General features: G+C 46.1%; 2 protein-coding genes across 3 annotated transcripts; one reads left to right on the plus strand and one right to left on the minus strand.

Annotated features, from left to right (window-relative positions):
• Positions 1 to 1,867: 1,867 nt before the first annotated feature.
• Positions 1,868 to 64,832, plus strand: GASK1A (golgi associated kinase 1A). The gene is made up of 5 exons (XM_072651076.1): positions 1,868 to 3,087; positions 45,895 to 47,190; positions 58,761 to 58,883; positions 60,097 to 60,200; positions 64,256 to 64,832. Exons 1-5 carry the CDS (start codon positions 3,085 to 3,087, stop codon positions 64,488 to 64,490), a joined length of 1,761 nt encoding a protein of 586 aa, XP_072507177.1. The 5' UTR covers positions 1,868 to 3,084; the 3' UTR covers positions 64,491 to 64,832.
• Positions 64,833 to 96,211: 31,379 nt separating this feature from the next.
• Positions 96,212 to 131,111, minus strand: POMGNT2 (protein O-linked mannose N-acetylglucosaminyltransferase 2 (beta 1,4-)). 2 transcript variants are annotated; one of them, XM_072651077.1, is made up of 2 exons: positions 130,671 to 131,111; positions 96,212 to 98,538 (listed from the first exon to the last, which is right to left on the minus strand). In XM_072651077.1, exon 2 carries the CDS (start codon positions 98,429 to 98,431, stop codon positions 96,686 to 96,688), a length of 1,746 nt encoding a protein of 581 aa, XP_072507178.1. In that variant the 5' UTR covers positions 98,432 to 98,538; positions 130,671 to 131,111; the 3' UTR covers positions 96,212 to 96,685. The 2 variants fall into 2 exon arrangements, with proteins under 2 accessions (XP_072507178.1, XP_072507179.1); XM_072651078.1 differs by lacking the exon at positions 130,671 to 131,111 and adding an exon at positions 121,355 to 121,371.
• Between the last annotated feature and the right edge of the window lie 13,068 nt (positions 131,112 to 144,179).

Consider the following 144,179-nt stretch of genomic DNA (forward strand, 5'->3'; position numbering starts at 1 on the left):
TGTGCTACTATATTAGAAACTTTGCATGCCTTGGTTTCCCCATCTGCAGAATTCTAAAAGGCAAGTTGAAATACTGAAATGTGCTTCGCAGTCCTGGCTGGAGGTGGCTTGGTGGATAGAGCACCAGGCCTGGAGTCAGGAAGACCTGAATTCAAATCCAGCCTTAGACATTAGCAGTGTGACCCTGGTCAAGTCACTTAACCCTGTTTACCTCAGTTTCCTCATTTATAAAATATAGCTGGAGAAGGAAATGGCCAACCACTCCAGTATCTTTGCCAAGAAAACCCCAAATGAGGGTATGTGAATAATCAGATAGGACTGAAAATGACTGAACAACGAAGTCCCTTCCACTTTCTCAGCCTTAGTCCTCATCTATATAATGGGGGTAATGGCGCTTATCCTACCTACCTCACAGGACTGCTGCAAAGAAAGTGTTAGAACTCTATGGATGTGAGCCATGACTATGGGCCAGTCCCTCGGGGGCCTAGGCCCAGACCAGTGAGCTAATGTCTGTGAAGGACAGTGATGCTTCTGAAGAGTGACCAGGGGTGACATTTTCTAATTCAGTTAACACCAGAAAAGGAAAATTCCCAGTCACCACCTTGGATTATTTTAAAAGAGAAACATGACCCATCATTAATGGGCTCCATCGCCTGAAACAGTCGGAGAGCTCAAGGCTTGCTGCCCTTCGCTCCCTTCCTTCACTCGATGGTCCAGCCACACAACCTTCTTTGGACCACAGATTTAGAACTGGAAAGGACATCCCTCAGAGGTCCTCTAGCCCAACTCCCTTGTTTTACAGATGAGGAAATTGAGGCCCAGAACAACTAAGTGACTTTTCTAAGGTGACGGGTAGGAAAGGAGCAGGAAAAAGATTTGAACTCAGGTCCTCTGACTCCAAATCCAGAGCTCTTTCTCATACTTGGCATTCTATCTTACTTATCTAGCTGTGTGACCTTGGGAAAGTCACACAACTTCCTCATAAAATAACGGAATAGGGCTTGGAGGTTCCTTCTAACTCTATACCTATAACCCTGTCTTCTGGAATCATTCCATCCCTGTCATTTACTGGACAAGTCACTCCCCCTCTATAGGACTCAGTTTCCTTATCTGTAAAGTAGAGAGGTTGACCTTTAAAGTCTCTTTCACATTAAATCTATGAAGACACCTAAGGTAACACCACTAGTTACTGTCAAATGCAGGATTCGAACCCAGCTTCCTTTACTGAAAGCTTGTCACTCTCCCCCTTCTATCCTGTTGCATGGAAAACACATCTGCTAATGCTACAAAAATTCTACCTTTCCTCTTGATACTTCCCAGGACTTCCTCCCATGCTTCCCAGTTTCATGGATGGGGAAGCAGTGCAATGGAGTCAATCCGACGGGAGCTTAGTCTGGCCTCAGATACTTCCGATCTGTGCAGTCCTGGTCCATTCACTGAACCCGCCTGCCTCAGTTTTCTCAACTGTAAAATGGGTGGAACACCAGCACCCACCTTCCGGAGTCTTTTTGAAGATCAAGCTAGACATCTGTGAAGTGTTCAGTGCCCTGCCGGGCACATAGTAGGTGATTTATACAAGCTATCGGGTGAACTCCCTCCTCATTTTACAGATGAGGAAACTGAGGCACAGAGAAGGAAAGGGACATGACTTCAGAACCAGTGGGGGGTGGGTAGAGGGGTGCTGGCACGGGCTTCTCGTCTCCTTTTTGTTGAGACTGGGGTCAGCCTTCCGGCTCTTACCTGGACTGGAGACTCTTGGGGTCTGGTAGGACCGCAAGGCTTTTATTGTGAAAGGCAGTCAATGGCAGGGGCCGCTCCTCCCCGCCCTGCCCCCCTTCCCCTGGTCCCCTCCCTCCCCTCCGCCGCCAAGTGTGGGGCTGCGTCGGCTCTTTTAGGATTTTGAAAACCAGTCTGCGCAGCTGGAAACTCCTCGGCTGCTCCCCCAGCTCCAGCTGCTCTGCCCAGTCCAGAGCTACCCAGTCTTGAAGTGTCCTGCTCAGCGTTGCCCAGCCCAGCCCAATCCAGCGCTGCCCAGTCTAGAACTGCCCAGACCAGCACAGACCAGCTCAGCCCAGCGTTGCCCAGCTCTGCCCACTCCAGCCCAGCCCAGAGCTGCCCAGCGCTGCCCAGTCCGGAGCTACCCAGCCTTGAAGTGTCCTGCTCAGCGTTGCCCAGCCCAGCCCAATCCAGCGCTGCCCAGTCTAGAACTGCCCAGACCAGCACAGACCAGCTCAGCCCAGCGTTGCCCAGCTCTGCCCACTCCAGCCCAGCCCAGAGCTTCCCAGCACCGCCCAGTCCAGAGCTACCCAGCCTTGAACTGTCCTGCCCAGCCCGGACCTGCCTAACACTGCCCAGCTCACTGCAGCCCAGCCTGCATCGGACAGACCAAGCGACAGCCCCGTGATGCTCATTCTCCAAGCACGGTGGGGGTAGGGGCACATCTGGGCACCCTCTGACTCCACTCTGAATGCACACGCATCTTTAGATACACTCACAGCCGGTCAGGTGCGCACTCCCATGCACACATGCTGAGCACATGTATTAAGGTGTTCACACTTACTCCCAGGTGCACTTAGAATTTGTTGCACAAACATTCAGGCACACACCAAAGTGTGCGCACTCAGGCACTCTCAGACTCCTCGCACACACTCAGAACACACGCAGTCAGACACTCAGAAGCACACACTTTTACACACTCACAAACGCTCGCTCAGGCGCACAGTTCGGACCTGAAGCAGACGCCCTGGGGAGCCAGCTGGCTGCGGAGCGCGCTGGGAGGACTTGCAGGCACCTCGGGACCATCTGGGAGAACGAGCAGGATGCGCACTGCGTGGTAGCCCAGGCTCCAGGCTGCCACAGACAGGTCCCTGGGGCTCAATAGGCAGGAAGAGATTTCTTACTTAAAAAGCAAACTTCGTGAAAAGGCATGTTCAGGGGCCGTCCTGACAGACTGAAGCCGCCCCTCAGGGTGGGGGCTGGCCTCTCTGCCTCCTAGGGCCCCTTAAGCCCATCCTGCCTTCTGGAGATGAGCCTGAGCAGCTGCGGAGAGAGGAGTCGCTGGCCCAGCAGCCGCTCTGCTGAAGCATGGTATGATTTAAGGGTCTCATTCTTCAAGTTTAGGGAAAGGGGGTGTTGCTGGGGGGCCTGGGGGGCCTGGGGGACCGTCCGACAGACCATCATGCATAGAGCCCTGAATGGAGGCTCATAAGTCCTGCTCTTCAAAACCAGTAACTGGAAACACTAACAAAAGGAATTTTAACTCACGCTGTAACTGTAGGCAAGTCACTCACTTCTTGGGACCTTAGGTCTGTAAAATCAGCCCAGAGGGTGCTAAAACCAGGCAGCCTGGCCCTAGGTGCAAGACCCTGAGCAGAGCCAAGACAAAGGCAGACTAAGCATACATGTTCCTGAGGGGCGTCACATAATGTGCAGGAGATTCTGGCCTGAGATGTAGGTTTCTTCTGATTCTAAATCCAGTAGGATCCCATAGAGGCAGGTGGGAATGCTATGGTCTGTTACAATGAGAGTGATGCCCTGCTTAGGACAGTTGGAGCAGCACGCCTCCAGTTGCTAAGTATGAAGCCCCAGATCAATCAGGCATGAGTTGAATGATTAGCATTTTGTTTAGCTAGGTGTCATAGTGGATAAACTTGGGACCAAGAATTCTGGAGTTCAAATTCTGATCCTGGGTAAGTCACTTAAGTTCTCTATTTCAGTTTCCTCATCTGTAAAATGAGGTTAGACTCAGTGGCTTGCTTCTGAGGTTTCTTCTAGCTCTAATGCAATGATCCTATGCAAATGCAAAGATTTGGGGTTCTTAATGGACCACAAGACAGTATGATGAAGCAGTCAAAAATGGAGAATTAGAGCATCTTGAGCCTAGCTTCAGGAGCCTTCCTGTACTCCTCATCTGAGTTCATGTGGAGCACAATGTTTGGTTTGGGGGGCCATCTTTTAGGAAGGATGCTGATAAGCTGAAGACTGTCCAGATAAGATAGTGATCAGGGGTGGGAAGCACCTTGAGTCCATGACATGAACTGTGAAGATCAGTTGAAGAATCTGGGGAGACCTAGCCTGGAGAAGCGAGGGATGACTTGGGGGGCCATGCCTCAGCCATGGCACGCATCAGAAGCCTGGTAGGCCCCTCTTTTTCTCTCACCCCACAGAAGCTCAGACTCCTCTCCAGAAGACAAGGTTTTGAAGGGCTGTCTGATGGAAGAAAGGCCAGAGTGGTTCTTTGTGGCTCCCAAGAGGAGCCCTAAGGATAATGGGGGAAATTACAGGGTCAGAGGCAGGCTTGAGTAAACACTTTTTGAGCACCTATGATGTACCTTCCTAACAAATAGAGTTTTCTAAAATTCGAATGAGAAGCAGCTTTGCGCAATGGATAGAGCCCGTCTACAGGTTGGGATGCGGTGGGTTCAAGCCCTGCTTATGACACCTCCTGGCTGTGTGACCCGGGACTTGTCCCTCTCTGTGCTTCAGCAAATCTTTAGGATTGAAAGTTGCATAGTAGGTGCTAACCTGCATTGGTAGTAGGATTTTCTATGCCAGTGAAATTCCCTCTTCAAATGTGGGTCTACAGTTATTGTACAATTTATAGTTCTGTGCAAAAGAAAAAAAATGGTCCTAATTTTTCACTCCAGTGCTATTGGGTAAGTCTTCCCTTTTCCCGTTCAGAACTATGTGCAAGGTGCCTCGTCCAGAGGGACTCAGTCTTGTCCTGGGAGAAGCAAGGGCCCAAACCCCCTTCCCCCACAAGGCCAATGGACTGTTTCCCTGACTCATGTGTGTGCTAAGGGCTGGCTCAGGGGCTTGGGGGGCCTGCCTCCCTGGGTTGTCTACTTTTGTTATCTGAATCTCCACCTTTGGGCTGGCTTTCCAAGAGCTGATGTTGTCCTTACTGCCTGGAATGGTGCATGTGGCACATCAAGATGAATCTGCTGGTCCAGGTGGACCAGGGCATATACCAGGGGTAGGATAAGTTTACCAGAAGCTTGGGGAGTGTGCACAGTATGGGAGAAATTACTGAAAAGCCTTCTTGAGGCCTTCTCTCCACCCCCACCCCCACCCCTACCTGGGTCTGCTTTATCTTCTATTAGTGCCGCTAAGAAGTGGGAGAGAGGAGCGGAGGGGCACAGACAGGAGGGAGGCCAACCCACTTTTACTGCCTGTTTCTTACTGTAGAAGCCTGAGAGGCAGCCAAGAAAAAGCTGGTGCAGGGCCAGCGAGCCCAGGCACGATCGCTTTTGAGGTATGACCTTAAAGATTCAGGGCCCCTTTCCCAAGAAGTTCTGTTTGGCCTGGGCAGGATTTCTGGAGCCTCCTGAAGGAGCAGCAGCTGCTTGTAGGTGTGAGGATGGAGTCTCCATCCGGCTCCAAGGGCCCCAGACCCATAAGCGGGACGGCCAAAGAAAGCACCGTATTCTCAGCAGCCAAGCCCTGAAACTCAAGGGCTCCCAGGTTTCACCAAGGGGGAGGGGAGGGAGGTGCTTCTTTGACTAGGTGGGGCCTGGCTTTCCAGGGAGAATGGTGTTGTTGGCTGACATTGACTCAGGGGCTTGCTAAGGAATGGCCCTTGTGAATCTGAGTGTCCTGTCTCTGCCTCATTCCTGGGATGCTCACAAGTTAAGGAGCCAGAAAAAGTACTGGGGGGTGGGGCGGGTAGGCTAAGTGAAAAGATCAGAGACATGGGGGATTCAAGGACACAGATTCTAGGTCCAGCTGTGCCAAAAGTTAACTACGTGACCACAGGCAAGTCACTGTCTAAGCCTCAGTCCCTATAGCCATAAAGTCAGGAGGTAGTCTAGAATTCAGGGAATCTTAACCTGGGATCACTAGACTATGGACTGATTTCAAGGGAACTGGAATGGGAAACTGGATGGGAAGCGACTGTATCTTTATTTCAACCTAACAGGTTTCCTAGTAATGTTATGCGTTTTATTTTATGCATTCCAAAACATTATCCTGAGAAAGGGACCCATAGACTTCACCATAGCTGGTGGTGAAGTGAACAGAACTCTGGATCTGGTGTCAGGAGGACCTGAGCTTAAACACAGCCTCAGATATGTGCTAGCTGGGTGACCCTGGGTTAGTCACTTGACTTTTAGTTGCCTCAGTTTCTTCCTCTGTAAAATGGAGATAATATTAGCACCTACCTCCTAGGGTTGTTGTAAAGATAATCAATCAATAAACCTTTATTAAATGCCAGGCTGAGTTCTAGGCACTGGGGATACAGAAAGAAGCAAAGATAATGCCTGCTTAGAATCTAATGACAAAGTGAGATGTTTGTAAAAGCCTTTGCACACCTAAAGGGCTGAGAATGCCAGCTCTTCTCCTTCTCTTCCTTCTTTTTCCTACTCCTCCTGCCTGATATTTCAACAAAGATTAAGACGTGTTTCCTTCAAAATGAGACATTTCCAGCTATTCTGAATTCGGTTTGTGCTCCTGTAACCACTCCTAAAATACTGATAATAATGCAAGCCGTAATTATAACTATTATTATAATATATTTGTGTAATCAAAATATAATACAATATATTTTTAATAATACCAGTTCTGATTATTCACATTTTGAGAGTGTTCATAGGGTGTAACATGCTTTCTCCTGCCACTGAGTTGATTTGCACATTCTAAAAGCCTGACACACTCCTTTCCTTGGAAGAGGCAGGGTGGGAGGCTTGATGTCTCCAGACTTCTGAGTTCCCTGAATGGCGGGTACTAACAGGATTAGCCCCTGGTAACATGGGTCCTTAAGATCCTCTGATAATCAAAATAACTCACAATGGTAAATTGTTGCCATCTCATTTTCCTTCTATAACAATTTTTTTAGCCTAATGTCTGACTTGAGGTAGGTTTAGCCCCCTAGCTGTTTCAATTCTAATGAGCAGTGAAACAGCTAAACGAAAAAACCTAGGAAAATTCACAAACTAGACAAAATAATATAAAATACTGATATATTTTTATAGATGAGGAAACTGAAACCCAGAGATTTTGAGGGACTTGCCCAGTATCACACAGCTGAAACCAACACTTCTGGTTGAGTAATCTTTCCATGATCAAACCTGGCAGAACTCTTAATTGGATTTGTAGAAAGAGAGGCTTGTTCCTCATGTTAAGGATGTGCATCTGTAGCTGACTAGGTGGTACATTAAATTAGCCCCTGTATATGTGACAGCTAGCAGCCACATGGACAGAGCTCAGAACTTGGAGTCAGGAGGACTTGAGTTCAAATCCAGCCTCAGACACTAGACACATCACTTAACCTCTGTTTGCCTTAGTTTCCTCATCTATAAAGTGGAGAAAACAGGGTTCTTGGGAGGATCTGAGGACAACCTCCAGCCAGGGTAATTTTAGACGTCAATGCCTTTCTCGATTTGTTATCCATAAATGTATAAAAACACCTTATACAATCTACAACATCCCGTTTCATTCCAGTTCCTCTTCCACGGTGGATTACCTGGTTTATGCCTTGTTTTTGTTTTCCTGTTTGGCAGTTTTTACTCATTACAGTCTCTTCCAGTCAGGGAAGAGAAAGGAAAGAAAACTCAATGCAGATGGCTGTGAGCTGAGCTCAGATTTGATTAGGAGGAAGGGAGCTGGCGGGATTGCACTTGGGAAATTACACAGTGTGTGCAATGGTCACGAGCTGTTGTGCCAGAGCCCTTCCTTCCTTCCTTCCTTCCTTCCTTCCTTCCTTCCTTCCTTCCTTCCTTCCTTCCTTCCTTTCTCTTTCTTTCTTTCTCTCTTTCTTTCTCTGTCTTTCTTCCTTTCTTTCCCATTCTCCCAGTTATATGACAATGAGTCATGGATGCCATGGTACTGGCAGAATCAACATTACAGATGACCTTCCAGTGTCGGAGGGTGGACAGATGGGGAGAGGGATGAGGATAAGCAGTCTGCAACATGTCACCAATGATGACTAGTATTTATTAAGTACCTATTTTGTGTTAGACACTAGCCAGGGAGGAGGGAAATAAGCTTTTATTAAGTGCCAAGTCCTGTGCTTGGCACTTTACAAATAATGTCTCCTGGAAGTGGATCCTATTGCTATCCTCATTTTACATTTGAGGAAACTGAGGCAGCAGAGATTTAGTGATTTGCCCAGCATCGCCCAACTGGGCCAGATTTGAACTGAGGTCCTCGACTCCAGACCCAGGGTTCTACCCACTGCACCATCTGGCCACCTCTGATATATATATAATAAGACAATCTCTCTTTTCAAAGATCTTTCTTTGGAGGAGAAAACAAAGGTTTTTTGTGTGTGTGTGTGTGTGTGTGTGTGTGTGTGTGTACATACACATATATACAAATGGATACAGCATAAAGGTAAAGTGCAGCAATATTAATAAAGGCTAAGTAGTTGGAGAGTTGGTAGCAGGCAGCATTGGGCTTCCAAGGAGAAGATGGTGCCGGAACCACATCTTCAGTGATGAGAGGGACACCCTGAGGTGGAGGTGAAGAGGGAGAGAACCCCAGACCCAGAGGATGTCCAGGACAAAGGTCCCAGGATTGGAGATAGAGGGTCATGTGTGAGGAACAGAGAGAAGGGCAGTCTGGCTGCCTGGATGAATGTAGAAGGGGAGAGAACTGGAGAGAATCTCCTTGGGACCAGGTTAGATAGGGTTTTAAAAGCTAAACAGGAATTTATGTTTTATTCTGTGGGCTACCGTTGATTGAGTAGGAGAATGATATGGTCAGACCTGCCCTTTGGCAGCAATGTGGAAGATGGATTGGGGTGGTGAGAGTCTTGAAGCAATGAGACCAAGTAGGAAGCTGTTGTAATATTCTAGGAGAGGGAAAATAAGGGTCCAAACTAGGGTGGTTGCCTTGTGAATTGAGATAAGGCATTGAATACGAGAGATGCTGTGGAGATGGAAATAGCAACTGATTGAATATGTGGAGTGAGATACATGGGAGAGAGATTCAGATAATGCTAAGATTACAAACCTAACGCACTGATGAAAGAATGGTGGTGTCTTCGATAGAAATGGGGAAATTTAGAAGAGGGGAGGGTTATGGGAGAGTGATGAGTTTTGTATTGCAAATGCTGACTTTGAGTTGTCTCTGAGACTTACAGTTTGAAATGTCCAAGGGGCAATTGGTTATGTGGGGCTGGAATTTAGGGGAAACACTGGGATTATGAGTATTATGTATGTAAGTAATTGCCAAAGGATGGTTTTGACCAGATCATTCCTTACTCAATCAACTCTAACCTGAAAAATAAAATATAAATTCCTATTTAGCTTTTAGAGCCTTATACAATCTGACTCAAGGTGTGCAGGTATGTATGTATGTCAACTGTATAAGATGATAAAACTAATGAGGAGAGAGAGAGACAGAGAGAGAAAGAGAGAGAGAGAGAGAGAGAGAGAGAGAGAGAGAGAGAGAGAGAGAGAGAGAGAGAGAGAGAGAGAGGAGGGAGGGAGAAGAGAGGAGGGCACTAAGGACAGAATTAGGGAGAATTATATAGATGATAATGTACTGAGGGAAACTGAGACAGGACAACCAGACAGGTAGGAGAATGCCACCTGTGCCTTGGGTGAATCCTCTCAAGAAGATTCATAGAAAGATATGAATGATAACTCAATAGGATGAGAAGGGATGAACTGAGTATGTTCTACCCTGTGGAGTGGGTACCCAGGTGGATAAAATCAAGAGCATACTGAAGTATTGAGATAAGGAAGATGCATAAAAGTAGTTTCTCTTTTTTGTCAGGAATTTTGTCAGGAATAAAGGAGCCTAACTGTATAATGGGAACTGAATTTGAAGTTCTAGGATTCTGATTCTGTCACTTACTGGTTGTTTGACTTCGGGCAAGTTATTTCACTCATCTGAGCTTGTAAAATAAAGGCATTGGACGAAATGACCTTTGAGGTACTTTCCAGAGCTAATCTGCGTTCCTTCTATGTTCTTATGATCCTAAAGTCATTTAACTTTTCTGAACCCCAGTTTTCTCACGTGTAATGAAATGTTGGAAGTAGAAGGCTTCTGACCCCTTCCAGCTTTTGTATCTCTGCTTCCATGACACCGACAGCCAGATATCACTTCTTTCTATACTTGGTACATGCATTTCTTAGGCTTCTTTCTTAATGCGCATGAAGTTGAATAAATGTAAATGCAGGCTCTGTCTTCAAAACAGATCCCTCTTAGCTCCTTTCAGCCTCATTTTTCTGGTCAGGAAAAAAAAAATCCCAACCACATCTTTTAGCAAAAGGTTATATTAAAGTATGCTCAGAGAGTTTACCATCTTCTGCATCTGGGGCTTCATTATGGAGTACTGGCCTGGAAAGCAGCCCCCGACCTGCTGACCAGTGGTGAATGATTGCCTGGGAGGGACTCCAGGGATTTCTGAAGAAATCCCAGGTTCCTGAAAATGCAGCCAGGAAACAAATTTATAAAGAAAGAAAATCCAGGCAGAGGACCAGGGACTGATTTGGGAGGTCAGGATGCCTCTGGGTAGGTCAGCTCAGGTGATGTCTCCTACTGTTGGAAGGGTCCCATACACAGCCTGAGATCCTTCTGTCAGACATTCTCTCAATGCCTCTTCTCAATCCTTAAGGAGTCATTTGTGAATCAGAGCCAAGAAAGGTGAATGCCGTAAGCTTCAGGAGCCTAACTGGGAATGATCGCGTCCCTCCCCACGAATTTAAGAGGGGTGCACACTTCTACCCATTCCTTCATCTCCCTTCCCCTTTTCTGCCCTATCTGCTTGATTTCACAAATGTACCCGTTCGCCAGGTAGACTGCTTAATAAATAGGCTCGGAAAACCAGGTGAGATCTTTAGCTCTGTGTTTGCGGTGCCAAGGGAGAGAGATAAGATGTCAGAGAATTTTGAGTATGTGTCAGCTATGGCTCCTAATCATGATTATGCTCACAATAAAAATGGAACCTGGGACATCTAGGTGGAAGGCAGGGTGTGGCCCACCCTGTGTACCCCAAAGTCAGTACAGGGGCTCCAGGTGACTCTAAGCCTGAAGGCTTGGAAACATTGTTTCTCATGGTAGATTTTTTGATTGCGTCTTTATGGTGTTCCTGACTAAGTGGGTTCGGAGTCAGATACTCAAATGGGTGAGAAATGGGTATGAGACCAGAGAATCTGAAGGCAGAATGCCTTCTAGAGACTAGCAGTGAATGGGATATAAACCATGCTGACCGCCTCATGGGGAGAAGGACTTACAGCTAACTGACATTTCTCCAACTTCTCCAAAGGGGCAGTGAGAAACAGCCTCGAATTACTGGAAATTCTGCTATTTTCCTGCCATCTCAAGCTGTGTGTAGCTTATAGGGTGGAGGAGGGTTGTTTCTCTGGGAAGGGAGGACTGAGTGGTTTAGGGCAGAAGTGGAGAGCCTCTGGTGCATGAGTCATTGCTGGCATTCAATTTCATTTCATTTGGCCTGTAGTACTTGAGGAGGTGCCTAATGATGCAAAAACACAACTTGGTTTTAGAACTAAGGCATATCCCCAAAGTCCATGATATGGAAATTCTGGTCTCTCTCTCTCTCTCTCTCTCTCTCTCTCTCTCTCTCTCTCTCTCCTTCTCTGTCTCTCCTTCTCTCTCTGTCTCTCTCCTTCTCTTTCTCTCTGTCTCCACGTCTTTATGTCTATAGTTATCATCTTTATTTTCATCTTTCTCCCTTTCTTTTGACTTATTCTGATAACTAATCATAGCACAGAACTAAAAAACCAGCAGTATGCTGGTAAATGTTTAACAACTAGCTCTCTTGGGGGGAGATATGTACACATAATGCACTTTAGCTATGTTTTATTAACATTTTCTCCATCCCTTTCTTAAATCTAGATGACAATGATAATTATAACTAATATTTAAATAGCAGTTACTACGTGTCAGGCAAGACAACGAACAAAATCATGTCAAACCCTGATGTATAAAATTTGTCCATTTCTAAGGTATAAATAAACACACGCCATACATTTAACAGCCCGCTCTTGGGAGCTGGTTCAAGCTGGTTCCAGCATACCTTTGATTGAAATACTTAGAAATTATTGTATTTCTTCACTAATATATTCTTAATTTTAAAAAGCAGAGGAATAGGATATTTCATATTATTGAAATTCTAAAAAAGAATCACAATCTGAATTAAATTTATTTTTTAATTGATCTGGCCCTGAGTTGGGGTGTGTGTGTGTGTATGTGTGTGTGTGTGTGTGTGTGTGTGTGTATGTGTGTGTGTGTGTATGTGTGTGTGTGTATGTGTGTGTGTATGTGTGTATGTGTGTGTGTGTATGTGTGTGTGTGTATGTGTGTGTGTGTATGTGTGTGTGTATGTGTGTGTGTGTATGTGTGTGTGTGTGTATGTGTGTGTGTATGTGTGTGTGTGTGTGTGTGTGTATGTGTGTGTGTGTGTAGACTTCCCACAGGAGCTAGTATCTCCACTGCCACTGTAGATATTATTTGGAGGTATTAGGAAGGATCCTGAGCCAGTGCTGAGAACTGCCAGCTTTACTGGAGGTAAATACCTAGCAGAAAGGAAAAGAGAGCATTGGAGTGGGAATGGGGGCCTTCTCTTCTGTCTCTTGTGGCTGTCTGGCCAAGGGAGGGGCAACAGAGAATAGCCCCTTCTCCCAACCCAGCAGACCCTGTCAACACTTGCTTTCTCTGGTGAAGCTGCTAGGGTAGCCAGAGCTGAGAAGAGAGGGAGACAGTGCCCCTTCACCCAGGCCATGGGAAGCCGCCTGGATTCTGTGCTGGCCTCACAGGTTGGGGGAGATGCAGGCTCTCAAGGCTTCTGTACACACAGGCTTGGAATGGCCCTTTGTGACTTTCTCAGCGTTTGGCATGGCTACACACACACACACACACACACGTATATATACTATATATGTAGTGTGTATACATATGTGGTTTTGTGTATCTGTGTATGTATACTTTTTAAACCTCCAAAATATTACATGTGTAATATATATATCTACAAACAATGTATATATATACGTACAGCTATACACAATATATAGATCTAGGTACATTTACGTAGAATATATGTACAACCGTATATCTATACAGAATATATTTTTAGAGTTTAAAAAAAGATATTACTGATATCTCTGGTTTTCTATAGCCAAGTCATTTTTCACTATTTTATTACCCACCTCCCATAACAAGGTGTGATCCAGACTTTGCTCTCCCTCTGCCAAACCCCTCTGGCACGGGTTGGGTGGGTCCCCAGAGGGCAGCTGGCTACTTCTCTCCTCAAAGTTCAAGGGACAACCCTGAAATTTCCAAGTCCTCAGGGGTATGGTCTGCCATGAATTATTAGTTGGCATCAAATTGCCAGGCATGCTTAGTTAACTTTTAGAAATGGCTATTTACTAAGGTGGTATAATAAGAATAGATGCTATGAAATGTCCCCCCAGACTTGAACACAATCTCCCACAAATGCAACCAGAATCCAGGGGAAAGTGGGTTCAAGGTTAGAGCACATGTGGCTGAGGAGGTCACAGTTTCTAGACATCTTTTTTCTCCTCTCTCCTTGACATTCACCATAGGGATGATGTATCTTTCTTTTGAACACCTTGTAAAATCCTAAAACTGCCTTTTCTCTGTGTGTCTGAGTTTATTCTGGTCTCCTGATACACATGCTACTGTTGGCTTTTCCCAGGACACTGCTAGGACACCCATGATCACTTCAAAATCTTCTGACCCTCCAAAGTCCCCACAATTGTCCTCTAGTCAAGGGGAAGGAGGAGACAATGGTTCTCTCCTCCATCCCAGTGATTCTTTTCGGGGGATGGCTGGGAGACTCTCTCCTCTCTAGGCTATCTGACACTGGAGTCCTGGAATCTGAGCTGCTTGCCATTTTCCTTATGTCTCACAGGGCATGGCTGGGTTTCCTCAACCAATTTCAAATCACTTCTGGTGTAGAATCATTTAATTCCATTCAATGGTTCAAAGTACTCTGAACCTACCCAATGCATTTAACTAGCTTCTTCGAATTTAGTTTGATGTTTGTTTGATTGATTGATAGAAATGTTCTCCCCTGATAGGTATCAAAATCAAGAATGACTGGACCAATTCACAGCTCCACCAACAATGTATTAGTATTTTTGTTTTCCATTCCCCCTTCCCCGAACACTATTTTTTTTTATTATCTTTGACAATTGATCTTTTAGTCCAACAAGTTCAATCCAACAAGCATTTCCTATTTTCAGAGGATAGTGTTAAGTCTCTTTACTGACCCTATACCTCCCTGTTCATCTTGTCTGTCACTGACTCCTTTTCTTCCTTCTGTAGCAGATCTGCTTCTATGTGCCCGTCTGTTTCTGTCCATCTGCCTTAGTTTCTCTCTCTTCTTTCCATTTCCTTTCAGTTTGTTTTGTTTCAGAAGTCTCACCCAGACTTGGTTGCTAAAAGTGCAGCTACAAGTCAGTTGCCCAGGTTGGAGCTGAAGGTGGGAATATTCTTTGGTTTATTTATTTATTTTTGTGTGCGTGTGGTCCTGAAAAAGACATGTTTGCTCATCGTAAGCAATCTGCCTCAGAAGGAAAAAAGAAACAACCCACAAGCAAACAACATCTGCTTTAGGACCTTTCCTCCTCCACTTAGGAGAAACCAAGGTCCCCACAGTGCCCACAGAATGCTGGCAGAGTGCCCAGTACTCTGAAGCTCAGACAGATGAAGCCACTTGCCCACAGTCACACAGTGAGTGACAACTGTAGATTGAACTTGAACTCAGGGCTTCTGTCCACTGCTCTTCCTTTTTTCTTTTTTAAAGTTTAATCAGTGATTTCTTGTATTCTGACATCACAAAGGTGTCCTGAATGACATTCTCTGAACAATTGCTGCCTTTGTTTCCACCCTCAAACTTTAAAAGCAGACAAATAGATCCAACTGATACAGCCGCCGTGTTTGTTCCCACTTGGCACGTTCGGCAACTGCAGTCCCCACTGTGAACTCTGTCGAGAAGAAGGGACATATTCCATCATCATGACACCACACCATGCCTCATGCTCAGTGTCCACAGGGAACAGAACTCAGAATCAGAGAGTTGCAGCGTTGCAGGGGACCACGGAAACCAAGAAGTCCAACGGGAACCAGGAAAGAGCTCCCACTCTTCTCTCTAAGACACATGACAGAGAAGGGCTCATCCAGCCTTCACTTAAGAACCTAGTTTTAACACTTGAGGACTAGGGGCCCATTCCATTGGGGGACAATTCTTGTTCTTTGATGTTGAGCCAAAATTGGCTTCTTTGCTACTTGTCTCTCTTAGGGGCAGAAAAAGCCCAATGTTTCTTCCGTGTAATATTCTTTCAAATTCTTGAAGACGACCACTATGTTGCCTGTGCGTCTTGCTCTCTCGGCTAAAGGTCTCTGGTTTCTTCAGCTGGTGTGACATGAACTGGAGGCCTTTCACCATCTGGTGTCATTGAGTTTTAAAATAATTTCAGGTTTCTATGCCTAGTATCTCAGAGTATCCTATCGGTATCTGCAGGAAATTAATCATCAGATCTGGCCCAAGTTCAAATAAAACCCAACTTACTAGCCTGTGATCCTGGTCAAGTCACTTAACTTGGGTTTGCCTCAGTTTCTCCATCTGTAAAATAGGAATAAGAAAAATTCCTACCTCCCAGGGTTATTGTGTAGATCAAAGAGGTAATAATTGTAAAGTACTTAGCACAGTGCTAGCACACAGTAGGTGCTTAATAAAAATTTATTATTTTGTCTTTTCACTTTCTCTCTTTGTCTTTATCACGTTCCATCCTGTTGGGTTTTTTTATTCTCCTCTTTTCCCTGTGTAACTTGTCCCACAAAAAATCTACCTCACTTTGTGTTTTCTTTAGCTTTCCTTGCCAACCTCCAGTCATATTGACTTGCTCTGACCATGTCACAACCTTATATTTGCCTTCTGTTAACTGTCCTTGCTTCCATTTACTGGACATTCATATCTTTTGATATGTGAGTTTGCTCTTTATCCACATATATCTCTTTAGGGAACTTTCCCCATTCCTACTCATCAGAATTATTTCTCTTTGCGTTTTCAGAATTTCATTTCTAAGAGATTACTATTCCTTCTTAGAAGGAATTTGCTTACAGAATTTTAGTCCATGGAAGCTTCTCTATCCTTCCTTTGAACCTTTTCAAATCTACTCTTCCAAAATGTAGAATAACTTATGCCTGGTTTTCCTTTCCCTCTATTCCAAAATCTTAGATGGAATGACAGCTTTTCCCCAGGGTTCCCATGATTTCACCCAGCTAACAACTCTTTTGATGGTGAGAATCAGATCTGGAATAACACTTCCCTTCACAGGTTCCCCCATGTTTTGAAGAATGAAGATATATTAAGGCAAGCCAAGGGATTTTTAGCTGCTTTGCTCTTGACAGAAAGTGAGCTCTAGCAGATTTTCTGCTAATTGAGGTCCCTTCTCTATATCCTGTGACAAGCATGTGATCTGTTTCCTGAACTCAAAGTATTTATTTTCTCTCTCTGGCCAAGTGGTCTGATGTTGACCTTCACTCAAATGTTTTCCACTATGCTTCCTCACCTATGATTCCCAGATTCTCTCAAATGAGTGTACCTTCCTTGATATGGACTGTTGTGACATAGTTAATGCTGGGTTGAAGAAACCTCTCAAATATAGGCTATATATGTATGTACATATATACACACACACATATACACACACATATATACATATATATGCACACACACATGCATATGATGTGGATATATTGAGACACGAATTCATTATTTGTGGAATTGTGAACTGATCCAGCGAGAGCAATCTGGAATTATGTCCAAAGACATATTAAACTACCTATACCCTTTGGCCCAGCAATAAATACCACTAGTGGATCTATTTCCAAAAAAGGTTAGGGAAAAAGGAAAAGAACATATATATTCTCAAATGTTTATAGCAATTTTCTTTGAGGTGGCAACAAACTGGAAATTGTAGGGATGCCCATCCATTGGGGGATGGTCAAACAAGTTGTGGTATATGAATGTAATGGAATATTATTGTGCTATAAGAAATGAGCTCAACGACCTTAGAACAACATGGAAAGGCTTGCAGGAAATAACAGAGAAATGAGCATAAACGGGAGAACATTGTATACAGCAATAGCTATGTTGTTTTAAGGATGGCTTTAAGTGAAAAAGTCATTTTGACTATTGTAAATACCCAAATTAACTGCAAAAAGACATAAAAAGAAACATACTATTTGCATCTGGAGAAAGAACTGATAAATAGAAGTATATATAGAATAATTCTATATGAATTATAGACACACACACACACACACACACACACACATATATATATAAGTATATACACACACATACGTATTTGCGCCTGTGGTAGACATCTCTAGGGCAAGAAAAGTGGGAGAGGGAAGAAAAAAGGGAAAAGAAAAAAGAAAGAAATTTACATGATAACCTTACTATATATTTAAAAGGAATAGCAAGTTGTACTTCATAGATTTGCAGTTTCATGTGCAGACATCTTATTACTATACTATGTTATGGAATTGCGTGCTTTATTCCATAAATTAAAAATAAAATAATAATTTTTCAATGTAAAAATATAGCTTTTCTCCTCAAGTTCCTGAGTATTAGGAAGTCCTTATTCAGTCTCCCCTCCCCAGGTTGTTTCTTCTGTTTTTAACCTGGGGGGAGCTAATCAGTGCCATGGTGATTCCTCATACCACTCCAGCCACCAGGCATGTGATGCTGCCTTCAAGGACAGCCAAAACGTCTTTCTTTATAAGGTAAACAAAACCCCCCAAAATCCGCAGCAAGTAAAAAATGAGAATTAGGCAGTGGTAAATGGGGGTGGGGAAGAAGGAGAGTGCAAAAGACCATTTGTTAGGGTGAGGATGCACGCCAGACTGGACTGGGGTTTTAGGCTCCAGAGTCTGGGTAAAATGTACCCCAGCCATGAATGAATCACCCATTTTAATATTCACTCCCAAAAAGTTCCAAAGATTTATGTGATCTCAAGAGGCAAGGAGGGGCAGATATACAAGTCTCTTTCACTAGGACAAAGTTATCCAGTTTTCTGATCCACAAAGACACAAAAATGGAGTTCTCTCCAGAGACATCGACCACCCGGTCGGAGTAACCTGTGGTTGGCTGGCTGGACAGCTCTCCAAAGACAAGGTCAGGGTGCCGTTGATCTCCAGTTAAAGACTCAGCATTTTCTTCTGTTTCTTGATTGAAGTACAACTCTCCATGCATTTCAAATAAATTTTCCACTTCAGGGTTTGCCCTGATGCCCCAGTGGTTTTGTGGGAACTTACAAAGCTGCTGTGTGAGACTTTTCTTTCATAACACAGATTCTTGAAAGTTAAAAAAAAAAAAAAAGAAACTCTAGAGGACAAAGATCTACACCCTGGTTCTGTTTGTTGCTACCATAGCTGTATGCCTCTTCTCCTCTCTGAGCCTCATTTTCCCCTTCTGTAAAATGAGGGAGATGGGCTAGACTTTCTCTAAGGTTCCTCTCAGTTCTAGATCTGTGACTGAGAGCTACTCTGCTCCAGCACATTCCTGGGGAAGTTGATAATAAGTCAGCCTCCCCATGTCTGGGATATTTAGATGGCAGTTGTTCTTTGTGATCACAGCCTGCATTCTTTTGAAGAAGCATGCATTGAGTACCTACTGTATGCTGAGCACTGTGCCAGGTCCTGTGCAAGGGCTGGGGACCAGTCTGTGCTGGGGATACTGGTGTCTTCTTGGCCTTTTCTTACTGTAACAGCTACTGTAAGGTATGTGAAGTGTTGTACACATATGATCTTTCATTCTATGATCAGTCCTATGAAGTAAATACTTTAGGTACTGTCATCTCCATTTTGCAGAGAAGGAAACTGAGGCTGAGAGGTCAAGGCACTTGCCCAAGGTCACCCTGTCCTGTCAAGAGTGGAATTTGAACCTGAGTCCTTCTGATTCCAAGTCCAGTATTTAACCACTGCCCCTCACTGCCTATGAGCCTCATATGGCCAAAGTGCATGTTGGGTAGATTTCAGGAAATACTCATATTGGTGAACCCTTATATGGCATCACATGCATAGCATAAGGCCTCTGACATATCTCAGACTCATTTCTTGGCCTTATTTCCTGCCCTAGTTCTCAGCACTCGATATGCATAGGGGATGCCAACCAAACATCAGAGTCAGAGGGGGGAAGCGGGGCAGGTGTCCTGGAACATCTAAGGGGCTTGTGAAGGAGGGCTCTGCAGGAGCCCAAGGCCTGTCTGTGGAAATGGATTTTCAGGTACATAATAAATCCAACCTGAGCTTTCAAGGTGGCTTGGGCTCAGCTGTGTTTCTTCCTGGCCATTTTTCTGTTCTCTGCATTTTAAAAAATAGATGACCTCTCCTTCCTCCTTTCCTTCCTTCCCTCCTTCCTTCCTTCCCTCCTTCCCTCCCTCCCTCCTTTCCTTCTTTCTTTTCTGCTTTCTTATTCTATCTCTAACCTCCCTTCATTTTTCTCCTCCCATTGGGGAAGAAAGGAAAAACAAAGCCCTTGTCACTAACATAGAAGCAGCAGATTCTAAAGAGCTATGTAGCCCCATCAGGGACTGTCCTCAAAGAGGTGGATGAGAAAATGCCTCCTTGACTGCCAGGCCAGCTGACCTCCTGGAGGCCCCCTCAGCACTTGCCCCAGTTGGCCTAAGGGATGGTCTTGGACCATCAGTCTCAGCACTCCGCTCTGTGCTTGGCTCCGATGACCAGGTGCCAGACACAGCACAGATGAGGCTCCCCCGGGCTGTTTGGTGAAGATCCCCCTCCCTGAGGGAGTCATGGCAACCCAGTGGGCAGGTCTGATGCTACCAGTCCTGAAGTGGTCACCCCGCTTGGCAGGGCTGGTCCAGGCCTCCTGCTCAGCCCCTGTAGGTGTGCTGTGGGCCCCCTGGACATCCTGTTGTGTTGTCAGCTTGTCCAGCATGACCCCATTACTACACTATCTGGTTTAACCTCAGAGGAGGGTTCAATTGGAAAATCCTGGTAGTGCCCCAGCACACTTCTCCTAATTGTCCTGTATCAAGCACCTTAGGGGGAGGCAGGGAACTGGGAAAAACTTGTGGCTTGAGGGAAGGGACCTCTTCTCTCTGGGAGGGGTCTGCAGAAGCTGAAGGCAAAAGAAGGGAGAGAGGGAGGAAAGGAGGGAGGGAGAGAATGTGCTAGGTTCAAATCCTGCCCCTGACACTCCCTGTGTGTCCTTGGGCAAATTGTGAAACCTCCCTGGGCCTCAGTTTCCTCTTCTATAAAGTACGGGTGTTGGATTTGGTGGCCTCTGAGGATCTATGATCCCCTCACCCTATGACTTGGGCTTTCCCATGGGCTGCTAAGCACTTTTGGATTTAAAAATCTGTCAGAGCTGCTGGGGTCCAAAGCCCAGTGTCAGTGCTGCCCAACATCTGTGAGATGGCCCAACTGCTTGTGGGGTTTCTGCTTTTGATGGTGGAATAAGGCAGCTGAAGCCGGGGAGGTCATGGGAGGAAGGAGGTGAGGAGCAGAGTGGTAGGTAGGGAAGGAAGGGAGAAAAGAAGGAAGGAAGGAAGGGAGGGAGGGAGGGAAGAAAGACAGTCATTCATTGAAGTCTTGAAGAGTCAAAGGGTCCTCAGCCAATGGGCCACACACAGCTGGGCCTCTGGAGCCAGCCCAGTATCCCAGGATCAGAGGGGAGGGTGGCGCACTCTGTCTTCTTTCCTGGTGGACTCTGGCTCATCTCTTGCCTTGGCAATTTCTCCTCCTCAGGGAGAGGGGCCCTTGATAAATGTGGAGGCCATCAAGGAGGAAACAAATAAGGACTGGCCACCTTCATAGCCTCTAAGGCTCTTAGAGATGGGAAGGACCTCATCTTGTCCGTCCCCCCTGACCTAGTCCAAGTGTTAAGTGGAGGAAGTCAGAGAGAGGGGGAGGTGGTTGAACCAGCCAAGTTTGACTGTAAACTTTGGGTCTCCTTAAGAGCAGAAGAAAACAGAGCAGCAATACTTATTTGGAGGGGAGTTCAGACCAGAAGTCTGGTGGGGTATTTCAGTTCAGTTCAATTCAGTTCAGGAAAGCTAGGTGGCAGTAGTGTCTAGAAGATTAGGGTTTGGAGTAGGGGAGACCTGAGTTCAAATCCCACCTTAGACACTAACTGAGATTCTGGGCAGGTGACTTCACCACTCAGCCTTGGGTTCTTCATCTGTAAAAGGGGGATAACAATAGCACCCACCTCCCAGGGCTGTCTGGTGGACCAGAAGAGATAACATCTACAAAGTAAAAGTCTACATACCTACTACTACAGGGGAAAGCAGGAAAGGGAATACATAGTTCTATAATGATTCCCATGTGCCAGGCACTGTGCTAAGTCTAGACAAATAAGGCATAGGGATTCCAAAGTATGGCATGAGTCTTGTTCTCAAGGAGAGAGCTTACAAGCTAGTGGGAGGGAACACATATGTTGTTACTGAGTCATTTTTCAGTTCTGTCTGACTCCGTAACCCCATTTGGGATTTTCTTGGCAAAGACACTGGCATGGTTGACCATTTCCTTCTCCAGCTCATTTGATAGATGAGGAACTTAGGCAAACAGGGTGAAGTGACTGACCCAGGGTCACACAGATAATAAGTGTCTGAGGCTGGATTTGAACTCACTCCAGACCCTGCATGACACCCACTGTGCCACCTACCTACCCTGAAACACATATACAAATGACTATCCAAGGGAAGTTGAGATATGGGCAAAGGACAGATCTAGGCAAAATCAACCTAAAGTATTTATTGGGCACCTACTATGTGTGAGGCTCTCAGGGGTACAAAAACAGGGAAGGAAACGATCCCTCCTCTCAAGGAACTTATTTTCTCATAGGGGAGACACCAAGGTTCTGAAAAGAAATTTGAGGAGGAAGAAAGAACTAATTCACCTGGCAAGAGGTTACAAGGGGGGTGGAAGTGTTAGGGGAGGCTTCTGGGAGGAAAGATTGAAGACAGGGGGATGTGGTGCCAGAGTGGCAAGTGTTGGGGAGGCTGTATCAGCACTGGTGACCACGTGAGTAGGGGCATAGAGAAGATAGAGGACAGGACAACCAGGACAGATTTGTTAGTTTGGTTTGAGCTGAGAGTGGGTGAGAGGCAGCGGGCTGGAAGGGAGAGACTGCAAGTCAAGGAGGCTGGGAAGGTGGGCTGGATCCAGGGAGCAGAGGGAGCCTGCAAAGCATCTGGGCTTTGTTGCTTGTTTGTTTTTAAGGGCAGATCTCATTCTGAGAAGGCAGGCCACATTAAACACACAGGCTTTCTTTTTCAAAAGGGCCCTGTGAGATAGATCCTGAGGAGGATCCTTTGATAAGCATATCCAGATTTGCTGTTTTCCACACTGAGTTTTTCTCCAATGGTGCAGATATGTATCAGATGCTAGGGCCTTTGGAAATATACTCTTCCAGTCAGCTAAGTTGGCTCCAAAAAATCAGGAAGAAATAGCTAATTTAATAATGCTTTTGCGGCATAGTCTTTTTCTTTTACCTTAAAGAGACAGATTCTCTAATATGATTAGCTCTTGAAAATAAACATCCATGTAAGGCAATGTGGCGAGGTAGATAGGAAGACCTAGGCTCAATTCTACCTCTGACACTTATTAACCCTGGGCAAATTGCTTAACCTGTCTGAGCCTCAGTTTCCTCATCTGTAAAACGAGAGAGCTGAATTAGATGACGTATAAGGTCCCTTCCTGCTGTAAATCTATGAACCGTGAGATATATTCAGCCTATATTAAATATCACCTATCATCCTAGTAATAGCCAGCATTTACGTAGCACTTTAACTACTGTAGCAAAGCACTTTACATGTTATTTCATTTGATCCTTACAACAGTACTGTGAGGTTGGTGGCATTCTCTTCATTTTACAGATGAGAAAACAGGCTGAGGGAGGGTAGGACTTGCCCAGGTTCATCCAGTCAGGAAGTATCTGAGGTAGGATTCAAACTTGGGGCTTCCTGACTCTAAGCCAAAGTTCTAAGTATTTGGCCCCTATGTATGAAGCAAACTACTAGATACTGTGGGAGACTGGATAGGAGACATCTAAGCAGGCACCCATAGAACCCCAGAGTTGAGAAGGACCTCAAAGTCCAGCTAGCCTAATGGCAACAGGAATACCCTCTCCATTCAACATCCATGAACACCTACCACCTGAACACTACCTCCTGAAGCAGCCTGCTCCTCTTAAATTCTTAGAGGTTTCTATACATGAAATTTCACACTGCCTTTCCATGATTTCCACCCATTAATTTTGTCCCATAGGGACACGCAGAACCCTTTTCTACTTGACAGACTTCAAATTCTTCCCCTAAGTCTTTTCTTCTTTAGATTAAAGACTCAGTTTGGGGATGACGTGAAGTGTAGTAATTAGGAAAATGCAGTGGAGTCCATCCATGAGTAATCAATCAAACTTTAATGGATGGAGAATACTGGGCATCCCTCCTCTGGAGTCTGTCCATGTTGTCAACGTCCTTCCTAAAACGTGGTACCCAGAACTAAATATAGTGCTGACAGTGTGGATGGATGCAGAGAGAGCACACAAACAAGACCATCGCTGATAGCATTCTGCCAACACAGCCTCTCCTTGAGTCGCTGAAAGGCACGTTGGCTCTCCTGGCTGCTGTGTCTTATCTTTGAATGGATGACCACTTATTGGAGATGCTATAGAAGGGCTCTGACTCGGGTCTAATTGGCCTCTGGTTTCTTCCCCCTCTTGGATTCTGTGACTTGTGTTTCCAACTTGTTAAAAACTCCAGACCTTTTTCATATGAGATGTTACCTAGTCATGCCTTCCTCATCAGGGACTTTCTGAGTCTAAGAATGGGACTTAAAATATCTTTTTAATGTGGTCTTATTAGATTAGCCCAACTATAACCCAGAATCTGAGACAGTATAGAGAAATACAGAAAAAAGCTTCAATTAAAGTACCATGTGAGCTCTGGAAAGTAAGGGATTCCTTCCAGGGGGAGAAGTGAAAGGAAGACTTTTCAAAAGAGTCACTAGAGCTGGACACCACAACCTGGGCAAGAATTAAGTGAGGGGAGGATGTGCTAGGGAATCTTGAATAAAGGCACAAAGTCAGGGAAACACAGGAACCTTTCAGGGAAAGGGCAGAATCATAGAATGATGGTGGCTGGGGTCAAATCATGGAATGCCTTGAATGCTGGTAGAAGGAATCAATAGGAATTCATTGAAGGTTTGGGATTGGAAATGGAAGTGGAGCAATGCCATCCTCAGAACCTATGCTAAGGGAAGATGAATGACAGCAGTGAGTGAGAGGCATAGGAGGTGGGGGGGGGGGAAGGGACTTGAGGCAGGATGATTCATTGGCTTGAATTTTCCAAGGGCCATTGTGCAGAAGGACACATTGCACCAGTGGGGCCTTTTGTCTTCTCTAACTTAACCATCCTCCCCAACCCCCAACTGATCTCTTAAGTTTGAAAAGCCAGACGAGGATGAATGGTCCTTCTGTTATGTGGGAGAGCTCTACCTGTCATGTGTAACCCTCCCCAATCAAAGGTTCTCTGTGCAGGTAACAGGCTCAGAATTCAGTCCCCACCGTTGCCTCCAACCACACGCCATTTGTAACATCCCCTCACACTGAGTAAGCCTTGTGCCACAAAGCTCGGTGAGGGCAGATGGTGTCATGTGTGCCGGCGATTTGGAAATGATCTTGGATTCCTGGAAAAGAATAGCACCATTGTACCCAAGCTGTGTTCTATGGGGCTCCAGGGCTGACAGAGAATTTAGATGCTGATGCTAGTCTCCCCTCTGAAATATAAAAAATGAAATGATGTCTGAGAGAGAGCTCATGTTTTAGAGAATCTAGAGTTAGGAGAGTGTTTGTAAATGTTCTAAAAATGGTGCTGTCCTTAGTGCTCTCTGCCCCCTTTCCCCACTAGTCTGCTTCCCTCACTGCAGATAGGGAAAGGAGCCACACCATTCTGAGTGTGTGTGTGTGTGTGTGTGTGTGTGTGTGTGTGTGTGTGTGGCTGCTGGGGTTGCCATAGCCAAAAGATTCACCACCTGGGGCTTGCCTGCTTGAGGGGATCAGTATCCATGGTGCCTGCAGCATCCATGGCCTATATTCAGAGCCTTCCGAGATAGCCACCAACTTGTGTGCCACTTGTATAGATTTCAAGAGCTCACAGTAAACTGAGGCATCACAGTAAGCCTTCCTTTCTTCCTCCCTCCCTTCTTTCCCCCTTTTTCCTTCCTCCCTTTAGTTACTTTCCTACCTTCCTGCCTGATTTTATAAAAAAGATAACAGGGGGTTGAGCCTCTTGGGGCAAGAGTTAAAAATATGGTGGTGGTCATAGAGGTTGCCTGGGGATCCCAGGGTCACACTCTAGGCCTCCAAAGGTCTAATCCCACATATACCCCATGACATTCAACTCCCCGTTACACCTATATCATAGTTATTTTCATATATCCCCCAAACTCCCACAATCAGGCTGCCTTGTTATGAAAGAAAAAACAATTAAACAAAATCAGCAGACACATCCATCACGGCCGACAACGTCCGGGGCCATCTCTCATCATCCTGATCCGTACCTGGCTTCTGGCCCCAGGTGGCTCTGGAGGAGAAGACGAGGCTGGTGACTTTGACAGCCCTGCCTCACTTAAATCCAGTTCACGTGCATGTCATGGCATCACCTCCCCGATGTCATGGTCACTTAAAGAAGCAAGGACAAAGGACAACGTGCAACATTCCATACCCCTAGGCCCCCACCTTTCTACTGAAAGAAGGGAAGAACATTTCCAAACAAAGAAGCGGATGAAATTAGGTATGCAATAATTACATTTATATGGCACATGAAGGTTTACACAGTGCTGTACAGGTGATCCTCATAACAACCATGGGAGGTAGGTGACATGATTATTCCCATTTTACAGTTGGGGAAACTGAGGAAGAGGCGAAAGGATATGCCAGGGGTCACCTAGGAAGTGTCTGAGGCAGAATTTGACCTCTTCTCTCTGACTCCTGGCCCAGCGCTCTATCTACTGAACTGCCTTTGGTGCATATATCGAAATATTTGTTCTAGGTAGCAGTTTCGGTATAGAAAAGCCTAGCCTGTTTCCCTGTTTCTCTGGTTTTGTCCGTTAGTTATCCTGGGAGGATTATGAACCTCAGGTCTTTCTCCCTCCTTGCCATTTTTTGATTCAGTCCTAGAATCGCAGACTCTCACACCAGAAGCAGTTCTGAGCCTGGAGGTCCCTCCCCCCAGCACATTTGCCCTCACCAGCAGTCTACTCCTGTGAAAGTAACCGAGTCCTAGGTCTTGGAGCCAGCACATGAGAAGAGGATTCCATTATGACTGCCAGAGTTCAAGGGCACACAGCCTTGAAAGAGTTCTGTCTGCTCATGGAAGAAACACCACCCAGCCCAAGAAACAATGGGCAGCCATCTCTTGTTAAATCAGAACATCACCGGAATCCTGCAGCCGCATCCTTCCAGATGTGGCTGCCGAGAGCGAGGCGAGAGGACAAAGGAAAAAGAGCCCTTTGTTTGGGAGACTGGCTCAGTGAGTCCTCTGGGTTTGTTCATCCCTCAGTGAGCATGTGCAAATGGAGAGAGAGATCCTAGGCATTGCTTATTATTCATGAACACAAAGCTACCTGCGCAGAGCTATGGGGCAAAGGGAGATTGATGTGTAGACCTTCCCAGCGTGGCAATCTGCAATCAAGGCTGGATTTCCAGGCCTATCGAATTAGACGAGTGATTTGGTACTGGGATTAGAGGGGGCTTTAGGGTTTTGTGGGAGATGGGGGGGGCCTCCCCAGCTGCTAATTGGCCCGTTTGCATTTGCCTAGTGCCCTGAGACCCACAGGACCAAGTAATACCAGTAATTGCTCAGTGATAGCCAATAATATGTTTATATATATATGCAAACATCTATATGATATATACATACACACATTATATAATATATATATATGATAGACAGATAGATGTATGGATAGATGGATGGATGGATAGATAGATAAATAATCACTTTACCATTTGCAAAGTACTTGATATATGTTATCATCCTACTAGATGCTCATTATCCCCCTTGGAGGTTGTTGCTATTATGCTTTTACAGATAAGGAAACTGAGCCCCAGAGCAGTTAAGGGACCAGCAAGAGTCATGCCTCTGCTACGTATCAGAGGCAGAATCCGAACCCGAGATCTTCCGTTTCCAAGGCTAAGACTACCTACCCAACACACGGCACTCTGAGTAGTACGCCTTTTAACTTCCGAGGAAGCCTTCTGACTGAGGAAGGCCTGGCACTGTGGGGGTTTGCCAGGCCTTCCCAGGACAGTGGTGACTGTCTCATCCCTGTGTGAGGATGTACACAGACAATGCTGGACCTGCGTCAGGAAGACCTGAGTTCAAATTTGACCTCCTTCACTTACACTGGCCAAATCACTTCTCCTGTCTCAGCCTCAATTCACTGGTCTGTAAAATGGGGATACTAATAACACCGTTCTCAGAGGGTTATTGTGAAGATCGCATGAGATAACAGGGAGCCTTTGTGAGCCTTAACATATAAGTGCTGGCTATTATTGTTATAACATTATGATTGTTACCATTTTCCTGTCTCAGAATCCATATTTTCTGAATGCTCTTTCTGTTTTAGCTACTATCCAGTGCATGTAACAGAATCCCAGAAAGTTACCATTGAAACAGCCTTAGAGGGGGGCTGGATTTAGGGTCAGATGACCCCACTTACTACTTCTCTGACTTTTTTTCAAGGCACTTTTTCCCCTCTGGGCCTCAGTTTCCTCATCTGTAAAAGGAGGAGATTGAATTAGATGACCTCTATGGTCCTTCCCCCTCTAAATTCTGTAATGCTCTGAATACCCAGGAAATAGGAAACTAAGAACCCCAGAATTACAAGAAACCTTGAATACATCTAATTCAATTGAGAACTGAAAAATGACCTGACTACCATGGACTCAACCATGGGTGAAGCATCCCCTCTTTGAAGCTCCCCAGGAGGGAGACCCCATCTGCTCCTGAGGCAGCCCAGTGTACTTTGGGATGGTTCTCCTGCTTAGGAAGCTTAGAGGCTGAATCTGCATCTTTATAATTACCAGGGATGGCTCTCAGTGCTTCCCTCAGCCGAACGTGACAAATGGAATGCTTCTAGTGCCCGAAGACAACTGGTGCACTGTCCTTGAGCCTTCCCTTCTCCAAAGCAGACATCCCCAGCTCCTTTCACTAACCCTCACATGGCATGAACTCAGAGCCCACCCTTGAGCACACCTCAGTTTATCGATGACCTCCCTAAGACAAAGCCTCCAGAATGAAACATAATATTCCAGATGTGGTCTTCCTGGGCTATCACCTTCTTGTGTCTGGAAACCACACCTCTCTTAATGCAGCTGGAAATAGTAATAATAAACAACTAGCATTTATAGAGAGCTGGTTTACAAAATGCTTTACATGTTACCTCATTTTATCTTCACATGACCCTGGGAGTAGGTGCTTATTATTATCCATATTTTATAGATAAGGAAACTGAGGCATGGAATGGTTCAGTGATTTGTGCAGGTAAGTGGCTGAAAGAAGATTCCAGTCCAGGTCTCCCTGACTCAAATCTGCCACTCTTGTCTGTTCTGCCCATGGTGGTCTTTGATGATATTCTCAGCAATAAATATTGTGATCCTCAGAGAAAAGACGGTGAATCTGCCAGTCCCTCCCTCCCCTTCCCTGCTTTCTCCTCATATATGAATATTCTAGGGGGTTGTGGGTCATCATTACTGCTCCCTCCCCTGACACTTCCATTTCATTCTCTTACTTGCTTTGGATATGAGTCCTTTTATTACCTATGTGACCTTAGACAAGTCACTTCTCCCCTTGACTTAGTTCCCTTATCTGTAAAAGGAGGATGATCATAGCATTTACCTCAGATGGCCTCTGAGGAACCTTCCAGCTTTAGAGCTACGGTCCTTTGATTTCCCTGTGCCTCCGTTTCTCCATCTGTAAATGAAGGGGGTTGGGCCAAATGACCACTGAGGTCCTGTACAGCTCTAGATCTGGGATCCTAGGATACTATGCTTACGTTTCTTTCTACCGTAGTTTCTGCCTTGCTTATTTCTAGGTCATATCTTCTGTAAGAATGTGACTCATTTCCTCTCTGTTTCCCCTCTCCTCAAGCTATTTATAGGTTGTGGTCCTACCTGTCTCCTGAGTCCCTTTGTTCCCACCTCATGCATTTTTAGTTCGACCCTGCTCCCCCAGGCTCCACCCAGCCCCCAACTGGGGAATCAGATCTAGTCCCAAACCCCAGCCTAGAGATTGGAGACAGCTCCATCATACCCTGCACATTGCCAAGGTCCCCTGGACCTTGAGCAGGATCCACATAGTCAGTCCCTGAATGAGTGGTCAGAACTTAAGTCATTCCTGGACAAGAGGAGCCCTTGAGTTGGGGGCAGAGTGGGGCTGGGTCAGGTGTATCCTCCTGACTGTTTCCCAGATCTTGGCAGGTACAAGACACTGAGCTGGGGCTGCCTCCAGTCTCCTATTGTGCCAGATCCAGTGTGTGGAAGATTTAACTCAAGATCTTCCCCCTCCCTCACCTCAAGTCACTGTTTGCAGAAAGGATGGGCCTTTCTCCTATATCGCCCCCCCACACACACACGCCCTTGCCAGCTGCCCTGGCTTCTGGTCTTTTGAGAGTTCCCCAACATTTCCTGAGACCTGTTGGGCAGCAGGTATACCCTTGGCCATGGCTCCAGGGTCCTCCACCATCTTCATGCCCAGTTCCTGCATTATAATCTATGCCTCCTCCCTGGCAATCCAGGCATTCCTGGGGCCTTGGGCTTCTTCCCCACCAGAGCTTCCCATACCAAGATCCCTCCGGACCCACCACACTGGTTCCTGTCCATCTTCTTGCCCTGTGTTGCCCTCAGTCCCTCCCCTCCCCATCCCTGTGATTTCCCTGAAGAACAAACCCCTTCCTCATCACCATTGCCCTAGCTTGGTGGGTCTTCCCCAATTAGAATGGAGTTTCCTTGAGGGCAGAAGGGCCCATCTTGCTTTCTCTTTGCATCTCCAAGGCCAAGCACAGTTCTCCACATGCCCCTCCTATAAGAGCTTATTGGTTGATTGAAGGGGGATTGCCTCACTCTCTGCATTTGTATCCCTATCTCCCAGCACTGCACCTGGCCCTCTGAGATGCTTATTAATGAGTACTTGCTGACTGCCTGGTTGATCAGTTTTTTTTCATGGCGCTTGGGTTCACAAAGTGATTTTGAGTTCCATGGGTAATGAGCATCCCTGCATGCCCTGGCTATCATTTTGGCCTCATAGCTCCAACCCTCCCGGTCCCACCTCCTCAGTTTCTATTTCATTATTTGTCTCTGGTCACCTACCTGGGAGGAGCCATTTACCTAAGTATTTCCATTAAACGCTGTCTAGCACAGCTATTTTACATTATAGTACCCCAGATAGCCAGCTTGAGAAAACTCACTTAGAGTGATATTGGCAATCTCCTTTCTCCATCTTGAGCTTCCAGGGCAGGCTTTGTTTGAGAAATCCCAAGGGCCAACGTTCAAGGCACTTTTTGGATCAGACTCTGCCTGGCTTGGCTTGGGACTCCCTCTCACCCCAGTACTCCTTCTGTAACTCAAGCTCTGCCCTGGCCTTGGGGGAAGGGGATGTCTGTGGAAGCAGGAGGGAAAAGTCTGCTTGCCATTGTGTCTGCTGAGAGGAGACACAGTGTCGTGGAGTGTTTAGTCATTAGAGCAGGTTTGGGGCTCTAGAGACTTGCTGGCCTCCTTTGCTGTAGCTTACTCGTCCTTTGAGGTGACAGGCCAGAAGTGTCATTACCTGATCCATTTGCAGAGCACCCTAGGCAAAGACTGGTTACCCAGAAGTGGAATGTCTTTTCTCCTCTTCTCTTTTTCTCTCAGAATCCTTATTAACCTTCCAGGCCTATAGAGATCATAGGATCCTAGACCGAGAGTGGGAAGGGACCATGAGGACATCTAGCCCAACCCTCTCATTTTAGGGATAAGGAAATCAATGTCATGTACATAGTAAACGATAAGAGTCAGAATTTGGATCCTCTGGACATTTTATGGGCTCCGGAACATCACTGAGGCTGTCCATTTGTTACCCCTTGCTCCAAAAGGACTGGTCAGCCTCCTCTTCCACCCTACTGTGCCCTCCCTCAGAGATCTTGTTTATGCCACTTCTTATGTGGTGATATCTTGTAGCCCACTGATGCTCTCCATGAGGCTTTTTTTTTTTTTTTACCCACTGGGTGCCTGATAGGATTGGGGTAGTCCATGATTCATGGCCAAACTGTACAACTAGAAGAATTCTTCAGTGCTTTGAGGATGGGTCTAAAACACATTTTGGATGCACATAGCATGCTAGCAAAGTAGAGAACTTATTATTTCCATTTGTATGAAAGCTGCAGCTGTACCTTAGGTCTTAGGATAATACTATAAATCTTGGGGGCAGTATAGGTCCCTGGGGTCCTGAGGAGCTCATTGGAGAGCAGCAGGTTGTTTCTGTAGCATCCTCAAGGCTACTTCAAGGTGAATATGATCTACAGGGTATTCTCAGGCATGTGCTGCTAAATATTTAATAACCAACTCTCCTAAAAAAAAGTACTGCTAATACCATTGGCGATTAATCTGTATTAGTAACATTTTCTCCATCACTTTCTTAAGTCTAGACTCTAGACAATCAGCAAATCAGTAAATCAAGACAATTTCTGAGGTGGAAATATTCACACTGAAAGTATAACAATCAGGCTCTGCTGGTTCAAGTTGGCTCCCAGACTATTGTTAAATCTGGAGGAACTGCATCACGACCTTGGGAGGTAGATGGTACTCACTGGAAGGAGAAGAATTGTTTTTTATTGTGGTTAGGCTTTTCTGAGCTGTTTATGTTGTTTGGCATTCTTTTCTCCTAGTGAAAGGCTGTCCTATATCCAATATGTATTGTTAGCTTGAGTGCTTGCATTGGAGTTGCAGACCCTTTTAATCTATATTTTAGGGCTTTGTACATGAGCTGTATATTTTGATGTTCCTAGGGGAAATCTGGATGAGGACAAAATTAGTCAAATTCTGACGCCTCCAAAGGAGGGTGGGGATGGGGGAGGGAGGTGCCAGCTAAAGAAAATGATTTATGAGACTAGTTCTTGTAAACCTTTGATGAGTCTCCTGCTTCTTCCACCAGTTTACTATTTGACAGTAGATTAATACTGATGTCCTGGGCCATGAGTTGTATTAGAAGGGTTAATGTCCAGTCACAGCCCAGCTCCTTACTAAAAATGTGACCATGGTTAAGTGGTTGAGTCCTGTTGAGACTTCATTTCCTCATTTACAAAATGGGAATAATGGTCGTTCTACTACTGCTGCTACTAATAATAATAAGAAAAACCCCAGCAGCTAATCTTCATATAGCATTTTAAGGTTTGCAAAGTACTTTACAAATATTCTCTTATTTGATCCTCACTACAACCCTGTGAGGTAGGTGCTGTTATCCCCATTTTACAGATGAGGAAACCGAGGTAGACAGAGGTTAAGTGACTTGCCCAGAGTCATCTAGCTAGTGAGTGTCTGTGATCAGATTTGAATCTAGATTTTCCTGATTCCAAGTTTCATACTCTATTCTTTGTACCACCTTGATGTATTACCTCCCAACAAGACTGTTGTGGGGAAGTGCTTTGAATCTATGAAATGCCATAAAAATGTGAGCTATTATTTCAGAGGGGGCCTCAGCCCTCAGATGAAAACCCTTTCCACTGGGTCTGTTAAAGGAGGCCTGGGAAGACAAACCCTGGGCTGGTAAGCAACCACCCTCTTCCTTTGGTTAAATGTTTTCCTCTTTTCCCATTGACATTTATGAAAATGAGCGATAACCTGGCCAGAGTTACTGAGAGGGAAGTTCTTTCTTACCCTTGAAATGGATGATGATGATGGCAAAGGGAAGGAATGCCTGGCTCCCTACAAAGGGATAAATGAGAAAGAGATCCTGGCCTCGAAGTTGTTTGGGCTACAAGCTGCTTGGATTGTCTGCCCAAGTGGGAGGGAGGTGAGCCCAGCCTTACTGGTCCTAACAAGAGGTGGCAGCAGAGACATCCTCACTCTGGGGATCTCCCTCCACAGACTTCCTCTGCTTTAAAGCTCCCGCAGAATCTGGGGTGTTGGCTGTCTTTGTCCTCTCCAGTGATTTCACCAGTCCTGACTCTGGCTCCTCCTTGGGTCATTAAAAAGGCCACACAGAGGACGTGACATACAGTTTTTATATCTAGCCCTTTAGAAGGCTCGTTCGTTCCAATTTGTCCAAACTTGGAAGGAGTTAAAAAGCGGGATAAGAAGAGCGTCAAATTCCTAGGTCCTTCCAGACCCCCAAACCAGCCTTCGTCTGCACAGACCGCCCCAAGCAACCATGTGAAAGGAAGCCAGCAGAAAGCACGACCATGTAAGAGAATTAGGGTGATATTGAGGACAACCAGCATTGGTGGGGTGAAGCCAATAGAAAGCAGACTTGGAAACAGGAAGACCAGGGTTCTGAAAGCCTGTCCTGACTCCCCCATCTGTTTGATCCTTCTCCTTATGGTGCTTATATATGTATGTACATGTGAACACGTTACACACAATATACATATACTGTGTATTGTGTGTGTATGTATATGTATAGTGTGTGTGCGCGTGCGCACACGCCTATCAACCAGGCTCTCACAGCATTCCTTCTAGTCTCGCCTAATTGGCTCCCAATGAGTCATCCAAGCATCTTTTCCAAACTTTCCTCTCTCTCTCTTCTCCCAGGCTATTCCATCAGCAGGTGACTCTGTCTGCTCCTCAATTGGAAAAGAATTGAAATTATTCATCCTGAGCTGCCTTCTAATCATCCCTTCCTGCCTTCCTCCAACGCCCTCCCCATCTGCACCTGTCTTCCCTTCTTCCTCCCACTAGTCTCTAAGGAAAAAATGACCATTCTCTCATCAAGGCTAACGTTCATTTTTATCTCCTTCCTTCTCTTCCACAAGAAGGTTCCAACATTTGTCCCTTCCCTTCCTTTCATCTTTAATCTCTGTTTCTACTGTAAATCGAAGGTTTGATCACATCACCCCCGACCCCCTCCATAAACTTTAGTGGCTCACTGTTGCCCTAAGAGTCAAGTTTAAATTCATCTGTTCAGCATTTACACCTTTTCACAATCTTCCCCCTTTCTATCTTTCAGTCTTCTTGAACTTGTGTGTCATGAATCCTTGAGAAGTCTGGCAAAGCCTACAGTACTCTTCCAAGAATAATATTCTTAAATGCATAGAATGTGGAATTATAAAGGAAACCAGTTATACTGAAATATAGTTATCAAAATATTTAAATAAAATCAAGTTCGTGCAGTCCAGATTAAGGAGGCCTTTTTTAGACTTTACTTCCCAACCTGAGAGCAGGGACTATCTCTGTGAGGAGGAAATGAGAACACATTCGTAAAGACCCCTTACACGCTCCATGATCCAGCCACACTGTCCTGGTCTCTGTTTCTTCTACATAATCCTCCATCTCCCACCTCCACACTTTTGCATTTACCGACTGCCCTCCATGCCTAAGATGTTCATTTCTCCCTCCTAGCTTCCATAGCTTCTTTTAAGACTTAATTCAAGTATCACTTTCTGCAGGAAGCCTTTCCTGAGCTGTGTAACCTCAGAATAAGGTGGACTCTTTTCCTTTTCTTAACCCCAACTTTCAATCAATTGACAAGTCTAGTTTTTCTGCCTCCAGGACATATCCAGCATCTGGGTCATTGTTCCACCTAGTTTAGGATCCATGGCTTCTTGGCTGGACTATTACCATAGCTTTCCAGTTAGTCTCCCTGATCCCAGCATCTCCCCTGTTCAATCCTTCTTCCATATGGCTGCAAAAATAATCTTCCTCAGGCACAGATCCAACTATGACCCTCCACTGCTCCAGAATCTTCCCTGGCTCCCTATTACTTTTAAGTAATTAAGTAACAAATTCTCAGCCTGGTGTTTAAGAGCCTCCATAATCTGACATCATCATGCTGTTCTAGTCATATCATGTGACTCCCTTCTGAGTACTTTCTATTTCAGCCCAAATGGTAGTAGCTATTCTCCTAACTTAGTATTTTAGCTATATCCTCCTTAAATATGCAGACACCATTATCCCTCCGTCCTCACCTTTCTCTTTCAGAATCCAGCTCAGTCGCTAGCTCCTGTGGGCAGCTTTCTCCGCACTGTGCCAGTTGTTTATGCTTGCTTCGTCCTTGAAATGCCTAGAATTTGCTCATCTAGGTACATGGTGTATGTATTTATCCCCTAGCAGAATGGGACCTCCTTGAGGGCAGGGTCTATTTCTGAGAGAATATAATAAGATAATGTTTACAATGACCTTTACAAACCTTACAATGTTATATACTTGCGATTATCATCTTTTCAATAAGTGTCTGATAGGTTGAATTGAACACCAAGCTGTGTAGAGCACAGCAGAGAAAACTAGATGGTTGTGTTGGAATGGGTGGCTTTGGGGGCTCCTGCTTGGTAGGAATGCACATTCAATGCAAAAAGAGGCAAAAACAATAGACTTTGCTCTATCCATTGAGCTATTGGCTAGACTCATCAATGTCACCTTCCCTTTCTTCCCTTTCCTGTATTTCCCATGCCTCACTTAAAGCAAACATTCCATGAACCATTTCTATTCAGAGGGTATTTTGCCAATCTCATCTATCGATGTGTTCTTTTTCAAGAATGTCCCTAGGGAAACTCTGCAAAGCAGGTCAGCAAGTCTCCTCATTGCCATTTTGAAACCTTTCTCCTTATGTAGCTCAAGGAGCTGCCAACATTCCTCGGGTTGTTGAAAACCAAACATAGCTGCAAAGACGATCAGAGAAGTTTGTTCTTAAAAAAAAAAGTTGATTTATTTTTCCCCAGTGGGATACAACTGAGAATCCAGGATGTGAATCCAACTTGGAACTGTATTTTCCTTTTTTTCTTTTTGGAAAAATAGAAGCAAGCTTTTCTGCATATCTTCATTCCTTCATTAGCTTTAGATTTCAACATCCCATTTCTGGAGGGTGAGAAGATGGAAGGACTTGTTGAAGAGACAAGATAGAAAGGAGATGTAGCTGAATGGGTATGAGTCCAAGAGCGGAGCACATAAAAAAGAGATAAACACTCATATTTTACAAAAAACATAGAGGTCAACAAGATGGCAAAGCGTATTTCCTGAAGACCTTAGGTGGAGATGTTCTAAAGGGAATTCTCTTTATAATCTGAAGGGCTTGTGAACATGAGTTATGATAAAGTTTTGAGAAAACTGAGGACCAAAGAACTAAAACAAATTTCTGAGACTTTTGGAGCTAAAAGTGTGTGCTGATTGTCTACAGAGAGTAGCCACTCTATATAGAGTATCAATAGACTGTCACTAGGGACCACTTGTAAGAGTAGGAGTTGACAGTCCAACAATCCAACTTCTCCCATTCCCATTTAAAGTAAATATTAAGATGCTACACTTTGACATTTTAAACAAGGGAGAACAGTTCTCTGTGGAATTAATCACTCAAAGACTTTAGACCAAGTGTGGAAAAAGTCCTCTATTAATTTAGATGTTCTTGAAAACCATTGGCCGAGTGAGAGTGATGTTGCCCACGAAGCATGGTCAGGTTGGTGGATGAAATTTGGTTGCCCTCTGTGGGTCATCTATAAAATAGCAAACCATATGGAAGGCAGGGATTCACGTGTCCAGCTGCTTAGTGGTGGAAGCCTCCCTCTTAAATTTACCTCATTGTAACTTTACTCTGTCCCCTCAGGATTCCTTAGAAGGAATTGCCTTATGGGGGGAGATAAGTCTGTCTCATTTCCTACTGTTTCCAACCTTGTTGATTGGATCAGAACCTTGTGAACTTCAGAAGGATTTACACTTTTTCATCAGTATGTTTGTGGTGTCCTCAGGATGGCAATGGTTGATGGCAATGTCTGCAAGGGAACCAGAGAGAAGATGAAAAACAGGCAGATTCAATGAAGGAATGAAGCAAAAAGCTATCCCATCCCTAGGAGGAGCTGCTGGAGGACGTGAGCAGGAGAATTGATATGTTTCATAGGAAATATGATATGATACAAAAATATACGTCACCCCTTTGCAATGAAAGTTCTCTACGCTTTAGTTCATTTCCCCCAGACCATGTGGCTGTTGTCCTTTGTTCTCAGAGGACCAAAATGACATCGCTATACTGGGGTCAAGGTACAGTGTGTTCCACTGTGACTGATCAGACCAAGGTGAGCCTGGAAGGCTCTACCAGAGCTCAGGCACAAATAGAGCATTTGGACCCTGGACTCTATGCACTGGTAGGAGAGAATGTGTCAGACTGTCGGGTGAGAGATGTTTGGTATCGATTATACAATTGGGATAAATACCCAAATGAAATTTAAAACCTAATTCAGTCTGACTGACTGACTGATATCAATTGATAATCATGGAGGGAAGGACGCCAGAGGGGGCTGTCATGCTGTAGTACTAGAAAACCATGTGCACCTCTCAGGAATGCTCCAAGAACCCTGAGGGGTCAGAAGCAAGTTACAATGAGGTCAACTTAAACTTGAGATCGGGAAGAATGTCCTAAACCATCAGAGCTGCTCCAGAGTGGAATGCCTTGTTTGGTAGTAGATACCTTCCTCTTTCAGATCCCCTTCCATTTACACTGCATAGATCTTGTCTATACCTACTTATTGACATGTAGTCTCCTCTTAGAATGTTTCTTGAGGGCAGGGGCCAAGTTTTTGCCTTTCTTTGTATCTCTAGCACTTAGCACGGTGCTTGGCACATGCGATCCCCGTCCCTGAAGCCCTGATGTTCACTCCTCAGGGATGTTATAGTGGGGGCACCTTTGGTCTATGTATTGGACTACATAACATCTAGTTTGCTTCTAACTCTCAGATTACGTTTCTATGGTTTTATCTTCCCTGCGGTGCCTGATCCATGGTAGGCACTTAATAATTATTTGCTGAGAATGAATACATAATCAGCAGGTCAGAGCTTGCCACACAGCCCTTCCCTACTCCCCAGCCCACCCTGGACTTTTAATAAATGAGCTGTTGCTTTTGGTCGAATCTAGTTGGAAACACGGATGGGTTTCAAGGACAGCTTCCTGGATAGCTCCATGAAGCCATCCATCTGGAGCGATGCATTCTGCTGCAAGGTTGGGCACAGTTTCCTGTGTCCTGCGAAACCTGGTAAAGGCAAGAAGGAATTTTTCCAAGAGAGATGTTAGAGCTGATAGCAAAGGGACGATCCAAGTTTTGGGCGTGGGGAGGGGGTAGGGGGTAGGGGCAAGTTGGGGAAGGGCAGGGTGACAAAGCAGGAAGAGCTGGGACTACAAATCCCTGCTCTCTTTCTCACTAGCTGTGTGACCCTGGGAAAGTCATTTGATTTCTCTGAGCCCTGGTTTCCTCCTCTATAAAATGATGAAAATGATGCTCCACTTAACCCACCGGGTTATTATAAGGAAAGCATTGCATAAAGCATAAAGAATCAGAGAATTAGGAGGGTTCTTAAGAATGTTTTCTTTTTCTTTAATTATTTTTAAATTGCTGCTTTGGTTTTGGCATCACCTTATTTCCATATATGTCCCTCCCCCGCTGCCCTACCCAAAGAGCAGTCTTCCCTTGTAACAAAGAAGAAGGAAGGGAAGGGGAAAGTGGTTCAGCAAAAGTAACAGCACCGTCCATTGAGCCTGGAAGTGCATGCTGTGTTCCACACCCATAGTGCCCCACCTCTTCAGAGAAGAGAGGGAAGCACACTTCCTAATTTTTTCTTCAGCACCAACCATTCCCCGCCCCCCCCCCCCCTTTCCTTTTATTCACCTGTACCTGCGATTCCATCAGCAGAGGGAGCTCTCTAAGGAAAAGAAAAACCTCCCTCTATCAATGCAAAGATAACAGTCCAGTCTTTTAGGTGAAGCCACACACAGGATTGACACAAAATAGAAGAGCGACAGGGACTGGAGGTGTGATTTCACTGATGTGAGAAGCTCCTGGGTGAGGATGCTGCCTCCGCACATGGAGGCTGGCATATTCTGTGCAGCTCCCAGCCCCGGAGAGTTGCTGGGGGGCACAGAGAGACAGCCTTATTCAGGGGTACACAGCCAGGATAGGTCAGATGCTGCTGCTGAACCGTATCTTCCTGACTTTCAGCCTATTTCTCTCTCTTGTAATTCATCCTGTTTCCCAATATTCCTTATTAAGTCTTGTCCTAGGAGCCTGGAGAGCTCATGTGGAGCTCAGTCCTCTCTTGGGATCCAAGGAGAGTTGTTTCAGGGGTGAGCAACACCAACTCTCTAGACCTCAGTTTCCCACCTATAAAATGAGGGGATTACAATATATTGCCTTAGTGGTCCCTTCCTGCTCTAAGATCTGTTCCTATGATCTGCTTCCTTCTTTTCCTTCTGTGAGATAGGGAGACCCCCAGCCACTACTTATTCTTGGATGCTTGGGATGATAGATACTGTCTACACTGGGCTCAGGAAGCTTTGCTAAACTCTCCTGTCTGGGTCTTGTGTTTCTAGGGGAAAGAATTTTTTTGAAAAGGCTTAGGGCTAGGCTGAGCTGCCAGGGCCTCCCTCTGCCTCCAAGAGCGAAGGTATGCCAAGGAGGACAGGAACTCCTGGCATGCCCTGATGCCTTTGTGTGGTGGCATCTGAATACCACTGCTGAGGAGAATGGCCCCAGCTCAGGGCCTGCTGTGCTCAACTACTTGAACATTGGCTGCCCTGGCTCACTTATTGGGGAACCAGATGGCTGTCTTCTCCAAAAAGTCCTTTTTTCCCTTAAAAAACAAAAGACAATTTGAGGAGTTTGGGGGTAAAAAGTAACTTAGAGGGTTGGGAGCTGTCCTCAGAGTTTGGAAGACAGACCTGGGTTCGAGTGTGGCCTCTGACGCATGCTAGCTGTGTGACCCTGGACAGGTCACTTACCCCCTCATTGTCCCCAGGCTGGTCTCTGAGTCTATTAGTTGTATCTGCTTTGGTGAATTTACAAAGGTCTGCTCCAAAACACACATGTTCACATGTGTTTGTGTACAAGCATATGTGTACACACATGTGGCCTTCTTGAGGGTAGGAAATATTTCCTTTGAGTCTTTGTATGCCTGGCTTCTACACAGTGTCTAACACATAGTAAGACATGTTTGCTGATTGATTGGCAGGAGCGGGGTGACTTCATAAGGGAGTCAAGCAGAGACAAGTCCCGGGACATCAACCTGGGGGCCTCTTTTCTCTGCTGGGGCCCCTGCACTAACAGTTTTCCTTTTTCATGTTTCTCAGGTCACAGAGTCATAGACTGAGGTGTAAGAGGAACCTCAGGGCCTTGAGTCCAGGGGTTCCTAAATGTGCAGTGCCGTGGTTCCCCTTGGCAGTCTGGTAAAGCCTTGGACTCCTCAGGATAATTTTTAAAGTATATATAATAGAATTCACAGGACACAAAGGAAATGTTACATTAAATTACAATTATCAAGATATTTGTAAAACCCTTGGTCTAGTCCAATCTCCTTATTTTGTAGAGGAAGAAACCAGTTAAGGGACATTCAGTGATGTGCCCACCCAGGGAATGTCAGAGGTAGTTTTGAACGCAGGGCCTTGTACTAAGAATCCGTTCTTGTCATCATCAGAAACAGGTAATGATTTCCATTTCTGGAGGAGGAGCCCTATTCCAGGCTGCAGGGATTGCTTCTGAAGCTAGTGAGTTCCCCATCCCTGGGGGTACTCAAGCTGAGGCCCGGTGACCACTTGTTAGGGAGGGGTTGGTTTGGGGATTACCCAGGCCCCTTCCGTCTCTCAAACCCAGAGATCACCCGTAGTGCTCAGAAAGGAGGAGATGATCCTTCTGATGACCTGTGACCTAGCCAGACTACAGGTGGGGCACTGAGTCCAGCCCTGAGTCCTGAATTTTAGGAAGGACACAGGCAGATGGAGAGATTTCAGAGGAGAATGGAGCCCATATCACAGGAGGATGGGCATGAGTGGCCCGAGAAGAAGGCATCTTCAGGGGCTTGAAAGGTTATGTGGATGGGGCACTAGGCTTGTATCCCTTGGCCCAAGGTGGCAGAACAAGGAGCAGGGGCTACAAATTGTAGGAAGAAGACAGGCCTTCACTCAATTCAGACAAGCTTCTTCATCATCAGAGCCTCCTAAGATGGACTAGGCTGCCTCAGAGGAGTGAGCTCCCCATCACTGAAGGTCTTCAGTCTGAGGCTAGATGAGCACTGGTCAGGAAGAAGGCCAAGACAATGCTCAGTGTCCCCAGAGGCCCCTGCCAAGTCCAAATTCTGTGACTGAGTCTTTTAGAGGCTTTCCCTAAATGAGAGAGAGACAGAGACAGAGACAGACACAAACACAGACACAGAGACAGACAGACAGAAACAGAGACAGAGAGACAGACACAGAGACAGAGACAAACAGAGAGAAACAGAGACAGAGAGAGACAGAGATAGAGAGAGACAGACAGAAACAGAGACAGAGAGACAGACACAGAGACAGAGAGACAGACAGAGACAGAGAGAGAGAGACAGAGAGAAACAGTCAGAGAGAGACAAAGACAGAGAGACAGAGACAAAGACAGAGAGACAGAAACAAACAGAGAGAAACAGAGACAGAGAGAGACAGAGAGACAGAGACAGATAGAGAGAAACAGAGACAGAGAGAGACAAACACAGAGAGAGACAGACACAGAGACAGAGACAGACAGAGATACAAAGAGAAACAGAGACAGAGACACACAGAGAGAGACAGAGACAGAGAGAAACAGAGATAGAGACAAAGACAGAGAGAGACAGAGACAGACACAGAGATAGAGACAGACAGAAAGAGAAACAGAGACAGAGACACAGACAGAAAGAGACAGAGAGAAATAGAGACAGAGACAGAGAGACAGAGACAGAAAAAGAGAGAGAGAGAGAGAGAGACAGAGACAGAAGAAGAGAGAGAGAGAGAGAGAATTTGGCATCTCCTTTTAAGGTGCTGACTCTGCAGTCACTGAAAAATGGATGAACGCTTGTTCTGTAAGGTCCTGAGATCTACTGCAATGTTAACAGGGAGGGGTCCCCTGACCAACAGGCCCAGGCAGCCCATCCCCCTTTGGGACAGCTCTCACTTGATATCCTGACATCAAACCTGGTTCTCCCTCAGCTCCCCTCATTGCCTTAGAAGTGCCCAAGACCTTGAGAGGTAATGAAGGCCTGTTCTAGGCTGGTGGCTCTGTGACAGCAGAGAAGGGGACAAAGCCTATTGCCAGTGGCACTCAAGGCTTCAGATATTCCCAGAAGTAATTTCTGTTTATTTTCACATACAGTCTCATTGTTTGTCCTTTGTGCTTGTGCTTGTAAGGTGTGTGTGTACGTGTGTGCGCATGCGCATGTGCGTGTGTGTGTGCATGTGCATGTGTGTGTGCATGTGCATGTGTGTACATGTGCGCGTGTGGTATGTGTGTGCGTGGGTGTGTGTGTGGTGTGGTGTGTGTGTGTGGTGTGTGTGTATGTGTGTATGTGTGGTGTGTGTGTATGTGGTGTGTGTGGTGTGTGTGTATGTGTGTGTGCGTGTGTGTGTAACAAAGGTGGCTCAGGCTCAGACGGTTACTATGGAGACCTTTCCAGCATTGCGGACGCTGAGAGATGCAGGAAGGAAGCCTTCCTCCGAGTCCCTCCCCTCCCCCATCATACTCAGAATTGCCTCCTGTGATTCTGGAGACTTCACGAGACCCTGGAAATAGCGATGGCTCTGAAGTCAGAGGACCAGAGGTCAAATCCCCCTTCTCCTCCCCCTCCACTCCCCCTTGCCCCAGCTAGGCTACGCTTGCTAATGCAACTTAGGCAAGTTACTTCCTCTCCCTTGCCCTCACTTTCCTCATCTGTAAAGTGACAGGGGTTCCACTGCATGGTCTTTGAGGTCCTTTCTCACTTTCAGCCTGAGGATCCTAGGATGAAGTCATTGCCTCTCACCTGGGGCATTGGGCTGGCTGCCTACATCTTGGGGCACCTTTAAAGCCCCACTGACACTCCACCTCCTCCGAGAAGGCTTCCCTGCTTGCCCTACCCCCAACCCGACCTCAAACATTACACCCTACAACCTTCCACAGCCCGTTTCCCATGTTATTTTGTATTAAAGGTCATATCCTCCACCAGATCTTAAGCTCTATGATGACTTTTATGGGGGAAAATATTCATCCATTTGTATGAGGTATAACAAAGCATTCCAGGGAATTTTGAGGAGAAAGAGATTGTTTCCCACCAAGGGTTTTAGGCAGGAGCCAACAAAGGAGGAGGTGGCCACTTGGCACTGTTGCCCCTGTTTTATATTGGGGAAACTGAGGCCCAGACCCATGTTACCTTAGAGGCCCCTTCTCTGCCTCATGGCCAATCATGGGTATGGAGGATGTTAAGGCCCAGAAGGCTGGGAGGCTGGATGGGGCTTGGCAGGGACTGGGCAGACAAGAAAAGGCCAGGGGGGGAACAGGATGCACTTTCAGAGAAATGCTGATACATGGTCCTTTCAGCTTCACTTTCAATCACTTCTGACTTGTGGTTTGATTAACTGAGAAAGGACATTGTGCCTGGGCTTCTTCAGAAGCCACAAATGATGCTGAGCGGGCCCCGCTATCAGGGTTCTATGGACCGACTTCTGGGAAGTGACGAGAAGACCTATTAGTCTTGGACAGACACAGAATGTCAAGTGGGGAGGCTGAGGAAGACACAACAGAGATGTGGGAGGGCCACCCTTCCACCACACTGCTTTGCCTTCAGAAGGAATTGGAAGTGAATCAAAATAATAGCTAATAATAAAGCTTTTTAAGGTGGGTCAAGTGCACATTACATCTCATCTGAATCTCACCACAGCCTGGGAATTGGGTGATTATTATCCCCATGTCACTGCTGAGGAAGCAGAGGCAGACTTGTAGAGGGTCGCTCAGCTAGTGTCTGAGGTCCAGTCAGCTCTTCCTGATCCAGCCCCAGTTTCTACCCATTGTACTATCTAACTGCTCATGGTGACAAGACCAAGTACTCCTACCTCTGCCAGTAGAAGATTCCTATTCAAACCTTTAATTCAATAAACATTTATGAAAGGCCTGCTATGTGGCCAGCCCCATATTGGACCCTGGAGGTACAAAGACCTGACCCAAACCTGGCCTCAAGGAGTTTCTGTTCTCTTGGAGAGGGGGAACAACTAAGGTATTCATATAGAGAGTGGAAGGAGTTGCAGAGAAGGTGACCCCAGACCTTAGACTTGAGGAAAGATGAGGATTCTGGGAGGGAAGGATGAGGACGGATGGAAATCCAGGCATGGGATAGGGAACAGTGATGAATCGAGGAGTTTGAGCATCAGGTCATAAGTAGACTGTCTGAGCTGTAATGTGTGGTTAGTGGGTGAAGCTGAATTACCTCTAGAGAGGTAAGGGAGGCCTTAAGTGAGAAGGCTCTATTCTATTACTGGCCATTGGGAGCCATGGAGAGTTTTTGATTAGGGGAGTGACCCATCGAGAATGCTGTTACAGTGGGAGGTTTGAGCCAGGGCAGAGTAGGGAAAAGGGGGTGGATGAAAGAGGAGGGAGAATGGACAGGAAATGGCCACTGACGGGAGAGGGCATTTGTGGAGAGGGAAGGAGGAAAGGTCTGGATGATTCCAAAGTCACAGACCTGGTCTTGTTTCCCAGAGACAAAGTCCTTGGCTTCCCCACCCATCCATCTGCCTCTCTCTTCAGGCTATTTTGTAGGTTAAAGCTGTTTCCTGAAATTTGTGTGACCTGTGCTAGTCATGAGCCGACTATTTCCCTTGCTCCCTTTCCCAACTGGATTCAGGAAGACCCGAGTTCAAATCCTGTCTCAGACGCATACTAGCTGTATGACCGAGCATATCATTTAATGTCTTTCAGTCTCAGTTTCCTCATCCATAAAATGGGGATAATCCTGCCCCTGCCTCTCAGAGCTGTTGTGAGGTTCTGATGAGAGGACGCTCGTCAAACACTTTGTGAACCTTGAATTGCTACAGAAATCCTAGCTGTGGTCTGCATCACCATCATCACCATCCCAAGGTCACAGAGGAAGTGTGCAGGAGGCCCAGAATTTGGACCCCAAACCTCAGATTCTTAAAAAAAAAGAAAAATATTTGTATACATAAAATATGTATTATTTCATTAAACCTTTCCCAATCACATGTAAACAATTTGAGTACGAATTTTCAAAAATGTTGAGTTCCAAGGTCTCTTCCTCCAGCCCCTCCCCTGCCCCATGGAAGACAAGCAACATCTCGATTGTCCCTTTGGAGTCGGGCCACAGTCATTTTCACATTAGCCGTGTTGCAGAAGAAAACACACACACAAAACCCAAGAAAAGGAAAAAGTAAAACAAGTTTGCTTCAGTCCACTCCTAGGGTCCATCAGCAGAACCTCAGGGTCTAAGCCCAGCTTGGGACCCAGTCTGTCAGGCCAGCCTCCCACTGGCTGAGAGCCGTCTGACTACCTCTGGGGAAGGATCGGAGGCACAGGGATCAGCATGGGTCTGTAGCGCCTCCCTGAGGAAATCAGAGGACTAGCTAGACTAGAAGCTGCCTGAGGGCAGGGTCTCCTTCATTTCTGTCTTTTAAGTTCCTGACACCGTGGGTGCCTAATAGATAATAGGCAGAGTGGGTACCTAACAAATGTTTCATTGGGCACAGTGGTGCCTAATAAATGCTGGTTGTTAAAAATCCTGACTCTACCATGTGAGACCTTAACAAGGTCATTTTCCCCCAGTCTCACTTTCCTCATCTGTAAAGTGAGGATGAGTCCCAAGCTCCCCTACAGCCTGAGGTCTTGACTTCCTCCTGGAGCTTGGTGCCAGCCAGGCCTCCTCCAACAGGGCCTGCCTGGCCTGGGCTTCAGGTCTCCACTTGTGTTTCTGAAGGCCCCCACTCTCTGCTTTTGCTTTCCTAGGCTTCCCGGCTCTGGAGGAGGCTTCGTGGGAAAAGGCTGCCCCTTACTGGCTTTTGCTTCTTCCTGGCCCTGTCCGTGGCCGCCCTCACCGGCTTCTCCCCAGGCCTCCCAGCCCACGGCCCTGCTGGTTCTGCCAAATCTTCTTCCTGGGCTGGCCAGCCCTTCCAGGTGATGGAAGCCATTCCTCTAGGCAGCCCACGGGCTCTGAGCTCCAGGCAGGGTCGAAGATTGCCCCCCATGGGACCCTGGGAAGGATGGGCCTCCTTGAAGAACTCCAGCCTGGTCTGCAAGGATGATCGAGGCTCCAAAGATAGAGGAAGGCAAGGCCGGCCCCATCCCAGCAGATACCAGGGCCGGGCCAAGAGAAATGCTGCTGCAGCTGCTGCCACCATCACCACCAATCTGGGAGACTCCTCAAGTCACCTGGGCATGACCAGGAACATTCCTGTGGGGAGGAAAGGTGCCAGGGGCCAGAAAGCCAAGGGCCCTTTGGCTTTGACAACGATTGGGCACAGAGACCACCTCCCAGAACTGCCAGTCAAGGAGATCTCCCCTGGCACCCACCTGGAAGGAGCCACCTTCACTTCTCTCCTTGAGGACTCCAGAGCCACTCTGCATGACCCAGATGTTCAGACAGTTGGGGCTGAGAAGGAGGCCTGGGGTCGGGGGGCTAGCTTGTCGGCAGGCTCTACAGAAGGGCATCAGGGGTCCGTCTGGTGCCATAATGGGGTGAGCGGGGGCCACTTGGAGGAGGGTGAGATCCCTCCATGGTTCACAGCAGACGACGTGTGGAAAATGCGGCTGCTGGCCCGCGGAGAGGTGATGGGCAGAGCAAGGATCCCCGGGCACGGGCAGGTCCTCCGAGTAGGCCTTTCTATGGAGGGCACCCAGAATGGCCTTCCCCCGGACCTTGGCCAGCTGTGCTCTGAGGGCCTCTGCGGGCTGATCAAACGGCCCAAGGACCTCTACGAGGTACTCGCCTTCCACCTGGACCGGGTGCTGGGCTTGCACCGCAGTTTGCCCGTGGTGGCAAGACATTTCCACAGCCCCCTGCTGCCCTACCGCTTCACCAGGGGGGAGCCCCGTCCTGTGGTCTGGTGGGCCCCGGACATCCAGCACCTGAACGACAGTGACCGTGATCAGAATTCCTTTGCCCTGGGATGGCTGCAGTACCAGGCCCTGCTCCGGCTCCGGTGTGGAGTGGACGGCTCTGGGGCTCCACTGAGGGAGGCCCCCTGCCTGGGCATCCACCATACGGAGTGGGCCCGGCTGGCCCTCTTTGACTTCCTCCTCCAGGTAAGTGGGTGAATGCTTGCTGACTGCCATCAGGTATTCAAGGCCCTCCGCTTCTCCAGTAGCCTCTGCTAAGGGAGGGGGTCTGCATGGAGGGGCTGTGACCAGTCTGCCTTTCACTGAGACCCATGCAGGGCACAGGTGGGGCAAGCTGGGAATGGAGCTGGGAAGGAAACAGAGATGGGGGCGGGTGCTTGGATCTCCAGCCACCCAGCTGGTCCATCCCCCTGCTGCCAGCCCATCCCCTCACATCCAAGGAAGCAGACCCCAATCCTGCCTGAGGGAGGGAATCCCCTCCGTTTTGATACTCTGCCCTGGGCTAGGTAGTCCTGATTGGTACTCTGTAACCCAGGACATGTGATCAACTGTCCTTCAAGCCACCCTCCCCCCCACTCCCAATCCTCAACCCTTTCCATCTAAGGCTCTAGGAGCAAATTAATACCACCTTTGTTTCTGGAAATGACCCCATGGTTCTAGTCCCCATCTCTGTGACTCCATAGACAAAACTTCCCCTATATGTGTGATCTGCCCCATAGAGGATCAGCTCCTTGAGAGAAGCCAATTCAAGTCAACATGCATTTATTATGCACCTACTGTGTGCCAGGCATTGGGTTAAGCACTGGGAATAAAATGAAAGGCCAAAAAACCCAAAATTACTGCCCACAGTCTAATGGGGGAGACAATGTTTATTGGCAGTCTTTTCCAGGAACAGACTCTCTGGAGCAAGGGAGAATAAGGAGGGGAGTGAAGGACCCAGATGGATGGACATCCATGGCCTCTAGCATCTTCCTTTCCACAGTCTCTTAGCCCCAGGGCCCTGTCAAAAATGAAAATACACACTGCAGCTTTCTGTTCTGAACAAAACCCCAGTGTCCCCTTCCTCCAGCCGAGGTGGCAGACTTCCTACTCCCCTGAGACCTGTCTGCTTATAGAATGAGCAGCTCTCCAAACAGGGCACTTCTAGGCAAATCTGTGCCAGGCACTCAGACCCCCTGGGCTCCTGCCACCTCTTTCCTGGTTCTCTCCCTACCCATCAAGTGAAATGTTCTTGCATTGGACAGCTCTATCCTTCCTTGAAAACCCAGAGGCAAGGTTGGCACGGAATCAGGTTTCTCTGGAGAGGAAATCAAAGACAGAGTTTTGGCAAGGGGTAGGATAAACTGCATGCATCCTGTGGAAGCATCTCAGAGCATACCCAAAGGGTTTTCGCATAAAAGCTTTTTGTCTGTTGAGGGAGTCTCAGTTCTCTTTGGGTAGCCTTACTTGCTTACCTCATGGGTCTGTTCTGGGCAGCACCCCCTCTCCCTAGGGCCCCAATGTCACCCCAGCTGTAGTATTTCCCCTTCTTTGTGCAGCTGAATGTAAGGCAGCTCTTCTGTGTGTCAACTTTGTAGTGGAAGAGCACAAGAGTCATGAAGACATAAAAGGACCCAACAGGAGCTGCCATATTGATCCAGTATAAGTGAAGTCCTCATAAATCAACTGTGTGACAGCACCAGCCCTGTCCTGCATTGCATCCCTAGTGTCCTCAAAGAGGGAGCTAATGGTCCCAATGCCCTATACCCAGCTTTCTGGCATGCCTCCAATCCCTCCTTTTCTCTCTCCTCCCCATTTAGACCAGAAGTAGCTGGACATATGAATAACCTCAGCTACTCCTATGACTCTTTGAAGTATGCAAACACATTATCTCAGCTGAGTCTCACAACAGCCCTGTAGGTATTTCCTTATATCTGCAGGACCATATCTAATGATGGTTGAGTAACCTACTCAACAGGCTTTTATGAAGCATCTGCTTCTGTGCTGAAGATGCAGAGCTAAAAAGAAAACAGTACCTTCCTTCATGGAACTTGGAGAGGGTGTCCCATAAATCTGACGGCAATTTTCAGCTTGGAGAGTTTGGGGATGTTCTATGTTTCCTGGCAGGGATTCAGTGTGAACATAGCTAAGTTAATATGAAGGAATTTTGAGGAGGGAGGGAGGAAATATTAACAACTAGGGGAATCAAGAAGGATCTCGTCCAGGAGACTGGTCCCTGAGCTGTGATGACAGAAAACAGGGATTCTGAGAGGGATGGATGGTGAGGAGCAGCGGATTTCAGTCATGTGGGGACTGACTCCCAGCTTGTGGAAGTAGGAGGTGGGATGGTGTGAGGGTAGAGGAGCTATCAGGGAGAGTTTTCAGGAAGGGAATGATTTGAAATAAGACCCAAAGAGTAGATGGGAGCTAGATCACGGAGGGGTAAGGAAGGCCCTAGATGAGCTGGAATACCAACAATAAGATGGTGACCAGGATGGGGAGAGAACTTGGGACTGTTCCATCTGAGGATGGCTGAAGGGGGAAGAGTCAGAAAGCTTGGGTTCAAATCCTCTGTCTGGCATTTAGTACCTGTGTGACCTTGGGAAGTCACTTAACCCTGATTGCCCTCCCCCTCCCCCCAAAAAAGCCTTCCCTGGCTAGACTGAACTCTAGGGGATCATAGGATCCTAGATTAGAGCTGGAAGGGACCCTAGAGGCCGTGGAATTTAACCTCTTCATTTTACAGGGGAGTTTCAGGGGAGTTAATTTCCCCAGCGTCACACAGCTAGTAAGTGTCTGAGTCAGGACAACTCAAATGTGGATCTTCCTGACGCCAAGTCCAGCCCTCTGCCCATGTCTGCCCATCCAAGTCTGAGATTGTGATTCAGCAGCAGGTCAGGAAATGTGCAGCATCTTCAGGGAAGAAAAAGCATTGTCATCATTATTTATCACATCTGACAGTAATGGTCTAACCCTCAGGAGTGAGAAAACAGCAGGATGGCAGATCAATTTGGTAAATGAGGACCTGACCTCATTAGGTGACTTTTCAGGACAGAACTTGGTCTGGGGCCAGGGCTTAAAGCTTGAGGTTTTGCTCACTATCTTAGGGATACCTCCTTCCTCATTGGCATGCCTCAGAGACCCCCCTTCTCTCTCATCCCCATTTAGACTATAAGCTGCTCAAGGCAGGCTGACACTCCTATAACAATGGGAAGTTTGCACATTGGCCTAGTCTATGATTCCATTTGGACCTCACAACAACCCTGACAGGTAGGTATGATATTATTGACCCATTTTAGAGGATAAGTAGACTGAGACCTAGAGGTGTTAAGTGGCTCACAAGGAGCCAGGGACAGGATTTGAACCCAGATGATTCTGGATTTGAGTCCAACGTTCTATCCATTACTCTGTCATTATGCTGTTTTAGAGATTCAGTCAGCCAATTCCAGGGAACTCTCAATGTGGCTTAGTGGAAAGGTTATTAGGCTAGGGCTGGGAAGCCTGAAGCTCCATAGCTGGCACATCAGTGAGCCTCAGTTCCCTCATCTATCCAAAGACGTTAATAATCATACTGTGCTTCCCTCTCCAGATTTTTGTAAGGGTCAAAATGAGATGGTGTGTGTATGTGTGTGTGTGTGTAGTGGTCTGAAGACAGTCAAGTACTACTTCTGTGTAGGGACTGGTCGTAGACCTGGGATTCCATCAGTATAAGGTACCCCCAGAGGAGGAAAGTTCCTTTGCCCATGCACACCAGCATCTTCTCTGCCACTCCTCATCTTAAAGAGTTGCCTGAGGACACTGAAAGTTTAGGTAACTTGTCTAGAGTCACACACCAATAAGTGTCAGAGCTGGTACTGGCACTCAGGTCTTCCTGGGACTAAGACCAGTGCCCCACCACTCCCTGCTGCCTCTCATATAACTGGATACCTGTTATTCTACTTTGTCAGACTGAACCTGGCAATACAAGAAAAAAAGGGAGGGCCCTTGCAGTGGCCCCTCTAGGTCATTAGAGGGTATTATGGGAAGCAACCGAGCATGGAGGAAAGTATTAAAACCAGAGATTGAGGCAATTTCATGCTCGGTTGCCCATGGACAGAGTTTGTGGTTTCAGCCGTGTGGAAAGGGGAGTGACCTCTGGAGACTTATGATGCCTCCGTTCAGAGCTAGAAAAATGGAATCTTTCTGCTGACTTGTCTGTTTGGCTCCTGTTCAGCGACTAGAAATCCATCTTTTCTAAATGGGATTCATCTTCTCTGTTCGTCTTCATTCAGATTAAGGATGCTTAATCTTCTGCCTAGAAAATCATAACCTGCTGTGTGAGGGATTATGACCTTGCTACCCGCTGAGACAGATGATTTATTATTGAAGCCTGTCAAGAGAAGGAGATGCTTTACAAGGCAGCTATGACCATGTTTACTCACCCAGGGACATCAGAGACAGGAATCAGAAAAACTAACCAGCAAATAACAAAGGAAGGTGCTCTATTAAAATGCATGTTCTTGTTATGGCCTGGGATAAAGAATTACTATGCATCTTCATGAGCAGCAGCAGAAGAAGCTGGTGGACCCAGAGTCTGGGAACACTTTGAGAAAATCGAGCCAAAAAAAGAAAAAAAAGAGGAATATGAAATTTCAAAAGGAAGTCTTTGAGCCTAGCCCCATAGTCCTTTGGGGCTCCACAGGGCTGACCAGTCAAAAGAAGGAGAACTTCATACTTTGGGTAGAGAGGCAAATGAGCCTTCAGCAGGGGATGGGCTCCTCTCTTCTTTGGCTGCTGCTGCAGAGGAAGGGGCCCTGCACATATCCCAATGTCAGAAGGATTTAGCTGTTTCCAGAGAGTGGGAGCCAAGGATGATAGTTTTCCTCTTGTCTCCTGGGAGATTTCCTGCCTCCTTCCACCATCCATCCTTGGAAAGGCAGTTGGTATACATAAAAGCGTAACTTGTCTAAATGCTTAATTGTCCTAATAACCAAGAGTAAAGAGGAAAAAAGTCTCAGCTCTTCTTAATTTCTCTCCCCAGCTCCCCAAGCTGGAGCACAGCCTTGATCATGCATAGATACACACATACATACATGTGCATACATACATGCACACACACAATGTTGCTTCCATAGTTAAGAGGTCATGGAGTCATGGGACCTGCATGTGAATGCCAACTTTGCCAGCCATGGGCAAATCAGGCTTTCTGTGCCTCAGTATCCCTATATCTAAAATGAGGAGCTTAGGCTAAGTGATTCTTCCTGCTCTAAATTTCTAGATTTATACTGTATTTCTACACTTCTATTGTCTTTCATTTTGCATATAGTTTGTTGTTGTTGGATCTTTTTAGTTGAGTCCAACTCTCCATGACCCCATTTGGGGTTTTCTTGGCAAAGATACTGGAGTGGTTTGCCATTTGCTTTTCCAGCTCATTGCACAGATGAGAAACTGAGGCAAACAGGGTGAAGTGACTTGGCCAGGGTCACACAGCTACCAAGTGTCTGAGGCTGGATTTGAACTCATGAAGAAGAGTCTTCTTGACTCCAAACCCAGCAACTCATTCACTGCATTGTTTCATTTGTTCCTTAGCACCTTGGTGAAGTAGGTACTGTTACCATTTCTGTTTTACATATTGGAAAAACTGAGGCTAAAAGTGGTTAAGGTACTTGCCCAAGGTCACATGGCTACTTAGGGACAGAATGAACTCAGACTCCCTGACTTTATATCCAGTATGTAGCACAATACCTGGTTCATAGGAGGAGCTTAATAAATGTTGACTGATGGATCTTTCCTCTACTTAGTGCTGTCTTCTCTTTCTTGTTCAAGCAACCCCCTTGGGCCAGGATAGGCAAATTTTCCATTCATTAGTTCCTAGAGCAGAGACTTCAAAGGGTGAATCAGTCCACGCAGACTCCAGGTCAAGGTAGCTTTTTCTTCCTTAGTCTAGCCTGCTCCCAATGCCACTATCTGGCTCTGGATTCTTCTAGGGAGAACCACAGCTATTCAGGGTCAGCCTGCTGCTTATGGATGACTTCCTCCTTTCACTGAGAGAGAGAGAGGAGAGAGACGGAGAATCTTGGGCTCCCTCCCAATACTCCCTGCTGCCCCAAGACTTTCTTTCTCTTCACAGCCAAAAATAACTTTGGAAGAATGGAAGATCACAGGGGGCTCCCTGCTAGGGGTGAGTCAGGAGGGGAAGAGATGGAGTGAGAGGAAAACTTGATGCTTTGGGCATCTGCCTACCCAGCAGGGGCTATGAGTCTCTGAGTCTGAGACGGGGAAAGTTTGCATTCAGCAAAACTGAGCACAGCTCCAGCAGGGAAAGACTCCAAGAGAAGAAAGAGTTCCACCAACGGATGGGAACCCTGGACAAGGTCTCTCCTGATTCCCTCAAGTTAGTGATTTTCTCCCCTTACCCCTTCCAGTTTGCCTCAGTTTCCTCATCTGTCAAATGAGCTGGAGAAGGAAGTGGCAAACACTCTAGCATCTTTGCCAAAAAAAAAAACCCAAATGGAGTCACACAAGACTGAACAACAGCAGCTCATTTTTTCTGTTTGGCTGATCTGAGCGTATCTTGCCTCTTGCCAATCATCTAAGGGCAGACACTCTTTCTGGTTCATCTTGTCTTTGCATCCCCAGCACCAAGCATGGGGGGATGGCACATGGTAAGCACTTAGCAAATGCTCGTGGAATTGAACTGAATTGGGATCATAGATTTAGAATTTGGGGATCAGTCAGTCAGCAAACATTTATAAAGTGCCCACTATGTGCTGGGCACCACTTGAAGCTCTGGAAATACAAAAAAGGCAAAAACAAAACAAGCAAAGTCCCTGCTCTCTAGGAGGTCAAAGTCTAATGGGAGAAACAGCATGCAAACAACTGTGCACCAACAAGGTATTTAGGGGATGCTGCTGAAACCGCCATTTATCCTTCCTTCTTGGAGAGGACCATGACATCAGGGAGGTAATGTCATGACGTACAAATGAGTTGGATTTAAGTGAGGGAGGGCTGTGCAAAGTCAACAGCCTCACTTTCTCCTCCAGAGCCATCTGGATCTAGTGGCCAGATACAGATCAGGAAGACTGGAGATGGCCCAGGGTGCAGTGGGGGACTTTGCTTTGGGCAGAACACCAGCAGGTAAGGGTGTGATGCCCTATGTGGAGAGAGAAGAAAGAGAGGATAGAGAGAGACAGAGAGACAGAGACAGAGAGACAGAGAGAGGGAGACAGACACAAAGAGATAATTGCCAGAGGGAAGGCACTAGCATTGAGGAGAATGAGGAGAGGCTTCTTTTAGAGAGGGAGAAGTAAAGTGACTTGCCTGAGGTCATGCAAATAGTAAGGATAAGTTACTATTTGAGCCAAGGTCCTTTGAGCATTGGCAAACAAACGCTAGGGTTTAAATCCTGCCTCTGACACAACATGGGTGACCTCGGCCAAATCACTTCATCTCTCTCTCTAGCCTCAGTTTCTTCATCTGTAAAATGAGGATAATAACAGCACCCACCTCTTAGTGTTGTAGGAATTAAGTGAGAAAATATCTGTAAAGCACTTTGTAGACCTTAAAATGCCATGTGAATGATAGCTATTGTGATGTTCTATAGGGTCTTGTGGGTCTTTTCTAGGCTACAGTGTCTTATGTAATCAAGACCTCATAGGAATCGGAGGGGACATAACCTTAGAGAATCACCTAGTCTGCTTCCCTCCTATATATGTATGTATGTATACATAGACACACATAGGTGTATATGTGTTCATTTATTTCTCTATTTTGCAGAGGAGGAAATTGAGAATCAGAAGCATGAAGTGACTTATTCATGGTGACTAAATGAAAAAAACATTTATTAAGCTCTTATTGTGTGTCAAGCATTGGGGATACAACAGGAAAAGTCCCTGTTCTTAACAAACTCATGACTTACTTTGGGGATAGCACATAAAATCGTAGACATAATCATGGACATGGACATGGACATGGATATAGACTCTGACGCAGACACAGACATGAACATTAGAGGCAGGGCATATGGCAAGGCCCAGGGGTCCTGAAGGTACATCCGTGGGGCAGATAGCAATGTTGGGAGTCTGGAGGGCAGCTGGTAAGGCCTAGCAGACCTCTCTCTTATCAGAAGGATTGTGCTCCATGATTCTGTGCTGTGCCTGGCCACGTTGTTCTTCCTGCCTGGCAGTCCTAGTGGGAGTCTAATAGCTCAAGGTTGGAGGAGGACAAGAGGGGAAAGAAGGAAGAGTATTCCATGCTGGTGGCTCTGCTCTCTTAGTTGGCTCAGGCCCATAAGTCATAGGGCTTAGAACTCAAAAGGTCCCACCTCCTATATTATACAGTTGAAGAAACTTCCCATTTGCACAGAGCCCTGATTCTTCTCTCAGGAATTCATTACTCAAGAAGATGGAAACTCAAGCCAACCTGGAAGGGAGGATATTAAACTGGAAAATAAATCATTAGGAAAATAGTTGGACTAGGTCCTTTTCGGCAGCTCCATTGCACTTCTGAAATGGAAATCCTTTTATAGGGAAGGGTGGAAGAGGGCAGGGCAAAGAAAGAGCTAGAATAAGCCATTGGGTGACTGCTTTTTGTGGATGCTCAGACATCCAAAGTAAACCTGATTTTCAAAAAGTGAGGTGTCACATGCTACTTGTGGGACAAAATCCCTTTTGCCCTCTATAAATAAGTGGCCTGTGGCCTCTATGTGCAAATAATAGTAGACAGTAGAGAAACATCAGCAAACGTTGATGGGAAAGGAAGAGGGAGGAAGGGAGAGAAATGGAAAGCAGTGTGAGAAGGTCACAGAAACAGACACAATAATAAAAGAAAGAGACAGATAGGAAGACAGAAAGAAAGGAAGAGGAGGGAGAGGGAGAGGAAGAGAGGGAGATAGAGGAAGAGAGGAGAAAGGGAAAGGAGAAAGGGGGTAGGAGAAAAGAGAAAGAGGAGGAGAGAAAGAGAAGGTCACAGAAAGACAACAAGAATAAAAGAAAGAGAAAGTGAAAAAGGAAGGAGGAAAAGGAGGAAAGGAAGGACAGAAGAAGAGAAAAAAAGGAGGGAAGAAATGGAGAAAAGAGGGAAGGAAAGAAGGTAGGACAGGAGAGAAGGAGGAAGAGGAAATCTCCCATGAGGCCAACAGAGGAGTGGGTCTGTTGTACATCAGGGAAATAAAGAATCCTGTATGATGGAGGATGAGTGGGCATTGTCCTGGACCAAACATCTAAGGCTCCCACCAAAGGGAGACAAAAAATGTGGTGGAAGAACTCCAGCCCCAATCAGTGGGCATTGGTCTCTGTGGCAGCAAGACCAAAGGAGGAGGCGATGAGCCACAGGTGGCTGCCAGGAGGGGAGGCTCTTAGCTGCAGCCATGGCCATGGAGCCTTGGCTTGCCTGCAGACCGCCCTGTCCTTGGGAGAGGCATTCTGTGTCTTAACTGTTCCCTGGTTGGTGATGAATCGCATCTGTCACCTGCTTCCTGGGTATGATTTAGAAAAGTTCCACTTCTAACAGAGAAAACTGGCAAATGCTCATCTCTCTAGGGCTTGCAGAGAATTTTCCAAGTTATGAGGCTTTAACACAACTCTTCATCCTCTTGTATTTGCATAAATTCCAGTCAAGTTCAAATTTCAGCTCCCTCCCACCCTCTTCCCAGCTGTCCAAACTCGCTCATTTTCTCCCCATGCCATCAGGCAAGGAGAATACAAGTATTTGTTCATAGAAAACACACTCATTACTGTCCCCTTTACAGATAGTCCTAGAAAATGTAATTAAGAAGTAAGGAGAGGCAGAGTATGAATATTTTAGACCTGCTGACTGATTTCTACTGGCTCTGAGTGCTCAAAGCAGGGTTTATTTTCTGGGCTGCAGGAAAGAACACTTTTCCCATTCCCAAGTCAGTGTCTCCAGCCTCATCATGATGTGGTAATGCTGGACTCTTGAGGACTATATCTTATTAGGCTGGAAAGGTTTTGAGTCCAGGCTCAGTGGATGGATAGATTATGTGTGCTGGCTTGGGTCCATGGAGACACACAGTGCTGAGGGTGAAGAAGGTGATGGTTCCTCTGTTCCCTCACCTGGTCAGACTACATTTGGAATAGGTGGTCAGTTTGAATGCCCAGAGGAGTGTGATCAAGCTGGTGAAGAACCTGGACACTGTTCCCCATGAAGACTGGTCAAAGGAGTGAAGGATGTTCAGACAGGGGAGATTATTTTTTTTGAGAAGAGGAGATTTAAGGGTGACATGACAGTTACATGTGTTGTACATATGTACTTGTGTTCCAAAGCTTGTGTTCTGGAAGAGGATCAGACTTTGGATTGTAGAATTATAAAACCAGGGCTGGAAAGGACTCTAGAGACCATACCATCCAACTCCTCCACATTCATTTTGCAGATGTCATGCATGGGATGGAAGCGATTTGCCCCAGTACATCATGGTCCAGACAATATATGCTTTTTACCTGCTTGATTTTGCTTGGAATGTTAGGTCAGTCTCTTTTGAGAAATCATCATCCCCTCCCCCAATATAGAGATATAGTATGGTATTACAATGTAATAAAATTATAATATGATGATGATGACAATGGTCCTTTCTTCATAACAAGCCTGGGAGAGTAAGGCTGTTCTCACCATTTTAAGAATGAGGAAATGGAGACTGAGAAGTGAAAGGACTTCTCAAGGGTCACCAGCTAGCAAAGGTCTGAGGCAGGACTGGAACCCAGCTCTCCCAGCCACCATGTTCAGTTCTTAGTCCACAAGCCTCTGTTGCTGCTCAAACATAATAATCCATAAACCTCTTAAAGACAGTCTGGAGCTCTGGGCTGGTGCACTCAGTTGGTTTTGGATGCTAATGAGACTAAAGTGGCAGGTTTCATTCCCCCATTGGTCAGTTAGCTTTGCATAGAGAAAAGCTTTCTTCTGTGCCTTTGGCAGAGGAGGCAGTGAAGGTGCCTGTTCTCCCTGAGGACTCACTTTACTGCCAGACAGTAGTGAGTCGTCAGGAATGGAGGTCAGTCCTTTTCAGTGCCCCCCGCCCCCACTTTTTAATTTGCCCAGCATAGGTCCTGTCTCCTCACCCTCCTAGCCTCACCCAGCTACGCAGAGACCAGTAGAGACCTCCCTAGGTTTTCTTGCAGTCTAGGGAGCCAGGATGCTGGCTGGGGAAGATAAACACAGATCTCCCATGAAGGCAATGAGGGACTGGCCACCAGATTCTGTATTAGTGGAATTCCTTGGTAAAACAACATGAGCTCTCTCTGGCTTTCTCCCTTTGAGATCTGGCTCTGAAATAACCCTCCAGTCAACTGGAGAACACCCAGGTTTTTTAAAAACAGTATGGAAGGCATTTTGTGTTAGATTTTATAGCATATTCATATAGCCATGTCTGGGTATAAGGAGTGGTTGCCCTGAGGGCTAGATACAGGCATGATATGGGGTGTTCCTGGAGTGGAGAGGAGCAGCTTCCCTCAAGATGGGGGCTCCTGTACTTGTGACGTTCCTACACTATGGCATGGACATCCAGTGGCAGATGTGGCCACTTCAACTTGACCACCTCAACCCTGGTCTAGCAAATGTGTGTACCAATGGGCATCAGGGTAAACCAGTGCTCAGATCTCTTGTCTCCTTTAACTAGCCCAAGGCCTGGCTCAGTTGTGCAAAGAGAATCTTTCAATGACCTTTGGCTGCTGCTGCAAGAAGCAATCTGGAGGATGAGAGGAATGCTTGGGTGGGAATGGCCATTGTGCAGCATCAAATAATAGAGTAGCTGTTCTCTAGACTGTGGGGGCTGTTGTCTCCTGTAGGTCCACGACCGCCTGGATCGCTACTGTTGTGGCTTTCAGCCTGAGCCCTCGGATCCATGCCTAGAAGAAGGACTCCGAGAGAAATGCCGAAATCCAGGCGAGCTGCTCCTCGTCCACATCCTGGTAAGTCTCTCCTGCCTCCTCAGCCTCGTCCCCTCCTTCTCTTGCTTAGGAGACAGACTAAAGGGTCAGAGGATGTTAGAGCAGGAGAGGACACAGGAGCTTCCCTGGCCCCAGAATCACAGAATTATCGAGTTGGAAGGGGCTTCAGTAGACAGTTACTCCAAGTCATACACAAAATACCTCCCATGGGAACCCAAAATTTTGTGAAAATGAATGTTAAAAGTTAAATAAGTTAATAAAAAACAAAACAAAACAAAAAAACCAAAATACTTACCATGTTGTTATCTACCTTATTGTGGAGTAGGAGACTTATTGAACCTTCTTAACCATTAGAGCATCCAAAAGTAAACTGGCTTTGTTAAAAAAAGAAAAGTGGGTTTCCTTTCCCTGGAGCTTTTTCTAGCAAAGACTAGATGACATAGAGGTAATTTTCTACAGAATTCTACATATTTACATATCTACTTATTCTACAGAAACCCCCCAAGGCCTCCTGTCTGCTCCTAGAACAAAATGCTATTTCTAATGTATTTTGGAAGAAAATCGCCAGGGGCACATTGGTACCCCTATAATACCACAGCTCATCTACCTAAAAACAAATAATCCACATTAAGAAAATTCCATTCTGCTGTGTCCTCCAAGGTTCATTAGTGCTAAGCTCAAGGTCTCACCTTTGACACTAACTTTGTGTGCAGAACACTTAAGCTCTCTGAGTCTCATTTTTCCCTTCTGTAAAATGGGGGTAACAGCATATGTAGATCCTGCCTTGCAGGTTGTTTGATGAGGCAGCTCTGCGATGCAGTAGATAGCATGCTGTATTTGGAATCAGCATGACCTGAGTTCAAATCCCACAGCAGAGACTTACTAGTTGTGTGACCAGGGTCAAGTCATTTAGGTTCTCCTAGACTCAGTTTCCTCATTTGCAAAATGGGGATAATAGCAGTACTTACCTCCCAGTGTTATTGTGAGGATCAAGTGAGATCAGCTGTGTAAAGTGCCTTGCAAAGCTGAAAATTCTATATAAATCCTAGCAGTTATGATGATGAGGATCCCCTGATTATTAATATCAAGTGAGGCATTTGTGAGGAACAAGTGAAATCACGTCTGCAAAATACTTTGCAAATGGTCTAGTGTTATATAAATGTGAGCTGTCATTATGGTTGCTACCATCCTCCTCCTCCTCCTCCTCCTCATTCTTCTTCCTCTTCTCCACTAGGTCCAGGAGAGTGACCCATCTCACCTGGTATACATCGATAATGCTGGGAAGCCTTCGCACCCAGAAACCAAACTGAACTTCAGGCTTCTTGAGGGCATAGACGGGTACGTTCAGGGATGCTGCCGGCCATGTGTAAGAGGACCGGGGTAGAGAAAGAGTACAGAAAAAGCATTAGATTTGTTCTGTTTGTCCTAGAGGACACGATGAGGGGAATGGGTAGAAGTTACACAGGGGCCAGTGTCTGTGTGATGTCAGGAAAAGCTTACTAATGATGAACGCTGTGTTGAAGGGGCTTGGAGTGCCTGGGGAGGTGGTGAAACTGTCCTTCCCCAGGGATCTTCAAGCAGTGGAAGGAAGGAGGGAAACAAGCATTTTTAAAGCACTTACTGTCTACCAGGCAGTGCTAAGCACCAGAGGCTACGGATGAAACAAGGGACAGCTAGATAGCACAGTGGATGCTACAGCTGCCCTGGAGTCGGGAGGACGTGAGTTCAAATCCTGCCTCAGCACTTGACACTTACTAGCTGTGTGACCCTGGACAAGTCCCTTAACCCCAACTGCCGAAAGGAAGAAAGGAAGTCCTTCCCCTGAGAGATCTTATAAGCAGAGGCTAGATGACCCCTTGTTGGATAGCTCATGGCAGGGATTCCTGTTGGATGTGGGCTGGGCTTAGTGTTCACAGAGGTCCATTTCAGCTCTGACATCCTGTCATTCTCGTAGTACCATTTGACTGGGTGCCATGTCCTCCATGGCCATAGAGCTGGACAAGACCTTAGAGATAGCTCAGATGAGTAAGCAGTGGAGGGGGTGGGGTGGGGCTAAAATCAAATTAGAAATGACAAATGGAAGTTGCGGAGTAGGAGATGTAGGTTTGACTTGAACCTTCTTAACCATTAGAGCATCCAAAAGTAAATTGGCTTTGTTAAAAAAAGAAAAGTGGGTTTCCTCTCCCTGGAGCTTTTTCTAGCAAAGACTAGATGACATAGAGGTAATTTTTGTTCAGGAATGGGTTAGACTAGATGGTTTCTGAGGTCTGAGATTGTATGATTTTGTGATTTTCCCAAGGTAAGTGTCAGAGTCAAAATTTGAAACCAGAAGCTCCAACTCCAAACCCAGCCCTCTTTCCACTATATCCCCAGCACTGCTTTTATGCCTTAGGGTTCCCATCAGAGCCCTGGGCCTGCCAAGGAGGAGGGGTTGGTTGCTTTCCTATTTTCCTACCTCTTTGTTCTACATAAGTATGAGCAGGCATATCATCATATGGAGACACCTATCCCCTCCCAGCTACCCAAGGGAAACAGTTGGCTATGCCCAAATCCAGTCCTCCCCATACCCTGGTCAGGGAAACAGGCCTTCCTTCTCTTTTGAGCATTTCTTACCTGGAAAAGAGTGAATTTGCCTCCCAGTGCATACACACTTTGCTGAGAGAAGGCCAAGCTCCTCTCCATGGTTCCTCCCTAAGACCAGACTCATTAAAAGGCATTACTAATACAGCCTTAATATGAGCAGAAACCACAGACAATTGCATTACTGCTTTCACCATAAAGAGTGATGAGGCTGGCTGCCTCTGGGGACCTAGGGCATAGAGTTTGTTCAACTATTCCTCATTAAGATGTTCTAACTGTCCAACATTGTCTGGGAGGCAGCCTGGTTTAATGGGAAGATGGGTAGACTTGGGGTCATGGGACATCTGGGTCTTGATCTTTACCCCATGCCCCCTGCTATATTTAGGTTCCCAGAACTGTTTGGGAGTTCACTGTGTGTTCAAAACCACTGCTCATGAGCCCCTGCTTTCCCTCTGAATCCCCCACTCCAAGTAGCTAGAACTAGTTACGTGACATCATAGAACATTTACTTAAAATGAAAAGCAAATAATAAGATATTAAATTCAACAGTCACTCAGTCACACTCATCTCCCAAGGTATGCCCTTCCACACTTTTAGTCCTAGAGGCAAGTGTACTCCTCTCCACCCAGAGAGCTGCCTGAGGACTGATCAGGGTAGGACTGCAAGATAGAGAATAGACTTAGAGGAGAGGAGAGAGAAGGGGAGAGAGAGATGGGAGAGAGAGAGAGAGAGAGATGGGAAAGAGAGAGAGAGAGAGAGAGAGAGAGAGAGAGAGAGAGAGAGAGGGAGAGAGAGAGAGATGGGAGAGAAAGAGAGAGAGAGAGAGAGAGATGGGAAAGAGAGAGAGAGAGAAGGGCGAGAGAGGGAGGGAGAGAGAGAGAGAGATGGGAAAGAGAGAGAGAGAGAGAGAGAGGGCGAGAGAGAGGGAGGGAGAGAGAGAGAGATGGGAGAGAGAGAGAGAGAGAGAGAGAGAGAGAGAGAGAGAGAGAGAGAGAGAGAGAGAGAGAGAGATGGGAAAGAGAGAGAGAGAGAAGGGCGAGAGAGGGAGGGAGAGAGAGAGAGATGGGAGAGAAAGAGAGAGAGAGAGAGATGGGAAAGAGAGAGAGAGAAGGGCGAGAGAGGGAGGGAGAGAGAGAGAGAGAGATGGGAAAGAGAGAGAGAGAGAGAGAGAGAGAGAGAGAGGGCGAGAGAGAGGGAGGGAGAGAGAGAGAGATGGGAGAGAGAGAGAGAGAGAGAGAGAGAGAGAGAGAGAGAGAGAGAGAGAGAGAGAGAGAGAGATGGTAGAGAAGCATAGAGATAGATACTTAAAGATAGAAAGATGGATAGATAGAAATAAAGACAGAAGAAAGAGATATTTAGATAAAGTAATAGAGAGAGATAGAAAGAGATGAACAGATGGGTGGAAATAGATATTTAGCTAAAGAGACAGACAGGCAGGGAGAGCTAGGGTGATTGATAAACAGATAAAATATGTATTAAGTGCTTACTAAGAGCCAGGCACTGTGCTACCTGCTAGGCACAACTGTAAGTCAGCCAACCCTACCTCCAAGATGCTTACAAGGTACCAGAGGCTAACCCTAAATGAAAGGAGACAACAGGGGTTCATGGGAAATGAGGTGGGAGGAGGGAGGGACGGAGGGAACACAGACGGGGACATGGTAAACAGACTGCAGGGAGGTGTGAGAATACAAAATCCTCCCCCCTCCCAAGAGGAGGGGCCCCCAGGGGTGGAGTCCAAGGCTCTGGTTGGGAGATGGGGATGAAGATGATGATTGAAGAACAGGGGGCAGGTGAGGAGGTAGCAGGCAAGAGTCTTCAGCCCCAGCACAAAAGGGTTAAAGCTCACCCAGCAGCACAGGGGGAACCAACAGTGTAGTTTAAGTTTTTAGTTGGAAATTGACAGTCTAAAGACATGAATCCTCAGGATTCGAGGATTCTAGACCAAGCTGGAAGTGACCTCAGAGAACACGGAGTTCAACCCTCTCAGTTTACCCATGAGGAAACCGAGACCCAGAGAGGTTAAGTTCAATCCAGTAAACATTGATGAAGTGCCTCCTATGTGCAAAGTACTGTGCTAAGCTCTGGGGACACAATAAAAACACAGTCCTTGCCCTCAACAGGCTTCCAATCTAATTGGGGGAGACATCCCACAGATGGATGCTGGAAAAATAAGGGTGTGTCTTGTTCCCCGGAGCTGTAACCAGGCAAAGCAGCAAATACAGAGTGGTCATTCAATGACTCGCCCAAGGTTATGCAGGGCCCCTCATTCCTAATCCTGGGCTCTGTGCACTGTGCCCCACTGTGCTTTTTAATGACTTGCCTGATAGATGAACAGCTGCCATGGGCACTGTAGCATTAGGGGCTGAGAGGTTCAGCCCAGCATGATCAAGGGAAAGCCTCCCATCAGGAGCTGGAGAATGAAGAGTTAAGAGCCAAGGGCTGCCTCTGGGACCCTCAGATCTTCCCTTGCCTCTTTCTCCCAGACTCTCTTTCACTTCTTGTAGCATGAGCTCCCACAGCTTCTCTCTCTGCTTCCATAAGTGGTTCCATGGATCCCCAGGTGACCAGTCCAGTCATGGTGGGGGCTATATGGGAGGGTGATCTTCACCCTCCATCACACCTACTAGCTGTGTGACCCTGGACAGGTCAATTCACCACTCTGAGCCTGAGCTTTCCCACAGGTAAGGTGAGGCTCACAATACCCCCTTCTGAGGGCAGTTGGGTAACAATGCTTTGTAGGCCTTAAAGAAACAAGGGAATTGAAACTCTGTTTGCTTCCTTTCTGTCCCGGGTGCTGGGGTTGTTTCCTCCAGATTTCCGGAATCAGTGGTGAGGATAATTGCCTCTGGATGCTTAGAGAATATGCTGCTGAAGTCACTACGGATGGATCCCGAGTTCTGGGAGAGCCAAGGTGGGCACCAGGGCCTGAAGCCGCTGCTGCGCACCATCCAGAGGAGAGGGCAGATCCTGCTGGAATACATCCAGGGGCGCAACTTAACTCTCTTTAGGGAGGCGACCCAAGAAGGGGACCAGGTGCTGTTCACCTGATTAGCACCGTAGTTGCTGATGGAAAACCAGGAGAAGGGGCCAAACAGGCAGGGAGTCAATATTGTCAGGGCTTCCAATATTGAAAATGGTGAGAATGAAATGTGTAAAAAACCACTGCAACTCCCTGCCCTCTGCAGCATCTCCAGCTGAGGGGAGGAGGCCAACTGGGGACTCATGGCTTTCACGGGCAACTCTCCCCACAGCCACCTTGGGGACGCGGTCTTTGTCACCTGCCCCAGCCATCTCTCCCATTACTCCTGCAAGGATAAGCTTCTCCCCTTCTGATAAGGGGCACATGTCAAGCTTTTGATGTCTTAACAAAATTTCCTTTCCATTCAATAAGTATCGACTTAGCACCTTCTTCATGCCAGGCAGGCACTGGGCTAGGCCCCGCATGATACAAAGCCAAAAAAAAAAAAAAAATCAAAATATTGCCTGCCCTCAAGGTGCTTACATTCTCCGGGAAAGCACAAGCACTTTCTGACTGTCCAAGCCTGGATGCTGGTAGTTCAGGTCAAGCATTCCAGGCAAACTTGTCCAGATGCTGGGCAGGCTCCATCTCAAGTGGGTGAGCAAAGGTGCTTATCTGTTTGGAGGTCCAATCTGCACGGGCATCTGAGAGTGTGCATTGGGTTGAAGGGTGATTTATTTTCATGGGGGAGGAGAAACAATTCTCCTCCTGCCCTCCTCCCTCCTCTTGGAAACTCAGGAGGGCTCTAGGGAAACTCGGAGCCCAGTCTGTGCCGCAAAAAATTGAGAATTTATTTTTAGGGTTGAATTTTTCAGTGTCTGCTCAGACGTGAAAGCTGCCCTGTTTCCAGTTGTAATTTTAAGCTGACAAGGGAAACAGCTTTCGAAGCTTTGGCCATTAGCATTCTCATTTCTAGTTCCAGCTGCTGCTTCATTTAGCTTCCCTGACTCCAAGGCAGTCCTATAGTCGCTGAGCCACACCATCACTAATGGATGGAATTGGATGGGCCTGAGAGCAGGGTTTTTTACCTTGGGATTCACAGACCGCTTGGGGTAGGGGTGAGGAGGAATTCCATCTTTATTTTCACCAGCCTGTAACTGAAATTTAGCATTCCTTTTTATTATTTAAGAACAAGATTCTGAAAAAGGGTCCACAGGCTTCACCGGGATGCCAGAGGGGTCTATGACACACAAAAGGTTAAGAACCTCTGTGCTTGCAAAGGAATAATTCACACACTGACAACAACCATGTGAATGAAGGTAGCATTAAAAATAAAATTAAAAAGCAATCAAAGTCTGGCCAATGCAACTGACAACGCTGGGCCAATCTGTGAAAGTCAGAGCTGACTTTCTTTCTTTGACCAGATGGTCAATCAGAAAGGACCTGGCTGGATCTGCTGCTTCTTGGGTTACTCTTGTCCATAGAACCCGTTTGGGGGAATGGGTTACACCACACTGGGGGCCTGGGTGTTTGCCGAGGCTTGTCTGATGCGTTGAAACAAGATGAGTCCACAAGTCTCTCTGTTCCCTTCCCTAGTCAGCCAGACTCAGCCCTCTTCCAAAGGATGGCCTTTTCCAATGATTGTTCTCTGGTACTTAAACCCCATTTATTTTTACCATACTCTATTGGGCCTACTAGGTCATTGACTTGGGGACTCCCTCCAACCCATGACATCCACTTTATTCAATGATTCATCCAGTAGTCCTGCCCATGGGGGCAGGAAGTCAATCTCCTCTTTTGAGAGGCAGTGAGCAGGGCACAGGTTGGAGCAAGGAAGACTTGAGTTTCTTTACTACGTTTGCCCTTCCATGACCCTGGGCCAGTTAATCATCTTTAACCTCTCTGCACCTCAGTTTCCTCATCTGTAAAATGAGGGGCTGGACTAGATGGTCTCAGTGGTTCTTTCTCCTTCTTGATCTGTGATCTTTCTGAACCTCTCTGGACCATTATCAGAAAGCGTGATTTGTGTTTCAGAGCAGAGACTCAGACTATTTTTTCACATCATTTGAGCCCTAGGAATAACTTATATAGTGCCTCCTGTATGCCAGGCACTGTGCCAAGTGTTTTATAAATAGCTCATTTGATCCTTACAAGAATATTGTAAGGAAGATGCTATTTTTATCCTTATTTTACATTTGAGGAAACTGAGACAAACAGAGGCTAAATGACGTGCCCAGAGTCACACAGCTAGTATGTGTCCGAAGTTGGATTTGAATTCAGGTCTTTCTGGCTCCGTGCACTGTGGTGCCACCTAGCAGAGATGAAATGCACTGAGCTTCCTTCATTCTGTCCTTGTGTCTCTCATTGTGAAAGCCTGTTGTGCCCTCAGCATCGCAAATGATCTTCTGCCAGAGGAAGTCCATTCAGTCCAATCAACCTTTAGTTAAGTGCCTGCTACGTGCAGACCGTGTGTGGCTAGGCACCACAGAAGAGTCTTTGTCCTCAGTAAGCTTCCATGCCCCTGGAGGAAACCAATTTCACAGACCAGGATTTGAAGAGGAGAGAGCTTGGACAATAAGGGGTGCCGATTCCATAAAATCTGGGGAGTATTTATTGAGCACTCACTGTGTTCCACACACTTGAGGTGTCAGGGACAGGGAGATTTTAAACCAAATGGAGCTTACGGGGAAATCCCAAGGACACAGATAAAGACAAGCACAATATACAGAGAACAAGCTCAGGGTAATTTGAGGGAGGGGTAGAGTGCACTCAGTTTGGGGTCAGGTCTGAAAAGGCCCCCTCAGATCTCTGAAAGAAGCAAGGGAGCCAGAGACAGAGGGAGGGAGGGGTGGCAATCCAAGCATTTGAGATGATGGGACCCCACATTGAGAGGGCACACAATCTGGGCAATAACCTGCTTCTGCCTCCCACTAGAGTCTCAGATGCCCAAGAAGGGCAAAGAGACACAGTGCTCCTAGGTTCCATGTCTGGGCAGCTATGTGGTGCCATAGTTCTCAGAGCCCTGGACCCGGAACCAGGAAAACCCGAGTTCAAATCCAGCTTCAGACACTAGCTAAGAGACCATGGACTTAGCTGCTATTTGCCTCAGTTTCCTCATCTGTAAAATGGGGATTATCACCACCTACTTTCTAGAGTTGTTGTGAGGATGAAATGACAATTAAAAAGTGCCTTGCGCATAGTAAGCACTCTCTAAAGGTTAGTTATTGTCATTCTTATGAGGGCTGAGGTCTTCCCAAGCTAAACCTGTGGCTTTCATAGGGATGCTGGCTGCTCCAAGGTCCTTGAAATCCAAGGAAGAAAACAGCAGGGCCCTGCCATGTGTCTCCCCAGGTGTTCTGATACACTGGACTTCCCCCCTTCTGCTTTTCCCTTTAAGTATGCTCAGTCTATTAACGTTTTCAGATTTTAAACTCCATCCATCTCTGATCCTTCTCCAAAAAGTCTTCCCCCAAACCCTTTTAGCTTTAGTGGGTTGTGTGTCCCAGATGTCTCCGCCAGCTGTTACCTCTGGAATGATAATGAGCCATCCAGTCACACAAACAGAGGAGGGCAGGAAAGAATGAATTCCATGTTTCTTTGAGCATCCCACAGTGGTTGCCTCTGCAGAGCAGAGACACACACAGCCTCCTCCAAGAAGATGTTTGCTCAGTATCTGGCCAGTCAGTGTCTGCAGGGGGAAGTGGAGAGAAGGATCTGAAGAGTTTCAGAGCCGAAACCCACCCTCAGGATCACTTAGATCAGCCTGTCTACTCCAACCATCTCATTTTACAAATGAAAAAACTGAGGCCCAGGCAAATAAAGGGTTTGGGCAGAAGTAGGTCTGGATCTAGGATCTTTTTATTCTGTTTTTCCCAGGTATGGAGGGCGCTTACGGTCTCAGAGATCTGACAGTGTTCACTCAGCTAGTATATGTCATAGGCAAGCCTTGAACTCAGGTCTTACTGACTCTATGGTAAATGCTTAATAATTTTTGTTAAATGACTTGAACTTTGGACCATAGGAAGAATGGAGAGTCTGAAATCAGAGGCTCTGCATCTGAACCTTGGTTGGTGCCTCTGGGCAAGCTCCTTGACCCTGCTGGGCCTCTGTTTCCTCTCCTGTAAACCTAGAACCTTGGACTAGGTGACCTCCTAGTAGCTCCAGGGTATGAATCACAGATTAATTGCTATCAGGTGAGGCCCAGCATTTGCGTCTGATACTAGGAATATACAATCCTTTAGCCCAAAGAGATGATTCTCTCCCAATAGGATGTCAGATAGCAGTAAATAGTGTGTGTGTGTGTGTGTGTGTGTGTGTGTGTGTGTGTGTGTGTGTGTGTGTGTGTGTGTGTGGTGGGGGAAAGAGAATGAGCATCCTTGCCTGGAGGTGCTGCTGGGGGTGCCATAATGGATTGGATGAGGACTCACCCTCCCTGCCCTTGACCTTGCTCCCGAGTACAGGAGGTGGTTTCTGAGCTAGCCAGGCACCTCCTCAGAGAAAAGAGGCAAACACCAATTTGCATGGCAGGAGAGGTGTACAGTTTAATTAGCACACTTGCAGAAGAGGAAATGCTAATTAGTGAAGACAGCTGGCTTCTGTCTGGCCCCTGCATTTTTGATACCCTTGGGATCTGAGAGATGGAGTCTACCCAGGGTCTCCCTTTGATGAGTGGCATTCAACTCTCACGTTCCATGCTCCCCTGTGTGCTGGATTGGGATGCACAGCTAGCTCAGGGCTGGGGAGTCTGCTGAGACATCCTGGACGCAAAGGGCCTGGACTAACTGGGGAAGTGTCACCCTTGTTGTGGCCCTGGGCCCACCTAGGACCTGATCCCAGCCGGGTCTGCCTGGGGAGGCCCTAGCAGGAGCTGGAGGATGAATTCCAGGGTCTACAATACATTTCAGCATTGGAAGGGACCCCAGAGGCCCATCACCAGTGGCTTCCTACTAAGACCCTAGGATGACATTTAAACTCCAACTGGCATTTACAGCCTCCAGGCTTTTTTCCTATCCCTCCAATTTCTGTTCTCTGTATTCCAGGCACAGGGGACAGTAAGCTTTTCCCCAAACTCAACAAGCACAGAGGCTGTTCCCCCATGCCTGGAATGCACTCCCTTTTATCTCTGGCTCTGTCATGCTCAAACTTCCTGGCCACTGCCTCCATGAAGCCTTCCAGGACACATTTCGCCCTCATCCCTTCATGCAATCTTCCTCTTCTTTAGTCTGTTTTTACTCAGGAACTAGAACTGGGAGAGACCTTATAGGCCAGCTACTCCAACCCCCTCATTTTACAAATGAGCAAATTGAGGCCCAGAAGGAGTAAGTGACTCCCTTGTGAAGCATAGCTAGTACATGTCAAAGGCAGGATTTAAACCCAGATCTTCCTGACTTTGTCCAACAATTGAGCCTGAGAACAACCAAGTGGCGCAGTGGATAGAGTACCAGGTCTGCAGTCAGAAAGACTCATCTTTGTAAGTTCAAATCCAGCCTCAAACACTTGCTAGCTGTGTGATCCTGAGCAAGTCACTTAACTCTATTTGCCTCAGTTTCCTCATCTGTAAAATGAACTGGGGAAGGAAATGGTCAACCACTCCAGTATCTTTGCCAAGAAAACCCCAAATGGAGTCACAGAGAGTCAGACATGACTGAACAACTTGAATCTGTAGACCATCTTTAGCACCCACTAAAATGTTAGCTCCTTGAGAACAGACACCATTAGCCTTTTTTTTTCTTCTTTGTATTCCCAGCACCCAGGACAGTGACTGGTACACAGTAATTAATGTGGAATTAATTAAGTAGTGTTGCATTGACTTGAATCATCAGTAGGCTGGCTGACTAATTCCACACTTGCAAACACACTGGCTGGATACACTGGAGAGTGATTTATTAACGGGCTCTAAGAATCAGCATAGACAGTCAACAGGTGTTTATTAAGCATCTATCATGGGCCAAACACCCTGTGGGGAAACAAAGGCAACACCTGTGCTTCCATCTTTCAGGAGAGACAACATGGACTCTTCCAGGTGTTTACAGAATGAGTACAAGTAGACGTGAGATGGTTGAGGGAGGGCACTACGAGTGGGGGAGTAATTAAAGAAGTCTATTCATTGAATGAGTGTGTCTCACTCAAAGTGAGAATGCTATAAGACCATAGCCTGAAAGGGCCAGGGTCTCCCATGGCATCCTGGGCCATCTCCAGCCCTCCTGATGAATATCAGGCCACTGGACCCAGATGCCTCAGGAAAAGAAGGTGAGACTGGTGACCTTGCACAGCCCTACCTCACTCATATCAAAGTCAACTGCAAATCATGTCATCATCTTGATGTCATGGTCCTCTATAAGAACGAAGGACAAACATACAACAATGAGGAGATATAAGACAGCTGAGGGAGGGCTCTAGGAGTCCGGGGACTCAGGAAGGGTGGCATTGGAACTGAGTCCTGGGGGAAGGGAGGGATTTCACCAGGCACAGGTGAGGAGGGAGGGCATCCCAGGGATGGGAGGCAAGGACTCTGGAGATGGAGGGCACTGCACACTCTCCAGGTGAAACCTCCTCACCTTCTCATAGGTCTTCTCCTCAAATCTCACACTGGGCATGCCCAGGCTCATTCACAGTCAGTCCCCAGAGAAGGATTCCTTACTTCTTGGTGGCCTCGGTGGTGGCTCTTTGCTGCTCCTACCTGGCCAGTCCCTCACCCTCTTGCTGCTCCCTGCAGGTGTTGTAGGGATGAACCTAAATGACAGTTCTAGGGTTTGCAATCTCTTCCCCCATCTAGTTACAGGAAAGTCCCCACAACAGGCTCCTCCTTCAGATTATAAGGTAACAGCTCACATTAGGTGGGGAGTGGGCCATGGGAGGGGTGGGATGGAGGGCTGGTATTCAGTGGCTCCTAAAACATTCTGGCTGTAGGGTCAATGAACGTTAGAGCTTAGAAAGACACGCAGAGATCCCTCTCATTTTATAAGGGAGGGAAGGAAAGCACACACCTTGGCCAGAAGGACAGATAACACTGGAACCAACCCAGCTGTCCACATCTGCCAGGCCTTTCTGGTCTCCACATCACCAAGTGAGCAGCGGAGTCTTTATTTCTCTGTCTGCTATACACCCACACATAGACATATACCCACATACACACATACATACATGGATGTATATGTATACACATGTAAAACCCTTCCTGTTCCCCCACCCCACCCTATCTGTCTTTACAAAATTGAGTGTTTTTGCTGGTTGCCATGGGTGAATTTTGGGAGATTTTCTTGGGTCCAGTATTGTTAATTAGGGCTCAGCCTGTTCTGCAACTAAGTAATTAAAATTTACAAGTGAAATTCTAAGAAATGTGACTCAGAAACTGCTTCAGAAAGACAGCAAGGCCCTGGAAGCCAGCAGCACACTCAGGGTGGGCCTGTGGAGCTGAGCTGCGTCTGCCTTTCATGTTTCTCTGCCTGACTTCACTGGTGGCAACTCCTGGGAGATTAAAGTCTTCCCCCTTTGCCCTGGGCCTGCCAGAAACATATACAGCTCGGTCTCTGCCACCCTGCTGGAGAACATTAAGAAGCAGGCCTCCCTGAAAGTGATAGCTGTGTGCCAGATAGCCCACTCACCAGCTCACCTGCTCAGGGCTTCAGCCCTGGGAACTAGAGAGAATGATAAAGAGCATGGTGATGGCCTTCCACTCCCCTGGAGCATCTGGGAACAGCTGCTGCCCAGCGTGAGGGGTGGGAGGGGGTCCCAGAAGGGAAGAAGCAAAATCTAAAATGAGGGCCAGGTCAAGACTGAAACAATGGGGAGAGCTCTGGAACTCTAAAAAGAAAGCAAAAACACCAGAAAGAAAACCCCAGATCTCAGCAAAGAATAAATCAAGAGTGGGCCAGACAAATTCTAGGATAGATTATACAAATAAGGATAATTGGTAGGTCTGCTAGGACCCTGGAGGACCTGCGTTCAAATCCCATGACTGATAGCTACCACCTATGTGAACTGGACAAATCACTTGCCCCTGTATGACTCAGTTTCCTCATCTATAAAATGACCTCTGACGTTCCTTCCAGCTCCAAACCTATGATGCTTTGGTGGACATTTAATCTCCTGTTCCTCAGTTTCCTCATCTGTAAAATGAGGGGTCTCTGAGTCTCTTCCATCTCTAAAGCTCTGATACCAGGATGACTGAACCTTCTGCTGCTTCTCTGGGTTGGGGTCCTCCACCTCCACGTGGATCACTGGCCAGAGGTGCTTCGCTCATCTTGCTTTCCTGTTTCAGGGCCCTGAATATCACTCAACAGCAGAAAGGAGCAAGGTGTGGGCTGCAAGGAAATTTGGAGATGGAAATAGAATTGTTCTTTGATGCATTTCAGAATTAAGCTGAGCAGGCCTTTCCAGTGAGGCAGGAATTTATCTCCATCCAAAAAGGGAGCCTTGAGACCAACCGGAAGACAAGGAGAAGATAATGTAATTCCAGAAATGCCATTGAGAGGAGTCAGCTGTGGTTCCCTTTGGAATCAAAGGACTCCCCAAGATCCATGGGGAAACTGGAAAGTGAGGCTCAGTAAGGACACAGAGCAAAACCTCAGGAAAAATTAGGAGCAAGGCTAAAACTGGAGCCCAGCATGGGAGAAAATGTTTTCTTCTCTGACTTTTAGGTAGAAAAAAAAATAGAATAAGTTTCCATGTCAATAAAATGAGAATATCACCTGACAGTGTGAGTTCTGAAGGCTAGGTCCCCATTGGATTAATTAACCAATCAACAAGCATTGCCTAGGGACACAGAACTGGAAGGGTTGTCAGTGGCCACAGAGCCCAACTCATAAGTAAACAAATTCTCATCAGGGGTCATCCAGCCTCAGCTTGAAGACATCTGAGGAGAAGGAACCTATCACCTCTCAGGGCAAGTCAACAATTTTGGACAGCTCTACTGACTCTGAACCTTCCACTCATCATTCTTCCCTCTGAGAACAGGCAGAGCGAGTCACCGTAAGGCTGTGATCTAACAGGACAATCCCAAGGAGTGCCTGGGACCCAGCCCAGCCATGGATTGGCCTTTCGGCCAAGGTGCTAGGTCTTACAAGGGGGAACAACTTACTATCGGCCATGCTAACACATTTGGAAATGAACTTGGTATGCAGTAGATGCTCTAGAGCAACTGTTTTAAGTCTGTGCCCACTACGCCCAGGGTCTGAGGGGTACAGGGTGGAATCCCATGGTTCCAGAGGATGTTCTGTCCTCCATTTTTGCCATAATTTCTCAGCAAACATCCTTTCGTAACAGCTAATTGATGGTCATTGGTGAAATGATCCTTTGGGGGCTAACCAATGACACTGAGGAGACAGTAACTAGCACTAGTTAGGTGGTATTAAAGAGATAACTTGTGACTGAGGTTGGGGGAATGGGAGCTTGAATTGATGGCAGTAGAAAGGATACTCCTTTGCCCCTCAGGGGTGCCCCCTAAAATCCCCAGGGGAAGATGTAGCCAGCTCTAGGGACTCAAATTACAAGTATGAGAGTTAAGATAAGGACCCTCAGGGGTACATCAAAACTATGTTTATTTTCTAAAATTTCTTGAATAATACGTTTAAGTGAACATCACCTCTTCCAGTCTTCTCCAGGAGCTAAAAGGGAGATGTTTTTGTTTTGTCTCGTTTCTCTGGCTCTGCTCTCCTGGACAGCCCCATCATTAACTCTATGTTCCTGAGATCCGGCCAAACCCCAGAACCGAAAGCCAAAGGTACAGTATTTGTTGGCTCCCACAAAATGGTGGTAATGCGAGCATTTTGGGGGCTGGATTCAACAGAGGGAGTTTCATGATTTATATCTGAAATGTGGGCTAGTGCTACCTGGTCCCTTTCTCCTGTCCCCACTCTCTGAGAATATGACAAGAATAAATAATGACATAGTAAGAGCTATCTCCTGCTCAGAGAAAGGGGCAGAAGTGAACTTTACAGCCAGCTCTGGAGGAAAGAAGAACATGAGATACTGCTAAAAACAGGATCCTGAGCAGAGCTCACTCTCCATAGAGGATGCTCAGCTCAGCCCACCATCCTGATACCTCCTTCCATCTGAGACATCAGCTAAGGGGGGCTTTTCCTTCTTTGCATTTCTAGTCAAAGACTTCATTGTGTAACAGGGGTTATGAGGCTGTACTGAAGTACTGGATCTCCCATTTAACTAACTGTATGTCCTTGGGACAGTCATTTCAAGAGAACCTGGTTTAGAGTTAGAAGGTCTTGGGAAGGAAGGACGGAAAAAGAGGGAGGAAGGATAGAAAGGGAGGAGGGAGGGAGGAGGAAGGGGAGGCAGGAAGGAAGAAACAAGGAAAGAGAAAAAATGGAGGAAAAGAAAGGAAGGAAGAAGACTGAGATTCAAATACCAGCTTTGCTCTTTGCTACTCATTTACCTTTGGGCAAGTCATCTCCCCTCTCAGAGTCTCCCCCAGTGGCTACTCCACCCCAGTCTTAGTTCCCACTTCCCTGTAATGGGACACTTTAAAAAATAAAATGAAATGAGAAAGGTGACTAGATGACCTCTAAGCCTCTCCAACTTGAAATCCCATGACTTTCTCTCTAGCCCCTCTAAGAATGAGAGGCAACACGGCATAAACAGGTTGAAAGCTCACCTTGGAGTCATAAGATGAGTGTCTAGGACTCATTTTGGGTACATGTCAGCTGTGTGACCTTGGGTACGTCACCTAACCTCTCTGTGGTCCAGGTAACTGCACCCACGTTGAAGGACAAGTACAAATCTGCACTGGTAGAGATGATGTCCTGACAAGGGAGTTCCTCATACCAACAAATCTCAAACCAAAAGTAAAACCCTCCCAGGAGCCCAAGATACCCATCTGGAAGGTGGATGATTCCCCCTGGAAGTGGATGGACACAGACTCTGTCACAGTCACTGCTTCTCAGAGCTAGAAGGGACCTTAAAGACCACTTAAGTAGAGGTCCTTAAGCTTTTTTGTTTCAGGGACCCCTTTGGCAGGCCAATGAAGCCTGTGAATCCCTCCTCATAATAATCAAAAAGTATTTATCATAAAAATAATATTTTAAGTACATAAAATAAAATACATTGGATTACAAAGGATGTCACAAGTTAGTGAAAATAGAAGCATTTTTTCCCATTCAAGTTCAAGGACCCCTTGAAATATATCCCTGGATGCCTTGTGGGGGGAGGGAAGGGAGTCCCAAGTTCAGTTATATTTGGGTCAGAAGCACAGGTTCAAGGCTTATTTCTGACACAAACAGACTGTGGGACTCTGGGCAGTCCTTTAACCCTTCTGTGCCCCCAGGTGACTCTCAAATACCACAAATGGCACAACAGCTGTCAATCTTCTTCATTTAGGGAGAGAATTTCCCCTACAGGATTTCTATGAAATTAGTGAAATCCTAGATCCAAACCCAAAAAATAAACAAAAAAATACAACAATCCTCAAAACCTGAAACCCTTAAATGCTCTTTGCATTCTAGGAACTCGAATTATTGTGATATACCCAGTGGAATATAATCTCGTCGAAGTCACAGAAAGGGGGGCTAACCCCATCTTTGCAACCCCCTGTACCCTGCCTGTAGGAGGTGATGAATAAAGTAGACGTCTCTTGAGTTAAATTAATGAGGTGAGATTCAGGTATGCCCATGGTAGGAGAGTCACAAGAGGATCTCTAGGTGAAGGCTAAATGGAGTGGGACAGGCGCTCAAGGGCCTAGGGAGTTCAGAGGAATGCCAGACCAATGAGGGCTGGCTGAGACAGGAAGGCTCAGGGGTCTCATAATGAGCAAGTAAGGATGGGGAAGCAAAATCTTTCTTGCCAAGAGGCAGCAAACAGAGAGAAGGCAGGAGGGCCTCCAGCTACCATGAAGGAGAGACTGTCACATGGTCAGCCCTGGGAATCCACTTCCCTTGGAGCAAGAGGGGGAGACCCTGGCATGAGCACAGAGCTTTGAAGGTTCACAAAGTCCTTTCTAACCCTCATCTCCTATGGGCCCCACCACAGCCTTGAGAAGTAGAGACCACAGTTACTAATCCTAACTGAAAGATGAGGAAAAGGAGAATCTGAGAAATTAATAATAACTAACATTTATATTATACTTCTAATGTGCCAGGCACTATGCTAAGGGCTTTAAAATTATTATCTCATTGGATGCCCACAACAACCCTGGGAGGAAGGTACTGTTATTGTCCCCATTTTACAGTCAGGAAATTGAGGCAAACATAGGCTAAGTGACTTGCCCAGGGTCACACAGCTAGTAAACATCTGAGTCTGGATTTGAACTCAGGTCTCCCTGAATCCAGGCCCAGTATGTACTGCACCATTATGGTCACACAGCCAGTAATTGTCAGGGGCAGGCAGGCTTAGATCTTGTCTGTTTTCAAGTTCCATACTCTTTCTGACACATCATGGGAGCAAGGAGAACACAGGAAGGGAGGAGGGGGGCGGTGTACATTTTGACATGAATGTGCATTCATGGGTTTGCATATACCCAAGTGAGTGCATCTGGGAGCTCCTAAATGCTCGTGGAGATTCCCTTTGGACAGTGGGAGAGAGTTAGGCTTAAACAAGGCTAACAAGGGAGCTGGGGTCCCTTTGTGCTCTCAATCCATGATCCTGTGAGTCTCTTTTGCTTCCTATCTGGGCTTGGAGTTTTATGACAGCACCCCAGCTGTGGGCTGGAAATTGTTGTAGTACCTGGGGTGAGGGGCCAGAGGGTTCTGTCCAGCTTCAGGTCCTTCTAGATTGGAAGCTGTTTTCCTTTGTGGTGTCCCAGACTCCTTGGGTGGGTACCCGAGGAAGTTCATGGACCCCTTCCCAGAATCATGCTTTTAAATAATTGAAGAAAATGCTCAATTTCTGTTAGGGGTAAATTAAAATAAAGATGCCATTTTTTCCCTCTCTTCGTTCACAAAGTCCCTGAAATCTATACGCAGAAGGTTGAACTCTTGTTCTAAATGATGACAAGAAGGAGGAATCCTTGGTAGACAATAGTACCTGTCTCTCCCCATTGCTTTGGGGAAGCTTTAAATCTTGCTGCTCCTTCAGTTTTTCTGTGGAGATCAGTAATTTTCTGATCCTCTTTCTTTGCCCATGCCAGTACAACAGGAGTAATCTGGGGAACTCCTTGAACTGCTTGCTCAGGGGTCCTCTCATGGAGCTGGATATGTCCTTCTTGGCATTACGGGGAGGTGGGGACACATATTCAGGCGATCAGGGTGTTCCCTGATCACTCCCATCACACCAACCAATCACAGGCACAAGACATCACAGCATTCTCCTAAAGAAGCAAGAATGAAAAAGAGGAGGTGTGGGAGAATTGGAACACTAATGCATTGTTGGTGGAGTTGTAAACTGATCCAACCATTCTGGAGAGCAATTTGGAACTATGCCCCAAGAGCAATCACTCTGTGCATATGTACCCTTTGATTCAGCAATACTCCTATTAGGTTTGTATCCCAAAGAAGTCATAAAAAAACCCACATGTACAAAAATATTTATACCAGCTCTTTTTGTGGTGGCCAAGAATGAGGGGATGCCCATCCATTGGGGAATGGCTGAACAAGTTGTGATATATGAATGTAATAGAATACTACTGCACTATAAGAAATGACGAACAGTCAGACTTCAGAAAAACCTGGAAAGATTTATATGAACTGATGCTGAGTGAAATGAGCAGAACCAGGAGAACACTGTACACAATAACAGCCACAGTGTTCCAGGACTGTTTCTGGTAGACTTAGCCCTTCACAGCAATGCAAGGACCTAAAACATTCCCAAAGGACTCTTAAGGCAAAATGCCATCCACATCCAGAGAAAGAACTCTGGAATCAGAACGCAGAATGAAGCAGACTCTTTTCTCTTGTGTTATGTTTTGTTTTTCTTTTTTCTCATGGTTTCCCATTTGTTTAATTCTTCTATGCAACATGACTAAGGTGAAAATGTGTTTAATAAGAATGTATGTGTAGAACCCATATAAGATTGCATGCCATATCAGGGAGGGAGAGGAGAGAGAGGGAGGAAAAAATTTAAGACTTATGGAAATTATTGTTGAAAACTGAAAACAAATTAATTAAATTTAAAAAAAAAGAAATGATGAGCAGGCAGACTTCAGAAAAACCTGGAAAGACTTACATGAACTAATGCAAAGTGAAGTAAGTAGAACCAGGAGAACATTGTATGCAGTAACAGCAACATTGTAACAATGATCAGCTGTGAATGACTTGGCTCTTCTCAGCAGTGCCAGGATCTAAGCCAACTCCCCAAGACTTGTTCACATCCAGGAAAGCACTTCGGAGTCTGAACGCAGAGAGAAGCATATTATTTGCTCTCTTTTGGTTACTGCTGTTTCTTCTTTCTCCCATTGGTCTTTCCCATTGGTTTTAATTCTTCTTTGCCATAAGACTAGTGTGAAAATATGTTTAATAGGAATGTATAAGTAGAGCTCACGTCACATTGCATGCCATCTTGGGGAGGGGGGAGGAGAGAGAGGAGGAGAAAATTTAGAACTCAAAATCTTATGGAAGTGAATGTTGAAAACTAAAAATAAATCCCCCCAAAATGAGAGAAGAGGTGGGAAGGGATGGAGATGGGGGTGGAGAATAGTCTTCAGAATCCCAGAATTGGAGGCACCCTCAGAGGCTGTCCAGTCCAGCCCATGGGAGATCAAGTCCTTCTGGGAAACGTCTAACAAGTGCTAGCCCACCTCATTTTCAGATAGCTCAAGTTACTAGAAAATTCTTCCTAATATCAAACTTAAATTTACCTTTCTGCAACATCTATCATGGCTCCTTGTTCAAATATAACACCTAACCCCTCTTCCATGAAAGCCCTTCAAATTCCCAAGGCTAGCTATCAGCAGTACTCACCTTTATAAAATACTTTTAGGTCAAAAAGTCTTTTAAGTTTATTTTCTTATTTGATCATTGTAACAACCCTTATGAGGTACTTGCTATTATAATTTTCATTTTACAGATGAGGAAACTGAGGCTCAGAGAGGCGACATGACCAAGGTCACACAGCTAGCAAGTATCTAAGGTGGGATTCGAATCCAGTTCTCCCTGACTTCAAGTCCATTGGCTCTATCCACTACACCACTGATGACTTCAACCAACACTAGGAGAAAAATGACATTGGTCAACTCTCATCAGGATTAGACCAGGAGAATCTCTAGTCAGTTCCATGGATTGCACCATTTTCTGTCCCATGTTTTGGAAACAATTTTCACAACAGCAACCCCTTATCTCTCCTCCCCTCCTGTTCTTTCCCCTTTCTTCTTCTTCTTTTCCCTCTTCTCCTTCTTTCCTCTTCAGATGATGGATTCAGCTTCTGATAGCCCTGAAAATTCAAGATAAATGGATGAATTAGCTGGAGAGCACTGCTAACCATCCACCAAAAAGGAAGTGGGCCAGCCAGCCTGTGGTCAACCATCCCTGCTCCAGAAGGTATCATGATGATTTCCCCTCTCTCTTGTCTCTGAGACTGAACTGAACAGGAAGGAGCGAAGTGGTGAGCTCAGGCCTTTGTAAATCATTCTTATCTTGTCCCAATGGGTCTCAGAATGAGACCGAAGGAAGGAGGCAGTGGTAACTCCCATGCCATCTATTCCCTCACTGAGATCTATGCCCTGATTCCTTGAATCTGGACCAGGAACATTCACACCACAATACACAACCACAGCAATATGGGGGAAAAAGAGAGCTGTATTGACCAGAACAGGGAGTAAGCTCTTTTCTCTCTTGGACAAGTCCCATGTTGTCTGAGAACCCCAAATTTTCTTTCCAAGATCTTCCCCTTGGCTTTTCCTGAAATATCCTGGATCTCCTGACTCTCTCTTTCTGGATTTCTAAATTCCCATCTCTTCCCTCCCTCCTTCATTATCCTCCTAGCAATCTCCTGCTCCCAGCTCTCTCTGTCTTGATCCTATAAAGACACTTCCCAGTGATGGTAACAGCTCCTTTTATGACATCCCTCTCAGGTTTTTCTGTACTCCTCTCCCCCATTTCCTCTCCTCAACACGTCTCAGGGAAGGACTCTGAGCATGAGCTGGACAGATCTAAAATCCAGGCGAATCCTTGGAGAGAGGTGAGAGTAAAGCGATCAAATGATCAATTGATTAATCAGTCCAACAGTTATTAAGGAGCTATTCAGTGCCAAGTTCTGTGCTAAGGGTTGGGGATACACATACAAAGAATGAAGGACTTTATAAATCATCTGGTTGGAGCCTTTCATTTGACAGATAACACCAATTGAAATGGCTTAGTCAAATTCACACAGGCTGTAGGTTACCTTTTTAAAAAAAAAAAAACAAAACCAGAACTGTGCTTTTCTTGGTGCAGTGAGGGTTTGGTAAGGAACAGTAGTTGTGCCAATGTAGATTGGCTCTTCAGAAACTGACAGTTTTGAGATTTCCCTGGGACACTAAGAAATTAAGACTTGTCTGGAATCACACAGCTGGTTTGTGTCAAAGGAGAGACTTGAACCATACCTTCTTGACTCCAAGGCCATCTCGTTCCTCTATGACATATGCTCATTTTACAGATAAGAAAACTGAGGCACCCAGAGCTTCAGTGATTTGCTCAGGGTCAAAGAACTATGGAGTAGCATAGAATTTGAACCCAGGTCTTTCTGAGTCCAGATACAACAATCTGCAAATTATACCATTTGAGAAGCAGTTACTTGTTGACTATTCTGAATATTGTGGGAGTTATATAAGTATAAGACCAGGTCCCTTCACTCCAACAGCCTCAAAAGTGCCATGACTTCCTGCAGGAACAGCGCCTTCTCAATTGGTGAGGGCTATCCTTGAGAATAACCATTTTTCATTAAAGGGCTATGATGTTTCTCAAGGCAATGGCACCCACAGTTGGGTGTGCACATCCTAGTGTGGTGTGAAAGATGATCCTTTGGTGTGTGGTAAAAATAATAGACATTAAGGAGAGAGAGGGAGTTCCACAATGGGGTGATACCATCACATATTCATTTGCTTTCACTCTATTGTGATTTATAAAAGTTTATGTTGTCTGACTGCATGTTCAATTTATAGCTTATATAACCAAATTAACCATCACGAAAGGGACAAGTGGCTTAAAAAGATTCCTGAAAAAACTGCAGAGAATATTAATAATTTGAGCACAGGATGACAATAGGAAAATGGCAGGCTGATGTTAAATATGATCTAACAAGAGGCTGACCAAAAAAATTCAAAATTGTTAGCCTTCCACAAGCATTGATTAAGCACCTACTAAGTCACTCTGCTAAGCCCTGAGGCTATTAAGACAAAAAGAAAATACTATGCCCTCAAGCTTACATTCTAGTGGGGAGATGTATGTGTAAGTAAGTATAAGACATGTAAAAATATCAAGATGATCATTTGAAATACGGGATTATATCCACTCTTATTAATGCTGTACCTCACCCTAAGAACGTATAATGCCTTGAGACAGTTGCTTGTAATAGTATGAAGTCATCACAATTAACAAGATATTTTAAAACTAAGTTTTTGTGACAGAAAATGATGTAGGGTCATCTATTAAAAACTCTCACCTCTTCACTTAAATTTGGGAACAGAATTCTCCAACCTGTTTAAAATCTTGCAAATGAAAAGTTTCAATGAGTTTCAAACCTATTTGTTGAAAATACATAAAACACACCACCTTCTATATAGTTTGGAAGAACAGGTTGATATCAGGGAAAATTGAAATTGACTATAGTTTCATTTCAACAAAAACTTATGCATAATTTGTGGATAGGATTTTAAAATGAGCATCATGTTTTAGTAAGCATAGCCAATGATGCATTTTGGATGCAGTTGGGTTGGATCTACACCCCCTTTTCAGGTGCCTTTTTCAGGAGTGAAAAACATTAAAATCAAGGATGGAAATAAAGTGAACTTAGAACCAGAGCTTGAAATCCTTATGTCACAAAAAGTTAAACTGTATGCTCAAAAATAATTAAACAAATTCAGTCACATTGCTCTCACTAGAGTTCTTTTAAGCCATTAATAAATAATATTTGAGATCATTATTTTATCTTTATCTCACTCTTCATTTTCCATTTTTATGAATAGTTTACAATGTACATATTAGTACAATAGTATGTGCATGTAATTTATAAATAAATAAATATGTTGGGGGTGTTCAAAAGTATTTTAGTGATAGGAGTACATGATCAAAAAGTTTGGAGATGGCTGATTGAGGGTGTCATGACCTTCCTGTCACTGCTTGGGAAGAGGCTTCATCAAGTGACACTTGGCAGGGGCTAAATCAGGCCCTTTTACTCCTGTCTAGAAACAGAGATAATGAGAAATCAGAACCGGCTCACTCAGAAGCCCCAGGAGAGACATACTGATGGAGAGCTCTTGAGATGAGGTGTATTATAAATAAAAACAGTCTCCTACTTTCCATCTGCCCAGAGCTGTAACTGGGCCTAAGGTCAATGGATTTGGGCAAGCAGATGGTGGTGCAAGGATGCACGTGACATGGGGGTAGTTGTGTTGAGAAAGGACGGAAGTCCTCCAAAGAGTGGAGTTCTCACCTCTGAGGGAGGTGGGGGAAGAGGCCCAGAAAAGAGGGGCACAGTAATAGATGTTGGGTGTTTTGACTGAGAATGGTTTCAATTCAACTTTGATCTTGTATAGGAGACCTTGTTGGCCCACATAGCTGCTAGGACCTTCCTCTCTAATCTTACCTTCTATATGTAGGGATCTACTTATTTACATATCATCTTCCCATTAGAATGTGGGATCCTTAAGGGCAGGGATCATCTTTTGCCTTTCTTTTTATCTCTAGGGCTTAACATGGTACCTGGTACATAGTAGGTGCTTAATAAATGCTTGTTAATTGAATGCACCCTATGCCTCAAAGAAAAGACTACAACTCTAGGAGAAGATGGAATTCCCTCTTCCCCATTCCCCCCATTGCTATTTGTATCTCTGCCTTTGTCAAACCAAATCCTTGGGTCCATTCACCCCTCATTTAAAATACCTTTAAGCTCAAGCCCTCCAACTAACTGGAGACAACACCCCAAACTGTAACTGATCATCCTCCTCTTCTATCTGCTATCCCCTTGACTCACCACATCAGACACATCAAAATATCCATACCCTCAATCACCATCAGACAACAAACAGTTAGTTTAAAATACATTTTGCCTTCTTGTGTTTAGTATACAGCAGGAGCTCAATGACACAATAAAAGTTCATTTTCCACTCAGCTGTCAAAATGATCTTCCAAAAGCATAGGTCTAACCATGTCACTCCCCTAATCAATAAAGTCCAATGGCTCCCTACTACCTCCAGAATCAAATATTAATATCCTTCATTTGGCCTTTAAATATCAAATCCTGGCCCCTTCCTACCTTGACAATGTTCTTACAACTTTACCCCCCTTCATGTGCTCTCGGATCTCAGGGCCCTCACCTTGATCTAGTGACTGGCTTTACTTGAACAAACCCTTCATCTCCCATTCTGTGCATTTTCTCTGGCTCTGCCCCAGGCCTGAAAGGCTCTTCCTCCTCCCCCAGCTTCCCTGAAACTCCCATTCTATAGGAAGCCTTTCCTGATCCCCTGTAGTTCTAGTGTCTGCCCTCTGTTGACAGCCTTCAATTTATTCCCTATACAGCTTGTTTGTATACAGTTGTGTGATGTTTCCCCATGAGGGTCAGAACTACTGCTTAACACAGAGCCTCATAAATGCTTATTGACTTGACAACCTTGAGTCACATGGGATTATCTGCTCCATGGACTAACCAGCTACTTAGATCTGTGTGAATGGGCTTCAACATGTTACCAGTGATGACTCATTCATGGGAAGCAGTGCCAAAAGACTTTCTGGTCATTTCCAAACCATGATCCTGTGCATTATCTTCCCTCCCTCCCCCTCTCCTAGTCTTCTCCTCTTCTTGCTCCCTATGACTTCTCTTCTTCCATTACAATGACACTTTTGTAAAGTGCTTATCACAAGACCTGGCACATGGTAAGCAATTAATAAATACTTTTTTATTTTACATCTCTTCATTAACGATATGTATACTGGAAAAGGGGGATGAACCAACCTCAAGAAACGACAGTCACAGAATCTAAATGCTGGAAGGAACTTGAGAGATCATCTCACTTGACCACTATCTGACCCAGGACTCTGTATGAAAAAACAGAGGAGGACCCCAACCCACTGGGTGGGATCCCTGGGGATGATTTCTTGTAGGATGCTGTCTCCTTCTTTCCTTCCTTCTCTGTCCCTTCCTCCCTCCCTTTCCTTCTTTCTCTTTTTTCTTTCATTCTTTCTCTCTCTCTTTCTCTCTCCTCTGCCCATCTTGCGACTCATGGATCCAATCTCACCACTGATGAACCTGGGAGCTTTGACTTAGACTTCCTGCCTAGCCAGTTATCCCTTCCTTGGGCAGCCTGGTGGTCCTCTGCTTCCAGGAACTTCCTATAATGGCTCTGGACTTAGTGTGACCATGTGATCAGCTTTAGCCCATCTACCTCCCAAAACTCCCGAGCTCAAGCAATCCATCAGTAACAGTACTAGACATGCACCACCTTTCCTAATCTGATCAACACCATATCACCATACTCATCATGAATACATTACAACCACAGCCCTACTCTGTTTCTCCTGTGGAGGCAACATGATAATATTACTAATAACCAACAGTTTCACATACTAGAGAGAGGGCTTCATCTGGAATCAGGGAGACCTAGATTCAAATCCTGCCTCTGACACTTTATTAGCTATGTGACTATGGGCACATCCACCTCTCTGAGCCCACATCAACTCTAGGAGTATCACAGAAACAAGACATAACCAAACTCCACTGTAACATCTTTCAGCTGAGGTGCCATTTTTTACATTGTCCCAATGAACTTTCCCCGGTATATTTTTTGCCTAATATAGGGTTTTTGCAGCACTAGTTCATACCCTTATTATTATTGGCGACAAGAATGGGAGTAATGGGCCCTTTTCCCCTTCTCTGGCCCCTTCACTGGAAAAGAAAAACAAAGAAATCCAAGGTGTCTGGATTCCAATCCCATCTACAAGAGTTTCCTCTCATGACTTGCATTCATTCTCCATCTCCATGTCCCTTTTAACTTCCAGTGCAGCCTTGGGCAAGTCATTGAACCTGTGCCTCAGTTTCCTCATCTGTATAATGAAGGGGTTAGCTTGGTGGCCTCTTAGGTCCCTTGTAGCTTCCAGTCTGTGATACCATGGATTCATGTTCCTCTAGCACTGTAAGTTTACAAAATACTTTCTTTACCAGTGAGGTTGCTAGTGCAAGAATTACTACTCCCATTCAGAGACTCAGAGAGGGAAAATGACTCGTCTAGAATCAGTCAATAAGAAACATCACCAGGTTCGGAACAGCCGTGCCATGACATGACCCAGCGCCCCCTGCCATCCCCACAATGCTCCCTCCTGGAGTCAGTGCACGATGCAGTACGCCAGCTATCACTGTTCTTACTGGTTATAAAAAGGTTATGCATTGGTTCTGCAGAATCATACAAACATGCACACACACATATGTGCATGTACACATGTGTGTATATGCACATACATGCATTTGTGTGCACACACATGTAGAGGTACCTACACATATGTATGTACGCATCTCTCTGGCTCACCCTGAAAAGCCTGATCTGATCAATGCCGACAGTAATAGTAACAGTGCCACAGGACCTTCATTACCCTTTGAAAGCCTATCTGATTAAAGAGCACAGTCTGCCCAGCTGACCTCCTGACTGGACTGGGGATTTAAAAGAAGCCCACAGCTCAAAGAAAAGGAAAATGTGTGGTCGCCTTGGAGAGTGGCCCTTGAAATGATCTTGTTTCCCATCTCCCTTCTCCGTGCCCCCCTGTGCCCAGGTTCTCCGAGCCCTCCCTTCACCAGCCCTCAGTTGCTGGGCTGGGGGGTGGGGGTGGGTAGGTGGCACAGGGGAGGAGGAGGGGGCCCCTGCTCCTCTCCCCATCACAGCCTGCCGCATCTCTTTTGAAGTGAGGCAGAGAAGGCCTGGCATGAATTGTGCATGCAGCCTTGAATCCCACACCTCTGCAGTGCAGGGACTGCCAGGCCAGGTATTAATTAAGGACCCAGTGGTGAGAAGGCAAGGACAGATCTGCAGCTGCCCCCTCCTCACTTAGCCCAGAGCCCTGACTCAGAGAGGGCCTGGGCCGCCTTTCATCTGTTCAGTAATTACCTGGGAGGCTGGAGACAAGCTCTCCCCAGCCCCCAGAAGCAGGTGGAGGCCTTGATTTAATTAGCAGCCAGTAGCCAACACACATGGGCAGTGACACCCCCTGTCAGGCCCCTGTCTGCCAAGAAACCCTTTTAGAAAAGGACCAAGGAAATACATCTGCTCACGCCCGGGAAGGGGTGGGGGGAGGACGTCACAGTAGAGTCCTAGGGAACATGAGGAGGGGATGCTAGGAAATCTGAGTGGGGCTGGGCTTGGAGGCAGGGCCTGGGTTCAAATCCTACTTCCAATACTTCACAGCTCTGTGTTCCTAGCCTGTTTCTTCATGTGTAAAATGAGAATAACAGTAACACAGCATTCTTGTGAGGATCAGACAAGAATATATATGAAATGCTTTCAAACCTTGAAGTGTTAGAGAAATGCTGGAATCTATAAAGGTGTTCCATTCATGTCTCGGGTCCATTCCCCATCTCAAGGCCACCTTCTCCCACCTGACAATAATCAGAGGCAGCGACCCTCAAAGGCAGGGGAGATGGTGGTGGGAAAAAATTAGGACTTCAACTCATTTAATGTTTTTATTAAGAGAAATTAAGCATTACTAACATTTAATACTCTGATTGAAAGTGGCTCTCCCACTTGGTCAGATGGTCACGTCACCCATCTCGAGGTCTGCTCTTGCCTCTTCCCAAATCTGACCCCTCCAGCCATCCTCAGAGGCACCTCTTACCCATCTCACCGCATTCACCCTCACTTCCCACCTTGGTTCAGGGGAGGGCAATGTGTGGATCATCGCGTTTGATTGTTAAATAAGGTCCAAAAAGGGCAGAAAGAGCAGTCTTCTTCTCTTCTCATTCTTATTTCCTAGATTTTTCTTTTTTGTTTTAGAAATTCTTTTCTCCCATTTCCTTAGTCTAGGAAACAGCATGGTCAGGTCAGGTCACCACATGTTAAGAGTTCACTATGTGCTAGACACTGTGGGTTCAAAGCACTGAACTGAGCACTGAGAGCTGTTAGGGGAAGCGCACTAGATCTGAAATCAGGAGCACCATCCGTGTTTAAATCTGGACTCTTCCATTTCCTATCAGTGTCTGTGAATGAATGCCTTCACAAGACCACAGATTTGGAGTTGAAGGGGACCTGGGAGTCATTAGCCCACCTTCTACCCCTTATCTTCTAGATGGGGACACTCAGGAACAGAGGCTGATGGAACTTGAAGCAAGAGGATAGAAGAGTAATAATTGGGAGCATTTATAAAGCACCTGAAAGCTTGCAAAACACTTTACCTGTTATCTCATCAGACACTCACAACTCTGGGAGGCACAGCTCTGCTAATACTGTCTCCATTTTACAGAAAAGAGGCTGAGAGAAGTCATCCAGCTACTAAGTGTCTGAGACAAAATTTGAATTTGTCTTCCTGACTCCAAGGATCACATTATAGCCCCCGTGTTGCTTAGTTAGCACCTTAGGGGCACAAGATAACAAATCTTGTAGGGACCTAAAATGGTTTAATCCAGGGGATTTTAAAGTGGGGGCAGATTTCAAGGAATACAGGGATTTTTATATTTTGATAACAATATTCAATATAGTTTACTTCATAATCCTGTATAGTTTATTTTATGCACTTAACCTTATAGAAGAACATGGATGAGACTCATTTGGGCTCTGCAGGAGCTCCCAAAAGTGATTCAAACTCACTCACCAGATTCCAGCCTAACCAACCACACAGGAAAAGCCAAGTGGATGAAGAATGTCTGGTCCAGACCATGACTATCAGTGAAAGGAACTTGAACACAGTCCAAGAACTGAGAATTCTGCCCAGAACTCGTGTTTGTCCTTCGTTCTTGAAGAGGACCATGACACCAGGATGATGACAACTTGCAGCTGACTTTGATTTGAGTGAGAGAGGACTGTGCAAGGTCATCAGCCTCACTTTCTCCTCTAGACCCATCCGGCTCCAGGGGTCGGATATCAGGATGACTGGAGATGGCCCAGGATGTAATGGGTGACCCTGGCCATTTTAGGCTAAGGTCTTATCAAATTCTCACTTTGAGTGAGATATACCCATTCAATGAACAGACTTCTTTAAGTAGTTACTCAAGGTATGGCCCCTTTAATTAAAAAAAAAAATCAACTGGGAGGGGAAGACCCTCAGGCTTCCTAAGTAAAAAAGGAACAGTTACTATTTAATATTTATTAAAAAAAAATCCATAACTAAATAGGAGGAACGAACATGCTGGATCACAAGGGGAAACTGTAAATTACTTTGGACAATCCTAAGATAGTCCCTGGAGCCAAAAACAATCTTTAAAATATCAATACACTTAACCCCGATTGCCTCATCCTGGGTCATCTCCAGTCATCCTGATAAATATCTGGTTACTGGATCCAGATGGCTCTGGAGGAGAAGTGAGACTAGTGACCTGCACAGCCCTCCCTCCCTCAAAACAAAGTCAAGTGCAAGTCACGTCATCATTTCTCTGAAGGCGCGGTCTTCTTCGGCAACACAGGAAGAACACACACACCTCTGGTAATGCTGGTGCTGCCTGGCTCCTATAATACCGTGAGCATGGGATACCATGCTCTCCAAGGATTCAATACTGCAGGTCATCCAAAGATGGGAGTAAACAGGTCATTGCCTTCTAATTGCTTTCTACCTTTTCACTTTCTACCTTACATGTGTTTGGTTTTATGGTTTTCAAAGTGTTTTTCAGATACAAAGACCCAGGCACACATATCAGTGGTTTCCAAATTGGGAGTCAATGGCATGGTCCCAAGGGATGTCATCAACCGATTAATGGGTGAGAACATCAGTTAAGAAACATTTATTAAGCACCTACTATGTGCCTCAAGACATTTCCCACACTGCTGCCAAATTGATTCTCCTAAAATGCAGGTCTGACCACCTCACTCCCTTACTCAACAAACTCCAGTAGCTTCCTAATGATTGTGGAACAAGTATTATTTCATTATTTCAATTTCTATTAGTTGTGTAAGTTTTGTCATGTAAATAATCGTTCATCCAGAAGTATGTGTATGTAATTTATAATTAACTGCATGTATATTTGATGTTCATACTCAGATTTTTTTTTAAACTAGGGTATTCGATCACAAAAGTTTGGGAATCACTGACAGCACTTTGGGGCGCAGGGTCAATGCCACCTTCCCTGGTCAAGAGGAGAAGAAAACTTAAATTTATTATCACCGACAGTCCTTCCCATCAAACTTTGGTTACACAAAGGACCATCTGGAGTAGCTATTAGACCTAGACCTAGATCTAGACCTAGAGCCTGGCAAAGATTGCCACAGACAACAGCACACATCAAGTGAGAGCTAATAATTGAGCCCTGATTATCCAGGGCCTGAACTAAGGGGAATTCTATGGGTGAGGAGGTGAAGGTAGAACCTGCAAGATTTCACAACTGTACTGAACATGAGGGCAGGAGTGAGGCATATGAGGCACTGGAGATAGTACCAGGGTTATGAAGCGGGGAGGAAGGAAGGAGGGTGGTGCTTTTGACAGTAACAGGGAAATCTGGAAGAGAGCAGGGTTTATAGGGAAAATAATGAGAGCAATTTTGCTCATGTCGGGTTTTTGGGAAACCTAATTTGAAATGTCTAATAGGCAATTGGTGATGTGGTACTGAATCTCAGGGGACAGACTGGGGCTCAATCTATATAAACATATGCATACATGTATCTATACAGGTGAATATATACATGTATGTATGTGTATACATACACATAGTATTTATGCATATATACCCATATATATGCATATGAGGAGAATCAAGAGGACTGTGTCATCCAAACCTAGAGAGGAGAGAATATTCAGGAGGGGAAGATGGTTAATAATGTCAAATGAATTTAGTTATGTACATCCCCCCATCCCCCATTGTAAGCTCCTTGAGGGCAAGAATTGTTTACCTTGTTTTGTCCTTTCTAACCCTTGTGCCTCACGCAAAGTGAGTATTCAACAAATAATGGTTGAAATGACTATAATCAGGAGATATCCTGATTATTTTCATTACTGATAGGTCCACAGAAGTCTTTTTCCATTGCTCTGTTGAGGCTCAGGGCTGGCTTCTCACAACGATGTCAGCCAAGTGTAAGCTCAGCCAGATTCTACCATGCTGGCTATACTGTAGTGTAGGCCTAGGAGATAAACTCTTTTGTCTATTGTCCAAGGACAGCTCTAGCTAAATTTGGAGAGGCTCACCACCAGCTTGTTGGGGGATGCAGAGGGCACGAAAATTTTGGCCATAGCAACTCTTGGAAGTCTGTTGTGTTGTAAAGGGGTTATGATCTGCTTCTGTGGAGAGAGTCCTTATGTTTATGACATAATGGATTATTGATGGATTAACAGTGCTAGTATTAACCGCTAGCTGGCACAGTGGAGAGAGCATCAGACCTGAAATCAGAAAGATCTGACCTCAAATCTATTCTTAGATACCTATTAGGGGCAGCTAGGTGGTGCAGTGGATAGAACACCAGTGCAGGAGTCAGGAGGACCTGAGTTCAAATTTCACCTCAGACACTTGACACAACTAGCTGTGTGACCTTGGGCAAGTCACTTAACCCCAACTGCCTCATCCTGGGTCATCTCCAGTCATCCTGATGAATATGATGGTCACTGGATCCAGATGGCTCTGGAGGAGAAGTGAGGCTGGTGACCTGCACAGCCCTCCCTCACACAAAACAAAGTCAAGTGCAAGTCACATCATCATTTCTCTGATGGCACGGTCTTCTTCGGCAACGAAGGACGAACACACATATCTATTAACTGTGTGACCCTGGGCAATTCCCTTAACCCATCTGCCTCAGTTTTCTCTCCTGTAAAATGGGAATGATAACACTTACACCCTCCCCCCAATGCTGCTGTGAGGATAAAAGTAAAGAGTAGTACAGTGTTATATAGATGTTAGCTATTATTACTGTAACAACCAGTAATAGCAATAATTAGATTCTGACATGGAGACTGCTCCTATTTTTGCTTTGTTTCCTACAGCACCTTGGGATGGATTTTTATCCCTCAGGGTCTAAGTACCTAGGGAAAATGAGGGGAGGGGGCTTTATGATGTATTCAATGATCAGGATTCTGTTGAGCTGTAAACTCCTCTCTCTACCCCCAGCCTTCTCCCCCTACACTTTGCCCCTAAATTTCCACACCCACCACAATTCCCCATGCCCACCCCTACTCCATTTCTGGTTGGATATACTTCTCTGAGTTCACTTTTAATAATTTCCCAAGCATTCACTATCCAAGAGGGCACATGGCAGGTTCTTGGAAGTTTTACTCATCCTTATCACTCAACGCCTTCACTCTTGGCCTCCAGTCACCAGAAGTGTGGTCCTAAACATAATTGTAAAAAAATTTTTAACATTAAAAAAATGTTTTTGAATTCTAAACTCTCTCCCTCCCTCTGGCCCCTCTCCCACCCATTCAGAAAGCAGGTAATAGGATAATATCAATGGAACACAGAAGGTCATGAAAAACATTTCTCTATTAGCCATGCTGGGGGAAAAAAAGCAAGAAAAATAAACAAAAAACAAAAGGACATGGTAGCGAAGCTGAGCTATGAAAAATAAGGTTTAGAAAGGAGGAGGTGGAAAGGGCACACCCTCCAGCTGTGGTGAATGGCTCAGAGGTCTTCTGGATCTTCCTGGCACCTGTATGACTAGCCACTGCTGCCCTGAATGGGAATCAAACCTCTCTGCACAGGGGTGTCTCCCACAGACCCACTAAGCATCTTTATCTTTGGGCTTTAGCACTTAGCAACCCCATTGCATCCCACAGTTTGGCTTCTCCTTATTAAGGCAGAAGACCTGAGGACCTGGTGGGCACAGCCACTGACCACTCATCTGGGCCAGAGCTCTGAATTCCAAGACCTACCTGGATGACTCAAGCCCAATCATTCCACATCTGGTCCTTGACCCCATCTGTCTATTAATTCATAATCTTCACCTGACCTCACCCCATTGTGAAGTCCCTCAGTCAATTCAACAAACTTTTTTTAAAAAAACTTTATTGATTCCTTTGGTTTTTAACATCCTTGTCATTTCTGATGAAATGAACAAACAGTGTGGGGTAGTGGACAGAGCTTTGCACTTCAAAGTTAGGAAGACCCATTAACCTTGGGCAAACCATGTCACCTCTGGACCTCAGTTTTCTCAAGTGAAAAGTGAGGGGGTTAGGGCTCCGGCTAAGGTCTCTTCCATTTCCAAATCTATAATTCTATAATGATGGTCTTTTTCTCTTTCCTACCCAGACACTAACTATGTGACCCTGGGCAAGTCACTCTCTAAGCCTCAACTCCATTATCTGTGAGTTGTCAGAATCAAATGAGATAATACAGGCAAAGCACTCCAAGAAAGGAGGAAGGGGAGGAGAATAAGGAGGAAGAATTATTCAAAAAATAGCAGGAAGGCTAGTGTGGCTGAATCACAGAACATGCAGGGGACAGTAAGGTGTAAGGAGAGTAAAGGCAGGAAGGGACCCCCATGACAAAGGGCTTTAAGAGCCCAAAGAAGATTTCACATCTGACCCTGGAGACCACAGAACTGGAAGGTATAGAATTGGGGGCAGGGCGGAATTCAGAGAAATGACTGGCAGCTGCGTGGGGGATGCATTAGAACAAGGAGATGAGGCAGGGCCCCCAAGCAGCGAATCCTGTACCGAGGAAGCTGATGAGGGTCTCCTAGGGGGAGGATGGGGTCCAGTCCAGTTAGATTCTAGCCTTCTCATGTGTAAATGGAGATAATCCTACTAGGCATACATTCATTGGGGGAATTTCCAGGTCACAGGATAGGCACAATTTAGTTCATTTTCTCATATCATTTCAGGTTGTTTTCCAGGACAGTTAGGCCCAGTCACAACTCCAGAAGTCTCCAGATAATATACTGCTACCAGATTTTCCAAGAACTTTACATATATTATCTCATTCAACCCTGACTACAACCCTGAGAGTTGATGGTGTTCTTACCCTCCCTTTACCAATGAGGAAACTGAGGTCCAGAGAGGATACCCAATTTGCCTACCACAGTTGAGTGTCAGGAGAAGGATTCAAACTCGGATCTTACTGACTCCAAGCCTAACACTACAAAGCTCCCTGGGCCTGATCCAAAGCTTCTTGCTTCCCACTCTCCAGTTGCATCACGGAGCAGGCTTAGGGTTGTGGGCAGCAGCCTCTGACCCCAGGTGAAAGCCTGGATGAGCATGAGGAAGACATGGCCTTAATTATTATGGCCCGGACCCAACTGAAGCTATCTCATGGATCTAATTCTCCAGAATTAGCCAAGTAGAAAACATATCATGGTTCAGGAAACAGCAAGCTGAGGGAATCACTCAGATATTGGAATCACCTCAAGCACAAAACTTCTGCTGAGAGCTGTCTCTGCCCAGGGCTCTCTGCCTCAGTGGGGCCAGGCTGTCAGGCTCAGTGGAGGCCATCCTGAGGCATCTGCTGCCCTGCCATCTCTCTGCCAGTCAACCTCAGACATCCCAGTGTGGTAGCATTACCCAATTCTCACTTGTGGCCATCCCTGAGTCCTGCCCCAGCTCCTCTTCTGGGTAACTGAGAGTGGTAATGAGACAAATGGGATAGGCTAGCAGAAGTCACAGTGGGCCTGGAGTCAGAAGACCTAGATTGAATGACACCTGATAGCAAGCTTTCACCTCCCTCCACCTGCTTCCCTGGACAGGTCCCATGAGATGAGCCCTGGGCAGCAGCACCCAGTGCACAAGCAGGCAACGTCCCAAAGGTTCTATCTAACTTGTAGCAAACCTAAAGTGCCAGCTGTTATTAATAGTAGCTCATAATAGAGCTTAAGTATCCTCCACTAAAGCGCTATTCTGAAGATGTTCAGCTGAGTGGCACGTTCTAGGAAGTACACCAATAAGTTGGAAGTACTCCAGCAACAGAGAAGGCCCACCCAGAGGGGTAAGGGAATTGAGATCACCTAGGTCAGTTCAAAGAACTGGGGAGGTTTATCCTGAGAAGACCAGGCTCAGAGATGAAACATTAGCAATCTTCAAGTATACAAAGATCAGTCATTCTGCTCAGCCCCCGAGGGGTAGAACAAGGTTTTCTGTGTGGCAGCTGCCACAAGGGAGATTTAGGTTTGGTGCCAGGAAAAACTTTCCAATTCTGGAGTAGAGCAGTCTGTCTGGGGAGGTGACAGCTTCCCTCTCCCTGACGGTCATCAGGCAGAAGCTGGATGACCTCTTATCAGGAATGTTGTAGATAAAGGGAGTCTTGAGACAAAGGATGGATTTAACGCGATGGCGTCTGACTTCCTTCTGACTCTGAAATTCCATCATTCTCAAACCAGTCTGGGCAAGCTAGACCTCCCACCCTCCAGAGGCACAGTGACAATGGACTGCCTCCCAGGATCAGCCACATGAAATACTCAACTCCTTGATGGGGAGAGGAAGGACACTTCAGGCCATCACACAGTACCAGCCTCTAGGACTGAGGGTCTGAGAGTCCATGATACTCCTTAGAGTGCTTAGCCTTTGCAATATTGAAGAGAGGAAAGAGCTCTGGCTTTAGAGTCAGAGTCCCTGAGTTCAAATCCCAGCTCAGCCACTTGTTCCTTCATCTGTAAAAGGAACGGGTTGGATAATGGTCTCTTCTAACTTCAAATCTGTGCTCCTATTGCTAATATGTGGAAGGTGCCCTTACCTTTACCTGTGCTGAGGTTCCTACACCATTTAAGGGGGAAAGGACCTTTGGGATGGTTCATTCTTGAGCCCTAGAGGAATGGGCTTCAGTTCCCAAGTGACCCATGAGCTTGAGCTCTGTAAGCCACCAGTGGTTCTAACAAAAGTCCTTTCCCACACTCTACCTTCCTCTCCCCTCTTACCCCCTGCATGATGCACACCCCACCTAGCAAAGCAAACCGACTGCAACATAAACAATTCACTTGGCTAAGAGGAAGGGCCACCTGCTCTCTGGTCACTGCTCTCACTGCTGTGGGTCTGCCAAGGGTTTTCTGCAGAACACGATGGAGGAGGCAGTAGGGCAGGCATCATCCCTGCTTTACTGACAAGGAAATGAGGCTCGGAGAGGTCACGACTTGCCCATGATCACAATCTAAGGCAAGGTTCAGAGCCAGGGCTCCTCGCCCTGAGTCCTGTGATCTTCCTGCGACATCCCACCTCCAATGAGGAAAAATAATCCTTCTTACAGTCCTCTTCCCTGGGCTTCTTAGAGACCCCTCTCTAAGAAGTTCTTCTCCAAGTTTCCTCCAAAGCCCAGTACAAATGCCACCTCTAGGAAGCCTTCCTTGATCCCCCCCTCCCAATTACTTGAAATTCCCTGTATTCTTGAATGAACTTATTTATGTGCATGGTGCCCCCATCCCCACCTCCCTTCCAGGGAATGTCAAGTTCTTTAATGTTTTCTTAGCATCCCTAGTGCCTAGCACTTAATCAATGCTGCTGATTGACTGGAGGCAGTGTGGCTCTGGAGTCAGCAGCCCTGGGTTCCAATACCACTCTGTGGCTTACTACTTCTGTGCCCATGGGTTCTAAACCTCTGGTGTATGATTACACACATGTGGTCCTGGATGACTCTGCCAAGACCATTGCAGAGTGACACACTGGGCTCCCCCCCAAAACCCCCAAGTCAAAAGACTGGCCAAGGATTGATGCTCACAACCATTTATTGAACGTATTAACAACACATCCTTGAATTAGGATTTGGCTAAGTTTCACAATGAAAAGCTAATGAAATACTCAACATAACCACCCGCAGTCCCTATGAACCTATGCAGGGCTTGAACCCACCTACGCAATTCACAGTTACTTTTCCAGAACTACAGATACTCAATGGCAACGGTGGAGGGCAAAGAGTGTGGGGTGGAAAAAGGGGCAGGGTTGGGTAGACAGTTTTTGAAGCTGAAGAACTGGAGAGGTGGGATTGAGAGGAAGAGTTAGGTTCCACCGAGTATTGTCACAGTCAAGAACACACACAGTAAATGCAACAGAGGACCACTGAGGCACTGGTGGGGGGTGGGGAGTGGGCGGGCGGGGGCTCGTTCTCTTCCACCATCTCCACAAATACAAAATTCCCCGGGACCATCCTGGAAGGTCTCTTCCTGCTGACTTAGCCCATGGGGCTATGTGCTACACACCAGCACATCTGCAAAAGGTCCGAGGAGGTTTTTGCTAAAGATGCACCGGATCCAGACCAGGTAGGTGGTGAAGGGCTTAATGTTCTCAGCAAAGGTGTGGTTCTGATGGGCCAAGATGTAAGGCATGTATGCGTTCTCCCCCTGCTCCTGGATCCACACTTCGTATCTCACCTCCTTTACTTTCACAAACTTGAGGTTCCAAGGAATCTGCCAGGACACGCTCAGCCGAGCCTCGGTGGCACCCTGGACAGAAGCTTGGCACCTGGCCTCTCTGACTTTGCTCGGATACAAGCCATTCGCCCACTTCTGCTTCCCAAGCCCCAGACTGGCCTTCACCACCCCTCTGATTGCCTGGAGGAGGGACGGGATGTCCACCTTGGTATCCTGGTAAATCCGGAACAGCCACTCGGGGTTGCGGCAGCACAGGTGCCGGGGGACCTCGCGGCTCTGCAGGATGCGCTCTTGTTCGGCCCGGTCCAGGTGGACGATACCGCCCTGGTCCCAGGGCCGGTCAGGGTAGGTGACTGTGTTCTCTTGCTTGGTGTTCTGCCAGGCCACGTACTGGAGGTCCATGTGGGGAAGGCTGGCCAGGGTCTTGTAGGGCGTGTAATGGTCAGGATTGATGGCATAGGGAAAGAGCTCCACCACAACTGCACCCCGGGGCAGGAAGAGGGCGGTGATGAGCTGAGCCCCATGCATGCTGACCAGCATGGAGGCATTGCTGACCAGCCGCACGATGTCTGCGAACGCGTAGTCCTCCAGCGATACGGTGATGGTTTTCATCTGGAATTCCTGGGCGAGAGCCAGCAGCAGCTCTGCCTCATTCAAGATGAGTCTGTTGAGTGTCCGGCTGAAGACCACGATGTACTCCTCTCCAGCGGGGCTCCGCCCCTCCGTGCCACTGATGTTCAGCCTCTCGGTGAAGAAGCGGGTGAACTGCCGGATCTCATTGCCCGAGACCAGGATGTTGGCCTTGGGGCCCTGCGGCTGCACGAACCCATACTGGTACCAGGTAGTGGCTTTGGAGAGTCCCACATAGGCCTGTGAGAAGCACACCAGGCCGGCCAGGCTCTTCAGCTGCTCCCGCACCAGGGGCACCTTGTGGCTGAGCAGCCTGTACAGGTCGAAGTGCAGCCCGGGCCCCCAGCCCTCCATGAAGACGAGTCTGGCGTTGTGGTCAAGGTCAGGGAACTGGCGCATGGTGTAAAAGAGGGGCAGCAGGTCATCGTGGAAGATGTGCATGAGGTTGTCAGGGTTGAAGCGGTTGGCTATCAGCGCCACCTCGGGCATGAAGAGTGGTGGGGGCAGGGAGCGCAAGGCGCTGGCAGGCAGCTCCACGAAGTTGAAGTACTGAGTGTTGTGGTCCTCCACCGAGGACAGGTCCAGGAGGGCGGGCTGGAAGCGGCGGGGGCCCAGGCTGGGCAGCATGACCGAGGCGTTGCTGTGGAAGAACAGGAACTCCTCAGCCTCGGCCGAGTAGCAGAGCCCCTGGAAGCGGCACACGCGGTCAGTGTGTGTGCGCCCAGTGCACACCATGCGTGTGCCCTCTTCCAGGAGGTTCTGCAGGGCTGCCTGGTAGTCGATGGTCTCCCGCGGGAACTCCTGGGCCTGACGGCTGAGGGCCAGTTCTTCCTCCAGCGTGGAGGCATGCTCCCGGAGCCGGACATGCTTCCACAACACAGCCGCCAGGATGGACACCAGCAGGGCATTGAACACAGCTGCGATGTTCATCCTGCCACTGTTAGCCAGGGATCTAGAAAGACGGTGGGTACATGGTGGAGCCAGGCAGTGGGGGGGCACCGTCCATCTCCTCAGGCATGGCAAGAAGGAGCAGAGACCTGGAAGGGGCGAGAGTGAAAAAAACACAAACAGGTTTAGAAACCCAATGTGGGCCCAAGTTCTGCCTCCGCTGGTGACTCTGGCCAAGTCACTCAACTTTGCAGGGTCTCAGTTTCCTCATCTGTAAAATAAGAGGGTTGGACAAGATAGCTTTCAAAGTCCTTTCCAGCTCTTAAGTCTATGATGCCATGAGATCGGTAGTAACACGGAGCAGCATTTGCTGGTGTAGACGCTGTTTGGTTGATTCTCAGCTACCTGGAAAATTGAGGATAGATGTATCTGACCTGCCTCCCGGCCTCAAACACTGCACAGATGAAAGAGTTATTGTGTGAAGGCCTCAGGCATTACCCTGACATTATGTTTGCCTTCTCTACCAGTCGGTAAGGAACACCCTGGCAGAATGGGATTTTATACCCAACCAGCAATGCTTGGCAGTTTTTACCCAGAGGTCACAGTCAAGAAAGCACCGTATCCTGCTCTCACTCAATAAAATAGACACCACTCCTCAAGAGTCTGTTAACAACAGAAAAAGATGCATTTAATGAGGACTTGCCAAGAATCAGATTTTTAAGGAAGTTTGTAGCTCAAAGCAAACATGTGAATGTATTTCAGCTGATCTCAATAAACTGAAAAGATAATTTTAACAACCCCCAAAGAAACAGATACACAAGTGCTGGACTCCTGAAAAGAAGATGGAATTGGTTTGCAAACCAGTACCTTCTCTTTCAGGACCCTATCTGGCTTACGCTGGAATGAAAGAGAAGGAGAAGGGGAGAGAGGAGAAGGAGACAGAGACAAAGAAACAGAGAGGAAAAAGGGAGAGGGGGAAGACAGCAACAGACACAGAGAGAAAAAGTCAGAGACAGAAAAAGAGAGAGGGAAGGAGAGACAGAGAGAGAGAGACAAAGGAGTCAGTGTAACCATGGTGGAAGACGGGTTGAGGGGAGCTGTGACCTAGCTGATGTTCATGTATCTTTCACATACACACACGTACACATGAAAACAATATGTATGATAAAGTCATATATAATATATATGAAATTATATATATTTTCTACTTTTGGCCTATCCAAATAATTTTCCTTCTTGCTACAGCTCCCAGGTTCCCTAAGCTCTCTTGGAGGGATGGGAGCCAAAATCACAGGTGCTTTCTTCATTCCAAACCCTGGGCCAGATTTGAGGGTCCACTCCCTTTTTAAGGGGCAAGTCAGTTTTGCGTGGTGGAGAAGGTCCAAGCCAATCCCATAGCTCATTATTCCACCACTGGCAACATATTATTCTGGTGGGAGCTTTTGGGGGAAATAAAGCAGGGCCCTGGGCATTGGGAGCTACTCTCCCCAAAGAACAAGGGGTCAGTCAATGATATTGGAGTTCTACGAAAGAACCTCTGAAGTTTCAATCTACTGGCTGCACCTGTGTTTTTTATCATCTAAAGGGAAAAAAAAGGGCAAAAGCAAGGGCCCATCTCACTCAAGAAAACACTCGCTGTGGAAGCAGCATCTCACTGCTGCCAATCCTAATGGCCATCTTTTCACTAAATTAGCTTGTCTGGAGGCAAATCTCACCAGTCACTACTCTTCCTGGGAAACCGTCCCCATCTGCCTTTTTTCTAGCTGCCAGTCTTTGATCCCAGCTTAGCTGGGAAATCAGCTGGGGTTGTGTGAGCCCCATGGGCCCTTAGCCAACTTTCCTCTCCCATCCCCAAACACTGGTTTTGTTCCCACTGTTCTAAAAAAGGCTATTTTGATGACCACACTTCAATATCACTGATTTTTTTGGCAATCTTGTGTGTTTATTTTGTGCATTTAAAGACATATTATAAGAAAAGGCCCATGGGCTTCACGTAGACTGCCAAGGGACCATGATACAAAAAGCCTCAAAGCCTCTGATCCACAGGATGCATGGCCAGATTTCTTGTTCCCTTTTAAAGAAGAGATTACCACAGAGCCATCAGTGTGGGCAGCGGAAGCATCACCGTGTCTCCAGAGCCTCAGGGCTAAATGGACCTCTGGAGATCAGCTAAGCCCCTACCCTGGGCATTCCCCAGCAGAGGATGGCATAGGGTATCCATATCCTAGCCTCCACTTAGATATTTAGATATCTGGAAGGCACATAGTGATCCAGCCTGATTCTGAGTCCCATGCAAGTCCTAACAGGGTGAGGAGACAGAAAGAGTACTGGGTTTGGAGTTCAAGAAGCTGATCTCAAACACTGTCTCTCTGCCACTTACAAGTTGGGAGGCTTTCCCCTCTTTGAGCCTCAGTTCCTCATCAGTACAATTGTGGGGCTGGACAAGATGACTCCTGAGGTCACTCCAGCTCTAAATATGTATGGTCTTATCTTCCAGGTGAGGAGACTGAGGACCCATGTAATAAAATGCTGTGACTTTCCCAAGGCCACCCACCTAGTAGGTGGCAGAGCTCAAACAGAGACCGCTTCTCTGGATACAACTCTGCCTCCATCTCCCCTCTGCAGGGTGACTTGTGCGGATGTCTGTACCCAGCAGGAGGTGGATAAATGTATTGGGGCTTGGGGGCTGCCAGAGTGCTGAACTCCAAAGCATGGGTACGCCAGGTCTGGGGACTTCCCCACAAAGAAAATACCTTCCGATGGTTATGAGGGACCAAACCCAGGGTGCCAGAACCAGCCCAGGAAATGGCCTGTGACCAGTGACTGAGAATGACATTTACAAGCCCCACCCGCCAAGAGAACATTCATCTGCCGTGCATATGCTATATTCCTCTCCCCACAGCTGCCTCCTGGCCCAGTGCCAGGCCCAGACTGTCCCCTCACCTGGGAAGTGCCACAGAATGGGACAGTTGTGCTGGAAAGGCCTGGCCCTCCATGAGTCACAAACCTGGATCTCAGTGTTACAGGCCTGGACTGTGGGACCTGGAAGCCTCCTTCCGCCCTCCTAATTCTGGTGCCTCCCCTCCACTAATACTGCCTATTTATCCTGTGTATTACTTGTTTTGTACATATCTGTCTGTATGATGTCTCTCCCTCTGATGGCGGACGCTGTCTGGTCTCTTTTTGCATCGCCAGCAGTGTGTCTGGTACACGTAAAACAAATGTTCATCAGACACTGATTATTTCTACTCATACACCTTGCTTTGATGGGTGTCATCACTGCCATGATAATCACACAGTCAGTGCTTGCTAGGGCCAGAATCTGAACCCAGGCCCCTCCTGAGTGCTAGCCCAATGTGCTTCTAGTCACATTATGCTGTTTCCCAACACCAGTTTAGTGCTGAGATCCTCCTACCACCCTCCAATGGGCAATGTTCCCCCATCAAACTCATCTCACCAGCATCTTATGTAAACCCTAAGGAAATTCTACATCACCCCCCTCACTAACCCCTACTCACTCACTCACTCATTCACTCAACAAGCACAGATTAAGCATCTACCACCATTATGTGCTAGACTTAGAGACAAGAATAATTCTTGCCCTCAACGTACTCCATTCCACTGGAGGAGAAAATGTTTGCCTATGTGAGTATGCAGAGAACAGCCCAAAGGAGGGACCCCCTCTTTATTTCTGCCAACCTTCACATCATCCTCCTAGTTACCCAAACCCAAAACCTTGGTTCAGGCTCCTCCATGTCCCAGTCCTCCAGATTCAATCAAATACAAATTCTGTACAAGAAAAAGGACTATTTGAAATAATGTTTTCCTTTCTGGTTTGAATGGCTTTGTTAGGGCCAATTTACTGTGTGTTTTATTCTGTGGAGGACGGAGAGAAGAGAGGCCTGGCCTACTGAGCAGCAACCTCCCAGGACCACTGAGGGAGGCTGCCAGGTCCATCTGGTAAAGAAGCATCTGAATGGTCTTCGTCTGATGCCAATGGGGACACCATGTAAGCTGGCTTTTGTCCCTCAATGACCAGCACATTTAGCATTTAACTTGGAAAACAATCAAGGGGAGAGAAGCTGGTTTTGTTTTAGAAATTGGCTGGGAGGTTTTCAAGGACAGAAGTGGCCTAAACTGATCAGGACTTGGGAGGACCCCAATAGAGGACCACAGAATCTACTTCCTCTCATTCTAACTCTCCTTTCTTCCACACCCTTTGCCTAGCTACCTAAAGCTTCCTAAGCCCAGCCTCACCCTCCTCTTCACAATTCTTCAGGGGGTTCCCTACTGACACAAAGATCAAATCCTCAACACCTCAGCATGGCCTCCAAAGCAGCCGCCCCTCCAGATGATGACATGTCAGGTACTGGATGAGTTTTTGTTCCCTGACCTCAGCATTCAGTGCCCCACTGTCATGCCTTTGTACAGGCTGTGCCTCAGACACACTCCTCCCTCCCTCCTTCAGCTTCAGACCCTTGGCTTCCTTCAGCAATCAGATCAGATGTCTCCTCTTCTGAGCCTCCACATCTTATTCTCTCTTTTGTCACATCATCTTGCATTTAAGCACATCCTGCCTCTGCTACTTGTTGCCTACGTGACCTTGGGCAACTCACTTAACTTCTTTGGGCCTCAGTTCCTTTATCTGCAAAAAGAAGAAACTGTAGTTCTAAAGCCACGGTCCTAGATTGGATCTACCAATAGGATGTTAGCTCCTAGAGAGTAAGGAACAATTTTAATTTTGTCTGTGTATCCCCAGCACCTAGAAATAGAAAACAAAAACAGGGGCAAATTCCCCCAACAGAGTCCTACTGTGTTAAGATGGTGTAGAGAATAAAAGATAACTCGTTAAGTTCTGCTCTGAGAGGGGAACTAGTCCTGTGATTTCACTGGTCTAGGGAACTCCCAGGTAATCTGTCTTCCCCAAACATTTCCTGGCTGAGGGTGCTGGACAGTGTCTTAGAACGAAGCTGGATGATGGAAGCAGCAGACTACAGTGGAGTGTGCTTTGGTCTAGGAGTGAACAGGGGCATGAAGTAGAATCTAGTTTCCAGCACTTCCTATCCATGCCTGTTCCAGGCAAGCCGCTACTTCTGGAAAGTTGCATTAGACTGACATGTCTGCCTCTTCCTTTTTAATCATGGTAGATTTCACACTTAAGCTACAACATGGGACAACAGCAGCAGCCGATCACACTGACTGCAGGAGAGGGAGCTTTGGGGCTAGCCCCAAGCTTGATAACATTCTGCAGTGCGACCTGTGGCACGTTCTTTCCATCTCTGCGCTTCCTGTACAAACACAGTGTACAAACACAAGCACCCAGGACATGCAGAGGTCTGACTACTGCTGGCTGAAGATTTTTCTCCCCTCCCTTCTCTTCAGCTCCCCTAAGACACGTTCCAAATTTGGACAGTGTCCCCATTCCTTGGAGGCAGGGAAAAAGGTGCTCTGAGAGGAACAGAGTTGACATGGAGAAAGGAAAATAACTCTGTGATGATCTACAGCACAAGGAAACCACGAGGTCTGAGTCACCATTTGATGTGGACACCTGAAATGGGGATTTCTATAAAGGATAAAGGCCCCAGTGTTAACCAAACAACAGACACACCGTAAGGGCCTGCTATGGGCTAGCACTGTGTCTGGATGCTGGGCAGTACTAGGCATTTTTGAAAGCCTAACTCCTAGGGCCCCATCTCTTAATACCATGTACCCCTCCAAAGTGCCGACTGTACCTTGGCTAAGGCAGTAATCATTTTTTAAGTGCCTACTATGTGCTAGGCAATGTGCTATAAGCTCTGGGGAGACAAAGGAAGGCAAGACCAGTCCTGCGCTCATGGAGCCAGTGTGGAGAGAGCTTTGGATCTGAAGTTGGAGAGCAAGGCTGGAATTCCACCGAGGACACTTCCAAGCTCGGAGCAAGGCCCTTCCCATTTTAGCACCTCAGTGTCTTCATCTATAACATGGGGACAGTAGATACCTGCAGTCCTCCCTTCACAGGCATGGGATCAGAGATGCGTTTTGTAAGCCTCAAAGCTCCAGGGAATTATCAGTCCAAACTGCGTTGCTATTACTACTGCTGTTATTAATTCATGGAGTAAGTATGAAAGTGGGGTTTGCTTTTATCCTTGAGAAAAATGTCATTTGCATGATTCATCAATCCACAGCAACATCATTAATTAGAGGCGGCCAATTTGGGAATTTAAATCAGTAACAAATGAACACAAATTCTTACTGATACAAAGCACTTTGTACTAAGTTCATCTGATTGTGTTAAGTATAATTATCCTTACGTTACAGACAGAGAAACCTGGGCTCAGAGAGGGATCGCAGCCACGTTGGAGCAGACCCAGGATTTAGATCCTGATTGTCTGGTGACAAATGCCCCTCCCCTTCCAGGAGAGGGTAAACTCACCCCAGATAATGACAGGATGCCAATATGCAAGTGGAATAAAGAGGAAAACGTAGAATTAGGGACCTCAAGAGTCATCCTACTCAACCTCCTCATTTTACAGATGAAGAAATGAGGCCCAGAGAGGTCCCCAACTCCCCTAGGGGGCCCTAGGGAGTCATATCAAAGCCAGGATTTGAACTCGTCTCTTCCTGGCTTCAAGTCCAACACCTGATGTCTGTCCATCTTCTCTCAGTTCCCCTCCCCCTTTCATTGTCGAGGTTTTCAGGCTCCCAAGCTGCAGTGTCTGTGCTAAATCCATTCCAGCTGAGGCCTGACACAGCCCCCAGACCCCAGACCTACACCCAAGGGGCAGCTGTCTATGGCAGACTCTTGAAAGCTAAAAGAAGGGAGGTGGATGCAGTGTGGCGCAGTGTGGAAAGAAAACGAGAACTGAAGCGAGGATTTGGGTTCAAACCAGAGCTCGGCTACCTTTGTGACCCTCCGTGACCTCTCCGAGCCTCAGTTAGCACAGGGTTGGGCTGCATGATCCACTGGGTCCTTCCAATAGTGAAACTACAACCCTACGAAACCACAGGCTTACAGTTACAGCTGGGGGTGGGAGAGGGAGAAGAGGGCTCCAGATTAGACAAAGAGCATCTATTTTAGGAGTCTGAAAGTCTGGCTGAAGAAGATCACAGTGGGCATACCTGAGAGCAGATGGATAGAGTCTGCCTGGTGCCCTGCTGTGATCAGAGACAGGCAGAAGAAGCCTGGTATTATTTTACTAAAAGCCTAGGTCACACACAGACACACAGACACACACACAGACATACACCCTTAGAGACACAGGCACACAGAGACACAGACACACACACACAGACATACACAGAGACAAACACACACACAGACACACAACAGACATACACAGAGACACACACAGACATACACACTTAGAGACACGGAGACACAGACACACACGTTTTCTTACTCTCCTCCTTTCTGCAGGAACCAGCAATGGAAGGAAGCATGACAATAGCATTCAAACATCTCCCCATACTTGGACAAATGGTTTTGGAGATCTCCTCGGATCTTGTCTACTCTTTACCCTCTGCCTCCTAGGATCTCTGTTATCCAAGAAAGGTTTTCAAGAAGGTGGGGGAATCCTGTTGGCGACCATGTCTGGAAAGGAGCCTCTGCTCCTAGACCCTGCTTGGAAATCCTAGGCAAGAGCACAAATGCATTGGCTAATCCATGGAGCCAATGAGAAGGGGTGGATTATCTTTTTTGGTAGCAGTAAGCTGAGCTGTGCATAGAGTAAAACTGCATGATGTAGGAACTGCAAAGCTGCTCAGTTCATCACTCACACACTCACACACACACATGCACACACATCCATGTTGTCTTCCACTCCCATCAGTACCCCTAGCACCAGCATTATCATCTTTCCTTTATGAGAAACCCAGAGTTTCCTGGGTTCCTTTATTCACACATGCAAACACCTCTATGGGGCAGGTGGCTCAGGTGTCTCCTGGTGAAAAACCAGGAATACGAAAGAAAAAAAAAACTAGGAGCCAAATAAGCCACATGGCAAGCTGACCCGCCCCACCTCATCAAGCTTGAAAGAAAAAATGTCCTTCAGACAGTTCTACACCCCCCCCCCCACTCCCACCCCCTTTTCTTCCTTCTATATCTACAAGTGCAGTGAAGGGCAGTTGTTCTTCCAGGTGTTGTGGAAAAGCACTCCTCCAGCCCATAAACACTGAACTGGGAGGCTGGACAACAGGCCCCTTCAGCAGAGCCAGGTGCTGGACAGCGCCAAGCAGCCATGCCTAGGAGAAGCATGAGAAGCAGGAGAAAAAAAGATGCTTCCGAGTCCTCTCCTTAACAAGAAGGTCTTGGGGCACATGCCCGCTAACCCTCCCTGCCCAGGGAACCCATGACTCCTCACTCTCCGAGGCAGCCCAGAAAACCTCCCAACTTGTCCCTCTAGGCTCCTCTCCTTTGCCTCAGCTGCCTGGGCCATCTCCCGGTGCCCTATCTGCAGCCCCAGCCACCTTCCCCCCGCCTCAGCTCAGTCCAGCCGCTGTCCTGTGGCTCCAGCTGGCTCACCTCAATCTGGTAGCCTCCCGAGGTCAGCGAAGCATTGAGGACGATTTGCTGCAGTGTTCATGCAAATGCCCAGTGGGGCAACCACAGAGAACAAGGAGACAACCAGGGACAATTGGGGTGGACAGACGTAGGGGTGGACAGATGTAGGGACGGCCAGGGGGAGGCTCAAAGGGGCTTCCCCTTCAGAAAGAGGGAGAGAAGGCAGAATCTGGGAGCACAAAAGACCCATGCAAGAAGCGGCTTCTCCCAACACTGTCTCTTGGTGCTCAAAACAGCCACACAAAAGGCGGGGGGTGAGGGGGGGAGTGGGAGAGAGAACAAAAGGGAGGGGGAAGGGGGGGACAGAGAGACAGGGAGGGAGAGGGTGAGGGAGGAGGAGAGAGCGAGCTCCATCACCAGCAAGAGAAAGATGATTGTAAATAGCTTTTGGCAAGTCCCTGGGCTCAGTGCAAAGAGCTTCCACGGCAGGAGATGCCCAGGAGAGGAGAGCTGTGGGAGCTCAGCTAGCTCGAGTACCCTGAAGGGGCTTGGTTTTTAAGGGAAGTTTCAGAAGAGACTTTGCCCTCCCTGGAGCTGTTATGTTGACTGGGCTGGGTCTTAATCTTGGTCGGAGTGATGGAATCTTGTTCCTCTGTTAAGCACCCATGCAGTGAAATAACATTGCCCCAGGTAGGACAGATTCAAAATGCGCCCCCCTCTGGGTCGAGGGTCCCACTTCCTTGGGCGGAGGGAGGTTTCAGAAGGATAATCATATCTGCCCTTTTCATACCACCTTAAAGAGCTTTACCTAGAGGAGCCCATAGGAATCTCAGAACAACCCTGAGGGTGCTACAGGTATTATCTGGGAAATGGAAGAGGTTGGATAAGATGACTTCCAAGGCCCCTTTTAGGTCTACATTTGTGGCCCTAGGATCCCCTCTTGTTTCTGACAGGATGTGTTTTTATTAATATGGATGGGGGGGGGTGGTTCTAGTGAGGCAACTCCCTACACCAATCCACCTACTCTGCAACTGAGAGTCTGAGTGCTAAGGAGGCAGTGCCCAGGAGGCACTGATAGGTTAGAGACCAGCTGGAAGGTCAGTGGAAGGACCTAAACCCAGTTCTTCCTGACTGAAGCTAACTAGCTCTCTATGCAACATGATATACTGCCTCTCAACTTGGCTTGGATTTAAGGGGAAGGGGATGCAAAGACTGAGTAGCTGCCTCTCAGAGAGGGCAGGAGACTTGCCTACTGGCACATTAAGTGTAGCGGGCAGGATTCAAAACCAGTTCTCTCCATGATCCAAGACATTTCCCACTGGGCCATGATCCCAAACACACTCAGAAAGGAATAACATAACTGAGGTTCTAAGCTTTGCTCCAAGTGACTCCTGGCTTCTCACATTAGCCTCCAGGGCAAAAGAAAATTAAGAGAAGTTCAGTAGAAATCAAGGCAATGCAATGGCATGAGAAACAGTGAACTGGGACTCAGGAGACCAGGACTGGATTCCTAGTTTTGCAACCAAGTAAAAGCAACATGAAATGAAATTTCTGAGATTCTAAGCCATGCTGACAATGGTAGCCACCATTGTTCCTCTTTGTGAGTGACAGCCCTGACAGAAAGGGACATTTACCTGCTCTTGCTAAAGAGCTTATTGCAAATGACCAGCAAAGGGGAGTCTTCTTATAACTGCATCAAGCAGAGCCACAGGTGAATGCCCACCCACCTGCTGGTCATTAAGTGATTACACTGTAGGAGGCAGCCAGGTGGTGCAGATTCATCTCCCTGTAACCCACCTGTCTGTCGATGAATTGTCTTGCAGACTTTGCTAGGCTGGTCTTTGGAAAGCTGTTTGTCACCCGGCCCACACTCTAGCAGAGCTGAGCAGGATCACCTCTACACCACAAAGACAAGGGCTTTAGTGGAGGAAGCATTATTTACTCCTAAAAATACCTTCTAGTCAGTGATAAGAAAGTTCACCACAAAGGCAAAGAAATCCATCATCTCACAGATTTGGTCTCATCACTCCCCTCCTCAAAAATGGCCAGTGACCTTTCCATTGCCTCCAGGATAAACAGAAACCCTCAGCCTGGCACTTTCACACTGTGGCTCTCACTTACTTTATCTTTTTTTATGTCACTACCCTTCACACAGTCTCCATTCTGGTCACACCGATCTCCTCCCCTATCTAGGACATTCCATCTCCTATCTCCTCCGCGTTCCTTCCCTCTCCATATAACTTTGTATATATCCAAATGAAGCAAAGTGGATCAAGAGTCAGTTTGGAGTCAAAAGACCTGAATTCAAAGCTTTCTCCTGACACAGACAGGCTGGGGATTCTGGGAAAGTGGCCTGACCTCTCAGTACATCAGGCAAATCACTAAGAGGGAGTTTCTTCACTCCAAGGAAATCACAAGTTCACCCTGCCCCCCATGCACCAAGGCAGACCCCCCCCTTTATATATTCCTTATTTTTATTTCTTTGTACAAAACCTCCAGCCCTCCCCACTCCAACAGAATATCAGTTCCCTGAAGGCAATACAGACTGTTTACTGTCTTCACCCCTCTGCTCCTCCACCCCAACTGCATCAAACACCATGGATAGCACCATGAGAACTGAGTGAAAGATTGTCTAACTGAACATTTTTATATTTCAGGCAAGTTCAAGTAATGATTCCATGCTATCCATGCTGCCCACATTGCTTCAGGTGTCCTGCAAAGCCAATAAGGAAATGCAGACCCTTCCCCTGCTCCCCCTCCCCTTCAAACACACCAAGCATAACCCAGAGAGAACTTCCTCTCTCCTTCCTTTGGTCTACTTTTCCTGCATTCCTTTGAGTAGGATGAGGAAGGTGGCGGAGGGTCACCACATTCTCTGTGCCAGCGAGGGGAGGGAGGGGGCATAGTGATGCCAGCCAGGGTCCTCCTGCTGATGTCATGCCTCCCAGGGAACAGGCATTTCCACCTTCAGTCTGTCTGCAGGAAGGAGTTACCCCTGCACTTGAAGGAGGGCCATGGTCTGCTGGTCCCTCTGCTATGGTTCTACTTGGAGCCCTCTAAGGAAAACTGTGAGGTTCCCAGCTACATAACTTCAAAGAGAAGATGCACGTGGCCCAAAGACACTGGCCATATGAATGCTGGTCTCTCCTAAGGGTGGGAAAGAGGTAGGGAATGATGAGGGGACAGTTCTAGGCTGGAGAAACAGAAAGTTATGGGACCCCATTTGGTTACCAGGAAATGCTTCCTGGACCCCATTGTCCTATTACATCATCTTCTGATCAGGGCAGAGCATGCTGACTCTAAGGGATCCATCCCTGTTTAACCAAGATTCAGAATGAGGACCTGAAGGCCAGCCCAGCAGAAGCACCACTGGACTGGTCATCCCCTTCCCTTCCGTTTCCCCATTTATAAGATGAGGAGTGGTCTAGATAGCCCCTAAGGCCCCTTCCAGCTCTACATTCTATGACTCCATGATCATGGTGCCCTAGCTCTGCAAACACTAAAGCCTGTGAACAAAGCTTCCTGGGCTCCACAAGCCAAGATCCAGGCGGAAGGGAACGTGGGGGCTTCCAGGGAGATCAGCTCCCGATCTCAGTGCCTTTGTCTCCACCTCGTGGCCCCCAAACACACTGAAAAGAGCAGAGGCCTTTTAGGACATGGGAAACTAGGAAGGTGAGCAGGGAGGAACTTTAGACAATATGTCTTAAAATATATAAAAATATATATATACAAAACCCAAATAGCTCAAATTGGTTGCTCAGCTACTACCAACCACAGGGCCTGAAGCACACCCCACACTACAGAACATCACCAATTACGACAAATAAAAGTATCAGATGACCTTTTAAAAAGCTATACTGACAAATATGAATCCTATAGAAGTCAGGCCCCAAGATGCCAGGCCAGGCCAGGCCCTCAGGTAGAGCAGGACACTGGGATACAATCCCAGCCCCGGTTTCCCAAAGGAGCAGTGCTAAGGGTCCTTCAGGCCAAGGTAAGCTTCTGAGAAAGGTATCAGGAATCAAAAGGAAACCTAACTTGATGGGTGCATCCTGTTTCTTCACTCAAACAAGAAACAAGCATTTATTAGGGGCCCATTGTAGTCAGGGCAGTGGAAGAGCGACCCAGTTTAGATATGGCATGGTCCCTGCCCTCAGCAGCTCAGTTTAATAGACAGTTAGTGTAATGTGAATTATGCAAGCTGTCCCAAGAAACAGGAGACTTCGTTAGGATCTCAATGGTAGGAAGTAGGAGAGCCATGGTTTGGACCCAGGTCATCATAATCTGAATCCACCCTAACACTTGGCCTCCCCTATGGGGTAGGGGATGCCGCCAGAAAACAGCTCAAGTTCCCTTGGACATTTACTCTGGGCTGAGCTCCAGCAGGCCACTTACATTTATTGGGCCACCTAAAACGCGTAGGCGGGCCTACAGGGCCTCTAGGGGCCTTCCAGGTCTGTCTGGGACCCTGGGATCTCTAAGCAACTTTCTGGCTCTTGGCATCCTAGGAGAGACTGGGGGTGATGGCTTCTTCGGGGCCTGGACAGAGATGGTTCCATGCTGACCCCTGGTGGTAACACACCCTATTACATACTCTAAACTCCAGCTCAAGATCCGAGGGCCATGGACGGAGCTTGAGCTGGCAGGACTGGGGGTAAGAACTATTTTTAACTCTGGAGAAATCAGGAATTAGAACAAAGAGAACAGGCCTGGGGCAAGATCATTACGGATCAAACTTCAAAAAAGGGAACAGACTGAGCTGTGCTGCAAGCAGCGAACACCCTAGACAGAGTTCTGGCAATAATGACCTCCTGGCCATGACCCTGGGCCAGGCACCAGATCAGCACCAGATCGGGATCTACGCCTCAGCTTCATCTCTGTCAGACAAGGGAGATGACAACTTTTGGCCTGATATGATCAGAACCACCCACACTGACCTGACCTTCCTCCTCTACCCTCCCAACACGGCCCAGGGACAGGTCTGTTTGTCCTTCCCTTTCTTTGGGGAGGGGCAGGACTTGGGGCTTCTCTCCTCCAAAAACCTTCTGAGAAAAAAAAGTAAAATCTTTTTAATAAATATGCCAAGTCAAGCAAAGAAAATGCTCGCTTAGGCTGTGTCTCGAAAGACACAGGCCTGACCACGTTACTCCCCTGCTCAAAAGCTCCCGACGGCTCCCTCTGGTTTGTAAGACCAGATACAAGCCCCTTAGCCTGATGCTCACTGGCTTCCGCAGCATCACTATAAAAGAAGAGCAGGGATGGAAAGTCTGGAGGGGCTCAGCGTGGCATGGGGCATGATTCAATTTGAATTATTCATCTGATTATTCAATCAGTTGCTAAGAGCTGCCTAGGACCTCTGCTGGACCTGTCTTTCCATTTCAGAATTCACAAGACAATGTTAAGTGGATTCTACAGGTAGCAGACTAACAGATTAGGGTCTCAATGCCCCCACAGAATGAGCAAGGATGCCCCATTATCTCCCCGATAAGAACATCAGGAGATCTGTGGACTGCAGTGACAAGCAGCAGCAGCTCAGGTGAAGTCAGCTGAACAGAATCTGCTTCCTTCAAAGCTGACCTCTGGGGTTACCTATTTTCGGAAGTCTTTCCCAATCACCCCTCACAGAAAATTGTATTTATGGATCTGCCTTCCTGTTATCCCCTCCTCCACCCCATGGAAGCTCCCTGAGAGCGGGAGTTGTTTTATTTTTATCTTTTCATCACTAGTCCCTAGCCTGGTACCTGGCACATTGTAGGCATTTAGTAGATGTTTACTGAATTAAATGAAGGGCATGATCCCTAGCATCAGAAGTACATTGACATCTGTTCTTCATTCTGGAAGAGGACTGTGACATCGGTATATACCACTGTAGAAGCACACTGGACTTGGAAACAGAAGCTACGGCTCTACCCATGCACCTGTGTGACATCAGGAAATCCCGCTTCTCTGTGGGCCTCACTGACCTCCAGATGTGTGATGCTAGGATCCCACCTGCCATCCCCACACCTTCCTTCCAGCCATCCCCCCACGACCAAGAGATGCTCTCAACCCCAACTGTCAAATTCCTTCATCTAAGGCACAGCTCAGGCACCATTTCTTCAATGAGCCTCCCCCCCCCCCCCACCCCGATACATTAGCATCAAATACTTAGGGCTTTCTCCTTCCAGTAGCCTGGCATTTCGTCCTCTGTAGTGTATTCTTCAGTAGAATGGAAGGTCCTTGAGGGCAGGGGCTGTTTCCTTCCCTACCCTTGTATCCCCAGCGCCTAGCACGCAGCCCTGTATGTCGGAGGTGCTCAATAAACGGGGAGTTGGGCACTGGCCTTGCAAGTGGAGGGCCAGGGTTGGAATGCCAACTGTCCAGCTGGGTGATGTTGGGTAACTCACTGAGGCCACTCTGGAGGTCTCCTTTCCTTCTTTCATAAAATAAAGGGGAGAGGGAAAACTCCCTAAAGATTTCCTCTAAATCATACCATACCTAACAACTGTTGCCACAGAACCTAGGACCCCAAGGCCTGCAGGCAACTAGATGACCTCAGGGAAAGGAATTCTGGGTAATTCTGAGTGGGGGTGGGCTGAGGAGGGGAATGATGACTGCCAAGTATCAGGTCTCTCTGAGAGGCTCCTGATTCAGGCCCCTGCATCCCGGAGGCTTTCACCCAAAAGGCTTTGCTTGGAGTGGAGAGTGGCTGAGTGCTTTTTACAAATATGATCTCACTCGATTTCACAACCCTGCAAGGTAGGTGCTATTACTGTCTCCACTTTACAGCTGAGGAAACAGGGGAACAGAGCTTATGTGACTTGCTCAGGGTCACACAGCTAGTAAATGTCTGGAGCCGAATCTGAACTCAGGATTTCCTGACTCCATGTGCAGTACTCTATCCACTGGGCCACCAGCTGTCTTTAGAAATAGCTAGGGCTTTTCCCCCCGGGGGAATAACAGCCAAGCCCTGTATGTTAGACCAGAAGGAGAAGAGTGAACTCCTAAGAGGCCACAGGCCATGGGAGCAGAGTCCAAACCCCCACCTTACCCACAAAGAAACTGAGGCTCAGAGGGTTGGCCAGCCATTGACAAAGCTGCCTGGGGCTTCTCCCTCTCTCCCCGCCCCAGAACATCATTGTTGACCTATCCCTCCCCACCCCTTCTACACCTCGATTCCAGAAGGCACTGCTATCTAAAATGGGAAGGCCTCCCCAAGGATCCAAGACCTAAGATCTAAGACCCGCCCTCTGTACCACCTTCAACCCTCTCCAATGGCCCCCCAGGCAAGTGGGTGTGCTTTGCTCAGGACCACCATGAAGCCAGGCATTCGGTTTTCAGCCCAATTACCTGCCTGTTGGCTGCATCCATAAGAAGCCCGGATGCTGGCGACAGCCACCTCGACTGCCAAGGCACCTACGAGTTAGGGCAGAGCAACTGCCTTCAGCAATGTTTGATGCCTGCACCGCAGGAGGGCATAGGATGCCGCTGATGACTGCTTAGGGACATTCTACCTCAATGAAGCCTCTTTTATTGAGGCACTTCCCAAGTAAGCCATTCCCAATCGGCCATTTTACATTCTGACAAATCTTACAGGCCATGTAAATCCCCAAATCAATTCTTTAAAGGTCTTCCTATCCTTTTTAGACAGAGAGAGAAAGCATAGTGGGAAGGGAAGGGAAAAGGATAGGGATGGAAGAAAGGAGAGAAAGGGAGGGAGGGAAGGAAGGAGGAAGGATAGGAGGAAGAAAGAAAAGGAGAGATGAAAGAAGGACATGAAAGGAAGGAGGACAAGGAACAGAAAAGTAGTGAATGTTGCTGCCTTTGGAATGAAGTCCCATAAATCAACCGAGATAATGTCTTGAAGGTTAACTGCCTTCTCATCTCAGATGAGGTCAATTTAAATCGCCAGGAGCTCTTAGCACGTCACCAGTGAGAAATGATTCGACCTATTAATGGAGCTCAACAGCTGATAAATCCAAAGGTGCACCAACGTCTGGAAGGAGGAGGAGGCTGGTCTTGCTGGGCCTGACTGACCTTCCAAGGAGAAGGAAGATGAGCCAGAGCCGGGCACCTCCTTTCCATCCTCTCTGGGCCCTGTCTGGCAGTGACCCTTCCATCCCCCCTTCCTGGCCCAAGTGGAGGGCACACAGAGAAAAGGAACAGGACACTAGGTTCTTCCATCCTGCTCTGCTCTGGGGAAAGGCTCCAGATTTACAGGTGGCAGGAACCTTAGAGGTCATCTGATCCAAGCCTGTCATTTTACAGATGACTGCTGAAGGTCACTCAGAATAGGGATTTGAACCCTGGACCTCTGCTTCCAGTGTATTTTGCACATCCCATGCTGAAAGAGCCTGTGGGGTTTGGGAGAGCTGAGGAGCACATCCTTGTCCCCCCATCCACCCCAGATGATTCCAAGAGTTGGCCACTTCCTGGGGCTCAGGCATGAGAAGGAAAGTTAAGTGTCTCTCTCTGCAGATGAGTCAGGGTGGGCCCTCCTGCCGAGATAGCCACCAGGCAATGAGCAGGCACACATCAGCGAGCCAGGTGGAGAACAAGCCAGAAGAGACTGAGAATCTCGGACAAGGGCAGGGTCAGCCCAGGGACCCCATGCACCTGTGCTGAGACGTCCCACAGGAACCTCAAAGCTGCCTTGAGATTCATTTTTTCCTCAGATAGCTCAAATGAAATCAAAACCATTATCACTTACACTAATACTAATTAAAAGAAAAAATGCATTACTCATAGGCCTAATCTCTTTCTTTTTCATAGGATCAAAGATATGTCCTATTAGCATCTGAAATTAGCCAGGAATAAAAATCCCCATCAGCGGCTCTGAGAGAAGTCCCTCAAAGGCCAAGGGATAAATTAAATAACCAGGGGATGAGAGGTCTAGAAGGAACCTTGGAGCTCATCTAACCCCTTTAATTTACCAAGGGGGAAACTGAGGCCCAGAAGGGAACTGACTTAGGACCACTGATTGAGAACAGCAGGGAACCTTGGATAGCATCTTGTCCTGGTTCGTGGTCTGGGGTATTAGCTTATTTAAAAATTTTTTTATATTAAAAAAGGAAAAATAGCTTAGAACACAAAAAAATTGCTAACTATTTTAATATCATTGGTTTCCTTGGAAATCCTCTGCATTTTATGTATTAAGAACATGACTCATACAAAAGACCCATAGGCTTCATGATGCCCAATAATGATTCCCTCTTTTAACTGAAATATAGCCTTTCCTTCAATTAGGAAGGCAAGCAAAAAACATCATTCTGAGGAGGGGTCCAGGGACTTCGCCAGCCAGACAGAGTGAGCCACAATACAAAAAGAATGAAGGCCCTGAAACTGAGGCCCAGAGATATTATCACCAAGGTTTTGCCAGGATTTCCAAAACAAGAAGGCTGAGCTCTTGGACACTTAACCCTAAGAGGCTGAGATCTGGGCGGACATTCTATCTGACCAAAGGACTACCTCATGTCCCTTACTGACCTAAGATTGGGCTTTTGAGATGAATGGGGCCTCCTGGTCCCACCCTCTCAACCCACTAAAGTTCATCCGATCCCAGGACTTCTTAAAATGCAGGGAAGTACCTCAGCTCTGAATCTGAGAGACCTAGTTCAAATCCTACCTTGGTGAGACTTAATCTCTCAGGGTCTCGGTTTCTGCATCTGAAAAACGAAGGGGCTGGGCTAGGAGGCCTCTGGGGTACCTTTCATCTCCAGCTCTGTGAGCAGGATTAGCCAGGTAGTGCAGATGATAAACTGCTGGGCTTGAAGTCAGAACCTGAGTTCGAATCTTGCCTTGGACACTCAATAGCTGGGTGATCCTGAGCAAATCACTTGGCTTCTGATAGCCTCAGTTTCCTTATCTGTAAAATGGGAGTAATCTGATCAATCTTGTCTCACAACTGTTGAGAGGATTAAATAAGCTAATAACTGCAAACACAGAGTACAGTCTGGCACATGGCAGGTACCATCTAAATACCAGCGATTATTATCTCAAAGTGCTATGTACATAATGCTAACTCACTATGATGATCCTAGGACAGAAGCTCTGGGGGAGCTCCGTATTACACATGACCTTCCCCACTCAACACCAGGGCCTTGTGGGACGTACCCAGAGACAGCAAAACTGTGTCCTCTGAAAGTAAACTCATTCCATGAGAAAGATGCTTCTCGTCAGACTTTTATGGGGCCCTGCATCATTAACTTTAATCACGCCATTTTCACACCTTCCTACCCAACCAAGGAAGGAGGCTCTATATAATTATAGGCTGGCACTCCCTTACCTCAAATTACTTGTCCCCAGACAGATAAAAGTCTTGCCTCAGATCAGCAGGCCCTGTGTCCCTCCTTCCAAGAAAAGCTAACAAGGAAAAGGGGGTTGAGGGGGAGGGGGAATCATGGTCTTTCAAAGCTCTTAGCCTGAAGCTCCTCTGAACAAGGTAGCCCAAACAGGCCATCAATGCTGTTCTGGAATCAGAACTCCCATCTTATGGAAGGACTGAGGGAAAGGGCCCCAAGGGAGTTTTAAAAGAAAAAAGCCCCTTTAAAAATAATTCACTAAGGAGCCACTCCAAGCCAAATGTGGCCTGGTTCACTTAAATCCAGGATTCTTAACCTGGGGACTCAGGAATTTTGAAAAAAAATGTTGCTATTTCACTCTAATTGGTTTCCTCCTTTATTATCTCATATATTTTATTTTTATAAACATTAAAATTGCATGCATTTCACTGGTGGAAGTAAATCCCTTCTTGGTGTGGGAATGTCCTCTTCCCAACCAAGCAGGTTGATACTTTCTGTCTTAGAGGTGCCTAAGGCAAGGGGAGGTTCAGTGGCTTCCCCAGGGTCACTCAGCCAGTCTAACTGTCTGAGGAAAAACTCCAACTCAGGACATACTGACTGTGGCCAGCATTCTGTCTGCCTTTCATCTCAGTATTGATTAGACAAACATTATTAGGCACAGAACTGTAAACTGAACTCATGAGCAAAAGACAAGGTACTGGTTCAGGTGGGATGAGGCCCAAGTGAGCAAAGGATTTTTTTTAAGGGCAGAGGATTAAGAACATGCCTGAAAATAAGCTTACAATAGAAAAATACAGGAAGAAAATCCCCCTGGAGACTGGAAGAGGCAGAAGGCCTGCAGTCAAAACTTTCCCCTATATGGCTTCATTCAGCTCCCTGGGCAATTAAATATTATCAGATTCCCACAGATTTAATGGATCTTTTCTAGGATCCCATCTGTTCCTACCAGAAACTGCGGGAATATAGTAAATGAAGCCACTGTACCTGCTGAGACCAAAATCGGAGAGCTGGGAGGGCAAAGAGGCTGTGTGCCACCCAGAGATGCTGCCAGGAGGGCAGGCTCTGAGGGGGAGGGACCAGTGCTTCACATGAAGGCTGCCCCCAATCAGTCCAGCGGCCCACCTGGCCCTGTTCAGGTCCTGGAGGGTTGGGAAGGAGGAGAGAAACTGGGAGGCTATGGGTACAGAGAACAAAGGCGGGCTCTGGCTGCCCAGGCCCTGCAGGAAGGTCTCCCAACAATTAATCAAGAATTTCTTAAGGATCCACTATGTGCCAAGTATCAGGGAAGAGTCAACCATGAAGCGGGTCCTGCCCTCAAGGACCTTACAGGTCAGGGCATTTAGGGTTTCTCAGCAGCTTAGACTTGGCTGGAGTCACTCAGCCAGTGAGGGTCATTGGTGGGACTCTAACTCAGGCTTCCTGGCTTTGGTTTCTTAGGGCCACTTGGCCTCTGGAGCATCTTTAGGTATATTATACACCATCAGTGCCCTGAACTCCCAGGGGCAGAACAAAGGGAGATCCTCCACTACAAGAATCCTTAGGGCACTCCGTCTAGCGTCTGCCTCATCAGCCCAGAACCTGGCAAAGGCCTGAACATCTGTTTTTAACCAAACTTGTGGCTTCCTGGTATGGGGAGAGGTCCTAGTTGGTGAAGGTATGAGCACCTGGGACGGTCAGGAAAGGCCTCACCCCTCTATGCCTCGGTTTCCCTGGGTGTAAAATGGAGACAATAACACTTGTACCATGGAACAACTGAACATATCACGAAACACTGTGCATAATAGTACTGTTATCAGGGAGAGCACAACAGCTGCTGCTCAGCTGGATTCTGAGTCAGGGAAGGCCAGCATGTGAATAGTTAACATTATAAACACATATCGATCATGCTCATGTTCAATATAATATCTAAGTTTTCAAACATATAACTATAAACATATATACCTACTTAAGCTTAAAACCACACTAAGACTTATGGGACCCCACATCCACACAGGCACACACACACTCTTATTCCTCCATCCATCCATTCATCTGTGTTTATTTCTGTCAGGTATATTAGTGAGTGCTATGGTCTCTCCCAGATTTAGGACTCTTGAATTCTCTTCTTAAGGGCAAGGAAGCCTCGGTCTTCACAACGGCCACATTACCGGCCATGATGGGCCAGACTCTCGGCCCATGAATTAGGATTCATAAAGGTTCGATTTTCCCCTATCTTAGGGAAATAAAGGAATTCAGGCCAAAGGCTATTGGAGGCCTCACAGCAACAAATCTCAGTCATCAAGGCTGAGTGGTAGAAACCAGAAGCCCAGATGGACAGGGCAGACCCCCCAGCAGATGCATCAAGATGGGCTGATCAAGCTAACACAGTCATAGGGGCTTGAATGGCTTAACGTGATCTTCTGAAAACGTGTAGAGCAGGCAGTGCAGAGGGTCCCAAGCCATGGGCCATGGGCCAGCCAGGCCAGAAGGCACCCTACTTTGTTTCTAGAGTTTAGGACAGAGGGTTCTCTCCCAGGGTTCAGGGGATAGAATGATGGTCCCAAGTCAAGAAGACCACTTCTCACAACCCATTCTGACCCTCAGTCACTCCATCTATCCCCAAGCCGCCTTTACCTCATCTAGTAAGGCCTCTGGTGTGAGCCTCAGACTTTCAAAGACGGTGTAAAGGCTCATTACTGTTCCTCTCAGTCACCTCTGCACAGATGCCCCTAGCTGGGGCCTGGCACACAGAAGGGGCTTGATAAATGCCTGCTGACTGAGGAGACCTCAAGACAAGCCACTTGCAGCCCTAGGCCCATCCATCATTTTCAGTTTGGACCGCTGCCTGGCACTTTTCCACTCGGCGCTTCCTAAGAGTCCCTGAGCTGTTTCATGTTTGCATGTCTCCTGCAGAGAACACAGATGAGATCCTGAAAAGGGGCCTGAGAGGACAGAATGAAGGTTGGCCCCAAATGCCGAATTATACTTCCTCTACACTTTTAACACACTGTGCCCTCTAGTTTCCCAGCTCACAGCTACAGGCAAAATCTCACCAAGAGAAAAGGTCACTGAGATCACCTCGCCTGATCCCTTCATTTTACAAATAAGGAAACCCAGGTCCAGAGATGGTTCATGATCTACCTCAGCTAGGTGGCAAAGTGCATGCATCAGGGGTCTGCAGTACACAAGAGCTGAAATGAAATCTGGCCTCAGAAATCAGGAGCTATGTGATGCCGGGCAAGTGACAACCTTTCTGCCTCAGTGTTCTCCACCGTATAATGGGGAGAAAGAGCTCCGACTTCGCATGGTTTTGGTGAAAGTAAAAGGAGATGGTATTTGTAAAACACTTAGTAGAGTCCCTGGCAAACAGTAGGTGCTTAATACATGCTTTCCCGCTTCCCTTGCTTCCCAGGATTCCCAATGAGAGTTATCAGAAAGAGGGAGAAAGGAGGCTGCGTTGACAGATCCCAAGGGCATGATCACATTATCTGATCAAGAGCAGGGGGAGTGTGTAAAGCTGGACCCTCCAGACTCCAGACCCAGCACTGACCACTGGGCCACACTGTCTCTGGGGGTGGGGCGGGCTTCCTTTGTCTGGACATTCCCTGACCAAGACATCTTGTACGCTTCTAACCAAATGCATGTTGTCTCCTGAACTAGAAGGGCAGCTCTTGAGGGAGCCTTTCTTGGTGTCCCTCCAAGGCACACAGCAGTGCTCACTAAGTGCTGAGTTTGACTAAGCCAGCTCTGGGTGGCCACGCCCTCTCACTCAGCAGCATCTCCGAGAAAGAAGTTTGCTCTGGAAACCCAGCAAGGTGGGGGAAGCTGCCTCAGTGCCCACCCTGTCCAGATGCCCCTGGGCTACCCCCAGATCACAGGGGGCATGGGGCTGTCCTGTAATACAGCAACATGCCCCTCTGCTCCCTAGAATGACTCTTTCACAGACAGTGGGTCAGATGGTTACACTGCTGAGGCAAAACCACTGGCACAAGGCCCCAGAATTCTACAGCTTTTCTGGGAGGGCTGAACACCCTAGGGAGGTCTGGAGGCCCTGAAGGACTACCCCCCACAACCCCCGCCAAGGACCTAACTTTGAATGATCTGCTGGAAGTAGAGATCTGCGTGGACAGCAGAGGTCATTCAGCCCACTTGGGCATTTTACAGATGAAGAAACTGAGGCCTAGACCATAGAGCTAGCTAACGGTACAGCTGGCTCCTTCTACTTACCACAGAGGGCACAGCGCCCACACCACTCTAGTCAAAGAGACTGGACATGTCCTTCATAAGACAGGATTAGCCTGAGAGGCTTCTGAAACCCCCCATGTTTTGTTCTTTCCTTAAACCCTGGGCACTCAGCACAGTTCCCGGCACACAGTAACTAGTGCTTAATAAACGATTGTTGACTAACAGATCATTGGTACTTGTAACATCCAAGAGGACAAAGTTCTTCCTAATCAGAGAGGTGAGGTGAAGCAACCTGGGGCAAGGTTCAGAGGTGGTGTGTCTGAATCCTGCCTCAACGAATCAGTGTGTAAAATGATGGAATGGAGGATGGATGGGGGGCAGAAGGGGAGGGAGAGAAAATAAATACTTGTAAATAGAAAATAAACTAAATTAAATAAAAATAAATCAAATCAGATGAGATTGGATCAGATAACTCCTAAGCTGCCTTCCACACTATCTATGCTATCCTTCACCTTTCCATGGCCCCAAGATTCTGGGAAATGGGAAGAAATTCAGACCACAAAAACTTGGTCAGATGCTATGAAGCATTCCCAGCATCTCCTTCATTAATCTAACTGTTCTCTTCCAATTCTCTTCCAAAACCTCATTACCCACAGGCTACCTGTCCACAGCCTCAGCCCCATCTCAGACCAAGGAGATAAATGCCAGAAACCAAAGGGAATGAGACCCATCAATCAATCAACAAAAACGTGCTGATCGCCTCCTAGAGGCTAGGCGGATCTTGGGAGTACAAAGACAGCCCACTGCCAGCTCAAGGACATCACTTTCTACTGGGAGATGGGACAACACGTACCTCTGTAAGTGGATGCCACGTGAGTACATACAGAATAAATGCCACGTCACATAGAAGGCATTATGAAATGTCTCTAAACACTGGAGATACAAAAGAAGAGAACAGACAATAAGCCCTACAGCCCCTGCTCTCCAAGGGCTCACGTTCTAAGGGTAGACAAGCTATATTCAGGATAAATGAAATAGCGTCAGGGGAAGGCACTAAGAGGAAGGAGACCTGGGAAAGATCTCCTGAAGAAGGAGAATGCTTCCACCAAAAATAGGGGCTTAAAAGAAACCCACTTAAAACAAAGAGACACAGAACAAAGGTAAGGGCTGGAGCAAAAACTGGCATGCTTCAGCTGAAGTAAAAAAGAAAAGTAGGGGGAGGCATCATGAGATAAAGGAAAAAGAGCAGAGAAATGACATTTTGCTAAAAAGTACCATAGAAAATGAAGTAATATCAATACCAAATGGTAGGTACAGCATCCAAACTCTTAAAGGAAAAGTTACATGAGTTGCAGAAGGAAATATACAGTAGGGGACCTCAACTTTCCCCTCTCAGAACTAGATAAATCTAACTAGAAAACAAATTTTAAGAGAGGTTAGGGAAATGAGTATAATTTTTAGCGAAGTTAGATGTAACAGACCTCTGATAGAGAAATGAAGGGGAATATAAAGAATACCATCCTCTCAGCATTACATGGCACCTACACAAACACTGATCGTGAATTAGAGCATTAAAAACCTCAGAGACAAATGAGAAAAAGCAGAAATAGTAAACGTACCCTTTTCAGACTCTGATGTAATATAAACTATACTCAACAAAGGGCCATGTAACGTAAATTAAAAGTTAATTGGAAATGAAACAATCTAGTCCTAAAGAACGAGTGAGTCAAAAAAGGAACTACAGAAACAATCAACAATCTCATTAAAGAAAACGACAACCATCCCAACTCACCAAAACTCCTGGGATGCGGCCAAAGTGGTGCTTCCAGGGAAATGTATATCACTGAAAACTTGCATGAATGAGACAGAGAAAGAGGATCAATGAATTAGGCACGCAGTAAAAAACAAAACAAAAAAAAAAAACACTAGAAAAAACAAATCCTGAATCCCCAATTAAAGACCTGATTCAGAAATTCTGAAAATCAGAGGAGAGATTAATAAAATTGGAAGAAATTAAACGACTGAACTAATAAATCAAACTCGGAGCTGTTTCATAGGGGAAAAACAGCAAAATAAACAAACCACTGATTAATTTGATTTAAAAAACAAAGACAGATGAAAATCAAATCACTAGTATCAAAAATGAAGAGGGTGAATTCACTACCAAGAAGAAAGCAGAGCAATTAGGTACTTGTCTTTTGCCCAATTATATGCCAATAAATCTAATAATTTAAGTAAAATGAATGAATATTTTTTAAAATATAATATAAATTGCCCTGATTAACAGAAGATACTTCTTCTTACTTAATCCTTAAACAACCTTATCTTAGAAATAGAAATTGAACACGCCAACAATGAGATCCTTAAGAAAAATTCCCAAATGGATTCACAAGTGAATTCTACCAAACATTTAAAGAACAAATTAATTCAAATATTCTATAAACTATCTGGAGAAATTGGAGAAGAAGGGGTCCCACCAAATTCTTTCTATGATACGAATATTGGTGCTGATACCTAAATCAGGGAGAGCAGAACAGGGAAAGAAAACTATAGATCAGAGTCTCTAATGAATACCAAAATGCAAACATTCTAAATAAATATCAGCAAGGAGATTATGGCAATAAATCACAAGAATCATACACCACCGCAAGAAGGGATGCACACCAGGAATGCAGGGCTGATGCAGTAACAGAAAACTCAGCATCATCGGCCTTATCAATAACAAACCCAACAAAAATTATATGACTGTTTCAACAGAGGCAGAAATGCTTTTGAGAAAATACAACTCATTCCTGTTAAAAACATCAGAAAGCATAGAAATAAATGGACCTTGCTTCCAACCCTCAGCAAGCACGATCTGTGATGGTGGCAGGTGAAGGAAGGACGCCCATCATCACCACTAGTACTAGCTGTAGCAACAGACAAGAAAAAGACAGCGACGGAATTAGGATAGCAATGAGGAAACACAACTCTTACTCTTTTCAGATGATGATGATATACTTAAAGAATCCTAAAGATTAACTAAAAAAAGTAGCTGAAATAATTGACAACTTCAGCAAAGTCGCAGGACATAAACTAAACCCACGTAAATCATCAGCATTTCTGTACGTTATCAACAAAGTCGAGCAGCAAGACAGAGAAATTCCACTTCAAATAACTGCAGACAACATAAAACACTTGAGAGTCTACCTGCCAAGACACATTCATGAGCTACAGGAACACAATCACAAAACACTTACTCATGAGCGGGCTGATTGAAATTAATAAAGGTGACAGTTCTACCTGTTAGCTTATTGATTCAGCGCTATACCAACCAAACTACCAAAGGACGATTTTAGAGAGCTAGAAAAAATAATAACAAAATTCATCTGGAAGAACAAAAGATCAAGCGTATCAAGGGAATAAATGAAAAAAAAAAGTGAAAGAAGGTACCCTAGCAGTACCAGATCTCAAACTATATCATGAAGGGGTAATCATCAGAACAACCTGGTACTGGCTAGGAAATCAAGTGGTGGATCAGTGAATACTTAGATACACAATACACAGTAGTACATGATCATAATAAACTAGGGTCTAATAAACCTAAAGATCCAAGTTTTGGGGCTAAGAATCCACCATCTGACAAAAATTGCAGGGAAAACTGGAAAGCAATCTGGCAGAAATTAGGTATATGGCAATATTTTACACTGTATACCAAAATAAGGTCAAAATGGGCACCTGTCAGATCTATGGATAAGGGAAGAAATGTATGACCCAACAAGAGATAGAAGATCACAGGAAATGGAATGGATAATTTTGATTATACGAAATTAAAATAGTTTCAACAAACAAAACGAATGCAGCCAAGGTTATTAGAAGGAAGAAAAAAAAATGTACAGCAAGTTTCCTTGAAAGGGTTGCATTTCTCAAATATATGGAGAACTGAGTCAAATTTATAAGAATATGAGTCATTCTCCAATTGATAAATGGTCAGAGTATGATATAAATAGGCAGCTTTCGGAAAAAGAAATCAAGACTATCTGTAGACATATGAAAAACGCTCTGCCAATATTGATTAGAAAAATGCAAATTAAAACAACTCTTAAGGTACTGCTTCACACCTATCAGATTGGCTAATATGACAGAAAAAAATGACAAATGTTGGAAGAGATATGGAAAAATTGGGATGTTGTTGATAGTTGTGAACTGATCCAACCATTCTGGAAAGCAATCTAGAACTATGCCCAAAGGGCTAGAAAACTGCATACCCTCTGACCCAGCAACGGCACTCCTAAAGAGCTCTAAGAAAAAGGCAAAACAACTTTTGTGGTGGCTTTTTTTTTTTTTTTGAGGAGGCCCATCCATTGAGGAATGGTCAAATAAATAGTGACTTATCATGGTGATGGAATACTATTGTGCTGTAAAAAATGATGAGCAGGACGATTTAAAAAAACTGAGGTGAACCAAACCAGGAGAACACTGTCCACTGTAAAAGCAGTATCAACCGCAGATGGCTTTGCTATTCTTGGTCATACAACGATCCCAGACAATTCTCAAGGACAGAAAATTTAAAGATGTTATTCGCCCCCAAAGAAAGCAGAATGAAGCACAACTTCTTTACTTTCTTTATCTTCGCTTTTTTTTTTTTGCGACATGGCTAATACAGAAATATGTCTTGCATTATTTCACGCGTATAATTGATATCACATTTCTTGCCTTCACAATGGGTGGGAGAAGGGGGCAAGGGAAAGAATCTGAAACTAAAATTCCCTTAAACAAGAGCTCTCTGGATTGGACCCACTGTTTTTTCTGGAATCAGCTATAGTTGCTAACGTCTCAGGGGCATCTCATTCACAAAGGTCCTAGGAAGCTAGAACTGTATATCCTTAATGTGTGGTCATATTTAGGAAAACACAGAAATAGGGAACTTTGGAAGAGGGGTGGGTTGTTGGAAAAAGATGATGAGTTGTTTTGGACATACTGAGTCCTCTACACGTTTCCAGGACGTTCAGTTTGAAATGTCCAGAATGTAACTGATGATGCAAGCCTGGGACTCAGCAGAGAGTGAAGCTTTCTGGGAAAAAAGAGATTTGCACAGAAATGAAAATAAAACTTACCAGGTGATGGGATCACCAAGAGATAGAGTATGGAAAGACAAAAGAAATGTGCCCAGGACAGAACTCTGGAGAAAACTCTACCTTGAGGGGTATGATACAGATGACAAGCTAGCAGAGAGAAGGCATGGTCAAAGATGGAGATGGTAGTGGTGTCATGAAAACCCAAGGAAGAGAAGGGGGTGGGGGCCACTAAGGTACAATACAACAGAGGGGTCAAGATGGATAAACCCTGAGAAAAGATCATCTGACCTGGCAATGAAGGGTCACTGATCACTTTGGAGAGAGCCATTGCAGCTGAATTATGAAATTGTAAGCTATACCACGAAGGGTTTAGGAGTAAACAAGTGGAAACCAAGTGGAGATGAATTAACATTTTCTAGAATTTTAGCTGAGAAAGGAAGAAGAGATATAGGAAGACACCTTGAGGGGATGGTAGGGTATAATGAAGGTTTTTAAGGATAAGGAGGATGTGGGTATGTTTGAAGACAGTTGGAGTGGAACCAGTAGATGGGGAGAGAGCAAAGATGGTGAGAGGGGGTGGTGGTAATAATTGAGGAGACAATCTGATAGAGGAGACTGGAGGAGAGAAAATCAGGGGCACACAAAGAGGGACTAGCTTTGGCAAGGGGAAGGCCATTTTCAGACTGGAAAGCAAGGAGAGGATGATGTCAAAGGGTTTTAAGGTGAAAAGGGGAACAGATAGAATTTATGGTGAATGATCTCAGTTTTTTCAAAGAAGTCTGTGACGAGGTCATAGGCTGAGAAAGGCAGGAAAGAGAAAGCCTTGAGGAGCTAAGAGAAGCACTGAGTAGCTTGTTGGGGAATGAGACGCACTCAATTAGAGTAGGACGGAAGCAGTACCTTGATTTGGTGCCTGGTTGAGATGAAAGAAAGTAATTGTAGAATGTATTCCAGTTGGCCCAGCTTCCTGCAGAGGAGGAAAGGCAGCTCAGAGAACGCTGTGGAGCTGAAGGGGCTAACTCTTGGGTTGAAAATGGGGAAGGCAGAGAGTGAAGCCAGAGGAGAGAGACCGAGAAAGGACTGCAGGGTGGAGGGATTAGTGAAAGAATAGATTTAGGAGTGGTACCCTATCTTATTTGTAATGCTGGCTTAGGAAAATCATACCCTCTGATGTGTCCTTGGGTCCACAAGCCCTAAAATCTCAATAATTCAGAATGCCCAGGAAACAACATTCTGCTTTAATGAATTTTCTGATTAACCTATGTTGACTTCCTATAATCCAGAACCTCCTTTGCCTTGTTGAAAATTTCTCAACAGTTTTTTTTTTCCTTTAAAGTCCTCTGATGCGTCTCAACATGAGACTAGGGTGACCCTGGACTCTGGAAGGCTGAGCCAGTGGGGTTACACACTGAGACAGAAAGGTTAAGCATAAAAATATGGCAACACACTATTTTCTGATATTCAAGGGCCCCATCACTTAATTTGAGGTTCTAGATTTTTCATCCACAGACTCTTTCAAAGACCATCCATTAAAATGGTAGAGACTGGGCTGAGATCTACATCAGTGGATGGAGAATCCAAATGAATGAAATCACAGATCCCTAAGGTCTTGTTCTATTTTGCCTCAGTTTCCCCATCTGTAAAATGTAGAGGATGGTAATGCCTACAATGCCTACTTCATGGGATGGTTATGGGCCAGCATGCTAATGTGTATAAAGTCCTTTGCAAACCTTGAAGCATGACATGTGTGGCCAATTACTATTCTCACTATTATACTGTCATGTTATATTATTATTATATTATATGTTACATTACTGTCATTATCATATATTGCCTACTTTACACATAAAATGTACATTTGTGGTTTTAGTGAGTTACCCGGGACACTGAAAGGCTGAGGGACTTGCCCACAGTCACACAGCCAGTTATGTCAAAGGTGAGACTTGAACCCAGGTCTTCCTGATTCTAAGGCTGGTGCTCCACCCACTTCCTTGCATCGTGCTCAACCTAAGTAGATAAATATATGTGTGTATATGTGTGTGTGTGTGTGCGTTCATCCTTCGTTGTCGAAGAAGACCATGTAGACCATGCCAATAGAGAAATGATGATATGACTTGCACTTGACTTTGTTTTGAGTGAGGGAGGGCTGTGCAGGTCACCAGCCTCACTTCTCCTCCAGAGCCACCTGAATCCAATGACCAGATATTCATCAGGATGACTGGAGATGACCCAGGATGAGGCAGTTGGGGTCAAGTGACTCGCCCAAGGTCACACAGCTAATGAGTGTCAAGTGTCTGGGGCAGCTAGGTGGTAAAGTGGATAGAGCACCAGTGCAGGAGTCAGGAAGTAGATAAATTCTGCTTTGGGAATTGTAAAGTTGGGGGCCCTCTTCCTCAGCCCCTAGCCCAATTATTTCCTGTGATTCCCAGACAAGGGCAGTGAGACAGACCACAGCCACCTTCACCATCCACAAAGGGTCTTTGCTATTACAGCATGCCCTCCTCCCTAGAGGAGTGTTTTAGCAGCCAGACAGCCAAAATTAGAAAATTCTGGGTTTAAATTCTGCCTCTAATACCTGGGCAAGTCACTTCACCTGTATGAAACCTTGGTTTCCTCATCTGAAAAATGAGGGGGGGGTCCTCTTCTCCCCAATCCAGGGCCTCTGATATAAACACCAGGCACTCCCCATCCTCTCTGCCTCTGCAAGTCTGACAGCCCACTTGTGGAAAGACCAAGAGACTGAGCAAAGTCCCAGGTCCTTGCTCAGCCTTTAGCTACGAGAGGGGGATGAGAAGGTCTCTAAGGTCCCTCCCAGGGCTAAGAGCCTAGGGAAATTTAATCTTTCCTCCATGACTCAGGATCTTGGGGGCCTCAGGACCATCATTTTGAACATTAGCTCTCAATGAACAGACTGAGCTAAGAGAATGAGAGGCATCCTCCGGGGTCTCTGGGGGTATTCAGGGAATTATCTGCCTTAAAAAAAAAAAAGATAATCCCTGCTATCAGCTTGCTCTCTAATGGCCTAGGGTTCCAATCCTCTCTTTGCCACTTTTAGTACGTGTGACTTTGGGGAAATCCTTTTAACTTCTTTTCTGTAAAATGAGGGAACAGAATTGGACATGAGATCCCTTCAGCTCAAGAGCCGCGAACCCAGGTCCAGTTGGCTTCTTTTTCCTGAAAATCTGGTGATTAATCATTGTAGGCCAGGAGGTCTCTGGAGAACACGCCTCCCCCCTGCTCCCCTTCCCCGTGGACCTCTCTCATTCTTCTCCAAATGGCTTCAGTGCTACCCACGCAATCCACCTGAATAACGAGCCGCGTCTACGCAGCACAGGAGCCCGGCCAGTCAGAGCCAAGGTCATGCGGACAGCGGCTGGGCCACCCCAACCCGGGGCGAGTGCCCGGCTGCTCCGAGCCTCAGTGTCCTCATCTGTGACAAGGGGAAACCGGACCAGGGCGGTCCGGGACCCCGGGCCTCGCTGGCCAAACCTGGCATGTCGTGCTTCGTGTAAACAAAGGAAGGCTTGCGGAGATGCCGCCCAGCACGGAGGGCAGACCCCCTCCCCCACGCACGGCCCCCTGCGGGGCATCAGCCAGGGCTCCCGGGAAGCGGGGCGGCGCTCCGGAATCGGCTCCCGCAGGGGCACCTCGGGGGCATCGAGCTCGGCCAAGGCCCGCTGCACGGGGCCCCGGGGGCCGGCCAGGGTGCCCCGTGCCAGGCTCAGACTGCACAGCAGGCGGCCGGCCCGACCCCCGGGGTGGCAGAGGTCACGGAGGAGAAGGGGCCGACTTAGAGACCTGCCAAGGCATCTCTGGGAGGGAGGGGCGGCGGCTGTGCCCATGCTACAGATGAGGAAGCTGAGGCACGGCAGGGGGCCAGCTAACAGGCGGAGGGTCTGAACGCGGGTCTCCCGCCCCCCAGCGCGGCTCGCCGGGCCCCGAGCAGGGAAGGCGCCGCAGGATTCCGAGTCCCGGCCGTTAGAACGGTCAGCGCCCCAGACAGCGTCCGGCCCGGGGCGCCCCCAGCGGCCGGCCCCGGCAACTGCAGCCCCATTCAACCCGAGCCGCCGTGGTAGCGTCGGGCCAGGGATGCTACAATGTAGCCAGCCGCCGGCGCCGGGCTTCTGGACCACGCTCGCCTCGTGCCGCGCCGGGGCCTGGAGGCGCAGGCCGGGCCTGGCCTGGCGGGGACAGGAGCGCGACCCCCTCCCCCCGAGCCCGGCCCGTGTCTGTGCCTGCGGGGTCAGAGTCGGGCCCTCGGGGGGCGCCCGCCCGCCCCCCCCCGACCCCCCCCCGCTCACCTGCTGATGCGCGGCGTGGTGCCCGGGCAGGTGGCCGGATCCCCGTCGTGCACGTAGGCCGCCCACGGCCAGGGCCAGGGCCAGGACCACGGCCGCCGCCGCCGCAGCCGCTGCAGCCGGTGCTCCCGGGGCTGCTGCGGCGGCTCCCGCTCCGGCTGCTCGCGCGGCTCCCGCGGCTCCAGCGGCTGCTGCTGTGGCTCCCGCTCCAGCTGCTCCCGCAGCTGCGGCTGCTCCCGTGCCTGCTCCAGCTTCCACGGCTCCGGCCGCCGGCGCGGCCCCTCCTGCTGCACCGGCACCGGCTGCGGCTCCGGCTCCAGCGTCCGCTGCAGCCGCCGAGCTCCAGCCGAGTCTCCGCCCCGGATGGAACCTGGCGCAGCCCCGCCGAGGACTCCTTCCGCGCCACGAGCTCCGCCCCGCGCTCCCCCCGCCGGGCGGATCCCTCAATGCGCAGGCCCCGCGGCTCCGCCTCGCCCCCGAGCCCGGCCAGCCCGCCCCCGCGCCTGCCCTCAGCGAGCGCCTGTTGCTCTGCGCATGCTCGGTGGCCGCCGATCGGGTTCCCTCGCGGCGCCGCGAAGGGCATTGTGGGCGTTGTAGTTCTTCCCTACTCCAGAAACCCAGCCGAGTCCCGGGGCCAGGGCCGGACTCACGCGGTCGGGCCAAGCCGCCCCCTCCACCGTGTGGGGCCCCCGAGCTACCCCCGAGGAAATGGCCCCGCCCATCTTAGGGCCTCCGCTAGGGCTCGCCTCCCCACGCTGCAGAAGAGGAAACTGAGGCCGGGAGGGAGGGCGGAGCAGTGGGGGGCCCTGCGACGCCCCCGGGCACCCCAGGGGGCCGAGAGGCCCGGGCCTCTTCTGTGGGAAAGGGTCCCGGGGTTCCCCGCGGCGTCGCCACCATTTTCAGTAATCTGCTTAAAATTCCACCTCAGAGCGCTTTCCAAAGCGCTTCAGAATGAAGGGCCCTTCTTTAGAGCCGCCTCGGGCGGAGAAGCCAGCCCTGGCAGCAGCCCGCGGGTGTAGACTGAATGAAGCCGGGCGTGACAGCCACTACTACTACCGCCGCTGCGGCCACACTGCACACCTCCGGCAGGGAGGCGACAAATGGGGAAACCGAGGCAGGCGGCAGTCAAGTGACTCGCGCAGGGTCCCAGCAGCCGGTGTTGCCCGACTCCGTGCCGGGTGACCCCTCCCGAGTCACTTGACCCGAGGTGAACGGCTGCGGAGTGGCGGTCCAAGGGGCCCAACGCGGTCCTAAGGGTCACTCTCCACGCCACGTGTCCATGGGAAAGCGCCGGAGGCTGCGTCTTATCCAGGCACTGGCCCCTGCACCCTGGCCGGGGCTCTGGCATCTCCCTGCCCCCCCCATGCCTGGGTGCCCTCCCTCCCCATCTCCTGCCCAAGGTCCCCTCCCCCAGACCCCGTCCTGATGCCCCCTGGCTCCCAGCGTTGTCCGGGATACAGCCTGCTGCCCAGTGGTCCGGCGGGATTCCTCGAGGGCAGCCTGGTCCTGGTGCCCAGCGCACTGCCGGCATGCAGCAAGTGCCTAATTAATGCTGGCAGACGGGCTGCCTCTGGTGCCAGGGTGGGAGGTGGCGTGCCTTCATGTGCAGTGCCAGCGGCAGCCCCTCAAAGACGCGTGTAGAGCGGTTTGTCAACAAACAGACTTATTAAAATTAAATACATTCAGAGAACGAAAGACAAATCACTGGATTCCAAGGCGGGCCAGACCTGGGGTTCTCTGGGGCTGCCTTCGTGTTACCGGGGAGAAACTAGAAGCCCAGGGTGGCAAGGGTCTGGCCAAGGTCGAGCGATCAATAGTTACCTACTTAAACCCTTTGTTAACTGGAAGCCCAGGGTGGCAAGGGTCTGGCCAAGGTCGAGCGATCAATAGTTACCTACTTAAACCCTTTGTTAACTGGAAGCCCAGGCTGGCAAGGATCTGGCCAGGGTCGAGCGATCAATAGTTACCTACTTAAACCCTTTGTTAACTGGAAGCCCAGGGTGGCAAGGATCTGGCCAGGGTCGAGCGATCAATAGTTACCTACTTAAACCCTTTGTTAACTGGAAGCCCAGGGTGGCAAGGATCTGGCCAGGGTCGAGCGATCAATAATTACCTATTTAAACTCTTTGTTATATGGATGGCTGTCTGGGAAGGCGAGGGTAAGAGGAAAGTTTAGTCAGTGCAGAATCAGATATCAATAAAATTTATTTTAAAAGATCAGATATTAATCTCCTGTTATGTTCTAAGCTCTATGTTCTAGGCAATGGATATACAAAGACAAACGTGAAACAATTGCCTTCCAAAGGCTTACATTCCATTGGGGGAGACATATGCACATATATGAGTACATAGAAAAGAGGCAGCTGGCAGAGGGCAGACGGTTATGGGGAACACAAGCCTGAGACCCCAAGCTTACATGCACCAAATGGCATAGTATCCAAACTCTGAAAGGAAAAGTTGAATGAGTTGCAGGAGGAAAGGCACATTGAAACCATCCTAGTGGGGGACCTCAACTTTCCCCTCTTAGAGCTAGATGAATCTAACCATAAAGTAAATAAGAAATTAAGGAAATGAATAAAATCTTAGAAAAGTTAGATATGATAGACCTCTGAAGAAAAGTAAATGGAGATAGAAAGGTATATGCCTTTTTTCTCAGCTGTAAATGACACCTTCAAAAAAAACCTCCAACAAATGCAGAAAAGGAGACGTGTGAAACACATAGGTTAAAAATTAATTAATTGGAAATAATCTTATCCTGAAAAAGGAGTGGGCAAAGAACAATTCCTGGAAACAATTTCATTAAAGAGAATGACAACAATAAAAGAACTTGCCAAAGTTTATGAGATGCAGCCAGAGCAGTACTTAGGAGAAAAATTTGTATCTCTAAATACATACATCAATAAAATAGAGAGAGAGCGGATCAATGAATTGGATTTGTAACTTTAAAAAGCCTAGAAAAAGAACAAACTAAAAATTCCCAACTAAATACCAAGTTGGAAATCTTAAAAATCAAAGGAGAGAGTAATAAAATTGAAAGTAAGAAAACAAATAAAACTGATTGAACTAATACATAAAAGTAGGAGCTGGTTTTATTGGGGGAAAACAGTCAAGTAAACCACTGTTTACCTAAACCAGGAAGAGCAAAAACAAAGAAGGAAAACGACAGACCGATTTGTCTAATGGATGTTTATGCAAAAATTTAAAATAAGTCACTAGCCAGGAGATTAGAGCAACATATCCCAGAGATCTTAGACTACAGCCAGGCTGGATTTATACCAGGAGTGAAGAGCTGTTTCAATATTACGAAAACTATCAGAAGCAATTCAGTGATCTAAGACAATTCCAAAAGACTCATGATGGAAAATGCTATCCACATCCAGACTATGCTATCCAAAGCAGACAATTTTCTCTCTCTCTTTTTTTCCTTCTCATGGCTTTTCCCTTTTGTTCTGATTCTTTTTTCACAACATGACCAATGTAGAAATATGTTTAGTATGATTGTACATGTACAGTCTATATTGGACTGCTTGCCATCTTGAGGATGGTGGGGAGGGGAAGAAGAAAAAAATGGAATTCAAAATCTTATAAAAGTGAATGTTAAAAACTATCTTTACATGTAATTGGAAAAAATAAAATACTCTTAAGTGGGGAAAAATCATTATTTTCATTGGTTTTGCAATTGATATGGTCAGTTATACTTATTAGGTTTTTTCTTCTTTTTTATTTTTATTTTTTCACACTTAATAATATTTTATTTTTTCCAATTATATGTAAAGATAGTTTTCAACATTCACTTTTATGAGATTTTGAGATTTTGCAGAAAAAAACTTTTGACAAAATACAATACTCATTCCTATTAACAAACACCTGAAAGCAAAGAAATAAATGGAGCATGCCTTAAAATTATAAACAGTACCTATCTGAAACCATCAGCAAGAATTATCTGTAATGGAGATAAGCTAGAGGCCTTGTGTATAGGATTGTGAGTGAAACAAGGATATCCATTATTACCAATCTTCTTCAACACTGTAGTAGAAATGCTAGCTTTAGCAGTAAGATAAGAAAAAAAATGAAGGAATTAGAATAGATAATGAAGAAACAAAATTATCACTCTTTGTAGACTATATGATGGAATACTTAGAGAATCTTAGAGAAACAAGTAAAAAAACTAATTGAAATAATGAAGAACTTTAGCAAAGTTTCAAGATATAAAAAAACCCCACACAAATCAACATTTCTATATATTATCAACAAAGTCCATCAGCAAGAGATAGAGAAATTCCATTTACAATAACTGTAGACAATATAAAATACTTGGGAGTCCACTGCCAAGGCAAACCCAAGAACCCTATGAACACAATTACAAAACATTTTCATACAAATAAAGTCAGATCTAAACAACTGGAGAAATGTAAATTGCTCGTGAGTAGACTGGTCTGAAATAATAAAAATGACAATTCTACCTAACTTAGTTTACTTATTCAGTACCATACCAATTAAACTACCAAAAATTATTTTATAGAATGAGAAAAATTCATATTGAAGGAAAACAAGATCAGGAATAGCGATAGAATCAATGCAAAAAAAATGTGAAGGAAGATGCCCTAGCTGTACCAGATCTCAAACTGTATTATGAAGTGACAATCATCAAAACAAAATGGTACTGGCTAAGAAACTGAGTTGTGAATCAGTGGAATAGGTACACAATATACAATAGTAAATGGCCATAGCAATCTAGTGATTGATAAAGCTAAAGATCCATGCTTTTGGGGTAAGAACTCACCATTTGACAAAAATTGTTGGGGAAATTGAAAAGCAATCTAACAAAAACTAGATATATACCAAATATCTCACACTGTATACCACATCAAAGTTGGTACATGATTTATACATAAAGGATGCTATCATAAGCAAATTAATGGAACAGTTTACCTGTTATGTCTGTTGGTAAGGGAAAAATTTATGACCAAACAAGAGATAGGGAACATCGTAGAATGTAAAATGAATACTTTTGATTACATGAAATTACAAATAAAACCAATGCAGACAAGATTAAAAGGAAAGGGAGAAAAAATTTTCATCAAGTTTTCCTAATAAAAATCTAATTTCTTAAATATATGGAGAACTAAGTCAAATGTATAAGAATACAAGTCATTCCCCAATTGATAAATAGTCAGAGAATGTGAACAGGCAGTTTTCAAAGAAGAAATCAAAGCTATTTACAGTCATACAAAAAAATGCTCTAAATCATTTGATTAGATAAAAGCAAATTAAAACAACTCTGTGATGTTACCTCACACCTATCAGATTGGTTAATATGATGAAAAAGGAAAAGAATGGATGTTGGAGGGAATGTGGGAAAACTGGGATACTAAATGCACTAATGGTGGAGCTGCAAACTGATCCAACCATTCTGGATCGCAATTTGCAACTATGCACAAAGGGCAAGAAAACTGTGCCTACCCTCTGGCCCAGCAATATCCCTTCTAGGTCTGCAGTCCAGGCATTTTTTAAAAAGGGGAGGAAAGGACCTATTTGTACATAGCAGATCTTTTGTGTAGCAGATCTTTTTTGGTGGCAAAGAATTGGAAACTGATCAATTGAGGAATGGCCAGGCAAGTTGTGATTTACCATTGTGATGAAATACTATCGTGCTATAATAAATGATGAGCAGGATGGTTTCAGAAACCTAGGAGGACTTATATGAACTGATAGAAATTAAATGAGCAGAACCAGAATACTGTACACAGTAAAAGCAATAATTTATGAAGATCAACCGTGAATAACTTAGCAATATGATGGTTCTACACAATTCTGAAGGGCATAAGATGAAAAATGCTATCTACCTCCAGAGAAAGAGCTCATGGAGTCTAAACGCAGATTGAAGAATACATTTTTTAAGCTTCCTTTATTTATTTATTTTTGGCATTTTTTGGTCTGTATTTTCTTTCCTAACATGGCTAATGTTGAAATATGTTTTGCATGACTGAACTTCTATAATCTATAACAAATTGCTTGCCTTCTCAAGGAGAGGGGAAGGAGGGGATGGAAGGATGGAGGGAAATGATTTTGAACTCAGAATTTAAAAAAAAAACAAACATTTAAAATTGTTTTTTAATGTAATTAGAAAAAAATATATAAAAATTTTCATTGAAGAAAACAGATAACCTTGAAATCCTGCCGTATGAGGACTTGTTGGTAGAATGGAACAGGTAAGACTGAGGCTCTTTTCAAGTATTTGAATGACTAGAACTTGGGCCTGGGATCTGGAAGACCTGGGTTAAAATTCAGCCTCAAAAAATAACTAGCTGTGTGATCCTGGGCGAGTCATTTCACCTCTGTTTTCCCCAGTTTCCTCAACTATAAGATGGGGATAATTGTAGCACCTACCTAGCAGGGCTGTTAGGAGGATTAAATGACAGTTTAGAGTTAAGGTTAGAGTTAAGCTTAAGATTATTTGTTAAAAGCACTTGGGACTGTGCCTCCTCATAGTAGGTGCTATATAAAACGTGTATTCCCTTCCCACTGTTATGTGCAAAAGGATTAGATCTCTGCTGTCTTCCCCTGGAAGGTAGCACTATAAGTGAGAGGAGGTTTTGGAGGGGCAATTTTGGATGTGATATAAGGAAAAACTTCTGAAAAATCAAAGCTATGCCAGAGCAGAACGAGCTGCTTCAGGACCCCCCTCACGGAAGGACCTCCAGCACAGACTATATGACCATTTGTCAAGGATGTTGTGGTGAGCCTGCCTGTGCAGGTGCAGGTTGGACAGGGTGGATGCATCTCAGAGATTCTGTGGTTCTGTGATCCCTGTTTGAGAAACCCGGGGATGACCTAGAACTCTAGCCTGGAAAAAGCTAGAGAGATGGAAAGGAAAATAACCTATCAGGAATGTGGAAGCCAAGTGTAGAGAGGAAAGGGAGGAAATAGAGGTATGGAAAGAAGGAAAAAATTCATGGAGAGGAATACAACACATTCAACCACATACAATGTAGCTCTTATTTCTCAAGATTTGTCTGATTTGGGTTTTCAAAATGCTTTTAAAGCATTATGATGACTTCCCTAAAAAAAGGTAATTTCTGTAAATCCTCCAGATTCAAACTCATATTTGCACTGATAGCAAAATAAACCTTCGGGTTTAGCAATGAAACTTACAAAATCTTTGTGCCATGGGAACATCCCGTCTCAGCATGGGCACGACACACAGATCCCAATGAACTGGGAAACTAATTAGTGCTTTGCTAATGACTCTGTTTTGTGCTGGCTTTTGTACAGATAATTAAACATTACCTGGGGATGGAGTTGAATTATAAAAGATACAGTAATTTATTGAATCTGAAGCTTAACCTATTGAAATGCCTCTAATAAGCAGAGTTATTAGGGGAAGAAATGAACATTTCTGATGGATTAACATTTTGTGTGTCTCAGAATGCTTGCCTGCTCCCTTCCCTGCTTCTGCCCAGTCCTCCCATGAACTTCTTTAAAATTCTTATTGAGTTATTATTTAAATTTATTTAAATATTTAATTATTATTTATTATTATATTGCTATATATTATCTATTGTCATTTTTATTATATTATTTATTATTTTTATAATTATCGTTTTTATTTAATAATTATTTAAATATTTAAAATATTTAAATATTTTATTTAAAATTATTATTGAATTGTACTGCAAGCTCAGTACAATGAAAGACAAAGTCCCAGTGGTCTTTGGGTGAATTCCAGGAATTCAGAAAGACAGGAGGGAAGAAAAACACATCTTTTAGTGAAAAACAGTTAAGAGTTACAGGCAGATAAGAGCAAATAATTCACAGCTGGGGAGCTGTAGATGGCAGGACCCCTCCACCTCCCAACCCCCCTACACCCAACTGGGCTGAATCTGGGTACCTGGCCTTTTCCCTCCACATGCATTGTGTCAGTTGGTTCACTCATAATGATCATAGATTTGGAGATGAGAGGTACTTTAGAGATCATCTAATCCAATCACCTCATTTTATAGATGAGGAAACTGAGGACAGAGTAATGAATGAATGAATAAACTATTGATCACTGCATTGAGGATTGGGAAAACACGTAGAAGAGCTAGTCAGTCCCTGATCCCAAGGAACTCACATATTAACTAAAGAAGATGTTTTTTTCCCAGAAAGGGGAAAAGGCTTTGCCCAAAGTCTCCAAAGTCATAAATAATAGAGCTGGATTTTTAATTTTTAATGACTTGAAGTAAACATCCTGGTACAATGAAAAGACCAATTGCTCTAGAAGCTGAGAACCTGAGTTCAAATTCTATCACAGATACCTTCTCATTTCAGCTAAAATCCCACCTTCTGAAAAAAGCCTCTCCCAGTCCTCCTTTGTGCTAGGAATAACATGTTTGTTGTAAGGTGTTGCTGTCTCTGAAGAGAATCCTCTGATATAAGGTTACATACATACACACATTATACATCTCAATGGATTCTTATTGGAAAAAAAAATCAAAGCTCTTTTTGCCTTGCACTAATTAACAGAAAACTTCAGAATCTTCTTTCATCCCGCTGTGGCTTGGGTACCCTTCCCTCCAGCCATACTGTTCTACATATGTTTTTACTTTCCTGTTTCTGTCATTTTACTACTGTTTTTCCGTATACCCCCAAATCACATTCTCCTGTTTGCAAATCACTTTCTCCTGTTGAAAGCCCCAAGACTTTGCTTAAACATTTCTTCCAGTAAGAGGATTCTGGGAAGATGGCAGAATGAGATAGGAAATACCAGGCTTTCCAAAATTCTCCCACAAATAATATAAAATATCACTTTAAAATGAACTTTGAGGTGCAGAAATAACTAAAAATTGGGATAAAGCATCCTCCTAAGATAAATTGAGAGGACCTCGGGAAAGACCCAGCCCCCAGGTGTAGAGCTTTGACCCCAGTGAAGAACAAATATCTCTAGGCAGACTTCACTGAATCAACAAACAATGAGCCCCAAGGCAGCTGAACTGGGGGTCAACTCTGCTTCAGGAACTTTCACCTCACAGATAGTGTGGGGTTTGGACAGCTGGGTAGAAAGAGAATGAAGGATCCTCTGCCTTCGTGGGATGCCTGGCCCAGTTGTGCTGACCAGTCACAGTCTGGGATGCAGCTGTGGGCAAGGAGGAGCGTGCACATGCCCAGTGAGCGCAATAGCAGAGGGGCAGGGACCCTGCTGGCTGTGGACACTTACAACAGAGCAGAGTCCCTGGTTTTGGTTTCAATTCCAGGGCAGAGGGGTGAACTGAAGTTTGCAACTGTGGGAGGGACCACAGGGAGCTAGAGTGTTTGTGGTAACAACCTGGTTGGGGACCTTAGCCCTGGCTTAGGGATGGAGAGGAGTGCCCAAGGTTGGCACCCAGAGAGGACTTAGAAAACAGTGGTATGAAAAACTTGAAGACTGAGACATACCTCTCCCCATCTCTCTCCCCTTCTCACTTCAGGATTAGAACCTGGCTATGATAATAATCTGCTTTAAAAAGCAAGTAAACAAAGGAGAAAGAAAAACCTGACCATAGACAGCTACTATGGGGATAGAGAAGATTGGGTTCATACTCAGAAGAAGATAATTCTTCTACTTCAAAGATATGTGTCAGATGGTCACAAGGTCAAAAAGAGTTCTCAGAAGAGCTTAAAAAAGGACTTTAAAAATCAAATAAGAGAAGTTGAGGAAAAATAAAGAAAAAAAAGAGCAATCCAAGAAAATTACGAAAATAAAGTCAACCAATTAAAAAGAGATCCAAAAGCACAACTGGGCCAGGCATCCCACAAAGGCAGAGGATCCTTCATTCTCCTTCTACCCAGCTGTCCAAACCCCACACTGTCTGTGAGGTGAAAGTTCCTGAAGCGGAAGTGACCCCCAGGTCAGCTGCCTTGGGGCTCATCGTTTATTGATTCAGTGAAGTCTGCTTTTCTTCTTAAGGAAGAAAATAATTTCTTAAAAACTATAATTGGTCAGGGAGAAGCTAGTGACATTATAAGACACAAAGAAATAATAAAACAAAATCAAAACAATAAAAAAATAGAAACAACTCATTAGAAAAACAACTAATCTAGAAAACAGATCAAGAAGAAATAATATAAGAATTGTGAGGCTACCTAAAAGTTATGATTTTTTAAAAAAGAGCCTAGATATGACATTACAAGAAATCATTAAGGAAAATTGCCCTGAAGTTCTAGAATGAGAGGAAAATAGGGTTAGGGTTAAATAGTCAAAGGCTATGAATGGGCAGTTTTTCAATGAAGAAATCAAAACTATATATAGTCATATTAAAAAACTATATATAGTCATATTAAAAAAAATCCAAATCACTATTCATTAGGGAAATGTGAATTAAAACAACTCTGAGGTCCCACCTCACACCTATCTTATTGGATAAAATGATAGAAAGGAAGAGCATTAAATGTTGGAGGATATGTGGAAAAATTGGGACACTGATTCACTGTTGGTGGAATTGTAAATGGATCCAACCATTTTGGAGAGCAATCAAGAATTATGCCCAAAGACTTATAAAATTGTGTATACCCTCTGACCCAGAAATAGTCGCTTTTATTAGGTTTGATTCCCAGGGTGATTAAGGGAAAAGGAAAATAACTTTTATGTTCTAAAATATTTAAAGCAGCTTTCTTTGTGATTGCAAAGAACTGGAAATTGAGAAAATGCCAATCAATTAGGAAAAATGCCAATCAAACAAGTTGAAGTATATGGTTGTGATGGAATACTGTTGTGCTATCAAAAATGATGAGCTGGTTGATTTTAAAAAGACATGGAAAGGTTTGCATCAAATAATGAAGGGTGAAATGAGTGGAAGCAAGAAAGTGTTATAGCAATATTATTCTAAGAGCAACTTTGAAAGACTAAGTTATTCTGAGTATCATACATATTCAAATCAACTGCAAAAGAGCTATGAGGGAAGATGCTATCCACATCCAGAGAAAGAGCTGATAAATAGAAGTATGTATAGTATGGTTTTACATACATTCATACGTACATACACCTATACATTTGTGTGTAGCCTTCTTTAAGGTAGATTGAGGAGGGAGAGGGGGAAAAAGAAAACTTAGAAGGAAGCACAGAAAAGCAGGTTAGCTTTGAAAATGATGGGCAGTATTTAGTTTTTCAAAAGAAAAAGCAAACGGTATGAAATGGAAATTTATTGTTTTATGCTGAATCCTCTTTTTATGTTGTATTGTGTACATGGAAATGTTCTTTTAGCCTCCCCCCTTTTTTGTATTTAAGTTCAAAATGGATAAAAATTATTTGTTTTATTTTTTATTTTATTTTTTCAAATCTCAATAGCATTTTTTCCAATTACATGTAAAGATAGTTTTCAACTTTCAGTTTTTTGAGTTCCAAATTTTTCTCCCTCCTTCCCTTTCCTCCCCCATCCCCAAGGCAGTAAGCAATCTGATACAGGCTACACATGAACAATCATGTGAAACATATTTCCACATTAGTCATGTTGTGGAAGAAGAATTAGAAGGAAAAGAAAAAACCATGAGAAAGAAAAAACAACAAAATGAATAACAAATAAACATTTCTTCCTCCACTGAGCCAGGAGACCTGAGTTTGGATCCTGCCTCAGATACTTACTAGCCATGTGACCCTGGGCAAGCCACAACTTTTCTTGACCTTGTTTTTTTCTTCTGTAAAAATGAGGGACTTAGATTAGATCACTCCCAAGGTACCTTCCAGTTCTAAATCCTATTTTCTTATGATTTTAGATTCCACTGTCTGACATTCACCCATTCTAGTAGCTTATTACCCCTGTCACTGTCTCTCCCCTCCCCCTCCCACCCCACAAAGAAGAAATCCTTCCTTCTGCCTCAACTAAATTTCCTAGGATGGAAGGGAAGTTCATTTCCTTTGGTCACCCCAAGGTAAAGAACAGACATGAGAAAGAGAAAAGTCTTATCTTATATCATGTAGGGAATTCTTTCTTTCCTCTTATCTCTGCCAAGGTCTCTTTTCTGGTTGCAGGACATGTGTTTGAGAGACATCCCCTATATACACATACTTTGTGAAATAGCTGCCCTGGGGAGAGTCTGTATCAGCACATATCTGAATGTAGAAAATGGAAACATAAGCAACTCCTACTGCTTTGAAAATGAAGGGAGCTATACTAAGAAATGAGAGACTCCATTCCAATCAACTCCAGGGCTCCAGGTGGGGGTAGGACATCACTGGTTATCCTGTTGACAGTATCAATATGTATTTTGGCAGCCCATGAATATTCACTGCCAGTAGCCCAATCCTTCCCTCCCACTATGGTTGAGGAGAACTAGTGATAAGATGAAGGGATTATTCATCACTGTTAATACTTTGTCAGTCCAAGATTTGTGGACGAAGCCTAGGTTTTTCCACCCACATCCTCTTTCTCTTTCCTTTCTTTATTTTTTTTTTACATTTTACAATCTTTTTAAAATGTCTAGTCATCTCTATGGACAGATAAGGGAGCTGTGGGTAAAAAGGGGGGAGAGGTGAAAATTGCCCATCAGACTTTCAATAGCCACCACGTGGTTCTAAAAAGGAAGAATTCTGGCTGTGGGAAATGCATGTCATTCATTCATTCATTCATTTCTTTTTTCTCAGGTTTCCCACAGTACTTTGTTTTGAAATTCTCTACTGCACTTTTCATGAAATATTGTGTAATAGCTATTTTTGTTTGTGTCTACTAGATTAGAAGCCCCATAATGATAAGGATCAGGTCTCACCTAAACCTTGGCTTTTCCCCAGTACCTCATACAATACTCTGCATTCAGTAGGTGTTTAATTAGTGCAGGTTGTGTATTAAAAGCTTTCTATATGAGGAGCCTTGTTCTAGGTGCTAGAAGAGATAATTATAACAATGATAACAATAGTTAGCATTGATTTATGCTCTTTAAGTTATTTATTTATTTATGCTGACCTCTTTAAGATTTGCAAAGTGCTTTAAAAATACTGTCTCATTTCAACCAGCCCTGGGAAGTAGGTATTATTATCATCCTCATTTTACAACTAAGAAAACTGAGGCAGATAGCGGCTAAATGATTTTCCCACGGCCGCAAACTAGTAGGTATCTGAGGCTGGTTTTGAATTGTAGTCTTCCCAACTCTAAGTTCGTCCGTTTATCCACTGTGCCACTTGGCTGTCCCATGTACCATGTCTACCATCATGAAGTCCTCTAGGGAAGAAGAATTCCAGGTCATGTGATTCAGAGAAGTTTGGATGTGAGCCCCTGGTTCATCCTCACTTATATCTTCAGTTCAAATGTAGGTTGTGTGTGAGCCCTGGAAAACAAACAAACTTTTACCCCAGACCAGGCAATATTAACAAGTATTCTTGCTTATCCTTATAAAAATACAAGAGATTGGAAGAAAGTCTCATAGCTACCACCCTATTTTAGAGCATAAAATTTATGGTAGCAAAACCTGGCAATCAAGTGAGTGTCCATTAGTCAGGAAAAGTTGACCAAATCGTGGCATATGAATGTGATAGAATGTGGCCGCTCATCAGCTCACACCTTG

Source organism: Notamacropus eugenii, chromosome 3 (assembly GCF_028372415.1).
Source record: "Notamacropus eugenii isolate mMacEug1 chromosome 3, mMacEug1.pri_v2, whole genome shotgun sequence".
Taxonomy (NCBI): domain Eukaryota; kingdom Metazoa; phylum Chordata; class Mammalia; order Diprotodontia; family Macropodidae; genus Notamacropus; species Notamacropus eugenii.

Coding starts and splice junctions, on each gene's coding strand:
- GASK1A (XM_072651076.1), top strand. Junction 58,884..60,096: donor TGCTCCTCGTCCACATCCTG/GTAAGTCTCTCC, acceptor CTTCTCCACTAG/GTCCAGGAGAGTGACCCATC. Junction 60,201..64,255: donor CTTCTTGAGGGCATAGACGG/GTACGTTCAGGG, acceptor TGTTTCCTCCAG/ATTTCCGGAATCAGTGGTGA.
- POMGNT2 (XM_072651077.1), bottom strand. CDS start 98,431: ATGAACATCGCAGCTGTGTTCAATGCCCTGCTGGTGTCCATCCTGGCG.